The sequence below is a fragment of the Calliphora vicina genome, chromosome 5 (assembly GCF_958450345.1).
Source record: "Calliphora vicina chromosome 5, idCalVici1.1, whole genome shotgun sequence".
NCBI lineage: Eukaryota > Metazoa > Arthropoda > Insecta > Diptera > Calliphoridae > Calliphora > Calliphora vicina.
In genome coordinates this window covers 64,355,701-64,491,000 of record NC_088784.1, presented here as the reverse complement: position 1 = coordinate 64,491,000, position 135,300 = coordinate 64,355,701, and the positions used below count along the sequence as shown (strand labels likewise).

At 29.0% G+C, this 135,300-nt stretch overlaps 1 protein-coding gene across 1 annotated transcript; it reads right to left on the bottom strand.

The window, feature by feature from the left end:
- Positions 1 to 34,389: 34,389 nt before the first annotated feature.
- Positions 34,390 to 108,917, bottom strand: LOC135961999 (protein kinase 4). The gene is made up of 4 exons (XM_065513668.1): positions 108,791 to 108,917; positions 40,911 to 41,042; positions 35,337 to 35,651; positions 34,390 to 35,149 (listed from the first exon to the last, which is right to left on the bottom strand). The coding sequence occupies exons 1-4, from the start codon at positions 108,818 to 108,820 to the stop codon at positions 34,799 to 34,801; spliced, it is 828 nt and encodes a 275-aa protein (XP_065369740.1). The 5' UTR covers positions 108,821 to 108,917; the 3' UTR covers positions 34,390 to 34,798.
- Between the last annotated feature and the right edge of the window lie 26,383 nt (positions 108,918 to 135,300).

The following is a 135,300-nucleotide window of genomic DNA, read 5'->3' as shown; positions in this document are numbered from 1 at the left end:
ATTAAAAACTTTAAAATATGCTCTTAAAATTTAAAAAATATGCTCTTAAAAAACAAACTTTTATATAATTTTTAACCAATAAATATACTTTTATTTAAATAAAATCAATAGCGGTATTCACAATGTAGAGTACTTGGCCTGACAATGTAGTAAAAGAGCACAATATCCAAAGAATAAAAACAAAATACATTAGAAATTGAAACGTTTGTCAATTAATAGATCTTCTGCTTTTCTACTAGGCCAAGTACTCTACATTGTAAATACCGCTAATACAATTCATTTCTAAAATGGTAAAGTAACATAAAATAAGCAAAAATAACATGAACTAAAACAAGTATAACAAAAAATAAATACAACATAAAAACTATAGGAACTTAAGCTATGAAAAGGCCTCGAGATGTATTTTTTCAATTCACTTCTTCAATTAAGGTTATTATTGCAAAAAATTACAAAATATTGACTTAAATTTTCAAATAAAAATAGAAAATGTTCTTTCGACATCTACTGATGTTATAGGAGCAAATTTAAAAGACAATATTTAACACTTTGAACGGTTAAGTTTGAATTAGAACTAAAATTTGAAATTTAGATGGCGCTATTATTAAAATAGTGCTTATTTTATATTAAAACAAGTAAGAGAGCTATATTCGGATGTGCCGAATCTTATATACCCTTCACCAAATTCTACTTCAAAATAAAAAATTTTAATATTTTTAGCTGAACAAACATTTTTTTTTTCATATTTTGGAAAAAAAAATTTCGAATTGTTTTTTATTAAATTTAATTAAATTTTAAAAAAAATTTTTGTTTTGTAAATTTTTTTGGTGAAAAGCCATCTATTATTGACTTTTAAACAAAGGAAGTAAAAACCTGTAACACAACAGCGAAAAATAAGTAAGACAAAATTTGTTTGATAAAGTCAAAATATGCTATTAAACAGTAAAATATGCTCTAAAAACGCAAAAATATGACATTAATATGCTCTTAAAACAAATATATGCAAAAATAAGCATTTAAGGGTAAAATATGCAAAAATATGCACTAACATATCGATGCCAAAATTCTTAAATAGTTCTGAAACGTGTAAATATCTTATCCATGTGCTCATTAGGCTCACCAGAAAAAACATGCATTTGCATATTTTGGTTTCCCTGGTTATAATAAACCTTAAACCTGTTTAGGATCAATGAGTTTTAATTCACAATTTTGTAGTATTATACAGTTTTAAAAAACTACTATGTATTATTTTTAATAGGTAATTAAAGTTTTAAATATTGTATATGTATAACGAAATTAGTTGGGTGGTATATTGAGTTTGTCATTCCGTTTGTAACACAGAAAATAATTTGTGTCAGACCCACATTAGTGTATATATTCTATGTCCTTATACAATTCTAAGACGATCCAGCTATGTTCGTCTGTTGTTGGCACTATAGGGTTTTGAGGAAAGGACATAATGGGAAGAAATTTTCCACAAATATTCTTTGTTGATCAGAAATCTTTCGGTTGTGTAGAACCAGGGTTTAAATGTGCGACAAAAGTACATACATATATTCTAGGTCCTTATAAAATTCTAAGATGATATAGCAATGTCCGTTCGTCTGTTTTTGTCACGATATGGTCTCGCGAAGAGCAATAACGAAATTTTCCCCAAATATTCTTTGATGATCAGAAATCTTTGATATTGAATACCGGTCAAGTAGAACCAGGGTTATGGACGAAAATGTTCGACAACCTCAAAAAAATGATATGAAATTTTGCACACATTGTTTCTTTGATAATGAAATTTTGTTTGGATCGGTCCATATTTGATCATAGCTTCCATATATAGTCCACTTTCATAATTGGTCATAGATCCCATATAAGGACCACTTCCGAAAAAGACTTAAATGCGCATAAATCTCTTATAAATATCGTTATCACTTCAAAATTTGACATACATAAATAATCCTTATGTACACAAAAATGGCTCTATGTACCTAATTTTATGAAGATCAGACATTTCCAAAATGAAAACACTATACCATGTATAAATATCTAACAAATAACGATTTCAAGATTGGTTTGTGTGACGATCAGTCCAAAATTTTGCATTTATCCCATACAAGATACATAGATATCAGAGGTACAATAATGTCACCTCCTTTTTTTTCTACAACAATGAGGTGACTTTATTGTCCCTCAATTATCGAGAATCTTCAAATCATGTTTAATGGCTTGTCACATGCTAATGACTTGGCGAGCAGTTAAAGTGGTATTTATACTTAATGCTGGGTGTAAATCGTACTGACCATTTAGTGTCAGCTCGTTTTTCGATGGAGAAACTACTTGATAGTTAATTAACTCTTTGCGGTTTGGTGGTTAGTTTACAAACCACATTTTCTATAGTCTTTAAAACATAGTTTATTGACATCTATTGCCATTTTGTTAAACAATTATATTATTTTAAGTCATTGTCTATGATTTTTTGCAAAACTTTGCCGTCAGGGTGCTCTGGTTAGATAGAAATATTAATTTGAAAATATTGTAAAAATCAGTTTTTTAAGAGACTTTGCCAATAGGTAATTCAAACTATACACTTTACCTAAAAACTATGTTAATATAACTATTGGAATTAGTAATTTAGATACCAATTCTTCAAAGTTTTTTTTGTTTATTTTATTGTCAATTGAAAATATTTTTGGTGCAAAAGGGTATGTATGAAATTATCTAAAATTTTGGTTATATTAACTAAGAAACTTTGCAAATGCCATTCTACCCTTGCGCTGTGTAGTTATTTTTACCACTTCACTCCACAAAAAACCTTCGAACCTTCTTTTTGATTAATTTTTTCTTACTTTTTATAATAAACTAACATTGATTAAAGTAGAAATGTAATTGTTTTGATTTTAAACTTATACACAAAAAAGCGTGGCTGAAAGAGTTAAGAGATGCCTATCTTTTGATGAAATCAATACACCGTTTCCAGTTTGCTTACCATGTAACGACGTTTTAGAAAGGTTTTTTTTTTTTTGGAATAATTCGGAATATCGGGAACTTTTACAGATATTGTAATGAAATTTCACATGGTTGGAGCTGAGGTGTTTTCGAGTACATTTACCTTTGTGCAGCTTCTTAACGCTAATGGGGGCCGGTGCGTTGGTCACCTCGGGTCTCTCAAAAATCTATTTTTAATCCGAATGATCTGAAATTTTAAATATAAATAGACTTTGAGAAGATCTACAAATATGCTTACATGTGTAGGTTATCTATTAGTTGAAGAGATACTCAGGTTTATTGATTAATTTTTTTTTAATTTCGATATTTTTATGTTTTTTTCAGCTAAATTGGCGGTAAAATTCTAAATAAAATGCTAACAATTATCTTTTACATTTACATTTTAAGAGAATTTGAAAATCCGAATACATCATATTAAGCAAATTCCATTTGAAAATATATTTACATTGATTTTCTTTAAAATTTTTGAAATTATTGCAAAATAAATCTATTTTTTGTGTTAATACCATTTTTCTGAAACTTCTCAATATTTTTTTGTATTATTTTTTCAACAAAACAGTATTAACTCAAAATACAACCAAATTTAAATAAAACAATTTGATTATTTTTAACTTGAATAAAGGATCAATTCAAAATAATACATTTTTTATGAAAATATACAATGTATTTCTATTTAAATTTTTGTATTAATTCAAAATAATACCTTTTTGTTGATACTAGGTAGTCACTAATTTTCACGAAAATGGTCTCAAATGTGGTTTTCGAGATTAAGGATTAATCGGAATAAGTTGAAATATTTACAGTAGATGTTGATGTTGTTAGTTGATTTCTTGCAAAAAGAGAATTTTTAAAAATTTTGAGATAATACAGTATTGTTGAACGAGTGCGATACATTTTTACTTTTGTAGAAAAAATTTTCTTTAGGACTATATAAAATTTTTATATGATCCGGAAAGATAACTTAATGCAAAAGCATGTAAAGTAAAATTTGGCTCAATTAAGGGGATGCCCAATTTTAAAAAAAATCGGTTTGAGTAAAAATTTCTAAAAAGTCAAAGCACCGATCCAGGAAAAAGCTCCATATTTGTATAACCCTATATGTTTTACTATCACACGGTAAATAACGTCACAATAATCACTTTTTTAAAAAAAAACTCAGTTTTTGAAACAATAAAAAATTTAAAAAATTCTAATGCCATTAATTTAAGGATGTTTTAGTCTATACTAGTTCCAAATTTTGTTATGATATTTTTAGCCGTTAAAATTTTACAATAATTAAAATTTTATATTTTTCTTCGTGGAAAATCACCATATTATATTTTTTTTTGGTTTTTAAAGTAAATGACGTCCCAACTATTTATAAAATTATTTTATTTTACTAAAATAACAATCTTCAAGTCCTAAGGTTTTTAGAAATATCAAATACTAACATAAAAAGCCATTATTTACTCCTCAAAAGTTCCACAAACCTTACCTACTTTGACAAATTTGTACGTTTTTTTATATATTTCATGTAAAATGTGTTACACAAAATTTTCTTTTAAGTCAGTATCTTTTTAAATTCAAAAGTTACATTTGATAAGTAGATTTGCACCTTCGACAATACGTCATATAATGCTATATTATAAGAAATTGGATTTTGGAAGTGCTGTCATCTAGTTTTACTAAGTTTGACCTAGTAAGATCATCGAGAATCATACGATCAACCAGAGGATTTCCACAAGGTGGCACACAGTGCTTTGTTCAATGGACAAAAATCAAAAATAAGAACATGCCATTGATGTTAATAAAATTAATATTTTTGAATAGATAACTAAATAACTCAATCGTGTAATAAAGATGTTTTTATAAATATCTCTTTTTGTCGTCAGTAGAGGTCGCTAAAGTTGGTACATTTTTAAAATAAATTTTATTGAGAAAAATATATTTTTTTTTAAGGTTAACTAAATTAATTGTTAAAAGTTCGTTTTAATAGATATCAACTTACTATTGGCTGCAAATGAAAGAATATGAATGTGAAATTAAGGGACATTACCGCTCTTATCAAAAAAAGGATAACTGTTTAATCTGCACAATTTTTAATAATTAACATTTTTTTTATTGTAAGCCTGAAATTCCAAAACTTTGTTGGAATGTTAGTAAAATACGTGTTAATCGATTTTTATTATGTTTTACCTTAGAATAGCGTCAGGTATTATCTTTAAGAAAATGTAATCTTTGGTTGTCCTTTCGTATGAAAACTATTAAAATTTAGTTTTTCTTTAAATGTCTAAATTCACATTTCCGAAATTTTCAATTTGATGGTTTGGGAAAATAGCTCCAGATTTTTTGTTTTTTTTGAAATAATACCGTTTTTTCTTTTAAATAACTAAAAAGTATTGCATTATTTGATAATAGTAGTTTTATGACATAAAGTGTATTAATAGTTCTTTATTTGGTTCTTGAAGTTGTAAATTTTTTTAGGTGAAATCCAAAAAAATACTAAAGTTTGATTTAATTTTGCAAAAAAACGTGTTAATCAATTTTAATTTTTCTTTAATTTTATCTAATGCCTATCTCTTATTTATTATAATGTGAAATAATTATTTGTCCGTTTTGACTAGAACTTTTAAAAAAAATGGTTTTTGGTGGCACCCATAAATAATACATTTTTATAGTAAATGTAAGTAACTCAATAATTTTATATAACCTACACATCCTTAGGTTGAGATAGTAATATGAGCTTCTGCTGATATTATGAGCACATAAAGTATAATCCAGCATCCAGCTTCTAATATTACACCTGAACTATCATCTATGAACATTTCAAAATGTCCGTCCATCCGTCCTTCCGAATTTAGAAAATCGATACAATATTTCACTATTATATTATATTAGACACACACACTAGAAAAAACTCAAGAAAAAATAATAACCAGGACTTAATGAACTGTTTACTATTATCGTCAGATCCGATTTTGTCATCAAGTAGACAAATAATCAGAAATAAAAATGCAAGAGCCTGTGAAGATATCGCAAAATATGTTCATATTTTTGATTCTGAAACCGAATATGATGGAGGTTTTCGTTCTGAAGTGACTGATGAATAAATTTATTTATTTATTCTTTGTGTTGTAATAATAATAATAACAATAATATTATTAATATTTGCTTAATTAATTTTTACACCTGAAATGCAAAAATTTATATGAAAGTTTCGTTATTTCAAATGAAAACGGGAGCATATTTCAATAGCCTAATTTTAAATAAATTGTGTACTTATTTATACAACTTTGTAGGGAATGATGTTAATTTGTTTAACTTGGTACAAATTTTGAAACAATTAGATGATTTTAAAAGCATTTATAGATTTTTTTAAAAAAGGACATATAGCAGCTATGTAAATCCGTGCTAGAATTGAAATGATAATAACTAAATTAAAGCTTGGTTCCAAAATAGTAAACGATTTTTACGAATTTGTAAAAAAAAAAATACGGGATATTGAGATCTTGATGTATCGGAATTATGAATATCCTTCCGATGAAATTTTCATAATTTTACATCTAATATTATAAGAGAACAATAATTTCTGAAAATTAATGATTTTATTCAGGTTTCTAGGTTTTTTAAGGAAAACGATGTATGACAGCCACCCGAATCCTTGCTGCGATTATAATAAAAATTTTCAAAAACATCAATAACTTTATTCAAATGCATATAACCAAATTTTGAAATGTTAGGAGTATAACTGTAAATTTTATTCAAAATTATATGTTCAGGATATATGGGAGGTACCCGTATCCTTGCACGGATTTTTTTAAAAATTATATTTTTTCTTAATCTTACCAAAAGGTAATATCCTACTAATTTTTATTCGTCTGCGATAACTCCTTCTATTTTTGTCCATTGCTTATATGAAAACAAAGCACTGTGTGGCATAATATCGCCTGTTATACTACGGACTATGGTTATCGATGAACTACTGGAAGAACTTAATAAACTATGATTCCGCACATATGGTTATGCCAATGACTTAGTAATTTATGTTCCTGGTTGGGATGACTAACGATATCGGATAGTATGCAAACTGCTCTAAATATAACCACCAAATGGTGCTTGGAAAGAGCCAAGACAATTTTTGTACCATTTACTACAGGGAGAGTTATTAGACTCATAGAGCGTAAATTGAATGACTCATCTATAGGGTTTTCTAAGAGACTAAAAACCGTCACTTTGAACTACCACTTATCCAACACTATCAAAAAAGCTACTAGGCCTATATATGCCTGCCAGCGACTTTTTGGTAAAACGTGGTCTATCACAGTTAGGCCAATAATAACATATGCCGCCTTGGTATGGTGGAATAAAGAGGAACAGAGATCAATACTTGATAAGGTATATCGCCTCATATATATTTCTATTTCTGAATCTATGAGGATCTGTTCCACTCATGCTCTGGGTACAATCCTACACATCCCACCATTACATATATTAATAATGGAGGAACCTTATAGGAATGCATCCAGACTATAGGGGATATCAAGTGTAATGCCGGGTGATCTGGTTGTGCACATGTGTATTCTAGACATCTTTGGGAATGATCCTAGTATTGCAGTATCAGATTATATGTCATCAACTTTGGTGTTATATATATGTACCTGAAAGGGATGAATGGATAAATCAGATATGGGGATCAAGTGTGGTTTACCGATGGTTCCAATTTTCAAAGGGGTATCCCAATGGGTACATTCCCATTTATATTTCACTCGGAAAGGGTGAATTGAGAATACTTACGGAGGATGTAATTGATCTCTCATCAAATAGAATAATTGGCTTCATACGCCTACATATATTTTATAGTAAAAGAAAACATAAAAATAACCTAAACTAAATTTATATATTTATTTTTTTCGTTCTACTGACCATTAGTGTCTCCCAAAAAAAGTTTTTTTCTTATATTCATGAATGCTCAATCATAATTTAAAAGCTTATAGAGTAAAGTATTTTTGGGATTTTTTTTAGATTTTTCGGAGGTGTTTTAGAGTTCGCTCAAATCCAGTTTTTGCCAAAAATCGGGTTTGTCGACCTTTTTTGAGTTTTCTTCATAACTTTGTCAAGAGCCACGATTTTCATTACTTTTGAGGACACAGTTTAAAAGAAAAATGTCCATGCTTTATTTTTGTGTACAAAAATTTTTAGATTTTGCAATGAATAGGCTCATTAAGGCGCCCTCCATTACAATTTTTCGAAATTTTTCCATACATTTTGTAAATAAGGCTTTATAACTTTTAAAAATTTTATGAAAATGAAAAAAACTAATAATGCAGTTTGAAAGATCAATTAATTCTTAGTAATTTAGGGACAACAATTTTTTAATTTGCTTTTACCGTTCCTGAGTTATATAAAGCAAACGAAAACTTTTATGTACACAAAATGATTTTTATACCCTACAACACCATAACTAGTGTAATCAAACTACAAGTCGGAATTTCAAAGATAAAATTTGGTACAAGCTTTTCTATTGTCACATGGACGAAGCCTATTGAATTTGGTTGGAATCGGTCCATTATTTCTACTAGCCCCCATATGATATATAAGCTCTCATAAATATCTTAGTTATAAAGATATCTAAACCAAATTGAGCAGAAATAAGTTTTATATAAGCTAAACTCATGCCTACCAAATTTTGTGACGATCGGTCCATAATTAGTCATAGCTCCCATACAAAGCCCACTTCCGAAAATCATTTTAACGAGCACAAATCTCTTAAAAATGTTGGTACATTTTAAAAGAAAACTGTTAAAAGAAAATTGTTGCCAAATCATTGCAAAAATTAAAAATGTTTGCACACAAAGATAAATCATGGACATTCTTCTTTTAAAATGTTTCCTCAAAAGTAATGAAAATCTTGACAAAGTTATGAAGAAAACTCCAAAAAAGGCCGACAAACCCGATTTTTGGCTTTACCCTATAAGCTTTCAAATTATGCTTGAGCCCCAACAAAAATTTTTTTTGGGTCACGCTACTGACCATAAAACATTTATTTTAAAATCTATGAAACCGACTTTAATTGTTCATTATTTCTTAAGTGTTAAAATATTTTTTATTAATTTCGCTACAAAAATTTAAAATTTTTAATTTTGCAACAAAATTTCATAATCCAAGGTCTATCATATTGCCACACATGTGCGAATATTGTTCTTGAAAAATATCAAATTAAATGCTATAACAAATAAAAAGTCAAAATACTACCAAAATTCTCTGGTTGATAAATTGAACTTTGAGATTTAATTGTTGTCCGAATCTTTGCTTCTAGTTTTGTATATAACTGGATATTTTATTTGTGTATGTATTTCAGCTAGGAAATTCATTATTAGTCATTTTATTTTAAAGCTTTTTAATAAATATAAAACTTAAAATACCTGTAAATTCAATTAATTTATCTTAGTACTCGTATCTGGCCATGCATCACTGCATTTTACCAAGACCAATGTATGTTGCAACAATAAAAACATTATTGTAACTACTTATTTCAATGATTCAGAGATATAAAAAGCTTATTTTAAGTATTTTAGTATATTAAACTTTTTTTATGTAGTTTTAAGGTTAGTATTACGTACTAGACTTTTATTTAGTATATACAACTAAAATCGTAAACAAAACATACAAAAGTCACACACAATTTAAAAACAAAAACATTAAGACTTCAATTTATGAACATTTGTTTATGTTTTCGTAAAGAACTAAACTTGTTTTTAATTACATAATTAATTTAATACAGAGAAATAATAGCAATTATATACATAAAAATAGATCTGAAGGTAGAAATTGTAAAATCTTTGAAACCTTTTTTTACACTTAAAATAATTATAAACAAATGTATAAATCTTAATTAAATGTATATTCATAACATCTCAAATGTCATGACTCAAATGTCATTACAAGTTGTTAAAACTAAGCCCTACAATTGTATTAGATTCAAAGGAATTTTTAAATGCGCTACTGTAATATTTCAGTAAGTACTCATTTGAAATGGTCTTGACGCACCTTAAATCTTAAGGGCGCACAGTGCGGTTAAAAAATTTAATAAATTTTTTTGTTTTCGAATTATAAAAAATTGCACAATTTTGCACAAATTAGTTCTATACTGTAAAGTATGGCGAAAATCGAGCAACATTTATCACTAGTCCCCATTGAAGGTCCGTCTCAGAAAATGACTTGAACCTTCATTGTTTTATAGTAACATTGTCAACAGCATTTTTCGAACAGAATAGAGATCCTATAATTCTGAAAGGGCATATTGAGTAGATCAATTTTGTGGAATAAACGTATAGTCCAGCTGCTCTGAATTTTTTTTACAGTTGGAATTTTTTGAAATTTCGGGTTGAGATTTGAAACTTTATGATTTTTTTTCAAATTAGAATGGGTAATAAATTTCCGAAAATGTTTATATTTTATATTAAACAACAAATATTTATACCCTACACCACCATAGTGGGGAGGGTATAATGCATTTGTGCAGATGTTTGTAACGCCCAAAAATATTGGTCTAACACCAACCTTAAAGTATACCGATCGACTTAGAACTTCCTGAGTCGATTAAACGATGTGCGTCCGTCTGGCTGGCTGTCCATATAAACCTTGTGCGCAAAGTACATGTCGCAATTTTTAAGATATTTCGATCAAATTTGGTACATATACTTTTTTCGCCACAAGGACCAAGCCTATTGAAACTGGCTGAAATCGGTCCATTATGTCACCTAGCCCCCATACAAATGTCCTCCCGGAATTGGACTTTATCGGTCATAAAGGTTTAATTTATATATGTATCTCCACAAATTTCGCTCCAAATAAGTTTTATATATAAGAAATTCATGTCACCAAATTTTGTTACGATCGGACCATAATTAGTCATAGCTCCTATATAGACCCGCTTCCGAAAATCACTTTAACGTGCATAAATCTCTTAAAAATTTTGGTATCCACATATAATTCAGCAGAAATAAGTTTAATGTAGTCATAAATAACACAACCTAATCTGATGGCGATAGGCCCATAATTGTCTATTGCTTTCGAAAATCACTCACCAAATAAATTATTGAAATTTTAAAAGAAAAATGTTTTTGCTCATTTTCTTATTGTAGGGTATTATATGGTCTGGCTTGACTGACCATACTTTCTTACTTGTTTTAAATTATTTTTTTTTCACATTTAATTTTTTTAAAAATATTGCTCATTGGCCCAAATTGTGGAACCTCTAAAATATCTCTTGAACTAAATGAGATAACAAATGTAGATATTTTAAAGTACTATCTATATATAAAATTGTTTGACCTTCGGATAAGAAATGAATTTTGAAAATTGTGTAGGCCGTCCACTATCACCAACTATGAGCCATTTTATTAAAAATCAACTCTAAACCTCAGAACTGACTATGTTAAATTTCAATTGTTCACGAGCTACCGAATTATTTTTAAAAGAAAAAGTTTCGTAACCTCTGTGTTTTGTTACTAATAGAAATACGGATACTCACCTGTCAAAGACCTAACTCAGTTGCCAAAAACCTAAGTGGTGAGAATGTATTAGTAAACAAGTCTATACGTGTGTGTGATTATTTTCAGTAATTTTTTAGTTTCCGTGTGTATTTCTTTATGTTCTGAAATACCATCTGAAATGATGTAGTTTGTGGCAGGAATATTGATTTATTTTGAATAGTAGTTTTAATCAGATAGAGGAAAAAATTTCAGAATATTTTATTATGCATGTATTAAGAATTCTAATTTTGTGTTTTATTATTTCTTAAAAAAATATTACATTTTGCCTACCAAAAATTTTAATGTTTTCCAAAACAAAATTATAAGCTTTTTTAATCGGTTTTTAAATGACTGGTTCCTATAAAACTCTATAAAATTACTTAAGAATCACAATATTCAATGACTCTGTTTACAGTTGGCCAGTTCACATCATATTCACTTAAGATGACCATGCCCTCAAATCGCTAGTGCAGATTGATCAATGTGACATGAGCTATGTGGCACGTTGCGCCGTCCTATTGAAACCACATGTCGTTGGTGTCCATATCATTCAACGCAGGCCACAATAAGTTGGTAATCATCGCCGTTGACAGTGGTGGGCAGGCCAACATCGTTCTCAAATAAATATGATGTGATGACTCCGCTAGCCCGAAATCCATACCAAAAAGTGACTGTGTCAGATTATGGTAAAAAAATTTTATCATTTGCACGTGTTGTTGAACGCTATTAGGGTATTCATTCGTGTAATGATCGTTGGATTAATCGACCATTTTCGAATTACGAATAATCCGAACAATTTTATGTGGAATAATCGAATAAAATAAATACACATATACACATATGGCCAAAATAATAAGTACATGAGATTTTTCCGCATCTTTGATGAATTAAAAATTTATATTTATTTTAAATGAAATATTATTTATATATTTAGTTAGTTTATGTTATGTTTAACATAAAACACAATCACTTATCCCCTAATTGCATAAACTAAATTTTTTATTAAATGAAAAATAAAAAAACTTCATAAAATTGGTGGACAAAATAATAAGTACATTGTATAATTCCTTAAATTAAAAGTTATAGTTGAATATTATTTGTTTTATTTTTATTAGTTTTATTAATATCTAGTGTATCCTTTATTATTTTTAATAATTTAGTGGACTCTTCTTGGCATACTGCTAATTAGTTTACGGCAGGTATCCAAAGGGATTTCATACCACGTTTTTTTAACAAAATCACAAAATTGACCTTTATTGACGTTTGTTTTGAAATTTTTGTATATTTAAATTTATAAATTCCAAATTTAAATAAGTAATAGTGACTTACAAAAATTGTTTCTGAAATTCGACAAATAACAAAAAAATACTTTTATAAATATGTATATATGTATGTAAATATTAGTACAAGAAGTTACAATTCTAAAAACAAGACTTTCAAAATGTTTAATTTAGGACTTGAACTAAAGAAAATAAAAGGTACGGAATAAAATATTTGTTATTTAGTAAGAAAAAAGGCTGAATAATTTTAGAATTTATTTCGAAACAGAAATTTTTGCATCTAAACATGAACATATGTTTTCGAAATATTAGCTGAATTGCAATTAATACTCAAAATATTAACTTAGATTAAAGTGGTGTTAAAAGTGATGGCGAATGTGATTTTGAAACGGTCGTCGAAAGTTCTATTGAGTACGACATTTATAATGAATATGTTGAAATAGACGAGGGACATGATCTTAAAATATATGTATATAAGTGATGTTATTAACCGCGTACGTAAGTTTTGCAAAATATTTAATAACATGGATTTCGTCTTATATATGATGTTAAACATCGTTGAACATCTTTGTTTAAAATGGTAATAGACTTTATGCGTATTTATAAATGCGTCAATCATGCACTGCCTGACTTTAAATTAGACACGCTCACTGACAGTGATATCAAACTTTGGACAGATTTGTGTAATTCCTTAAGACCACTTGATTAAGCAAAGATTCAGCAACATTGATATAGCTTGAGGGTATAATACAATTTAGAAAAATTGAATAATTAGTTACTCATTTAAAAACCCGAATTAATGAACGGCATAAAAATGTTCATAACACATTTATATTTTAATTCAATTCAGGATCATGTCTAACTAGCTCAAATTTTTTAAAGTATAGCTCCAAAACGGAAACTAAAGAGTTTGCTAGTCAGTTCTTTTGTAGATTGCTCGGGAGTTAATCTGATCAGAATATTTCTGATGAAAATTTAATTATGGACTTTGTTTTCGAATGTTTTTTAACATTATCAATACTTGAATTGTTAACTTTAACGTTATTTTTTTGTTGTTTTTCTTTAAAAATAAAATATTAAAAAACCTACATCAAAACTTCATCCTTGACTTACACAGTACAACATTTTTCAGTTCATTGCTTTGGGACACAATTCTGACAATTGCACGTGAAAGTAGCCCCAAAAATAAGAACTTCTGCATCATTAGCTTTGTCAAGTTGGCTGCCGTAATAATTTAATGACCATACGAATTTTTTTTCCTCAAGGTGGATTTTTATCACTTTTTCTATATTTTAGCACGGTTATATCTCGTATACCGAACGGAATATCTCTTTTGTGGCTGAAGCAAAGTTGTAGATATTGAATAGTAGAAAAAAAGTACGGAACATACCTACCCGAAAAAGGTGCACCCAGTGCCTTAAAAATCGCAAAAATTCCCATTTTTTAAATTTTTTTAACCAATTTTTCATCTTTTTTGCTCAATAACTGGATTACAAATCCAATTATGGACCGATCACCATGAAATTAGATCGTGTGATTTGTGTCTATATGAAAGTTATTTATCATTACTTTTGTATGTATACCATCATTTTTAACAGATTTATTCACTTTAAAGTGATTTTCGGAAGCGGGTCTTATATGGGAGCTATGACTAATTATGGACCGATCATAAAAAAATTTGGTACATATAATTTGTTCGGACCAAGGACGAAGCCTGTTGAAATTGGCTGAAATCGGTTCATTATTTCACCTTGCCCCCATACAAATGCGCTCCCGAAATTGGACTTTATCGGTCATAAATGTTTAATTTATATATGTATCTACACTAATTTCGCTCAAAATAAGTTTTATATATATAAAATTCATGTCAAAAAATTTTATTATGATCGGTCCATAATTATTCATAGCTCTCATATAAGACCCGCTTCCGAAAATCACTTTAAAGTGAATAAATCTTATAAAAATGATGGTATACATACAAAATTCATGACAAATAACTTTCACATAGACACAAATCACACGACCTAATTTCATGGTGATCGGTCCATAATTGGATTTGTAATCCAGTTATTGAGCAAAAAAGTAGAAAAATTGGTTAAAAAAGGGCATTTTTGCGATTTTTAAGGCACTGGGTGCACCTTTTTCGGGTAGGTATGTTCCGTACTTTTTTTCTACTATTCAATATCTACAACTTTGCTTCAGCCACAAAAGAGATATTCCGTACGGTATATGAGATTTAACCGTGCTAATATATAGAAAAAGTGATAAAAATCCACATTGAGGAAAAAAAATTCGTATGGTCATTAAATTATTACGGCAGCCAACTTGACAAAACTAATGATGCAGAAGTTCTTATTTTTGGGGCTACTTTCACGTGCAATTGTCAGAATTGAGTCCCAAAATCATGTGTTGTACTGTGTTATTTTAAAAAATGTAAATTATTCGAATAATTCGGTTAATTTTAAACTGTGATCGAATTATTCGAACGAGTTAAAATCTCTTATTCGTTTTATTCGAACAAGAGAAAAATCGATTAACACTTTCGCTTCATATGTTTTAGACTGTTGCCATATGGCAACAATTTTCTTCAATGTAAAACAAAATTTGGGTTTTCGTATTGATTTTAAAAATTTTTTGTTTACAAGTTTAAATTTTAAGGTTTTTTGCAAGTAATCTTAAAATAAATTAAATTTAAATAGTACAGAAATATTTTACCTTCAGTTTTTCATAAAAGATTGGACGCTTGCAGCTCAGCCCTACTTCTGGTGTAGTCCAGGGACATTTTTTTAATCGAAAGTATATTCAATATTAACTTCATAGCTATCCTCCCGCAAAATTTCTTGCCTGACAAAATAATCATTTCGGCCAAAGGTTTCTATTAAATCTAGTAAAATATATATTTTTCCAGTTCTTCTATATCTGAAAAATCAGAGATTTAAAAATTTATTAGAATTTTTTTCAATTTCGCTTTCAATGTCATGATGGCCAAATGAATTCCATACAAAAAATAAAGTAACGTTTGTTACTGAATTGTATACGCAACGAAGATTTGTTGCCATATGGCAACAAGCCGATTTTAAAAAATCATTACATAATCGCTTTTTTCTCCAAAAAATACTGATGCATATAGAGGATACTTCAAAGTCCATTATTACCTACTTATTTTGCCCAAAATTAATATTTTTTATTTGATGTTTGTACCTACATATAGAACAAGTACAAATAAGTAAAAAACTAAGTATTAATCAATTCAGAAAAGAACCACAGGCTAAAAAAGTTGATTGGCAACAAAATCGCGAAAGGGTTAATTTGAATACCCTAAACGCTATATCCATCAGTCCATGGTGATTTGGCAAACAAACTGATTAAATGACAGCCAATTAGACAGATATAGCTTCAGTTCTTATTGGAAGACCCTCTAAGGGCCACTTTCACGAAAAAAAATTATGGAAATTTTTAAAGAATAATGATTTGCTCATACACTCTATAGTTTGGCTAATTGAAACACTGATGATGAAATGATATGATGGTAAATATTTATGTATATTTAGTATATGAATTTTTTCCAAATATTATTTTCATAAAAGTGCTAATTGCAGAGCAAAAATTAAATTTACTTTTAAAGAACTTGTCATTTCAAAATCGCAGTAAGAAACACCATAATCCCCCCTTACAGTGCCACCTCTCTGCCATTAACCTACTAAAGTTCTTTGGAGAAAGAGTGCTAGTTAATGTGTAAATTTAATTCATGAATCTGTTTAAAATATGTTTTATTTAAACGGCATCTTATTTTATTATTCGTTCTTCATTCATATTTAAATTAACGTCTACAGTCCAAATATTGACAAAACATTTTTGGTCACAAGAGTTGGGATGGTTGGTGGTTTTTGTTTCGCCATAGAATCTTTCCAAAAAAAAAACTAATATGAATAAACATAAAATTCGCTTACGACTAACTATACATATAAATATTTATCCATAATAGAGTTTATTTGAATTTATTTCGCTGGATTTTTGACTAATTAAAAAAGCAGCTCATGTGTTAAAAAAAACACACTCGTCCGTATGTACGTACGACAAATAGCCAGACAGACGCAAAAACATCAGAAGAAAGACCCAACAAAACAAAATTCTATACAATAGACCAAGTTGAGAAAAATTTTGTATAAAAAACGTGTTGAATTTGTTGACCACTATTATTAATATTTTTGTGGTGTCTTTTTCTCTCTACTTTTCATGTAAGGGAATGCTTGTATATTAAATAAATAAATTAAATTTCGCATATTAATTAGCTAAATGATGAAGGAATGAAAAGTTTCTTTTTATTTGCCATTTGAATACGATTTCTACGCATGAATAATTTTTGTATATTTTTTATTTTTGTCGTCGATAACATTTTTGGCTATTAATTTAATCATACATTTGTTAAATCAGAAAAATATTTATATGAATTGAGCAAAAATATTTATTTTATTCTTATCAATAATTTTATTGTTAATAATAAATATGAAAATATAAAATATTTTGTTCATTTCCCTATAGGAAGACATTTTTAATTGATCATGTATAATAATAATTCTTATCATTTGTGATGCATTTTTCATGTTAAATTATATTTAAACAGAAAATTTCTTTTTTTGTGACTTTGTTAACGGAGCCTTACTACATAGGTAGAATTCGTGATTCTTTATACATATATCGCTCATTGGCGATAAGAGGTTCATAATTCAATATTTGGGTTTTATGAACTGAGTACTATTAAACATCCCTACGTCGAAGCCACATTTTTATAGCCACCACCCAAAAGATGGGGGGTATATTGATTTTATCATTCCGTTTGTAACACATCAAAATAATACATATTTTCGGGGTCCCTATAACTACGTCCGTCCGTTTGTCTGTTGAAGGCTCCATAGGACCTAGAGAAAGACCTAGGTTGATGAAATTTACCCCAATATTTGGTATTGAAAGTGGAAAATATCGGCTAAACCCAAGTATATCTTGTATACCCACCGTCATTATGTAGTTTTGGCTTTCTATGGAACTTCATTCATTTATGGTCCGACCTGTACAGAATTTGATAGAGTGATTTATTTCTTAAAACTTTAAATGATTTATGTCAAAATTAATGTTAATATCATTATATATACATTATTTATTGACAATTAAATATTTTTCTGATATAGGGAATATATAGGGGGGGTAGGATCAATTATGGGCCGATCCTCACACATGTTTGTAGAAAGATTTAGGTTCTTATAAACTTGTTGATGTCCAGTTTTATTACGATATTAATTATTATAAGTTATTTTCTGAGGGGGGCTTGTATGGGACAAGGACAAATGTTGTCCGAATTACGCCACATTTTACAGTATAATTTCAGAGTACTTAGAACTAATTAGTGCAAAATTTTGTCACGATTGTCTCATACACAACATTTTTATAGCTGCTCAAATAGTATTCCGGGGGACATTTGTATGGGGGATTGGTGGAATAATTGTCCATTTTCAATACCAAATAAACCTAATCATTTATTTTACATTTTTTTAATGTGCTACAAACGGAATGACAAAATCTCTTTTTCGAGGGAGGGTATAAAAATGCTATTGAAACGATAAATTGGAGCCTATATTGGAATGGAAAAATAATAAATACTTTCAAATAACATACACAACAACCGATAACATTAATAACTGTCATTCACTCCACAAATAAAACTCATATTTTAAATTGTATAAATCAATTAATAGCAGCCTAAACATGATGTTTAATCTGTATAAAATTAGTAGTTTCTTACAAACATATTGTTTTAGCTGTAACATACCTTAGGGGGTAATTATATGCATTTAATTTTTTGTATTAATGTAAAGTTCGTAAATCACTGTTGTTCAAATTTAAAGCATACCTTTAGGATTAGAAATGCGTGTTAACCTTCCACTTGTCATATGTATATATTTATGTCGCAGTAAATTACGGCTATTGTAATGTAACATTTAGGGTCATTATTACAACTTGCCTTTATAGTTAAAGTTAACTTTAATGGTACCTTTTTCTATTGCTTAAAGTTACCTTTAACTATAAAGGCAAGTTGTAAAATGGCCCTTAACGTTTTTAGGTTGAACAAATTCAAATCTTAATAAAACTAAAAATTGTATTAGCAACTATACAATAAGTTTTTATTGAAATATTAGCTCTTGTTGAGTGTATTTATTATAGGGAGAAAACTAAATTTTTCCACAAGAAGTTTAAGTTTACATTGGTTGTCTGCTATCTTATCTTTTTTATATTACGCTATCTTTACAATATTGATCTTATAGAAATGCATATGTACTCGAGTTTCAAAATATTTGACCAAAAAATCAAAATAAATCGAATTTTAAGTTTGACAAAAGGCTTTGCTTATAGCTCTCAATTAGCCCTATAATTGGTGCTAAGTTTGATTTTGGACAAGTTTTAATTTTCAAGATAATTGAAAAAATCCGAGGCATTCGCATGGGACAAATACAGAAGTCAATTTCGCGGCCAACTTAAATGTTTAAAAAAAATCGCCAAAATTCTATTTATGACCGAATGAACTGAAATGTTAAATATAAATAGTTCTTGGGAATATCTACAAAAATACGTTTACATGTGTATGTTATCTCTATTAGTTGAAGAAATATTCAGGTTTATTGATTATTTTTTTTTAAATTGTGCTCGATGTTTTTATTTATTTTTAATATATCCGAAATATTGGCGTTAAAATTCTAAATAAAATAAAAATAACTTGCTAACAGTTATCTCGTCTCTATAAAAAATTATACCCATCCAAAGTTGGAACATATAAAAAGGGCCGTATTTTTTACGTTTTTCCCAAAAAAGCTCATATATTTTTTTCTTTTGTAGGAAAAAATATTCTTCGGGTCTATATGCAATTTTTATATGATCCGGAAAAATAACTTAATGCAAAAGCGTGTAAAGTAAAATTGGCTCACTTAAGCGGACATAACCAAACTTGGCCAATTTTTTTAAAAAATGTCGGTTTGAGTAAAAAATTCTTAAAAGGCAAAGCGCCGATCCACGAAAAAGCTTCATATTTGTATAACCCTATATATTTCTTAAATACTTGTGCACATTATGGAGGTTGAGCACACAAAAAAAAATAAATTAAATTTTCATTTATTACCTTAGGTTTTTGGATAAAAAAAATCCCTTCCAAAAAATAAGATTTGTCGAAGTCTACAAAATAGGTATTTTTTGTGAGATGATTTCATCGTTGGAGTCAAATCCCTTTCCGCAGAGACATTTCTGCAGGTTTGGAAACAAGAAGTAGTAACTCGGTGCTTAAACCGGAGAATATGGTGATATGGAGTATGTCGTAGCCTATTTTATGGATTTATGCCATGGAAACTGCACATGTGTGTTGCCTTTTGTGCACCGCATTATGAGAAAACGCTCCAGTCATCTTGGGGAAAGCATTCTCATACCCAAGAGATAATTCAAAATTGAAATCTCTAAGCCATGTGAGCAAACGAAACTTACTTTTATCCAATTTCTTCTCATGTCACGAGGTAATCTGCTATCAATGGCTGTCAAACACAAACTTAATGACGCAGCTTGTTAAAATTTTGGTAGGAGTCAAAGGAGTTAAGTTATTCACCCACCTCAACAGAAGTAGCCCGAAAGTATATCTAAATAAATTTAAAAACATCCAATTTAACCCTCATACAACAACGACTAGTCCTAATAACAAAAGTTTTCAAAATTAATCATAAACAGAACTTCATTTTTTTGTTGTGAGCTGGTTTAATGCACACTCATTTTATTAATAATTGAATTTGTTTTCATTTAATTTCGAATTAACAAGTTTTAAACCAGTATTTGCCGTTAGATTCAATACTACAATAATAATGTAAGATTGATAAATTATGTTAATTTAAAAATATTTGTTTATTGTTTAGATACGTCAATTGTTTAAAATAATAAATATATGTATTATAATACGGTGTTTTGGGGGGAATTTCGAGGAGTGTCTATTATTGTGAATATTTATGAAAAAATATAACTCAAAATTTCAGTCAAATCCGACAGAGTTCATCCGCTTTTACAAAAAAAAACTATTAGAAAATATTAGTTTTTGTATTGTAGGTAAAATAAAACCCCTTTCATACTAGGCAATTTAGTTGCGCAAATCTCTTGCCCAACAACAAAACAGCATGTAAATTTGTCTTCTCCTTAACCCGACATTACCTCTGTCATCAAGACTTGCGCAACTAAATTGCCTAGTGTGAAAGGGGTCTAATTAATCGAATGCATTTGCAAAATTTTATGGAAAGCATAACGGACATCGCATAGTGGTTCTATACCACTGTGCGAATGAATAGTTTGAATGAAATAGTTTGAATGACATTTTTTAGGATTTTTGGATTTTTGGTTTTAGCTTTATTAGTTTCGGAAATGTATAGATACCGATTTTTCCCATTTTTACCCCCATTGCATACATACATACAAAATTTAAAGATATAAAAATTTTAAAATTTTCAAAAATGACAAAAGTGAAAAAAATGTTGGAAAATTCGCAAATCAGTGTTTTAGGTGTCTAAAGCCATATTAACAAAATTGCCTCTCTAATGAAACCAGTTTGGAGGTCATCAGTTGATGGTTTCAGAGTCTATAACAGACATAAGTAGAAATAGTTTTCTAGCACAGATATCAAACTGAATTTGTCTATGATCGGTTCATAATGGGTCATAGCCCACAAAATGTGAGGCATTTCAAGTCAAGTGAACCAACTTTTGAAATCGATGTCTTCCGAGCGGGACAAGGTTTGTTCTATTGGATAGTAATCCAGACACAATTTTTCAACAAGATCAGTCGTTTGGCCAAGCAGGTGATTTTTCTCATCCATGTAACTTTTTATGGATTAGCAAAATGCGTCCCAAATAGTTTAGACAGTTATTTCTTCAATCTTTCGAAAAAAAATAAAATTTTTTTTTTTTTTTTTCGAAATCAAAAACTTTTAAACTTTTTTTTCAAAATCCGAATTCATTTAATAATTGTTTAAAGCAACTTAAAGTACTTTTACATCAGTAATATTTATATTGCATTATTCCCCATACTCACCAACAATTTGCAAATCTCAACTATTTGAGTGCAAAACTATATTAAAGAATTATATTTTTCTAACAAAATATTAGCAAAATACAGTATTTAATTATTTAATATTTTACTTTATTATTATAAATTGTTAAACAATGCTGTTTAATTTTATTCTTAAAACGAAATCCTCTTACATTAAACATCAATTTATTTCTATGCTACTATAACTTATACATATTTATAATTTTAAGTATTTTATTTATTAATTAAAATTATGTACACACATTATTATAAGGAAACTAAACTTAGTACTTAGCACATAAATACATACATATTTTTATAAAAAAGAAATATCACAAATAAAACAAACACATTCACATACACATTCACACAAATACATACAAATCCATACATTCACATAGAAAAATAAAAGAAAAAAATACCACTTGACAAATTAAAACACAATTAGTCCTAGTTGTAGAAATTTAGAAAAAAATAATAATAAAAAACATGGAAATAGTTAACAAAACAACTCATACATACATATATTCATTAGAGTGGTCCCATTAAATTCGGTTCAAAAAAGTAGACGATGTTCAAATTATTGTTTAGTTGTGGTAAGACCGACCCACCATTGTTGAGATTTCATTTATATTGTTTAGTACTCTCCTAATGTAGAGTACCAAGGAACATGAACAACAGGCATATTACTGCAAATATTTAATGTTCGCATAAAGCGGAAATTAAAACAAAACAAGCAGGAAAACTTTCAAACAAATACACACACACAAATATTCTTATATACCCAGCAGTTCTGGGTGGCTGTTCCGACCGAGTAATTTTACCCATCATTGTTTTTTTCTTGGACCAGCACTCAGGGGATGACCCCTACTCATGCAAAGCATTGTGTTGGAACTGGGAAAATAGGTTATGGGAGGGAGGATAGAGGGAGTAGTGTTTGTGGACATTTGATTTGAATTTTCCTATATTGAAAGTGACAGGAAAGACTTCAGGAGGAAGCTTATTCCACATACGGACAGTACGGCTAAAGAACGAATTTTCCCTGTAATGTGTTGTGTGATCTACTGTCCAGTCGACAACGAATTGATGTGCCCTTGCCGAAGAGCGCGTGTTGCGTAAAAAACTAAGGGTTTCGGGAACAAGTTCCCTAAATTCAGCAGAGCACATACCATTGTAGTATCAGTGAAACACAACCCACATTGTAAATAGTAAGGAGATCAGATGGAGTGAAGTATTTCTTACACCGTTTTAGAAAACCAAGGCACTTGAATGCTTCTTTCGACACTCGAAAAATGTGTTTTGTCCAGCGGACATCGCACTGAACATCAAGAGCTTCTGATTCCTTAATATTAAACCACCCATAAAAACAGATGGAGCAACATGATCTGTTGTGCGTTTGAAGTGCATTGAAATCGACTCTATTCGCACAATCCCATTCAAAGATTGTCACAAGATCTTGGTTGAGCGTATCATTCATATTTTGCCTCATTGCCCCAATCTCCGACAGGCTTGGTCTATAATTGAATGCATACGAATGGCAAATGTTTCTGTCATCTGCAAAAGAGTAGATAGGGTTGGAAGTTTGACGTAGAAGGTCGTTTATAAAGATAAGAAATAGAGTAGGAGAAAAAACGGAGACTTGCGGTACCCCTGAATTGATCTTGAACTCATTTGATGAAATTCCATCTATAACAACTCGTATAGTGTGATCTCTGAGAAAGCTCGATATAAATCGAGAGAAGCAAAAAGTTTTGATAAAGCGCACCATGCCATACTCTATCAAACGCTTTAGAAATATCTAGAGCCACCACCAGGGAAATAAATCTGAAACTTCTAAACGCTTAAACCGATTTCAATGAAATTTAACATGGCAAAGAGGAAGTGTTGTCGAGTTTAATTTTTGAGTGTGGATCTCATAGGCCAACCTGGTGCGCGGATAAGGGTCCCCAAAGTAGGACACTTTGGGTATGTTACATTTTTAAAACGATCCTATTTCTTCGTTTAGGTTCCGATTTCAAAAAAGTTGCATATAAAGAAACTAATAATAAGATAATTAAGTGAAATTAAATTACAAAATTTAAACACAGGTCCATTCGGTTTAATAGTAAGACCTATTTTTTAAAAAAGCTGCACAAAGTATGGAAAAATTTTGAAATTTAAATTTTCAAATGCCTATAACTCTGAAATTATAAGAAATAAATAACAAGATATGCCAGATTTATTTTCAAAAAATGTTGATTCTGACCCACTGTGCAATGTTACAATTGTCTTCATACCCGATTACCTTCGATGTATAAATTAACAAATTTAATTTTACATTCAAAGAGGTCATACATATGTACGTGTCAATGACCCAAATAAATATAAATTGGAATCAGGCAAGTGATCAGATTACTGTCTATAAGGGATATATTGACTACTTGTAAAACTGCAGGGTACTTAAGTACTATACATACAAATTAATATATATAATTGTAAAATAATATAAGTACCACCACCCTGCAGTTATAAAAGTAAGGATGAGTTCCAAAACTTCACCAAACTTTGAAGTGAAATCCATATCAAAACAAAGCAAACAAACTGTAAGTTAAAATTGTACAAAATAACTTTGCAGTTACAGTTTGCCTTTGCTGTTCCATACATTTTGGGGACATGGTAATATTGTCAAAGGTAGCATTTAGAAATGCATGACTTTGTTTAAGTTGCTTTGCATGTATTGTTTATTTTTTAATATCTGGGGTCTAAATTGTTCTAGACAGTAAAGAAAAATTAGTATTTATTTGATTCGAAAACAAAATTTCAAACTTTTTGAAATTTCGTTAAAAAAAATTTGAGATATACAAGAAATTTTATGATTTTTTTTTTTTGGTATTAGATAATTTTTATATTTTATATTTAAACATCTATAGGTACTACTTTGACCCAAAACTTCAAATAAAAAGTGCATCCTCCGATTTTGCACACATTTTCATCATTTGGTTTTCAGATGACGGAGAACAATTTGTATATTTTGTGCATAAAATATACAAATTTAAAAGGCATTTAAAATGCATTTCCAACAACGACTTAGAAATTCGGACCGACAGTGGGTCTATTCCGGGAAAAATATTTTTTAATGCGTATTTTTCACTAATTCATCTATTACACTATTATATTATTTAACAAGTTAGAAAGATATATTCGACTTTGCTGAATCTTAAATACCCTCCACCTGCATACATATTTTTTAGGTCGATATATATGGGAGCTATAACCAATTAATGGCCGATCATCATAGAATTAGGTATAGCGATTTTGGTATATATGGGGATTTTCGAAAGTGATTTTCGAAAGTGAACTTTATATGGGGGCTATGGTCAAATATGGGCCGATCCACAAAAAAATTAGTGTTGAGATTTCTTTTAGCACGAAATTTATTTTTGCTGAATTTTGTATTAATACTGCAATTCTGTAGCATTTGTACCATATTTCGGGAAGAAATTTGTATGGGGGCTAGGAAAAATCATGGACCGATTCTTATAATTTTCACCAGAATTAGTCCTTTTATCATAACAATAACGCGTGTAAAGTTTTATGGAATTATCTGCAATATATTTACACAAATAACCAAAAATATCTGAAAATTACACTAGTTTACAACGTTTTTGCTCATGAATTGAAACATAAAGGGATTTGTGTATTTAGGTCTTCTAACTTCGGAAAAAATATTTAAAAAAATCCTGGACGTCAAACTTTTGAGATATTTATTAAAAACGAAACATATAAAAATGTACATTAAATTAGGACAAACAAATTAAAAGTGAAGTGTTTTAGTCATCTTTTTATAATTATTTTCATTTGACTCCCTCACGAGTATTCTCCTAGCATATTCTGATCCCAAAAACCTTGATAATTCCTCTCGAAAAACTTCAAATCTTGATGGAAACGCTCTCCATGTTCGTCACTCATGTGTCCGAGGTTTTCCGGGAAAAAATCCACATGAGAATGTAAAAATGGAATTTTGAGGGATATATTTACACCCATCAGTTCTAAATTATGTAATAAATTCGCAACAATATCTCTGTAATTTTGAGTTTTCTTATTCCCCAAAAATTCTTGAACAACAAGTTTAAAAAAATTCCATGCTGCATTTTCAACATCGGTTAATAGACACTCAAATTTGGTATCACCCAAAATTTTTCTTATTTGAGGACCCACAAATATCCCTTCTTTTAATTTAGCCTCAGAAAGACTCGGGAACACGCTGCATAATTATTGAAATGCTAGTTTTGTCTTATTTAAAGCTTTTACGAAATTTGTTAATGTAAATAAGCATTTTGCAGTGTTTGTGTTGTAGGAAAACCTCGATTTGACTGAATAATTTTTCCGCAAATAAAACAAAAATGGTCTGGGTTTATTTTACACATTCTAGAAGACATTTTAAAATAGTTTTTACTTTAGAGTTTTGTATTTAATAGCGATTTATTAACGTTTATCTACAGGAAAGATGTACTTTTAAACAGTATTTATTTTTCCCCGATAATTTGTTTGGAATTTGTCAAAAAAAATACAACTCTGAAAGTATCTAGTAGCTTCTCCAGAGTGTTGAGTACCCAAAAACGATGTAAATACTTAATTACCACAATTCTGTACTCTACAGTATGCATTAGTAGTACTCAGGGCAGGTGAAAAATAAAAACCCATATATCTCAAAATTTTGACGTATAGGTGGGAAACAAAATATTATCAATTAACTAGCGTCCCTAGCTCTTCTCAAAAATATAAGTTTCATTCCATGAGCAAATAAAAATGTTTGATTTGTAAACTAGTGTTATCAATGTTTTTTTTAGGTTGTCTCACATTTTGGTTCATAACTATGGTTTTAGTGAACCGATTTTGCTGATTTTCAATACCAAACTGCTTAGGACAACAATAAACATATTTTTTGCAAGTCTACCAATTTTGTTTGCGTATTTTGGACGTGAGCGTGTTTTACACAGACGGACAGACAGACGGACATGGCTCAATCGACTTAGAATTTCATAAGAATCAAGAAAATATATACTTTGTTGGGTCTCAGATGAATATTTCTCAATGTTACACACGGAATGACAAACTTATATATACCCTCATTCACCACTTATGGTGGTGGAGGGTATAAAAATACTAAAATAAGTGTGTATTATAGAGTTTTTCCGCCAAATTTTCAATCCCGAAATCCCGGGAAATTTTGCGAGAATTCCCGAGAATTATTTTCCTCAGTTTAATGTGATGTTTTTTTGAACTTGACTTTCTCTAAAAGATGCTCCAAAACAAGTGCAGAAGATTCATACAGGAAAAAGATGTAACCCAAATAGGAAAATAACAAGTTCATTATTCAAAATATTCCAAAAACTCGTGAATGTTCACGTTTGTCACAGAATTCTATTCCGATCGAAAGTGGAATTATTTTAGTATTTTCCTTTTTCACAAAGAGTAAAACTAAAATGTTTGGAATAAATTTGTTAGTATTATTGGATTTTCTTCAAATTGTAATTAGCATCTTCACTTAATTTTTGATTTAATAAGCAAAACATTGCCAATTCAAAATTAAAAAAATTAAATATTTATATTTTGCGAATTAACAAAATTAATTGGAATCTAACGAAGGTTGAACGAAATCTAATGAAAATTAAAGCCATTCCGATAAAACCGATAAATGGTGACAGGTTTGTTTATAACCAAAATTAGTAATCGAGTCAGTTTATCTCCTTATATTAAATTTTTTTCCTCCAATTACATTTTAAAACCAAAGATATTTTTAAAATATTTAACGAAGTCTACATTCTTAAAAATGAATAGTTTGTTCTAGGCGGGAATTATCGGGATCCCAGAAAATTTCAAAATGAATCCCGATTTCCCGGGAAATGAAAAAGTGCGGGATAAAAAACTCTAATTACAATGGACGAACAATAATAATTCTATTCTTAAATTCAAGTTTAACCCACGTATTCATAATCAATTTACAATTTATAAATGTTTTATAAAACAAAATTTTTATAAAGCTTTGATAAATTTAAATATTAGTTTTTTTTTCAAAATACTTTAACTATGAATTTCTCAAGATTTTTTTATACGTTTCATATATATTTACTAAAGGAGCAGTGTTTAAGTTTGGTTCAAGTTTGTTGAAAGTCCTCCAAAACCGAAAATGTCTGTTGTTATTAAGATGAACAAAATCCCCCCAAAAAAATTTAAATTTGAAATTTAAATTCTTTAATATTCAATATTTATTGTCGACCTTTCTTAATTCATTAACAATAAGATATTTTCAAGCTAAGGGTATTTTTTTTAGCAAATACTGATTTATTTCAAAATAGCTCGACAATATCTTATTATTATTGAAAAATTTTGTATCTAACGATTACGTTGGGATTAGGGTATACAATCGATTAACAGTTAATCGGTTAACCGATTAATATTGGTCGGTTAACTGTTCGAATAATTTTAAATAACAAAAATAATCCGATTAATTTATGCCGATTAACCGAAATTTCTTTTTTTACACTTTATATAGAAATATAGTTTTAAACACACAAATTTTTTTTTCTTAACTCTTGAATATTCCCTTCTAGCAATGGTTTTTTGAGGTATAATACGAAATCTGAAACTAAGGAATTTCGAAATGATATTTTTCTAGAATGTTCTATGATGAACTTTGTCCTAACTGAAGACAGAAACGAGTATTTTATAAGAACTTACTGAAACTGTTAAAGTATTCAAAATCTAAAAACATCAAAAACATCCAAAAAGGACTCCAATGGTATTATGGAGGATTTTATATGCTTAGAAAAAACTAAAAAAAGAACTGAGAAATTGGATATTCTTTATCATGCCTTACTTTAGATTTTCCCACATTTACAATCAGTTAGATAGGTTTTTAAGTCAAGTTTTAGTAAAACAAAACACATTTTTGAAAAGGAAATAATTTAAATTATATTCTTTTTATAAAGATTATTTCAGATTAATTATTATTTACTCGATTAAACCAGAAACACGATTAATTTGATACCCTAGTTGGGATACAAATTCTTAACAATAAATTTAGTATCTTAAATTAAACATTTAATTTGAAAACATTGACTACTTCTTTTGGCTCCACACAAACCCGGGCCACCCTAATGTACATGTAGGTATACATGTATACGTTAAAGGAAACTTTGATATTTTAATGACCAAATTAAAAAAATATATTTTGAGATTCATTTATTAAAGAACTAATACATTTTAATAGCCATTTAAGAAATTTCCTCTAGTAAATATTCAGTTGTAATTCTTTTTTAAATTCAAGTCACTGACTAAGTGCCTTTTATTAAGAATTTGACAAATTATAGGTTTATGGTCGGTAAACTTAACAATATTTTAAACCATAGTTAACTTTTAATAACTGATGGAAGTAATAAACTGCTTTATTACTGTTTTTACTTTCATCATATTTTCATATTTTGGGATGGCTAATTACGACAATATTAAGCAAAACTAAAATATGAAAAAGGCTTGGAAGTGTTTTATTAATAATTAACTATTTCAGATTATTCGTTATGGAAACATGTTATGCGTTGTCATGAATAGGTCTGTTTTGTATTTTCCTAAACAAGAACATTTTTAATCTGTGTTAAAGTTTTCCTATACAGAATTAATTTAAGTCTCTTAAATTTGGTTAAGGAATCACTCAATAAAAACATATAAACAAACACACATATAAGTATTAACTTAAATATACATAAATTATTATTATTATTACAACTTTTATATATAGTATATAGTTAGGAGATTCATTCATATACAATACATTTTCGTATGTAGTTTACAAACCACTAGGGTAAATTTACATTTGTATATATTTGAACCAACAAAACAGATGTAATATTTTACAATATACAAGATACAAATGAACAAATACAAATAAAGATACAACCATAAAGTATCTTGTTGTTTATAAAATTACATTTAGTCTATAATTTATAACATGTACTACGATGGAAACCTACCTACATACATTCATTCATCTAAACTTTATAACAAGTTTAAAACTACCTACAACTATAAATACAAAATACAAATATGTTGTCCTACAACTATAAATACAAAATACATAAACACTCACACAGGACACAGGATACATACACACACACAAACACACAATAGAAAGAAAAGGATATAAGGATATAAGGAAACACACACATACACTTATGCAAAATTTTACACAAAAGGTTATGGATGGCAAACATTTAATGGAGACTACAACTACAAATGGTTGGCATTACAGGGACAAACTATTTACATAACGAATGAAATGATGTATCTTTCTGTTTTTAGTTACAATTTGTTTGACATGATGTAATGGTCACTGTTACCATTACATCATTCAGGTTAAATGAATTTGAAATATTTTGTTACATTCTTTTTCTTTTTTCTTTTTGGTGCTTGTGATTCATAAATAATGAGAACAAGTTTTAATTAAAATGAAAATTTCTAACTGGAGACATTTTATTAAGGAATATTTATTGTTGAAGTTTGTTGTAAAATTGTATTTGGACTCCATAGGATTAGTATAACATTTATATTATAACTTCCAGTCATGGATTTAAATACTTTAAAATGTTCGCCTACTATTGTTGATGATCCAGTTATTCAGAGAATTCATTTTGGAAAAAAACCCTGTTTAAATACAAGGTGAGACTTTCATTGTAAGATTGCTTTTAAAGTTTATAATATTTAGATAATAACCAATTTAGCAGAACTTGAAGTTAGTTTATACTATCCAATAAGTCGAAATTAGCTGTCATAGTTTTAAAGATGTTTAGGTTATATTTTTTTTCATTTTCGTTCATTAAATTACATTTTCAGTGTATTCTTAAACTGAAATACATAGAGACGAGACACTCCAATTTTGTCAAACAAAAATACAACAAATCATATATGTGATACAACAACAAAATACGTAGATTAGCATGTATTTTGTTGTTGCAAGAGTTAGGTTTTTCACAGCAGACTTGGGTTTTTGACAATTACATCGCGTATCTATGTTACCCTATGCTGAAATATCTATACGACATACCCTAAAACAGTTTTTTTTCAAAATAACTCAAAATTTTGAGTGTGTTTCAAAATCAATAAAAACGGTTTTAGTATGTCCTCACTAGGCCTACAACCCTCATTAGGTCGCTTTTGAAGTTCTGACAATATGTGTTATTTTGTAGCTGAGTGATATTATTTATAGATTATCCTATATATAGAAGATTGGTTTCATTGTAGTAAGCATAAATTAGTCGGAAGAATTTTTATTTACAAGTTATCCGTTATTGGACTGTCTGGGACATGTCTTTTAGACTACTTACTAAGTATTTTGAAGTCAATTAGCTTTCGCTTATGACACATGCATGTTGAAATAACTAGTTATGTAGCTAATCAAGGAACCAGTTAGGTAGCTAGTAAGGTAACTAACTGACTCTATGTTATGCTCTGACAACTTTGAACCAGCTATCAGTCTCTTTGTAACCCATATAAATATATAAATGTCTTTGTAAGTCTGTTTGTTTATTTGTTTGTTCTGCAATCACGCCTAAACTGACGGACCGATTTTATTGAAATTTGGAACGTAGATATATGCTTACTTGGAAGCGTCAATGGGTTATCTTTTTTTCATTACTTGAATCAGAAAGGATAAAACAGGGCGAAACCCGGTAAAATTGGTACATTTAGTTCTTAAACAATCAAAACTAAACAGCGGAACCGATGTGATTGAAATTCGGAATATAGATTGATCATTACTTGGTAGCATCAATGGGCAATATTTTTTTTACAAATTGGACAGTAAAATGATAAATAATTGGTACTTTTATTTTTTTAACATTGAATATTTGTTTTAAAAGGAAAATATTTTTAATTTAACTCACTATACTTTCAAAAATATGTACATATTTCGAAAGTATCTTTTCAAAAATTTACTGTATATTCCTTTCTATTTGGAAGAATCAATAGGTTACTATTTACAAAGTAAATTGTTATTACGAAATATCTGGTTAATTATCATTGTGAAAATCGCAAAACTTCGCGAAATTTACTTCGGTACCATTGTGCTCTGCTTCGCTCAAAATGGTATTGTATTGTATGGGCATGGCACCTACCATACAAAGTAAATAGTTCTCTTCGAATATCAATTTGAGTTCAATATAAAATTGCACGGACCGGAACAGGGGGGTTTGACACCTCCCATACAAAGTAAATAGTTATTTTCGAATATCTGGAGAAATATAATTGTGGAAGTTTCTCCGGATAGCACCCTTATCATTTGACATAGTTTGGCTTAAAATGGCCGGTATAGAATTCGTGGGCGTGCACCTCTCATACAATGTAAATGGTTTATTTCGAATATCTGATGAACTATAATTGCTAAAGAAAAAATTTAAAATTTATACCCATTAATTTTTTATCATTATACGAAGTTTGCCTGAAAATGTGCAGGATTGGATTAGTGGGCGTGGCACCTCCATGCAAAGTAAATAGTATTTTCGAATATCTGCAGAACTACAATTGTGGAAGTCTTCAGAATTTATATGAAACAATTTATTATCAGTACTGAAGTCTAACTAAAAATGGGACGGATCGGAATAGGGGGTGAGCCATATACCAAACAACGTAAATAGAGTTTTCTAAACATCTTGTGATTTCTAGATTCTTCAAACCGAGTCATGCTAGTCTGTTTATAAAATAACTAGTCACGTAGCTATGTAACTAGTGCTGAACCTAAATGATAGGTAAAATCAATAGTTCATGACAGTCACCCACAACTGTTGGATATTTATAAAGGTATTAGACATATCTTAATCAAAGGCAGACTTTTAATAATTTGACAATCACAATCATATTTTGAATAGTAATTAAAAAATATGATTTAATAAAATTATGTCTAATAAAACTGTTCACTAGATTGCATCAGTAAAGGGTTTTCCAAGAGGCAAGTAAAGATTTTGACAGTTGTTTTATCTTTTGTTAATTTTCATTTCCCAGGAAAAACTGAATTAGTTCCACAACTAGTTCTAGAACGCATACATATAGCCATTACTTGTTTTAGTTTGGCGTTGAAACTACTGATTTTTGTTTGAAATTGACACCATTGGAAGTAGTTCTATGGAAGCGATAAATAACTAACGACAATATTTGGAAAATATCTCAATATTTAAATTTTAAACGTACCTAATGCCATTTTTTATATTGCATTTTGCTACAAGTTAATTTTGATGACAATTAAATTCAAATTTTTTCAAAACAAAATTAATTGTGTTTCCATAAATGTATAAAGTTCTAGTGGTTCCATAAAGTTATTTCAGAATTACACCATTTCCAATTGTATTTCAGAAGTTTGTAATTATATTTCAGAAAATTCCAATTGTATTTTAGAAATTTTCATTTGTATTTCAGACTTTTTTCAGATTTAAAAAGTTTCTAATTGTATTTCAGAATTTTCTAATTGTTTTTCAGAAATTTCAATATGTATTTCAGAAATTTCCATTTGTATTGCTATTCGAATTTTCTAAAATACAAATGGAAATTTCTGAAATACATTTGGGAAAATTCTAAAATATAATTTGAAAATTCTTCTACAATTGTAAATTTCTATAATGTAAATGGAAAATTCTGAAATATAATATTCTGAAATTCAAATAGAAAATTCTGAAATTCAATTGGAGTTTTCTGAAATAGAATTGGAAATAGTGTAGTTTGTGTTATACATATAGAACTAGTCTTGAACCAATGTGATACTAGTTCTTATAAAACTCTATAGAATTTCTTAAGAAATATTGATCCTCAGAATGGGATCTAGAAGTAGTTGCGATATCAGTAGTTTTATGTTTGTTATCAAAGAATCTAAAGTGGTTCTGGTGATAAGTAGTCGTTCAAGAACTAGTGAGTTTGGAACAAGTTCTAAAAATTTTCCTGGGTTTTATTATTTTTCAGACAAACAAATTATTATAAAAAATGGAGTTTTATTTTTGCAAACGACGCCACTTCATACAATGTCCAAAAAGTGGCAATACATCCACAGAAAGAAGATATGAATATGAACGATATGTGGTTCTAACAGTACATGTCACATAAATGAAGGCATAAGAGCATGGCTATATCAGGCAGAGGCAATATAAACTGTCCAAAAGATTGCGCCCCTGGTATTTGGTGTTTTATTGGTCTTTGCCAATAACCAGCAAAGTCAATGTCAGCATATCTCGTCCCATCACTCAAATTCAGACTAATTGCACCAAAGTCATCTATCGGGTGCGCATCACCCTGCATATCTGTGCCGTTTTATTACAACATCTTAAGTCTAGGATCCAAATGTGGATTGTAAGAAGATGAACCAGAATATGACCTTAACTCGACGTACGATGTTATAATATATTGCCACAGATGTGTATTTGTCTAATAGTTCTTTAAGAAATGAATGTAACAAAAAATTGCAAAAACGAAAGATACAATGAAAATTTGTTCAATATTTTAATGTTATTAAATATTTGTTACCCAATATTGCCAATCATTTGTTTACTCCCGTTATTTCCTATTCCCATTTATTTCTCCATTTAACCTTCACCTTCATTTCTGTGCAACAAGCAAAATCGATTGATTTTTCTTTTTACAATTTTCATAAAATGTGTGTGCTGTTTTGCCGAAACAGCAAAGAATTTTGATTCCAATGTTAGTGGAAAGAAAAATTCCTTAAAATCAATTGAATCGAATTTAATTAAAGTCTATTATTAAGAAATACTCGTACAACTACAATTACAGGAGACAACAGGAACACTTACTAACAACGGTTGGTACTACTTTAAGAAATAGTATAGGATGATTGGATGTTTAAGCAGCTTTTACTGGGTTTTGCTTTGAAATTTCTTTTCAATGTTGCTGCAGACCATTATTGAGGGAAGATTTTCTTATTTCTGCCTGTTGCACAGGGGCAGCATTTTGTGTTGCTGCTGCTGGTGTTTCGGACGTTTGGCGTATTCGATTCAGCATTTCAAATTGTGTTTTTGGTTCTATTGTGCCAGCAGATTTTTGCATGCCATAGTACGAGGAGGATGACTGTGCAGATGCTGATGCAGGGTATGAAGGATAAGAGGAGTATTTTGGTGGCTGTTGTTGTGGCAACAATTGGTGATGCTGTTGATCCTGTTGTTGGGGCTGCTGATAGCCTCCCGTTAAGCGTCCCACCAAATTATTGACTGCACGTAATGTTGATATGGGTATCTGTGATAATTGAAAACATAAAACGTATTTAATATTGTTTCTTACTTTCTAGGTTTAATTAAAAATATGTATGTAGGATTGTGTGTATAAATTTTCATGGCGAAGAGAAGCAAAAAAACAATTTTAATTAAATATTACTGCTGGTTTAAATTTTTCTTTATAATTATAAATATGGATACCATTTTACCTCAAATATACTGTCGATAATTGGACGAAAACTGAATGTTCTAACATCTCCCTGGTCAGCGGGCACGTTGAGAATGTTGTTGCTGTTGCCGCTGTTAGGCTGTTGTGGCTGTTGATTGTTGTTGTTGTTGGTAAATTGATTAAATAAACTACTTAAAAAGTTATTATTATTAGTGTTGTGCTGTTTATCGCTATTGGCGTAATTGTTGTAGCGATTGTTGCCGTTGTAATACTGTTGGTTTTGCTGCTCGTAAAGTCCATATTCCTGACCAGGATACAGTACTAGATTCTGTACTCTTATAGGTTGAATTGAGGACTGTAAATAAATACAATTAAAAATTAAATATTAACATATTTTTCTTAATTACATACAATTTTAAATAGAGGAGAGTGTGGTTAAAAATAAACTGTGTTTTTTTCTGGCTTTAATAAATGAATACGAATATATTTTTTTACTTTTCTGATGGATCTAGAGTCTAGATTCTAGACAAATCATGCAAATCAAAATTTAAACAAATTTGGTAAAAATACACAAATTTACAAAAAAAAATATATTTTTTTGATTATTAAATGAAACATACATATATTTTTGAGATACATTTACCCCCATTAACACGAAGCCTGGTTAGGTGTTAACTAATAGTTATACTATAGTCGGTTAAAATTATTTTTGTATGAAAACTGTCAGTATAATTATTAGTTAAAACATAACTAGGCTTCGTGTTACTGGGGGTTAATCAACAAAGAAAAACATTTTGGTGCAGTTATATCTTTGGTGGTTTTGTATTAGTTGTGCATTGGTACCACCAATAATATTTTAATTTTTTTTCCTATGTGCAGCTTTGGATCTACCTTAATTTTTCGATATTGTCTGTCATAAGTAAATTCTTATGTCGGTTTCCTAATTTTACATGTTCATTATTTCTATAAATAAATTGGGACGATCTTTTTCGGATGTGGATCTTATATGGGAGCTATGATCAAATATGGATCGATATTCACATACTCATATCATTTGTGAATAAGTATTAGTGATCTATGTAAAATTTTAGTTCGATATTGGAAGTGATCCTTATATGGGAGCTATAACCAATTATATGCCGATCTTTATAAAATCCGGTTCGATTTGTATGTATGTATATGCGGAATATGCGTGTGGAATTTCAACCCGATAGCAATTTTTATAAGATATTTATGTGTATTCAAATGATTTTCGGTAGTGAACTATATAGTACCGAGCATAAAAAATGCAACGCACAGAAAAAAAAGTGCGAAATAAATCTATAACTTCTAAACGGTTAGTACGATTTGAATTAAATTTGACATGTTCAAAGAGGAAGTATTGTCAAGTTTAAGTTTTGAATTTGGACCTCATGGGCATCAGGGGCACTACCAAGGGGTCCCCAAAGTAGGAAACGATCATATTTCTTCGTACGTAGAATCTCCTAACCATTTTAAATAATTATTTTATAAAAAAATTTACAATTCTAGTCAATTTTCTTAGACTTGCATTTTTTTTTGCTCGCAAAAATTTACCACTAATTTTACTAAAAATTTTATAATTATCCTTATGTGCAAAAATATTGGCCATACAATAATTGACTATGAACACAAATAGTAGATGGGGAGAATTGGATTCATTGCATATTTTATGCTCCATAGTGTATATGGGGGCTTTGCTGATTTTGAATACCGAACTACCTAAGACAATAATTAAAATTTAGTTGGAATTTTACTAAGTTTGTTAGTGTATTTTGGACTTGAGGGTGTTTTACACAGATGAACAGACAGACCTGCTCAATCGACTTAGAATTTCATAAAGATCAAGAAAATATATAAAGTTGGGTCTTAGATGAATATTTTTCAATGTTACACACGTTATGACAAACTTATATATATATCACATTAACCACTTATGGTTTTGGCTCTGATTCTTAGGCATCAGTTTTGGCGGCATTTTACATGCAAGGTTACAGTTTGATTACCCCAAGAAATACACTGTGTCAGCGAAAGTAAATGTGTGTTCGAATCTATGTACGAATTTGACACTTTTTTTCAGTTAATCGGGGCACCAAGCGGGTTAACTTAATTTGAGTACGTTCTCTTCAACTAATAGAGATAACCTACATAATTTTGTATATCTTCACTTGGACTATTTATATTTAAAATTTTGGCTCATTCGAGAGCCGTGGTGACCAAAATTGAGGGACTACGTATTGGCACCCATTAGCGCTAGGAAGCTGAACAAAACTCGAAAACACCTCAGCTCCAAACATGTGAAATTTCGTAACAATATCTCCAATAGATCCCGAAAAAACGTATCTAAACCACTGTGAGTTGTTGCAGATATTGATTTTTGCAAAGTAAAATTGTGCTTTTTGATTGATAAATAATGTGCTAAGAATTAGGTAAGTTTGTAACCCTACATCATCATAGTGGGGTGGGTATATTGCGTTTGTGCTGATGTTTGTACAAAAATATTAGTCCAACAACTAATCTTAAAGTATACCGATCTGATTAAACGATGTTCATCAGTCCGTCTGGCTGACTTGCTGTCCATGTAAACCTTGTGCACAAAGTACAGGTCGCAATATTGAAAACATTTCGATATAATATGGTACATAAATTCAAGGACAAAGCTATTGAAACAGGCTAAAATCGGTCCATTATTTCACCTAGCCCCATACAAATGTCTTCCCGAAATTGGATTTTATCGTTCATAATTGTTTAATTTATATAGGCATCTACACAAATTTCGCTCCAAATAAGTTTTATATATACGGAATTCATGTTACCAAATTTTATTATGACCGGTCCATAACACTGTACAACAGCATTTTTGGAACAGACTGAAAAAATGTTGTAAGTTAATAACTGAGAGAATTCTTATTGTCAGAGTTATATTGTCGAATTTTATGGGGATCATTTTTGTGGAAGATCTTAACCCCCTATCTCCTCTCTTTAGGGGTCAATTTGACCCCTTTTTTGAGAAAATCGAAACAAGTCCTTTTATAAAGGACATTTAAGGATTAAAATATTCTACGAAATTTTTTGCGGTAAAATTTCATTGGGGGTCACCAAAGACACAAAAGTTGTAAATAGAACCCTTTACGCTTAATTAGCAAAATTACACGCCATATCGGGTCTCACATTTTTTAAAAATATCTCCAAAAATCCAAGTGTGATCCGAATGAGCTGAATAACCTAAACATCTCTTGAACTAAAAGAGATAACTTACATATATTTACATATATTTTGTAGATCTCCTTATGGACTATTTACATTTTAAGATCTTCCACAAAAATGGTCCCCATAAAATTCCACAATATAACTCTGACAATAAGAATTCTCTCAGATATTAACTTACAACATTTTTTTCAGTTAGTCTAATGCTACCTTCGATCAAAAAATTAAAATTTTGACCCACTGTAAAAAAAATTCAGACCAGCTGGACTGTAAGTTTATTATACAAATATGATCTACTAAACATGCCCTTTCAGAATTATAGGGTCGCTGTTCTGTTCCAATCAATAAGTCTCAATTTGTTGGACAGTGTAATTAGTCATAGCTCCCATATAAGAACAGCTTCCGAAAATCACTTTAACGAGCATAAATCTCATAAAAATAAATAAATTTCATATAGACATAAATCACACGACCTAATTTTATGGTGATCGGTCCATAATTGGCCATAGCTCTCATATAAGACCCACTTCAAATATCACTCACGAATATATACTATTCAAATTTTAAAAGGAAAATATTTTTGCTTATTTACTTATTGTAGTGTATTATAATATGGTCGGGCTTGACAGACCTAACTTTCTTACTTGTTTTATTTATGTTTCGACTGCAAAATTGATTCAATAAAATCAAAATGATTTAATTAATTTATATTGGGAATACTCCATGATTCAGAGTGATCAAAAGAAATAAAAAAAAATTAAGTATCCTTCAAATTAAGGAGAGAAGAAAAAATACAGCAACAAAGAAATTTTAAAAGGAAACTTAAACTTTTAACATATGTATGTAAATGTTTGAAATAAATTTGTTTTATCTAAAAAAATTGTTAATAAATAGCATGAAAATAAATGTTTAGAACTGAACAAATTTGTAATGTACCAGAGTTAAAAATAACTACTAAAATAACAATAGTAAATATACCTAATTTTAAACTACAGTATTAACTATTGAAATTTAGCACAATAAATGAATAAAATTGCAGTTAATTAAAAAAAACAAGAGGTCAACAAGTATGTAATTGAAAAAAAATAAGAAACAACTGCCCACTCTCAGGCAGCAAGACCCCGGAACGATTGGACATCAGGGTCAGCAATCAAATATAGAACAAATAAGAGTGTTATATTTGGTTGTTCCGAATCAATATGTGACAATAAAATATTTATATGGTATAGGTGTTATATGGGGGGTAGGGTCAATTATGAACCGATCCTCACAAAAGTGGGTTCAATGATTTAGGTTCATATAAAACTTGTTTATTTCCAATTTCATCACGATGTATTGTGAATGTTCAAGTCATGTTTAGGGAGTAGGAACAAATGTAGCACGATTTTTGCCATACTTTGCATTTGCAGTATAATTCGAATTATTCTGCTAGATCTAGAGTACTTAGAAGTAATTTGTGCAAATTTTATCATATTTGTGACTGCTCAAACAGTATTCCGGGGGCCATTTGTATGGGGTCATGGACCGGTAATGCCAATTTTCAATACCAAACCAACCTTATCAACAGAAAGTATTTGTGGAAAATTTCGGGCAGCTAGCTCCTTTTGTTTGGGCCACATCTTGTTTTAAAACCTAAAATTTGGTTTTGAATTTTGTCGGTTTTTTGGTATTAATCGGTGTCCGTATTATATTGGTGGTGGATATATAAGATTCGGCACAACAGAATATAACAGTCTTAACTTGTTTTAGACTGTTGAACATCTTAGGATTTGTTTGTTACACATGTAACATTTTATATATTAATTTTATGTAAATTTAATAAAAATTGTTTATGCTTTATAATTTTAATGTCCATTGAAAAGGCTATCTGACACGATAACGAAAAACTACTACTTTCACGTATATATCGATTTTTCCATGTTTTCAAATGACTGTTGCATGGTTTTATCAATTAATTTTGTAAAAAAACCTGACTAGACATAAAATTTAAAACAATAAAATTCCTACGAACTTAAGCCAGACTTATATTAATTATTTCAAAAAAAGTAAAAAAATACTAAGGTCAATAAACCTTAATTATCGCAAATATCAATGACAAGACAGTTCATGACACGATATCTTTTATCCATGCAAGTAGTTGTTGCTTTTCAGTCATTAAAGTCAAGAAAAGAAAACAAAAATTACTTTATTTCAAGTGCATTATAAATATTTATAAATTGCAACTCACGAACAAGAACCACACAACCAAATAAATATGAAATTGCAAGAAAACAAAAAAAAAAAAAAAAACATTAAATATTCATTAATTTTTTTTCTAAATATTTGAAGATCCAACAACAGAAATGAGCAAACATAAATAACAACAAATACACAACATTTACTTACTTACGTCGTTTACCATGACCACATCTTGGCGAGGCCCTCTGGTATAACCAGTGACACGAGTAAATTCTGTCACTAGATGCGACATTACCACTAGTAAAACAAACCATACAAAACGATCCATAGCGGTAATAATTATCTGCAAAAAAAATCAAATAAAATTATAAATTTAATTTGAGATTAAGATTCACTAGATTGCAGATGATAGATAGATAGATGATAAAAGAAAACATAATAATATAAACAAATAAACTGAAAGCTATTAATAAAACATTAACATTAGATCAGAGTTTGAAATGAATGTATTCATGATGAATGCTGGTTTGACAAATGATCAAAATCATTATAATAAATATAATTATTTGAAAGCTGTAAAAGTTATTAAAAAGCTCGAGAATAGACAATTTACTCTAAATATTGGTATACCAAAAATCTGTTCCAATCTGGTTTCACCATGAATGATAATGTCATATACATATTTAATATTTAATCCTATTGGGAAAAATAAAATCGGTCAATAACTCTTTGAGTTAGAGGGGGTAAAAATTTGACATTTTGGATAAAAAGGTGTTTCTCCTGATCCATGTAACTTATTACCTATTGTTCTTAGCAAAATGTGTCCCAAATAGTTTAGACAGCTATTCTTTCAATCTTCAAAATCATCAAAAGTTGGTTCACTTGGCATGAAATCCGATATGCCCCTGAGACTTTTTATACTGCAAATTAGAAAATGGCTGAGGTATGAGCAAAACAAAAACCTGCATAGAAGATATTTGATAACTTATATGTAATTTTGAAGGGTACATATCAGTCACTTATAGTCTCATTATAGTATAAACAATAAAGTTTTTTTATTGTTTCGAAAATGTCCTATTCTGTGCCAACAAAGTGTCATATGCGGGAAGTTTTGCCTTACTTCTTTAATTAAAAACATGTAAGAGTGCTATATTCGGCTGTGCCGAATCTTATATACCCTTCACAAAATTATACTTTAAGATAAAGTTTTTAAATATTTTTAGGTAAACAAAATTATAATTTTTTTTTCAAAATTTGTTTTCCAATTTTTTTTTGAAATAGTTTTTTAATTTATTTAAAGAAAGTTTTTTCCAAATTTTTTTTAAAATTTATTTTTTTAATTTTTAAATAATTTTATTGAAAAAAAAAAATTATAAAAATAAATTTTTTTTTGGTGAAAAAAAAAATTCGGGTTAAAAAATATATTTCTCCATTTCGACTTATTGTAGGTCCAACTTACTATAGCCTTATATACATTGTTGCAATTGACTTTGAAATATCTATCATTGGATATCCATATTGTCTATATTAGTAATCAAGATATAGATAAAAAATAGGCCAAAAATCGAGGTTATCCCGGTTTTTTCCTTATATCTCAGCCATTTGTGGGCCGATTTTAAATAGTAACCGAGCCGGAAGAATTACCGCTATATGGATGTATGAATCATGTATGTTAGTTATTTGGGGGCTACGGAAAGTTGATTTCAACATATGTGACGGACAGACATAGTATAGGACAGATATAACATAGGAATTGAAGCTGAGAGACCTGGAAAGATGATTTTGTATGTCTGAAATGCTGCGTAAGAGATAGTCTGTGAAGCCCGGCCAACCGCTGGTCGGACCAAAGGGTCCCACAGGGAACCTGTACCGAACGCAACTGATTCGTTTGAATTCAGCGGCCAAGCCAGAATATGCGGCCAGACATGAAACCGTAATATTCCATTATGACAACGCTTGGCCACATGTTGCAATACCTGTTAAAAAGTATTTAGAATGAATTGGTTGGGACTTAAAGTCCAGAACTGCCTACTATTTGTTTCGAACTCTATCTCTCGGATACGCTTCACTTCAGTACAGAGTATCCGAAATCAAAAGATGATCTCGGAATCCATAGAGAGAATTTTCTCAATTTCATATTGAAATTCTCAATTGAAATTTTCTCAACTTAAAGTTGAAATTCTCAATTTTAATTGGAATTTTCTCAATTTAAAATACAAAATCTCAATTTAGTTTAAAATTTTCTCAATTTAAAGTTCTCAATTAAAATTGGAATTTACTCAATTTAAAACGGAAATTCTCAATTTAAAATGGAAATTCTCAATTTCATATTGAGATTCTCAATTTAAATTGGAATTTACTCAATTTAAAATACAAAATCTCAATTTAGTTTAAAATTTTCTCAATTTAAAACGGAAATTCTCAATTTAAAAAAGAAATTCTCAATTTCAATTGGAATTTTCTCAATTTCATATTGAAATTCTCTATTTCAATTGGAATTTTCTTAATTTAAAGTTGAAATTCTCAATTTCATTTCGAGTTTTTTCAATTTCATATTGAAATTCTCAATTTAAATTGGAATTTACTCAATTTAAAATGGAAATTGCACTGGATGCACTTTTTTCGGGTACGTATTTAACCTATTCAATATCTACAACTTTGCTTCAGCCACAAAAGAGATATTTCGTACGATATACCGAGATATAACCGTGTTAAAATATAGAAAAAGTGATAAAAATCCACCTTGAGCAAAAAAAAAAATCGTATGGCCATTAAATTATTATGGCAGACAACTTGACAAAACTAATGATGCAGAATTTGTTATTTCAACATTGTTACAAGTTTTTTAAAAATATTATAGTTACAGTAACTATAACCATATATATGGTTACAGTAAACAAGTATATGTTTGTGACAACCATATTTATGATGAATACTTTTATCATAATATATAAGCCTAGAACAACATAATATGGTAAGTCTTTCATCATATAAATTGTTGTCACAAACATATATGTACTTGTTTACTGTAACCATATCTATGGTTGATACAATCATGTGAATCGTTAATTAACCATATCATAGTTACTACAATGATGTATGTAATTACTGTGACTATAATATTGTTAATAAAAATGTAACAATGTTGAAATGGTTACAGTAAACATGCACAACTATATTTTTTCTCTACGTGTACATTTTCGAAGTCATTCACATTGCAAGTATGGATATCTAATGATAGACGTATATAACGCTATAAAAATTCTGACCTACAATGAGTCGAAATCTGGAAAAATATTTGTTAACCGGAATTTTTTTATTCACCAAAAATATTTTATTTTCACCAATAATTCTTTTTTTACCAAATAATTTAGAAGTTACCCAAGCATTTTTGTTGGACATCTACACTACCGGAAGATTTGCTTTTGTAATGTTTTTCATAGCCCTTGGAGTTTTCGACTTCTATACTAATAAGGGCGTTATCTTAAAGTCCCCCGCTGCATTACCACCAAACAAAAATGTAAGCCTCTCCTTAGAAACCCGGCTGCTATTTTTACTTCTTTAGATACAAATGTTCTTGTTGGCATTCTCTTCCAGAATAGGTCTTTTTCATCTACATTAAACACTTGCTGAGGGGTGTATCCCCCATCTTCAATTATATCCTTCAATCCTTCCTTTTTCGGAAAACTTTGAGCTGCTTCGTTGTTCGCACTTGCTGATGCTACGACAACTTTTAAATTATGAATTGTGCTCTTTTTTTAATTTTGTTAAACCATCATCCACTGACCGTAAAATTAAATCAGCCATATCTTATTCTTGTACAGAATTAGATTTGAATTCATAAAACAAACTAACAGCTTTTCTTTGGATAACTATAGTTGTTACCGGAATGTTTTTTTCGCCAAAATCTTTTAATCCACAATAAAAGCGCTTTTCCATTTTTTCCACGATTACTGGTCTTATTCTTGACATGTTTTCAAGAGAACAAGACGCAGCTACAGTTGCCGGTATTTCTGTTGCATTTTGATAATTCTACTTATTGTTGTAGGTGGAAGACCCATCGTATTGACTTAGATAAATAATGCCTTTTCTCAACGGTACGGCTTATAATTTCTAATTCAGTTTTTAAAGAAATTACATTTCGCTTTTTTTAGAATTTTATTAGTTTTATCTTTTGAATTCATAATTAATACATATGTACTTTAATATTACAATTAAATACTTTTGTTATTAAAATACGTTTAAATTTTATTTAATTTTGAAAATTTTTAATACGGGAATTCCTCTGTTTTTGTTTATAAACAACAAAAGCGACGTAAATCGAACGTCGACGCAAATCGAAATTGAAGAGAACAAAACTTTTAACGACGTTAATGAAAACAACGTTAATCGAGACGACGTAAACCGAGGCATTACTGTATAGCTCTCTTATTTGTTTAACATAATTTATTTTTTCAGAGTCCTTTATTCCAATTCTCCTACAAATAACTTTGTTCAGCTATATTTAAATTTTGAATCACAATTTAGTTCAAGTAACTAAATATCAAATTTAACACGAATGCATTCTTTTCAAACTCTGGTAAGAAAATAAAAGACAAAAATTAAAATACCAACATCATTATTAAAACTCATCTTAGATGATTCAGCTACAAATGGTAACAAAATTAAAGTGCAACAACAAAATACACACAAAAAAATATGATATAAATCGCTTAAAAAAAACCAAGAATATCAAATGAAACTAATTGAACACTTAAGCACCGACACAAACACTGACTTTACAAAAGTTCACTTCAAAATTAAATGCCACATTGATCTTGTACGAGTACTTGTGCAACACTGCTGCGTTTCACTATTAAAAGTTTAACAGCAACAACCAACATTTAAATCCTCTATTTAAAGGAATGAATTGTTAGTTTTTTGCATGACTCGATTCCAAAGTCTTGATATGGCTGCTGTTATACTACAATTACAACAATTGAATGTTGTATGGTTAGTTGTTGTTGCTTTTAATGTTTTGTTTTATTTGTTTTTTTTTTCTCGTTCTCACAAAGTCAAGCTCAAGACATTAGAGGAGATATGTAGATACTCTTCTAGTGTTTTGTATCTATGACTTTTGTATCTTATGTGTAAAATAACAAAAAAAAAAACCAGCAGCTGCTGCTACAACAAAAATACTCAAGTAAGATTTATGTGCCACACAAATGTGTTTCATGGACCACTACTTTTGTGGTGGCAGTGCAATTTTTCTAATGTTGTTTGATATCTAACTTATTTCAATACACTATAATTGTCTGTAGAAAAAAGGAGTAACACTGCCAACATTTATTTTTTTTTTTTTTAATTTTTTGTGGTAAATATTATGTAGTTTTTATGGAGCCCGTATTATAGATCTTTAGATCGCACCGTTGCGAGTTTTGTCTTTGTTTGCGAACTTAACCGATTGATCGTTGAAAACATTCTGACACTCAAATTTGAAAATGTTTGAAAATTTTGCACAATGTAGAAAAAAAACAGAAACTAAATAAGTAAATGAAAACCAAAACAACTTTTAAGAAGCAGTAAAAGACAAAGATGAAGTAGGTAGGTAGGTATTGAAATTGAAGACATACTTGTTTTTCTTTTTGCTGTTAACACTGTTGACTCGCTCACGACTAGACAGGCAGACCCACACACACTTCGTCGAGCTGTTAGTGAGTGGGGGGAGGGATACCAAATTGTAACAAGTGATATATAGGAAACTAAGTGTAACAGGATGTGAAAAGAAAACACAGTGACTTTTGGAATTGTTACCAATTATCACAAACATGTTACTTTAACAGTTGCTTTCTGTTATGTAGCTGTTATGAGATCAAATACGAAATTATGTTAAATGGCAGATCACAGTGATTCGTCCCCGTATAACGACTGGGCAAAAGAGAAAGTATTGTCCTAGACTTATGCAATTTCGAATAATTAAGAACAATACCTCCCAAATATGTATTCTGAAATTGAAACGTATAATAAAATAATGAATAATATAGAATTCTTGAGAATACTTGTTATAATCGATCAATATTACTCATACGCAGATATGGTTCATGCGAAAACCATCCAAAAATTACATAATAGAGAAGTAGTTAAGGCAGGGGTTCAAGCGGTTCGATTTAGGTGAAACATGCATGATTTTTACATTAGCGTGTCATTGGAGATCATGTGATTATGCGAGTATTTGAATATAAAGCCATCATTTGAAAGATTGCATACAACCAATGCAAGTTCGAAGAATTGACTACGTTTTTTCATTGGTGAAACACATTTATTGTTACATGCTGTGAAAAACCTTATCAACAGAGAGTATTTGTAGCCAGCTTGAAAGATGGACGGACATAGCTAGATCGTCTTAACATTACATAAGGACCCATGATTTTTTATATGGAAAATTTCTTGTCAATTTTTGAAATCGATGCCTTCCGATCGGTATGAACATTTTTTCACTTTTTTTAAAATAACTTCCAGGAACTCCTAATTTTTCACTAACAATATTTAATATATTATTCAACACAAGTCATTGGTTCTGACTCAGTCACATTAAGAAAATTTATAAAAAAATTTTTGTATGAAAAAGTGCAATATATTTGATGGACCTAGTTTTAAAGTGGCATATTTCTGAATCTAATTGAGATATTGATTTGACATTTCTTTGTAAGACCAAAAATTAACTTATTTATACAAAAAAATATAGCTCGAAATAAATGTGGATCAAATTGTTCCTAATATTTGCAATCCTATTAAAATGTTGATACAAATATTAGTTTTATAATCTCAATAAATATGTAATATGTAATAAAATCTTTATTTATTAACAACACCCAATAAAATTGTCATTCTAAATAACAAAATGTAAAAAAATTGGGCAAGAAGTCAAAGGGAATCCCGCAATTCCTAAAAATTATAGCCAAAATCCCAAAAATGATATTTTTTACAATTTTGCATATGGGGTCCACATTTCTTTCTGGGATAGGAAAATACTTTGGTGATAAATAGGGAACACATCAAGGTTTCTAAAACTGCTTCCCGTTTTTTTATCCCAGCTTTGGGATTTTAGAACATGTGGCCCAAATATGAAATTTTGATAAAAAATTGGTAACATTCCGAAGGGAGTAGGGACGACATACTCGAAAAATAGGACATGTTTTTTTATACCAAAATGTTCTTCGTAAACATACCTTACAGAAAAATGTAAAATGGTTATATATTCTTAAAGAAAGTTTTTTTTTAATAAAAAAAAGAGTTCGCACTAAAAACAGGAAAATCAACTATTTTTTGAATATTTAAATTGAAAATCGTTTATTTTTGGATCCATAATTGATATTGCTCTGAAATCTTTTGTATGTTATTCATAATTTTGTCTAACCAACAAAAAAAATTTTGACCAAAAGTGCGACCTATATTTTTAAAAAAGCGGATCAAGGTATGGACAAATTTTGAAATGCCTATAACTCGGAAATTATAAGAGACAAATAGCACACGCAAGCATGTTTTTTCAAGACCTAACCGAGCGCATTCCAAAAATATTTCCAAAAATCTTTGAAATCGGATGGGAAACAAAAAAATTACACGTGTTTAAATATTTTAAATGTCGAAGGTACCCTACTCTGAGCCCCCATTGCGCCGCTCCTGGATCATTTGTAGGGCTCATTTTAATAAGTTATACTCGAATACTCCTTGGCTACGCTCATGTCGAATTCTATTCCGATCAGATGACCAGTTTAGAAATGCCAGATTTATTTCCAAAAAATTTTGATTCTGCACCACTGTGCATCGGTATGATACAGGCCCATTACGTTACCTAATCTTGATCACGCATAACCGGCTTGATGCAAGATATGAAAAAAACGTTAAAATTTTTGAAAGTGGGCAAGGTTTGTGGAGCTTCTGAAGAGTAAATACAACCTTTTTATATAAATTTTTGATATTGGTGGAAAACTTAGGACTTGAAGATTGATTGATGTGATTTTTTTGGATGTCATTTACCTTAAAAACTAAAAAGATTTTCCATCAAGAAAAATATAAACTTTGAATTAATGTAAAATTTTAACGGTTACAGACATAACAATAAAATTTGGAAGTAATATAGATCTTATTGTTTTTAAGTAATTGGCATTACTATTGTTGCCATTCTTTGTTTTCAAACATCGAAATTCCAAAAACGGGGAAAATGTGTTCCAAAAACTGACTTTTTTTAGCAAAGTTTTCACTTTGAAGTTATTTACAGTGTGATAGTAAAAACGTTTTGTAGGGCTATACAAATATGAAAAGTTTTTGAGGATCTGTGCTTCGGTATTTTAGAATTTTTTACTCAACCTAAAATTTTGTTTCAAAATTGGACAAGTTTTGATAGGGCTGCGGGGGACAGTGTCCGCTTAAGTGATTCAAATTTTACTTTATACGTTTTTGCATTAAGTTCTCTATTCAGATCATATAAAAATTTTATATAGTCCCGAAGAAAAATTTTTTCTATAAAAGAAAAAATATAGGGACCTTTTTGGGAAAAAACTTAAAAATTACACTCATAAAATGTTGAAATATCTAAAAAGATATATCAACTTTGGATGCGTATAGCACTTTATAGGGACGAGATAATTGTTATCAGGTTTGTTTTGATTTCTTTAGAATTTTATCACAAATATACGTCATATTTTAAAAAAAAGATTCGACTCACCATAGGCCCGATATATATATAAAATACAAAGAAAATGATCTAGCTAAATTTAAAAAAAATTAAACCTAAATATCTCTTGAACTAACCTACAGATATAGGCATATTTTGTTTGAACCTTAGACCTTTTCAAGGACTCTCTATATTTTAAATTTCAGCTCATTCGGACCATAAATGGATTTTTGGCGACTTTTTTTAAATTTGAGGGGCCACCCTCAAATCCCCATCGCGCATGAGAAGCTGAACAACTGTAAATCAACTTGAAAATACCCCAGCCGAGTAAATAATATAGCACAACATAAAAGTGTAGACTTTATGTGCTATTTAGGGTGCCTAGACACTTTCAGAATGCATTGATATATTCAGCTTTACCGTAGTTACAACTTTGCTAAATATTGTTAGTGACAAATTAGGAGTCCCTGAAAGTTATTCTAAAAAAGTGAACAAACATTTATTCGTCCTATATTTTTCCAAAAAAAGTCTACGAAGAAGTTATTTTCTGGGAAAAAGTTTTAAAAAAATTTGTTTGGCAGACTCTTAGTTATATTATTGCCATATAAAGTTAAGCGGTATCACTTAGTCTGAATTAGCTGTTGGCCAAATACTGATGACACCATTTTTTGAGGGCCCTCTGATGTACAGAATCTTTTGGGGCCCATAAAAAGAAAAATTGGTCACCAAATGTCCCAAATATGTAGTTTAGATAGCTATTACTTCAATCTTCCTGAAAGCAAACAATTTGTTGACTTTTTTTCAAAAACACCTGGCCCCCTCTAACTAAAAGAGTTCTCGATCGATCTTGTTGAAAATTTGTGTCTGAATTACTATACAATAGGACTATACTATACAAATGGAAGAGATCGATTTGAAAAGTTGTTTCACTTGACATGAATTCCCTCATATACAAATTTACAGCAAATCTATTTGAAAAATTCTATGTTGCAAATAGCTTACCTTCCCAAACTTCTTGAATCACCTTAAATTGAATTTGTATAATTCAAACTCACATAACAACAAAATTGTTATAAATACAACTAATAATAAGTAACTAAAGATGAATTACAGATACTCATATTGTGTATATTTTAAAGTCTTTCCCATAAATTAAAGTTTTTTTGTTTTAAATTCTAGAATGTAAAATTTAAGTTTTCAGCTTAAAACAAGCCAAGCTTGTAATTATAAGTTTTGAAAACAAAATAATAAAAATAAACTACAAAAAAAATAAAAACCAAATGCAATAAAAATTACACCATTCAAATAAATAAGTTTCCATAACAGTGCTGGTATGTATCCGTACTATTGAAAATCTAAACTTGACGTTTAAATTTTGTTGCTATTTTTTTTTTTGATCATTTCAATTTTTAGTTATTGTTGGATTTGTTTACAAAATATTTAAGTGAAAAATTACTTCTAATGGTTGGTGTTTTAGCAAAATTTTTAAAACACATTCACATTAGTAGTTACAATCGAGTTTATCTGTCTAAGCCAATAAGAGTACAATGTGTTTGGAAATCATGAAAAACTTGTAAGAAAATGTGGGTTACAACAAGGTCATCATGCTGCAACGTGTTGTAAATAATCCAAGCATAAACATGTTTCTATTTTTCTTCATTATTTTTCCAATAAAAACAACTACAGTCACTTCAATACGAGTATGATTATGCTATTTGTATATTTTTTTTTTGTATGTAATAATTCATCAAAACCGCCAGTAACAAATATATTCAATTGACAGACATTCAATTGTTTGCAACCTATTCAATACCTTTCAATCTTGACTGTATTTTGTTAATGTTTAAATAAAGGGTGTTTTTTTATAGAGGCCGGAGAACTTTAAATTGATTTAAAGTTCGGATTTATTAATTTATTAATATCTCAACAACAACAATAGCGAGACTCGAAAAATATTGCTCTTAGACCAATCCAAATATTTTAACAGAATTTTATGGTTATAGGAGGCTCAAGTCAGATACCCCCATATAAAATAATTATTAACTGTGCTATATCTATAGAACTACAATATTAAACACACTAAATTTGCTGTGGGTAACTCTGAAAACAAACTAAATGTTCCGACAAAATTGGGAGGGTATACGAGAGGGAGTTAGGTACCCCTTATACAAATGAATTATTAATTATCCTATATCTATAGAACTACATCAGTAAGACACACTAAATTTATGCATGTTATTGGTAAAAAAAACCAAAGAAAAAGTACATTGGTCTGTAATTTTCGATCTAGAATTAAATTCTTAATCGATTAAACAAAAAATAATATTGGATTCCATAAATCAAATGTACCTTTTTGATGTTTTTAAAACCGATTCCGACAATAATTGGATTATATGACAACCCCGATTACCTAGTGATGGGAGGTTGACTAAAAGATATCTTTCCCAACAACTGCCACTAAACGAATTCGGATACGAATTATTTAAGAACTGATTTTCAAAGATTTTTTTAACATATTTAGAAAAGTTCATTGAAAGTACAGATGTGATTATCACTGGATCCCGATATAAAATTTTAAAATTCTCGCAGTCGCTCGCTAACACAATTTTTTTATACCCTTCTCCTTCGTGAGAAGGGTATATATAAGTTTGTCATTCCGTTTGTAATTTCAACAATATAATTTTCCGACCCTATAAAGTATATATATTCTGGATCCTTATAGATAGCGGAGTCGATTAAGCCATGTCCGTCTGTCTGTTGAAATCAATTTTCTGAAGACCCCAGATATCTTCGGGAACCATATCTTCAATAATTCTGTCAGACATGCTTTTGAGAAGTTTCTTATTTAAAATCAGCAAAATCGGTCCACAAATGGATGAGATATGAGGAAAAAACCAGGACAACCTCGATTTTTCGCCTATTTTTTCACCTATAGCTGGATTACTAAGTCATTAGTATAGACAATATGGATATTTAATGATAGATATTTAAAAGACCTTTGCAACGACGTATATAAGATCATAGTGAGTTGGACCTACAATGGGTCAAAATCGGAAAAAATATTTTTTAACCCGATTTTTTTTTTCACCAAAAAAAAAATAATTTAAAAAGCAAAAATTTTTTTTTAAAATTTAAAAAAAAAATTTTAATTTGAAAAAAAAAATTTCCAAAAAATTAAAAAACAACTGGAAAAATAAATAAATTTTGTTTACCTAAAAATATTTAAAATTTTTATTTTGAAGTATAATTTGGCGAAGGGTATATAAGATTCGGCACAGCCGAATAAAGCTCTCTTACTTGTTTATTTTAAAAATTTCCAATTGTATTCTTCATTCATTCATCAGAACAGCTGGATTCATAGGATAACATAGTGACGAGACGTAATTGTAAAAAACCTAAATTTGTTGTCAAAATCTTATTTCTTGCAACAACAAAATACATGTTAGTGAATGTATTTTGTTGTTGTATGAAACATATTATTTGTTGTAATTTTGTCTCGTCTCTATGTATAATTCTCTATGGCTGGATTTATTTGGTGTGATCAGTTTGATCAGTTTAGTACAATATTCTATTCTTAATAATCTGCTTCTTTAAAAAAAATAATATATATAAATTACAGTACTACAACATTAAGAACATGAGTACATTATTCAACTCCAAAAAAAAAAAAAAATTCCATCTACTTTTCCTTCTTATTTTTCCTAAAAAAATCAGTTTTATATACATAATTTAAAGAAAAATATTAGAATCTATTTATCTTTTATAACAAAATATTATGAGGATTACAACAATACAGAAAAGAAAAAGTAAATGCAAATGCAAATAAAAACAACACAATATTAAATATTATTTTACTCATACATAGATTTATGGCAAAGTTTGTATGAATTTTCATCCAACAAATTTTATCATCCATCATATTAAGGATCAACATTTTTATTTCATTTGTACGTTGAATATTTTTTTATTCTACGAGTATAACTGAGTTGCTTTATGGCAAATATTTGAAAAAGGGTAAAAGTTTGTTACACTTTTCTTTGTCTTCTATTGTTATTGTTAGGCATAGACAAAGATGTATGTATGTATATCCATCAATGAGTATCCTTTTTATAAATAAATATTTGCTGTAAATGTATGTATAATCATAGATTTATTTATTGCTCTTATTATAATTTATTTGGCAAACAATAATATTTATAAAATAAACATTTAGAAAATGTATGAGAGAAAAAAATTTTTGAAATAAAATACTTTCACAATGTAAATGCTTCATAAATATTTGTTGTTTTATTTTATTTTTATGTCTAACATTTTTACAAAACTTTCTTCAGCCACAGATAATAAAAAAAAGGATACTTATATTTTTAGAAAATTTTGTTGAATAAAAAAATATTAAAAATTATACGGTAATTTTCACAAATACGTATTGATACATTAAATAATAATGGTTTAAGGTTTGTGGACAGATTTTGTAAATTTGTAACAATAAAAAAAATTATCACTTTAAATTTAAGTTGATTGAAATGACCACACAATAAATATATTTCCATAAATCATAGACAAAATTGTTTGATGTCATAACAATCAAATACATATTTTTAAAACTCCGGTTTTAAAAACCAGCCACATTTATTTCTAAAATTCCCAATTTAAAAAAAAAACAAAATGCTTTTTCAAATAAAAGAAAAAATTACCTAGAATATATAGAAATCCCCCACAACTAAGAATCAACAAAAATTAATTATATAAACAAACAAACAAATAAATAAATGGATTCTAGTACTAATTAATTCATGACCGTTATTATTCTTATTTGTCTATTCATATTGTTCCCCTAAATCACTTTCATTTTCATTTGAAATCGCAGAAAAAAAGAACAAAAATAGAACTGAAAAACAAAAGCATGAAATTATAATTTCTTTGTATATAATTAATCTTTATTAACTTAATTTCTTTGTATATGAGGTGGTAACAGGTTCGTTATATTTGAATTATTTTATTTTTTGTTTTTACTGGAGATTCTATAGTATTATTTTCTTATTTTTAGATATTTTATGTAAATTGCAATTAATTTACACACATTAAAAAAATGTCAACAAAAGGGTTGTTCTTTTTCTCACTTTAAATTCACTTGTTAAAATGGAGAAAAATATTAGACAGCAACGAATTAAATTTATACTACGACAGGTAATCGATTGATTTTTTATAGCAAAGAATAACAAGAAGAGAAGCCTCTCATTTTTTCTACAACAACAACTTGTCTCTCTTCTCACATACAAGTAGTAGTGAATTCAACACACTTGAGAGAGAGATTTAACTTCAAAACTTTTTCTAGAAAATTGCACAAAATTGCAATTCTAACACACACTTTCACCATCACATAATATTTTTATTATTTTTTTCCACAAATTTAAACCATTTAAATAACCGAAACGTGTATATTTTGCACAAACGAAAAAAATATTTTTTTAATTTTTTTGACATTATTTTTTTGGGGGTTGAAATAAAAACTAAAATAAACACATTTGTAAAATTTCGTATTAGAAATTAATAAAAATATTCAAATAAACTTAATTTTTGCAGAAATTACGTAATAAAAAGGGGAAAAATCTATTTATAAAACTTCTCCAGATCAAATATAATCCAAATAATTTGAGAATTGTTTGAATTTTTAAATTTAATTGTAATAAATTTTTTTTATAATTTTTAATGTCGCTTTTTTACAACTCTGTGTGTTTCAGGAGTGTGGTGAAAGTGGTTTGAAAACCAATACATATAAATAAAATGATACCAATACATTCTTATAGTTAGGTTTTTTTTGACAACCGACTTAGGTTTTTTTGACAGCGTTTCACTTCTTGTTATTATTCTTTGTTTTATAGAATATACATACATTCTATCTTAAAATTTGCTATATTTTCAAAATATGCTTAATTTCGATTAATTTTCTAAAGAAAAGTTATGTATTTCTATGGCCATTCATACAAAAATGATTACCAAATCCAACACTAGCGCAGATATCTTAATTTTATACAAAAAAAAATTAATTTTTTAATGTGTTTTTATCATTACTTAAATGTTAACAATATGGTTCGATTGACAGCTATATTTTTGACCATTCAATTTAAATACAAATACATTTTGAGTAATTTCACTTTGAATGGAATTTTTCGCAACTTCTCACGGAAAAGGAGATACTTTTCAAGCATCTGGATAATTTGTAACGAGCGTCACGTAACGTGCGTCACTAAATGTTCTCGGATTTTTATAAAAACGGCAAATGTTTGTTCATGCAAATAAGTTATATTAGAATTCTCTTTCATTAATCTTTCTTTGAGGAATAAGATTTTGTGTGCTTTATTATGCCAATTTCGCTAAAATTACGAATAAACACTTCAACTTTTAATGTTACTTCCACTTTTTGTAACGTGCGTCACAAAACTTTGCGATCAATTATTTCGCAGGAAATGGCAATTAAAAGGTAATATCTTATGCCATTTGGAATTGCACTTAAATCTCACTAAAGCGTATAGTATACGTTGGAGGTATCTTATTTGAAAAACCAAAAAATTTTCATATTTAAATATGAAAACGTGTACGAATGAAACGTTCGTCACGCAGGATTTGCCCATATGTAGATGACAACTAGATAAGTAGCTGAGAGCCAAAAACCTAAGTCATAATTATTATTTCCTTTGTACTTCAAATGTATTGAATTTATTCCTTTGAGAATTCATTCTTAATATTGACTTAAAAATGCAAAATTTTTTTAAATTTTTAGCATTACTTTGAAACATTTGTACAATATAAATTGTCTGGTCATATTTCAGCACCTCATAATAGATAGGACCCTTTTGCTCCCACCAAATACAGATAATTACCTCAGCACCATGGATGTTTGGCTTTGGCAAATAATGATTCTGTGCGAAAATGATTTTCTTTTATCGCGTTCAAGCCTTATTTCGGACATGCAAAATCGTCTTTCAAGGTCACTCGACTTAAATTCGTGTGGTACCCAATTTCCTAGCTTTTGGATGAATCCTGCTGCTCGCAAACATTTTGAAATTGCAGCTTGAGTATCTCCCAAGGATTTTGCAAGCTCTTGTTGAGTTTTACAACAATCTTTATGGAGTAATGCCTCCAAATCTTGTCCTTCAAACCATCACTCACACATTGATAACGATGGAACACATTCACAATAAGCTTTGATGAGTATTCGGTGTATTTCAGCGGCACTTTTTTTTTCAAATTAAATAAGTAAAGAAAACTTCCCGCTTCGAAAATTTGGAAGCAAAACAACTTTGTTGTTTACACTAACTAGGAATAAATGACAGATATGTATCCTTCAAAATGATATATAAGTAATTAAAAACAATCCGAAAGATACGCCATCTATTGTTGATACCACAGTTTTAAGACATGTACCCTATCGAATTAATTCCTTATTGAATCAATAAAATTTTCTTGTATTAAAATCCATTTCAAAATATCTTTTAAAATGTATTGAATTATTAAATTTTTCTTTAATTCAAATCTATTACAGAAAGTCTTAAGTCAATGTTTTTCAATTAATTTTGTAAATGATTCAAAGCAAAACAAAAACAAAACTGAATGATGAAAAAAATATTTTAATTCAATTTGTATTATATTTGAATTAACAAAAATTTAATAATTCAAAGTTTAGATGATTCCATTATGAGTTAATTAATTCTATAAAAGTCTTTGAATGAAGCTAAGAAATTAGATGTAGGGAATGGATTAATGGAACGAATGGCTGACATTTTTTAATTCCAAATTCGAATTTGAGTGAATTCAGCTCATATTGTAAAAAGCTTGCTTATTGCTGTGCGGAATCTTATATAACCTTCACCAAAATATACATAAAAATATTTTTTGTTTTAATTTTTTTATTTAAACAAAATAAATTTTTTTTCCAAATTGTTTTTAATTTTTTATATAAAAAGTTATTTCCAAATTTTTTTTTTAATTTTTAAAAAAAATTTATGAAAAAAAAAAATTGTTGATGAAAAAACTTGGGGTTAAAAAATATTTTCCCGATTTTGACCCATTGTATGTTCAACTTACTATAGTTTTATATACATCGTTGCAATAGACTTTGAAATATCTATCATTAGATATCCATATTATAATCCAGATATAGATCAAAAATAGGTAAAAAATCGAGGTTGTCCCGGTGTTTTCATTATATTTCAGCCATTTATTGGCCGATTTTGTCGATTTTAAATTGCAACCGAGCCGGAAGAATTCCCAACACATTGATATATGAATCATGTATTTAAGTTATTTGGGGGCTACGGAAAGTTGATTTCAAAATACAGACGGACAGACGGACATGGCAATATCGACTTCGCTATCTATAACGATCCAGAATATATATACTTTGTGGGGTCGCAAATGAAAAATGTAGAAATTATAAAGGGAATGACAAACTTATATATACCCTTGCCACTCATGGCGAAGGGTATAATAAAATCCTTTTAAACATTTTTGGAAAATGATTCGATGTATCTTTTTTGAGGTTAACACAATACTATTTCAGTTTTTATATCCTTCGACATGAGTGACAAGGGTATATATAAGTTTGTCATTCCGTTTGTAATTTCTACATTTTTCATTTGCGAAAATATTTTTAAGTATAATTTGGTGAAGGGTATATAAGATTCGGCACAGCCGAATATAGCTCTGAATTAACACAAAATTAACACAAAATTTTATATTGCAATTTTTGATACATAAATTGTATTCCTTTCAAAACGTAATTAATAGTGTTTTCTAGTGGTTCCTCTATAGGTGTTCTTTAGTATCACAATTTTAGAATGGGTTCTAAAAGTAATCACTTGTTCCAAAGCAGCTATTAAAAAAATTTAAATTTTTCTTTATATCGTATGTTCAGTTTTTGAGATACTACCGTTTTTAGGTGTTAAATGAATTGGCAGTTTTATCTCAAAATGGAATGTATATAACAATATTTTTTCATTTATTTTGTAGCTTAGAGTTATAATTAATTCATAATAGCATTTACCTAAAGTAGGGTAAAAGAAATTCAGTATATATGTAGATACACACCCACATAGATTGTTTAAGGTGTTAAGCCGCAATATTTACATCAATTAATCGTGTAAAATTTTTAAATAAATACTATATTTCAATTATCGTTAATTTTAGTATCTTTATACTGGTACTAGCAAATAAATAGAAAAAGTGGCATTATTTTATGAATGTCGCTCGTCATAAAAGAGAGTAAAATAATGATTTAGCTTTTTTTGTGTTTTATTTAATTGCCTGTTAAATGATGTAGTTTAATTACTACTAATTTACATGTGAAAATAGTTAATTAATACTTAATATTGTTGTCTTTGTTTTTTTAAGTATTATTTGTTTGTTAATGGTAATTAAATATTGAATAAGAAATAAAAAACAAAAGTAAATTTAAAATTACTATAAATTACTGAGAGTTCATATTTAAGAGGCAATTATTTGCAAGTACAATTACTTGATAGGTAGTACTTAGTATATTTAGTATAGCTGTTCTTAAGTGCTATACTTGATTAAATTAGCTGTAGAAGTTATTTTAATTAATCCGAGTGTTTTTTTATATCCACCATAAAAAAATGGGGGTTATATTGAGTTTGTCATTCCGTTTGTAGAATATCGAAATATTGGTCGAATAACTAAATAGCATATATAACTTGGTTGAATTTCAAATACAAAAATTATTGAATAGATAATTTTCGTAATTGAAACACAAAAAATAACAAAAATGTGTTTTCAATTACTAAAATTATCTATTCAATAATTTTTGTATTTGAAATTCAACCAATAACGAAAATTGTATATTCAATTGTCAAAATAATCAAATTCAAAACTCAAAATTCAATAGAAAATATCAAGAAATTTTGTTTTTGAGCAAATGAATACTTGATTTAATTATGAAATAATTGAAACCAGTTCAATATGTGACAAATATTTGAATTGAAACGGTTTAAGAATTAGTTTTTTCTGTGTATATGCTGGGGGCGAAAATACTAAAAAAGGTGTTAATGAAAAGTTGAATAACTTTTACAATTTTCATCCGATTTGAATTATTAAAAGGATGGTTTGTTAAGAACTAAATTTCCTTAATACATTGGTATAAATTTGTATAAGCTTCCGTATCAAAATAAGCAATGAAAAACGATTAAAATCAAAATAGTTGATAAATTTGGTTTTTCTTTTAGATATTCTTAACAAAAACAATACTTATAACTAGCAAATGTATCAAAAAACGCACGTCATTTTAAAGCGTAATCAGTATTCTTTTTAACCCCGTTTAAAGTCGGACAGAGACTTACTGAGTTACAAATCGATAAGTTCACGCACATAACTGAAAACGGTTTTTCAGAATAACTTATGAATTTGAGGGTGTTTTGGAAATTTTCAGCAAGCCCTATAACCTAGGCTAGGTCGTTTTCCAAGTTTTTTTTTCCATCGTAGCACCGTGTAATTAATATTGTGATGAAATTGGACATAAACTAATTGTATATGAACCTAAATCTTTTTAACAACTTTTGTGAGGATCGGTCCATAATCACTCTATCGAATTCTCTACAGTTCGGACCATATCTGATTCAAGTCCCCATAAAAGGCCAAAACTACATATTGATGGTGGGTATACAAGATTCTGCACAGCCGAATAACATTATAACTTTTTTTTCCATGTTTGAGGTATAAATTGAATTAGTTTTAAAAATACACTCTTACCACTAAACAGTTTCTATATGTTTAACCTTTTAGTTAGTTACTTTACTAATAATTCAGTCATAACATTCCTAAGATACTTGGATAGACATAAAAAATCTAAATAAATATTAACCGTAAGTATTCGAGACATAAACAAAATAGACCCGGTATTTAAAGCAACATTAGACGGTATTCAAACATTAATTTATTTATAGCTCTGACGTCATCCCCTAGAAGCTGTTGTAAAAAAACGTGTATTATTCTTAAAATTCTTAATGCTGGTAATTATTATAGTGGTATATTTTTTAGTTTTGTTACTTATCATTATTAAATCACTGGTCTTACATAATTGCTTAAAAAAGAATACTGAGATTTTTTTTTAATTGTTTATAAAAACTGATGTTTAAAAAAGCCGGTTTTTTGGTTTAAATATTTGCGGATAATATACATATGTAGTAGGGTATTCATTCGACTAATGATCGTTCGATTAATCGAATAATTTCTTACGAATAATTATTCGAACAATATAAAAATGGCCATTTTCGAATAACGAATAATTCGAACAATTTTATGTAGATTAATCGAATAAAACGAATAATATTTAAATTTATTAAATTGCTTAAAATTTTTCATAATTTAAAATTTAAATAAGTAATAATGACTCACAAAAATTGTATTGTTTCTGAAATTCGACAAATAACTAAAGGCAGGGATTTTCGATCACTGTAGATGAGTGTTCCGATAGCTCCTTCTATAAATATATAAATATAACTGCAAGAAGTTACAATTCGAAAAACAAATCTTTCAACATTTTTAACTTAGGACTTGAACCAATGAAAATAAAAGGTACGCAATAAAATATTTGTTATTTAGCTGGCGAAATATTAGAAGAATCGCAATTAATAATCAAAATTTTAACTTAGATTAAAGTGGAGTTGAATGTGACGGAGAATGTGATTTTGAAACGGTCGTCGAAAGTGATATTGAGGATGACATTTATAAAGATTACATTGAAATAGATGAAGGCCTCGATCATTTATATGCATATAAATGATGTTATTAACCGCGTACGTAAGTGTTGCAAAATATTTAATAAATCGAATGATAAACACAAATATTGCAAACAAACGTTTTGTTGCAAGAAAAGAATGAAGTTTGTCTTATACATGATTTTGAACATCTTTGTCTAACATGGTAATAAACTTTTTGCGTATTTGTAAATGCGTCAATCATGCACTGCCTGACTTCAAATTAGCCACGTTCACTGACAATGATATCAAACTTAGGACAGATTCCCTTTATTGTGTAATTCCCCAAGACCACTTTATTAAGCAAATATTCGGCAACGTTGATAGAGCATGATGTATAATACAAATTGTTATAAATAATTTAGAAATAGTGAATAATTAATTTACTAAAGAATTAGTTACTCAATTTAAAACCCGAATTAATGCGAATTTTTTAAAGCAAACCTCCAAAACGGAAACTAAAGGGTTTGCTAGTCAATTGTTTTGTAGATTGTTCGGGAGTTAATCTGATCAGAATATTTCTGTTGAAAACTAAATGATGGACTTTATTTACGAACGTTTTTTAACATTATCAATACTTGAATTGTTAACTTTAACGTTATTTTTTAAAAACCGACATCAAAACTTCATTCTTTACTTTTTTAAAAAAATTTAAATTATTCGAATAATTCGATTAATTTTAAATGTGTGATCGATTTATTCGAACAAGTTAAAATCTCTTATTCGAATTATTCGTTTTACTCGAACAAGAGAAAAATCGAATAATTCGAATACCCTAATATGTAGACATTAGGCAAATAGTTTGTTTTATATCTTTATCAGAAAACCACATTAAACTGAACATTAGGAATAACAAAACATCATTAAATTATGGAAATAAAACAACTCAAAAAAAAAAGTGTTTGAATAAATTATTGAAATGATGATTTAGCTACCGTTTTTATTAAAAATTTAATAACAATAATAAAAAAGTGAATGAAATGAATATTTAAATAATTTTAATTACACACTACAAATCTTTTAGATATCTTTAGAACATTAGACTGCTTCAGAATTTTAGAATTTTTGTTCTGTTTATACAGAAATACAAATACATACTTAGTATTGATTGGTACTAGCATTGTTGTTAAAGCATTGTACAGATAAGAACCCTGCATAATAAACCAAAATATCAGAAAATCTTTTAATTTTGTCACTCGCCTTTGTACAAATTTTTTTTTTAGTACCCAGGAATATTTTTAGAACTTTCAGAACTAGTGTAACCAGAACCATTTCAGATTTTTAGTGACAGCCTTGCAATTGTTGTGTGAAACAATATTGCAATGTTAATACACTGGTACATATTCCTATAAACGCACTTAATATGTTTCTGTAATCCAAATGCAAAATTTAACTTTTTTAATGAGAGACAACTTAACGGTACTTTTTGAAAGTAAACAAGTTTTTTTTCTTATTCTTGTTGTTTGCCTTAATTTTGCGATCAAATGATCTTGGTGCTATTTTAAGTGGAAGATTCGTATAAACGCAGACGTGAAATTTGTTTTTAAAAAAGTTACCAAAAATAAAATATTATCAATTTTAGTTTTTTTTTCAAGCAAAGGTACGTTTCTAATAGTAACATCTCAATTTACTGCAACTTTTTCTATTTGAATCAATAAATTTCATCATTTTTAAAGATGCCCAAGGGAACTTTTTTGTCCGATCAAGAAAAGGTTCAAATTAAATTTTTTCACGACCAAGGATGTTCCAATAGAGAAATTGGACGTAAAATCGATTGTTCGGAAAGTGTGGTGCGAAATTTATTGAAGAAAGGTCAAAATTATGGAGTTCGCAAACCTACAAAACTAACAAGAAGACAACTTATTCTAGTAAAACAAGAAGCAACCCGCAACAAATTGAATTCCACACAAATAAAGAATAAATTGAATCTTCCAGTGACTTCCAAACACGTTGCACACATTTTACGAAACGATGAGAACATAAAATGGAAAAAGCCGAAATGTAAACTAATGCTAAAAAAGCACTATAAAGAAAACCATCTAAAATTCGCAAGAAAATATATGAAATGGACAGATGAGTGGAAAAAAAGAAATTTTCTCTGACGAAAAAAAAAATAATTTAGACGGTTCTGACTCATACTCATGCTATTGGCACGATTTGAGATCAAACGATGTGCGGATGTCTAAACGTAATTTCGGTGGTGGCAGTGTTATGGTTTGGGCAGTGTTTTCTGCAGTTGACAAGTCGAAAATATGTTTGTTCCGACAAAAATGAATAGTGCGACTTATAACTGTTGGAAGATGCTCATTTATGGATGAAGATTGCATATTCCAACAAGATAATGCTGCAATCCATGTTTCTAAGCAATAGAATTCTTAGTTTAATGAACATAGCATTCCTCTGTTGGACTGGCCGGCTTGTAGTCCGTACTTAAACCCAATGGAGATCTTGTGGGGATACATTGCCCGCAAATAATGCCCAAAATGAAAGCATAATGACTGTGACAGAGCTGAAACTAAGAATTAAACAAGTCTGGGAGGAAATTGATTCCAATCAGCTTAAAAAATTAGTGGAATCAATGCCAGGCCATATTTTTGAAACAAATCATAACAAAGGATCATCCACACATTATTAATAATGCTACAGTGGCCCATAAATTAAAGTTCGTTTGTAGGAAAATACCCTTAAAAATGGCTGTTAATCTCGAAATTTAAGTAAAAAAATAAATAAAGTACAAATGAATTTTTATTGTAAACAATATTAACTAATTTAATAAACAAATTTGTAGCCTCCTAAATATGTTCATGTTTAATTTTTACAGTCTTTTTTTAAAAAAAAGTAGTGTGCGTTTATGGGAGTATGCACCAGTGTAAATTCGAAAAAAAATTACTGAGAAAAAAAAACTTATTTCTATAAAGGTATATTCGCTTTATAAAGTGTGTCTAGAACTAAGTACATCTGAAATTTAGAATTTCAATCCAAAAGTATTGATTGATGAACTGGTTCCGATACATATTACGTGTAATAACTCCTCACAGAGCACAGTAGGCAATTTGACACGATATCTTGGCCAAAAATAATTTTTTGCACTAACATTATTATGTTTTTGTTAATGACGTTCGATTAAGAATAAATCAAACAAATAACTGCATATTAGGTTTTTGTAAAAAACCAAATATCAGCTTATTTATGGGCAGTTGAAGTTGTTATTTGCAAAGCAATGTGCACTGTGTAATTTTTATATAAATTAAAACGTCTTTTATCAGTTATTAAACAAAAAATATAAGGAAATCGTGAATAATACGGGGAAGAGAAGGGATAGTAAGTATTTAAAAAAAAAACAAATCTTGTAATTCTAACTTAACCTCAAATTAATGACTTTCTCCAAAAATATAAACTTTACAATTCTGAATTTAATTTTTCGTTTCGGTTGATTTTTGATTTATATCATATTCTTTCAGCTTGAAATATAGCGAAATTTCTAATGTTTGGATTTGTGGAAAAAATAAAAAGAAAAACACTGATGCTGTTTATAACTTTATTATCAGTGAAATTGATTTAAATAATGTTTCAAATCAAGATTTGGCTTCGTTTTTTTAACGATTTTTTCAAGCAAGATTTTGTCTGCATGTCGTATTTTCATCGTGCCAAATTTCCAAAAAAATGATCAGTTAGTTTTCGAGATATTCTGTTTTTTTTTTACAAATTTCAAATTTCAAACAAATCGTTTCAAAACTTTGGCTGCAATTAATTATGGCCTAAAAAGTAGCTCAAATTACCCAATGTAAGAAACCTGTATTTCGGTCCATTATTTCAGCTATCCCCAAAATGTCCGTCCTAAGGACTTTATCGGTCATATATTGTTTATACTCTACACCACCATAATGGGAAGGGTATTATGCACGTTAAAGTGTACCGATCGACTCAGAATCACTTTCTGACTTTCAATCAATCGAAAGAAGAATATTAACTACTCAATTTTATGTACATATATCAAACAAAAAACTAAAATTTTGTGAAAATGAGCGAATTCACTTAATTGTGAATAAATTTGAAAATAATCAATCGATATTTATGATCGATATCTTATTTTGTTTCTATTACATGTGGCTTTGCAATGAAGTAATAAATAAATAGTTTTTGCCGTTTTCGATTTTTCATAATATTTTTTGAAGAAAAAAATTTGCTATTTCCATGTAAAAAATATATATCTTATATATCTTTGTTATTATAACTCCGAAATTACTAAGCCGATTGAAACGCAATATATAAACGGATTAAAGGTTATGTTTATTTTACTAACATCGGACTAACCCTTTTTGAGTTATCATTAATTACGTGGAGAAACATCTAAATAAACTATAATTTTACTTAAAAAATTAAAAAAAACATGTCCATAGAATTTAAAATTTGGACCATATTTGTACTATTGTATATACTACGTACTATTTATTAAAAATAAGAGGATATTTTATTTTAACACAGAGATTTCCTTGAAGGCAAGTACTTACGGCCAATATTTATTAATATTTCATTATTTTAAAATCACTAAAACCAGTTACAAGTAATGACTTAAATAAAATATTCCTAATAAGTATTTTTACTGGAATTCAAGTTAAAAGTAAATGTAATTCAAGCCTTGAGACCAGTGTCAAGCAATTGAATTATAGTTGTATTACACTTTATATCAATAGCATTCTTCAGTAAAAATCACAAATAAATTCAAGAAAAATATTTGATTTTTTCAAGTTAAAAACATAATTATATTTGCATTCAAGTCAAATTCCAACAAAAGGTTCAATTGCTTGCATTTTTGGGGCTTTGGTGCATATTGGTATTGATAGTTAGGTTTCACAGAAGTCGTTATCAGTAAAAGCAGAATGTGCTCATGCAAATCAGTTATACAACAGCTAATAAATTAGTAATTATACGACTACTTCTAAGTAATGCAGACGTTAAATAGTAATCATTTAAAGGTAATTTATTGAGTTCTTGCAAGTCATATCCAAGTTTTTGCTAAGGTGGTTACAAATTTAAATTTTTCGTTTCGTTTGTACATTATTTTGCATTCAGACCAGCAGCGGAGGGTTACGTTACTCGCAACTGATCTAGGCAAAATTTTTGTATTTGAAATTTTTTTAAACACCTTACCACAATCCATACTACAATTTTATTTGTATTATTCTTTTAAATACTTTGAATTTAATATTGTTTTTATGTTTTCGTAATAAAAAGTGAAGAGATTATTTTCAAATGCGCCTTTCTTTTATTAATATCAATTTGATACATTGCGACTAGTCTCGATTGAAAACGATTGCGACTAACGAAGGGTTAAAAGATATGTATTCATTGCACTGTGCTCCGTAAAGCTTCTCTATGACTGATGATGACAATTTCAAACCAAAAGGCAGTGATGTTAACTTTTTAATTTCGATTACCGTACAGCCCAAAAAAAATTACCGTTTTTTAGGTAAAATTACCGTATCCAAAGTTTTGTACAAAAATAATAATATTTTCTTATTGAAAAAGGTGTATTTTTATAATTCAATATATCGAGGGCCTATATTCAAAACTCTCTATCTTAAAAAACACAACTTTTCAGGAAAGCCAAAAAACAGTTTTTTTCGCGTATTATTTGAGTTATTAAAATTCGGTATGCTACAATTATTATTTTAAAGCAACTACTGAATCTCACATATAATTGGTTTTTAAAATTTTGCATTATTGGGGACTTTATGATAGATAGAGGGTTTTTCTTCTCATAATATTCAGTGTGTATGTATACAAATGATAAGATAGAGGATTTTGCATTTTGATAGAATTAAATTATTTTGATTTCATTTATACCATCTGTCAGTTATTAACGTGATTTATTTAAGATAACGGCTAATAATACAACATAAGATAAAAAACACTTTAAAAGTAGACACTTTTTTAAGCAAACTCCAACTTTAACAATTTATTTTTATGCCATGGAAATTATATTTTCGAAAAACAAAAAGGAAAAATATTTTCATGGGAATTCATTTTTTTAATGATTGAAAAATTTAAAATTCACGTTCAGCATTCAAAAATTAGTAAGAAAACATGAATTGCAAGAAGAAATTATTCCAAATAAAAATTTGAAAATTAATTATTTGAAAAGATAGAGACTTTTGCATTCGGAAAAAATTAATTGTATAACATAGAGAAATAACAAAAATGCAAATAAAAAGCAAAACACAATATGTTTGTAAGAAATTCACACCATAGAAGAGGGCTGTTTTATTGAACATTTTACCATCAAAAAGTAATTTTCGTGAATATCAAAGATAGAGGGTTTTGAATATAGGAACAAGTTTGTAAAACAGCAGAATCCCATTTTTATCAAGATCTTTTATTTGCCTTATAAGCATAAATTCCTATCAATTTCATTAAATTTATTCATTTTATTCATATTTATTCAGCTTCTGGGAAAAGCAAAACTAATTGAATTACAGAAATATTGATATCGAATAATTGGGGATTTATTACGTCAATGTTTCAAATAAATGTTTGCAATCAGTTTTTAATACTAATTTGTATGTTGAAATATCCATTCCTGGAAAACTTGCGATTACTTTACCGCCTAGATATATTTTGTCTAGCAGTAGTTGGTTATCATCATCCTCAACATTTTATGATTATTTTAATGAGAAATATGTATGTATATCATATGTAGACCCATTATGGAAATATTACTTTTGGGATATAATTCTTAAAAATTTAAACTTTTTAAAATTACCGTACAAATGTAGAAATTACCTGCCTACCGTACGGAGGTCTAAATTACCGTACAATACGGTAATTACCGTACGGTTAACATCACTGCCAAAAGGCCTCTACGATAAACTAGAACTTATATGATTAAAATATTAATTGTAATTTTTATAAATGCCGGGTAAAAACAGTTTAAAGATGTATCTTATCTATATATATAAAAATGAAATGGTCCATGTATGTAATGGCGTCACGGGAGAACGTCTGGAGCGATTTGGCTGATTTTTTTTTATTCGATTCGAAATTTTCAGGAGATGGTTTGTAAAGAAAAAAATTCAAAAATTCCGGATAAAACTCGGAATTTTTTATTTTTTTGAGTCCAGTCAACTGTAATAAAAAAGCTCCTTAAAGTATTCAGTACAAATTTAGATATTTTATTTGCAAATAAATATGAAGAGGCTGGAGTATGCGGGTTGGAGAAACTTGAAGAACTAACATTAGTAAATGCTACCGGGCGAAGCCGGGGCGGTCAACTAGTTTTATTTAAAAACTTGTTACTGTTTTGATTAATTAGTAAAAAAAATTAGTAAAAATTTGTCATTGTCATTTAAAAACTAAATGCTGAAAATTTGATCCAAATCGGATAACATTTAAAGGTTGCACACATTATTTAAAGTTTCGAATTCTAAGTCAAAATAGCAATATTTTCAAAATAAAAATTTTAAAAATTAAATCTCAACCAAAAAATTTCAAGCATATTAAATGCCAAATTTTCCATTTTCAAAAATTCAACGATATTTTAAAAACTTTAAAAATTATTTTTTTGATTCTAATAACTGCTACTTAAGAGAGTATTAAAAACGAAAATCTTAAGATTTGTAGCAATTAGCGTGGGGACTGATTTGAAATTGAATCATTGTCAAACCCTTTTATATCTGTGATCAAAATTATCCAAGACAGTAAAATTAAACTTCTATACAAAAAAATGCTTAAAAATAAATAAAAGAACATTTTTTTTTCGAAAATGTTTTATATAGGGACCAGTCTAGTACACTTGCATGTAATTTCCCACCGATACACTCGTATAAATTCCATATGGTTTTTTTTAAAAATTTAGAATTTTAGAAAACAAGAGTTTTTATTTTAAAGTTTATTTACCCAACGTCTGTCTAACTTTATTTTATTGTGTATCAAAATTCTATACTACATATCTATGTATGTTTGTATATTCATTTATTCAGATATTTATTTATGTAAATTAAACTAAGAAAAAAAATAAAACAAAAAAACGTAGCAAACTAAAATATTTGCAAAAAAAAGGTTGATTACGTTGGAATAAATTAACAATCGAAACTAGTTTTTTTATGTTTGTTTTTGCTAGACAGTGTTTTTTATTATTTCTGATCTGGTCTTCTTACATTTTGATGATTAAACACGATTTGTTGTTTGTTATATTTATTTTGGTTGAGATAAATGATAATGACTTGAAATACTTTGAAAAAGCTAGAATCAAAAGAGGTCTGTCTAATGCTTCTACATTTTTTCTTCTGTACCATAAACAGTAGTTAAGTTAGCTACTTGGAAACGTTGAAAAGAGGTTGAAGTACCCATTTATTTGATTTTCTTCTTAACTTATACTCAAGACAGAAACAAAAAAATAAAATAAATAAATAATTGGCAAACAGGAAGATTTTATTAAGTATTTGATTGATGACCAGATTGTTTGATTGATAGATAGATAAAGAATATAAAAAAAGTATTTGTAATATTTGTTTAAACAGTTGCTGAGTGTTAGATGATTTTTTAAATTGTTAAGATGGGAGGTTTAATTATTTCACTAGTTATAGTTTTTAATCATATATAAATGTTTACACAATTAAATAAAAACATAAATTAAAATTTTATCTGAAAAAAAAAATACTGTTTGGCAACAAATTATTTAAACCTTTCACCACGAATGATATGTTTTCATTCCGTTTGTAATTTCTACATTTTGAATTTGCGATCCCGTAATATATAGTACATTGTACATTAGGGTTGCCCTAAATAAACACAGGTTGGATTTTTGCCCGTCTCACCGCTTGGTGAATATTGGTAAAAAAAAATCACCCAGAACAAATTTGAGTTAAATCGTTTGGGGTTATCACGTGCCGCAAGCCCTCTGAAGTTTTAAAATGCATTTACAAGGGGGGAAAAATGCATTTTTTTCAGTTTTTATGAAAATGTTGCAGTAAGTAATTACTTTTGAATCGAAATGTGTACGTAATTGCCGTTCTAATGAGATATAAAAGACAAAAATTGGTTAAAAAATGTTAAAGTTATTAAAAATTCCCCAGCCATTAACGTGTCTCAGGCCACTAGAACAAGAAATGTAGGAACAAAATTAACATATTTTGAGAAATATTAAAATAGACGCTAATTTTTACTTAAAATGTATCCATATTTACTTGTATATGAGTTTTTGTCTTCGTTGGATACCAAACAAATTTAATTTTTTTAACGAAAGTTTCAAAACTCCCTTTTAAAATTTTTAAAACTTATGTTAAACAAATTTCAGAATTTTGTGATCATCATATTGGGATTTATTGAAAATATAATGCGGAATAATTTTTTGGCCATATTTTGGCGAATGAGCCGAATTTCCTTACTGTTATGAATTTTAAATAAAATCTTTTCAGAATATTATAGTCCAGATAATTGTAAATATAGTTTGAACGTTTTACTAAAATCAAAAGTAAAATTTTTCAATATTTGGAATTTCTCATTTTTGGGCAGATTTTCATGAAACTTAAGAAAAATATAACACGAAGTCTAGTATTTATAATAAAAGCACAAAAATGGAAATTAACCCTTAATGGTACTTGGGATTAAAATGACCCCATATTTTTAAAATCATAGAAACCTGGTCAATTTCAATATTGGTGATCAACATTTGATTTTTAAAGGAAGCATTTTAAACAATTTTCACAATTTTGACCACACCTTTTTTAAAATTTTGTGTTATTGAGGATTTTTGAAGAATAAAATTGTTTTTAACCCTTTAATATACTTTTCATTTAATAAATTTAAAAATTAACTTGAATGATTCAGATTATTTAATTATAAAACAAATGAGAAAGTATGGTCGGTCAAACCGACCAATAATTTATCAATAATTTATATTCGTGAGTGATTTCCGGAAGTTGGCCTTATATGGGAGCTATGACCAATTATGGACCGATCGCAACAAAATTTGGTGACATGAATTTCGTGTATATAAAACTTATTTGGAGCGATATTTGTGGAGATACACATATAAATTAAACATTTATGACCGATAAAGTCCAATTTCGGGAAGATATTTGTATGGGGGTTAGGTGAAATCATGTACCGATTTCAGCCAGTTTTTTTTTATATTTACCAAATTTGATTGAAATATCTTCAAAATTGCGACATGTACTCTGCGTACAAAGTTTACATGGACAGCCAGCCAGCCTGCCAGACGGACGGACATCGTTTAATCGACTCAGAAAGTGATTCTAAGTCTATCGGTATACTTTAAGGTGGGTGTTAGACCAATACTTTTGGGCGTCACCCTCCCCAAAATGGTGGTGTAGGGTATTAAAACATTAAAATTAGCACCATTCATATTGTCCTATTTTTCGTGAGTTTCAAAGTTGAGTGTCATTTTAGCCCATTTTGTAGAACTAGCATAACCCGGTGCACTTCGCTACCACTACCCTAGTAAAATTAAAAAAATATGAATGGAACTATGAAAATAACACATACAAAATTTGAGAATCTCTCAATTACAGTTCACTTGATATTCGAAAATAACTAACTAATTTTGTATGGGAGATACCACTCCACTGCTCTGATCCCACCCATTTTTAAACCTTTTATGTAAATATCAAGCTTTACTTTAACTTTCCTTTATAAGGGAGGGGTCATTCCTACTAAGCCGATTATGCTTAGCTAAACTTCGAACAGGGATCAGGAATAAATTCGTTTTTAGCTAACCTCCTTAGAATGGTAATAAATTGATTGATACAGAGTTTAAATTCTTTTAGAATTATAGTTCTCCAGATATTCAAAATTAATTATTTACTTTGCTCCATAACCACTAATGCATTTTCAGCCAATCTGTCTAAAATGGTAAGAGAGCTATGCGGACAAAGTTTGAAGAACCTTGCAATTATTACTTTGTATGGGAGGTGACTCACATCCTTTTCCGACCTCTCCCATTTTGGGTGCTATGCCCTCTAATCTAATTCCGTCTATATTCAGCTAAACTCCGCACAGTAATAAGAAATTAATTCGCTAAAAGTTTAAACACTTTTACAATTATAGTTCTACAGATATTCGAAATTAATTATATATATTGTATAGGGTGTGCCACGCCCACTATTCCAATCCCGAACAATTTCAGCGAAACTATGAAAATTTATAAAAAAGCCATTTAGACTAAGTTTGAAGAATCTTGCAATTATATTTAGAAATAACTATTTACTTTGTATGGGAGGCGACTCACCATTTTTTCCGACCCGTCCCATTTTTCATTAAACTTCATGCAGTGATAAACCGTTGAAAATCGTCACAATTATAAAATAACTATTTACTTATCTACAATTACATATTTACCCCCATATGCATAAACAGTTTTTTAAATTTGTCAAAGGTTTATAAAACAAATTTTGTTTTATATGGGAGTTAGATTAATAAAAAAACACCTTCAAAATATATTTATTAAATCGAATTTAAATTACTAAAGTCTTCTTCTTTGTTTTCTATAACAACTCTCACTTAATTGTTTCTCTTATTTATTTACAACAAAAAATTGGACAAACACGCATTGCTTTGTTTACATTTTAGCTTAAGGTTCACATGTACACGTTTTTGCATATGTGTTAGTAACATCTTTAAACGCTTATAACTCTTAAAAAACTGAACCGATTTCAATAAAATATATAATCTGCACTTTTTTGAATAAATCCCTTTAAAATGGTATATTTCTTGCCCAAATTGAATGTATAATGTGAGAGTAAAAGGGGTTCTAAAGAAATCGACTTGCCTATTAATATTATGATGATGAAGTCAATTGGTTACTTTATACATCCCAGGCAATCTAGCGTGAAGTCAATTGCCTCTTCAGTGTCTCTAAGTAACCTATAGTGTAGTCACTTTAAACTTTAGAAAGCTGTTATTTTACATACCAGTAGTTGTTGAAAAAAGGTTTGTTTACCAGCAAACGGTAATGGGGCAGTCTATGAATTGTTTTTTTAACTGACTATTTAAGTCAGCACCCGTACATGTTAAAATAACTAGATATGTAGCTGATTAAGTAAGGCTAAAAACTCTATATAACTGCTTTGGAGCAGCTATTAGAAAGTTTCATTTTAATCCAAAATTGTCAATTGCCCCTTGCTTAGGCCATGCACGGGTTAAAATAACTAGTTACGTAGATAGTTGTCAACCTAAATGCATTTTCACGACATTCCCATGACGTACCGCAATGACCCGAGTTCACTCGGCCAAGGATTGTCAGCTCAGCTGCTACAAGAACAACAAAAACCATGTGTGTATGCACAGAAAAAACAGATTCGTAGTAGCAACCGAATTTGTTGCCAATCAAATGATTGGTTCTATCATTCGATTCACAAAGTATACAGAGATGTCAAATTTGACGTTTCAGAAATTTAAAATCAGATGATAGGGCAGTTCTCTTAAAAAGGGATAGCAAATATTTTTTACTACAATATCAGTGGTGTGTTAAAGCAAAACGCTATACAGAACGCGAATATGGTAGACAAAGTAATGTAATCAAAACAATGAAATAAACGATGGAAAGGGCAGTTTATAAAGAAAGAGACAAATAGAAAACGATATTATTTTCTGTCTCGTGACGCCTCTGTATACTTTGTGATTCGATTGGCAACAAAGTCGATTGCCGCAGCGAATCTAATATCTCTGTGTGGTAAATTTAGCTATTTCAATCGATAGTACATGCAACCGACAAAATTCGAATGTCGCCAAATTTGGTTGTGACTACGAATCTATTTTTGAGATCTATTCAAATTATTCAAATATTTCATTTAAAGGTGAGTGAAAAATAAATAATTTATATAAATGATATGATCCAATGTGTCACCCTATAACTTATTAATAACCATTTCTTACTATCAGACATAATTTGCATGTCGGCTGAAAAGTTAATTTTTTATAATGAAAATCAGATAGGAGTGCTAAATGCCTAACCACCACTGTATATGCTTAAAACGTGCTCATACTCTTGTAAACTTAATGAAAGAATTTTCAACAAAATGTTTTTTGTAAATTATAGAAGAAAAAAACCAACTTACTTCATTTGTTATTAAGCGTGAAGATGAAAACATAATTAAAACGTTTCTTCGAAAAAATAAAAAAAAAATAAAAATAATTTAAACACAATTAGAAACAAACGAAAACTTTTTGAAATGGAGTGTTTAATGGTGATGTTCACGTTCACTTTATGAAATCAAATTTTAACTAATAATGATTCTCGGGCAGCTGAAGTATTTTATAATTCAAACAATAACAATCGGCAACAGGAAAAGAAGACAGCAATACATAAAAACATTCATACAACAATAAAAAAACAAAACCAAAAACAAAAACTTACAATAACAAATTTTAATTATTATTAAGAATTTTTATAAATAAAAATATTATTGTTGTTGTTGTTGGGCTGCTGTTTCCATTACTCTGTTACGAATTAATTAATTGCGAATGTGAAACATACTGAAAATGTTGTTGGCGGCCCATTTCATTTAGATTTAAGACGGTGAGGGAATGTTGTAACGTTTATGTCAATTTTAAAATTCATTGGAAGTTGTTGGAAAATACAAACGAAACTACAAATTAAGGAGGTGGAAGGTTTTATTTTTGGTATAAGCTTAAAATAAAAATGCAAATTTGTTGGGATTTTCATTGAATTATTTATTAATAATTTTCCGTATTTCAGTTTCTGATTTTGTGTTAAGATTTTATAATGAAAATATTAATTTCTCTTTAAATAAATTAGCTTCTACACTTACAAAAACAAAACATTTCTTCAATTTTATTTTAAAAGTATATTCCAAAACAATTCCATGCATTTTAAATGAATCATTTAGTTCGCATTCTCTCTCGAAAATTTCCATTATATTTAGTTGAAATTCAAAACAGCAGTGATTGGTTATTTTTATAACTTCGCATATATAGTATCCATGTATAAGTATTGAATAAAATAGTTTCAATTCAAATTTTTATTATTTAATTGCATTCGAAATTTAATGGGTTTTTACTTAGAATGTCAATCTTGTATTATAGGACTTATACATAACTAATTACTGTTTAATCTATAAATACTAAAATGTGTAAATGTTAATGTTTTATGGAAAAAACCCAAGCAAATATTTGAAATTTGTTCTAAAATAACTAGTTATTGAATGAGTGTAAACAGAACTAATTGAATTTATTTAGTGTGATCAATGGAGCTATTGATGTCACAGTTACTTCTAGAGTCGGTTTTGATGAAAACTATTGTGAGTCTAAAGAATTTCCATAGAGCTTTCTACTTTAAAACTCCTTACTTCAAAAATATTGCACTTTTTCATACTAAATTTTTTTTATTAAACAAAAGTTAATGGTTTTGACTTATGGTTTTTTTGTTCTGGCATAAATGATGCATTTATTCTGCCTTTTACCCTTCTTTGTGTTCTTTTCTGAAAAAAATGTAATTTGGTCGTGATCTTTTCTAATAATGTTACCCTAAAACCCTGAATATTTGCTACATGTTTCACCCTCAATTTTATCAAAGGGTTAGAAAGTTTTATAATATTTCGAAGCTACATAAAAGAAAATTGCATAAATGGTAATGATTTTTGTTCTATTGTGATCGTTAAAACTGCAACACATTATGAGGGAATGGGTAACATTTAATAAATGGTATAAAATATATAGGCAACATTTTGTGTCAGAAAAGAAAACACCATTAGTCACATTAAAACATGGAAAAGTGCAATATTTTTGAAGGACGGAGTTTTAAAGTAGAAAATTCAATGGAAATTCTTTAGTTGGATATTTTTGAATCTAATTGAGATATTGATATTCATTTGTTAACAAAACTCAATGAAATTTTCAACGTTTAAAAAAACTTGTCAAAAGGTAAAAGTGAATCCCGTAATTCCTAAAAACTGGAGCGAAAATCCCAAAAAAATGGTATTTTTTAAAATTTTACTCCACATATGCTTTGGAGCTGGGAAAATACTTTGGGGATATATAGGGAACATATCAAGATTTCCAAAGCTGCTTTCCGTTTTCTGATTCCAGCTTTGGGATTTCAGAACATGTGGCCCAAATTTGAAATTTTTATAAAAAAAATTGTTAAAATTTCGAAGGGCGTATATGTCGCCTCATTCGAAAAATAGGACAAGTTTTTTTTTTAATAAAAAAAGAATTAAGTCACCTTTTCGCCAAAAATACAGCAAATATCTACTATTTTTTGAATTTATAAATTGAAAACGTTTATTTTTGGATCCATAATTGATATTGCTCTGAAATCTTTTGTATATTATTGGTAAGTTAGTTGGCTAACTAACAAATTCGAGTCCATTCGCTACAAAAGTACGACCTATATTTTTAAAAAGCGGACCAAGATATTGCAAAATTTTAAATTTGAATTTTGAAATGCCTATAGCAAGCCGAGCGCTTTCCAAAAATATAAATCGGATGGGAAACAATAAAATGGCACTTGTTTAAAAATTTTACATGTCGGAAGTACCCTACTTTGAGCCCCCAATTTAATAAAATAATCTCGAATACACCTTGTCTACGCCCATGTCAGAAATGCCAGATTTATTTCCAAAAATTTCGATTCTGCCCCACTGTGCACTTGTTGTCTGTTGAAAATTGTGTTCTTTTCAATCGCTCTGCAAACCACAAGTGTGGTGATTTGGACAAAGAAGACGTGATCTCCAAGTCAATCAGACAAGATTGAACACCAAGAATTGGATGCATTACTTCATGAAAAGCAGTGCCGCTGAAGCACACCGATTGCTAACCAAAACTTATGGGGAATGTGTTTCATCGGTTTCAACATGCGAGTTATAGGTTGTGCGGTTCAGAAGTGATGATTTTGACATGGAAGACAATGATCTGCCAGGTCAACCAAAAATGTTTGAAGACCAAGAATTAGAGGCATTACTCCATGATTTGTTGTCAAACTAAACAAGAGCTTGCAAAATCATTGGGAGCTACTCAAGCAGCAATTTCAAAACGTTTGCGAGGAGCAGGATTCATTCAAAAGCAAAAGAAAATTGGGTACCACACGAATTGAAGCCGAAGAGACCTTGAAAGACGATTTGGTATGTTGGAAATGTTGCTTGAACGCTATAAAAGAAAATCATGTTTGCAGTGAATACTTACTTCCGATGAAAAATTAGTCCATTACTATAACCCAAAGCGTAAGAGATCGTATGTAAAGCCCGGCCAACCAGCCGAATCGACACCAAAGCCATGGCACTAAGGTAATGCTCTGTATTTGGTTTGAGCCAAAGGGTCCCATCTATTAGTAGCTGCTTAAATCTGACCCGACCATCACAGGTAACCTGTACCGAATGCAACTGATTCGTTTGATTATGTGGCCAGGCATGAAACCGTAATATTCCATCATGTCAATGCTCGGCCACATATGGCAATACTTGTTAAAAAGTATTCCATATTTTTGCCAGAAAGATGGACAAATATACACACGTTTCAAAATAAAAGCTAAACATTTTATAAAATCCTGCATTTTTAATTAAGTCATACATTGGCGTATGACCATTATGGTGGCCCTTGTTTTGCACATTTTCGATTTCCGATGCTCCATTGCACATTCTCAAAAAAAAATTAAATATTGAAAAAAAATTCCAGTGAAAAATAGTTTTTGTATTTCATTACTCCATAGATGTTTAAAAACGTTTTCTGAATCAATTATCCATTATAATTTGCCACCAAAATAATCATCAAATTTCTTGCATATTTCAAATCCCAAATTTTACATTTAAAAAATTTGACAAATAATTTATTTAAAAATATTTGGTCAACTCACAAGGACTCCTATTATGTCATATTGTCATAATGTCCTAATATTTCCAAATGTTGTTATTGCTTTTTAAACAAAAAATGTCCTAAAATAATACTACTCTGTGTGGTATGTTTATTGTGTTACCTGAGCCGAACGCCTAAGAGTCGGTTAAGCCGAACCGCCGAGTCGTGAATATTAGGACATTATGACATGGTAAGAGACCTTGTGAATTGACCAAATAAACATAGCATACAGAGTAGTATTATTTTAGGTAATTTTTAGCTTCAAAGGTAATAACAACATTTGTAAACCATTGTGGAATTTTAGAACATTATGACAATATGACATGATAGGAGACCTTGTGAATTGAACAATTGTATTTAAAAATTCCTCCTATTTATATGACTATACATACAATTGTTTGTCTGTAAAATTTTCGGCGAAAAACAGCTATCCGATAGGTATTAAGAGCAAATTTGTATAGATTTGCATGCAAGACGACATTTCCTTTGACATTAACATCATAAAGTAATTACTCAAATATATATTTTAATTCCCCAATTGAGAATTTTTTGTGCAAAATTTTATCAAACAGTATTCCGGGGGGACATTTGTATGGGGGCTAGGTGAAATCATAGACCGATATTGCCCATTTTCAATACCAAACAGACCATATCAACAGAGAGTATTTGTGGAAAATTTCAGCCAGCTAGCCCCTTTCGTGTTTTCAACAGACAGGCAGACGGACACAGTTAAATCGTCTTAGAATCTTACGAGGACCCAGAATAGTTATCCTAGTGTCGGCCTGTGACAAATATTTTGACGTATTACAAACGGAATGACAAAATCAATATAACCATATCTTTTTTCATGGGGGGTCTTAAAGTATAATGTCCCCTAAAGGGTTCAGAAGATATATACTAGAGATATTATACTGAAATAACGGCATTGTGTTAAAAACAAATAAATTTAGCTAGTACATAGTTGTATGTGAAGTTCTGCTATTAAATAGTTATGTATAATAAGTAGCAGCAATAAATTATACTCAAGCATGTTACACGTTTTTTGTTAGCCGTTTTCTAGCAAGTGACATGATTTAATCTTTTGTCCGTCTGTGCACTTGAAAATCTACAGTAATTATTCAAAATATTCATTCATTCATTCCATTTGCATTGTTGTAGTTTAAATTAATTAGAAACAACGATTTCAAGTTTGTAACAGCAAAAAAACAAGGCAGAAAACAAAAACGATTAAATATGATTAAGCTGAACTTGACCGTTTTTTTTTTAATATTTAATTTTAGCCATTTCATTTAATGTTATCATATCTTAAAGTCGGAGTGCATGTCTGTTTTAATATTTAATTTTTTTTTCTCTAGTTATATATCTCTATGTATCGTATTCTACTATTCGTACATACATTTAAATAATTTACGGTTAAATTTAAAAAAAAAGTTTTCAAATGATAAATTAACTGGATATGAATTGTTTATAGTTTTTTGTTTTTGTTTTAACATTTTTTTATATTTTTGGTGGTTTTTGAAACAAAATAAATTTTGGGATTATTGGTTGGCAAAAAAACTGAAAAATAATATAAGAAATATTTTAAATCTAGAGGTAAACGATATTAAAATACAGATAATAATTATTAACAACGAAAACGAAAATCACGAAAGTCAAAAGAAACAGCACCAAACAGCTCACGGCACAATTTTACATATATTTCGAGTTCAAGGTAGTTCCGGTGTTTGTTTTTTCTTCTCAGTTTAAGTAATTGTTTTTTTTTTGAGCGTGTGAATTTATTAAATAAATATACATACTTGGGCACTACTTGTTTGTACATCTTTATACGAAAAAAAGTTTAAAAACAAATGCACGAATATAATATCGACTGAAAACTCTCTCAAAAAAAAAACACTAAAAATACAATAACTTGTTATAGTGCAGTCATTATTATGTTGAAAATGTTGAGGGTATGCCGATTTTTTCATTCCATTTGTAACACATAGAAAAAAACTATAAGGGGTCGAACATCTGCTTCAGTTTATATGAAATTTTTACTTTTTATTTTGAAATTTTAAGTGGGCGTGGCACCTCCTATACAAAGTTAATAGTTATTATGGAATATCTGGTGATATATAATTGTGAAAGATGGAAAACTTCACACGATTTTCTTCGATAACATTGTGCGCAGCTTGTCTGAAATTGTCTGCAAATGGGTGGGATTGAATAAATGGGCGTGGTACCAGTAGTAGTAGTAAATAGTTATTTTCAAATATCTGCAGAACTATAATCGTGACAATCTTCAAACTTTATAAGAAACAATTTCTTATCTCTGCATGAAGTTTAACAAGAAATGGGGCGGATCGGAAGAGGGGGTGTTGCACCTCCCATACAAAGTAAATAGTTATTTTAAAAAATCTTGAGAGCTATAATTGAAAGATTCTTGAAACATTGTCCAAACTTAACATAGTTTGGCTGGAAATGGTAGGGATTCGATTAGTAATTACCAGGGAAACCGGAAATATGCTCTAAAAAAGCGTTTTAGGCGCTTTAAATATGCAGTAAAAACTTTAAAATATGCTCTTAAAATTTAAAAAATATGCTCTTAAAAAAAACAAACTTTTACATAATTTTTAACCAAAAAAAATTTACTTAAATTTTCAAATAAAAATCGTTGTCTATTGGATCTGAAAACATTTTTAAACATAGAAAATGTTCTTTCGACATCAACTGATGTTACAGGAGCAAATTTAAAAGACAATATTTCTTTAACACTTAGAACGGTTAAGTTTGAATTAGAACTAAAATTTGATATTTAGATGGAGTTATTATTAAAATAGTGCTTATTTTATATTAAAAACAAGTAAGAGAGCTATATTCGGCTGTGCCGAATCTTATATACCATTCACCTAATTATACTTCAAAATAAAAAATTTAAATATTTTTAAGTGAAAAATTTTTTTTTTTCAGTTTTTTCATTTTTTGGAAAAAAAAATGTTCGAATTGTTTTTTTTAAATTTAAAAAAAAAATATTTTGTTTTTTAAATTTTTTTTTTGATGAAAAGCCGTCTATTTTTGAATTTTGAATTTTAAACAAAGGAAGTAAAAACCTGTAACACAACAGCGAAAAATAAGTAAGACAAAATTTGTTTTTGATAAACTCAAAATATGCTATTAAACAGTAAAATATGCTCTAAAAACGCAAAATATGACATAAATATGCTCTTAAAACAAATATATGCAAAAATATGCATTTAAGGGTAAAATATGCAAAAATATGCACTAACAAATCGATGCCAAAATTCTTAAATAGTTCTGAAACGTGTAAATATCTTATCCATGTGCTAATTAGACTCACCAGAAAAAACATGCATTTGCATATTTTGGTTTCCCTGGTAATTACACAGAGAAAATAGATTCGTAGTAGCAACCGAATTTGTAGTCAATCAAATGATTCTGCTTTAGTGACCAAATTTTACAGTTGTTGCTGCTAAATTTTAGAAGGAGTAACAAAAGTTCTGTTGCTTTAACGGAATTCATCTTTAACAACTGATTTTCTGTTGATAGAACCGAAATTTTCTATGTGTACATCCGACACATTCGATTGACAATAAATTCGGTTGCTACTATGAATCAGTTTTCTCTGTGTAGTTAATTTAGAATATCTGGAGAACTATAATTGTATGAATCAATTTCTTATCCCTGTAAGGAGTTTAGCTAAAAATGGTCTGGATTGGAACAGTTGATTTAGGACCTTCATTACAAAGAAAATTTTAATTTCTGGAGTCTTTAAGCTTTGTCTGAATCAATTTCTTATATTTTTACGATGTTTGGCTGAGATTGGGCGTCATCGGCTTAGTGGAAGGTTTTTTTTGTGGGAATATGTATCAAAAAAGCCATAAATTTAGTGTTTTTAATATTTTTTTTCCAAGAACACTAAGATCAACATTATATAATAGCCGTCAATGCCGATTATAGCACTATAAATTATATTTTACAGTTGATCTCTATATATGTATATTAGGCTGGTTTAATTTCGTTGAATATTAAAAGTTTCGTTGAAAAGTAAATTTACAATTAAAAGCGAAAACAAATTGATACTGTGCATGTGTATTTCTGACATGTATCTGTAAATGTTTCCACTATAAATCTTACAGTACTAAAATAAAACGCGGTCAAGTGAGAAGGTAATCTACTCTGATTGTTTAAATGTTTAAAGACTGCATTAGTTTTACAGATATTTATTAGAGTAACTTCGGGTAATGTGGACTACCGTTTTGTTTTTTCTAAATTTTGGCCACAATATATATGGATATTAAAAGAGTTGTGAAGCAATAAATTAGCTAATGAATTCTCTAATGGTTTTTGCAGTTGAAAATTTTTTCCGTTAAAGGATAAAAAATTTATGTGAAAATATTTTAAGGAACCCAAAAATCAGCATTAAAAAAATTGGAGGGTAATATGGACCACTATATGAGGGTAATGTGGACTAGTATTTAATACATAAAATTCATGAACCAGCTAATCATGAATGATTAAAAAATTTAATTTCAATATATTTTTATTAATACAAACTAAAAAGTCGCGTTCTTGGCTTAGATAGATTGCTTACAAAGTACATAGTTATTGTCGGGTAATATGGACCAGTAGTACATAATCAAGTAATTTAAGTGGTCCACATTACACGAACTTGGGTTACAGTGGTAAAAAGTTATTTTTACCTAATAATCTAAATGTGCTTAAATTCTTACCAAATATATGCAAAACTACGTGTCCACTTTAACTATATAAAACAACCAAACATTAAATTCTACCAAGTAACTGTACCAAATTTTGTTTCTAACTTGAGCCGAAAAAAATGTTGAGCAGGCGCATTAATTTCAATACAAGAATAAAAAGTCAACATATCAATAACTCATGAAAGCAAATGTGCAATTGTCGTTTCAAACAAATTGTAAAATGTACGACAAATCAGTTTTATCATACCTTCAATAGTTTCTGAAAAAAGACACTGGTCCACATTAGACGCATAGTCCACAATACCCGAAGTTACTCTAAACCTTTTGTATTATTGTGAATCTTTCCATTGTTTCAAAGTGCTTGAGCATTAACAAAATAAATAAGTTCACTGAACTTAAGACGAGTTTTTTTAAGATCAAATTGCATTTGCTTAGAAGTGCCCTATAAAGAAAAAAGTCTTTAGTATTTACTTAGCCCTTAAAAATGTTTTGAATTTGTGTCATATCATGCGATAGGTAGCAAATATTAGCTATCGATATCAGTGGTGCCGTTTGGTTACATTTGTTACATTTTTCTTAATATTTCAACTCTCTATGTAACATGTAGAATTTTCTTGTTTTGGACCTTATTTTCGTAACTTTTCAGACCTGCGTCTAAATAAAGTACAATATGAAAAACTAGTCAACATTTTTAGTATTTTAAATTCATACCACGGGTGTTGTTTCTAAAACAATAGTGTGACTTATTTGTAATTTATTACCAACTAGGTTTATATCATTTTGAGACAGACTCGGGAAATTCGAAAGATAATATTAATGTACTCTTGAGATGGCTAATATCCAATTTTGAGCATTTGGAAGATTTCACCAGATGCAACGATTGTAACTCTGTTTTTAGACACTTAAAGAAGTCTGCGGAAAATATCGTATGTAATTAATCACGCCTGTCCATTCCGATCGAAAGTGGAATTAATTCTTCAGAAAAAGTAAAACGAAAATTTCTTTCGGAATGAAACCACTTTCAGTTTTCAAAGTGGAATTGATATTTGATTGTAATTATTTGTTCTAAAATTTTTAATCAATTTCTGTACCAAAACCTTCACATATGTTTTAATATGAAAAACGCTGTCAAACTAAAGTCAAAAAAATATAGAATTATGAAATGTTTTTGGAATTAATAAATTACACCGAATCTGAAGAACCTAAAACGAAATCGATCGGAATAAAAACTACCGAACAAAATGTGTGAAACGTAGCTGTCACCTAGTGGCCTTAAAATTATCCTAGAAGTTAGAAAAATAAAATTGAAGTATGATGAGAAATATCGTGGCATATTTTTGTTGAAACTCCAAAATGTTATATAAATTTCAAAACACCAACATTTCTTCTAATTAGACAAACATTAAATTTTAAGATAGCTTTCCTTTAAAACAAGTGTAGACGGGACTCTAGAGCAACACACAGATTTAAAGCAATATTTGCGCTGAAAATCCCTACGACATAACAAAAATATATTTGGAGTTCCTTTCATACACTCTAGAACATTTAAACGATTTATAATAAAATTTACTATATTTCTTGCTCGAAATCGAAATCGAATAAGAAAACTACGATCAGTTTTACTCGATATCGAATGCGGTAATTCGGACAAAATTATTATTTTCAAGTTTAAATAAAAAGAATTAAAATTATCTCAATAAAACAATGCAAAAAATTATTTGAATTTTGTGGATTTTTTTTTTAAAAAAATTTCAGAATAAAATTTGCTTAATCATAGTGTTGGTTAATCAGAAAAGTTGATTAATCTATTAATTGATTAATCAAAATGTTTCATTATTGGATTAATACACTTACCAAATTATTTATAATATATTAAAATTTTAATGTCTTAAAAACGAAAGTTGAAATATAAAATAGTTTAATAAATAATTTTTACAGACACTTTGTATAACTAAATGATCTAATTTTTAATTACTTTTATTCATAATTTTATGAACATACAAGTAAGGATACATTTTTTTAAAATTTTTTTTTCTAAAATTTTGAATTTTTTTAGATATTTCTTCACATAATTTATGATAACTCAAAAAGAGTTAGTCCGATATTATTGAAGAAAACTTAGAATTTACATAACCTTCAAATTTACATAACCTTTAATTTGTTTATATATTACGTTTTCATCGGCTCAGTAGTTTCGAAGTTATAATAAAAAATTTTAGAAAAAAATATATTTTTTACGTGAAAATAACAAATGTTTGTGTTTTAAAAAACTCATGAAAAATCGAAAACGGAAGAAATTGTTCAGGTTTATTGCTTCATCGCAATGCTACATATAATAGCAAGAAAATGAGATATCGGTCATATTGATACTTTTCGAATATATTCACAATTAAGTGAATATGCTAATTTTTACAAAATTTTACTTTTTTGTTTGATAGACATAAAATTGAGTAGTTAATGTTCTCCTTTCCATTCAATGAATTTTGAAAATATTTTCCCCATGCTATGTGAAAAATTTCACATATAGTTTGTGTTCCAATCGGCTCAGTATTTTCGGAGTTATATAAACAATTTGAAGCAAAAAAATATATATTTTTTACAAGAAATATCAATTTTTAAAATTTACACTCAAACTTCTCCATAGAATTTAAAATGTGGACCATAATTACATCAAAATGGTGTAGTGGTTTAAAAAGCCTTTAAAATTTTTTCGATTTTGTTGCCCTGTGTTATTCGAATAATCGAGCAAATTTAAAAAAATTAGTCAAGAAACAAATTTTAAACTTTCATTCGATTAAAATAAAACTCGAATAATTGACAACGCTAAAAAGTATTAAGGTTGGTTGCTTTAATCAAATAAAATGATGATTTTTTTACCAAAATTAATTATTCTTATATTGTTCTGTACATTAAAAAAAAATTCATCAGATTGTTTCAAAAGATAATATTTTTTTTTGGTTAAAAAAGATTTTGCCAGAAAACAACAAAAATTTAAGACAATCGCTTAAATAAGTAGGTCAAACATAATTATAGTCAAGCTTTTATATACTTTCTTATTGTACGCAAAAAGAAAAAAAAGTAAGAATTTTGCTACATTGATTTTTATTGATTTTGAAAAAATAAATGCGAGAGTGACATGGAAAGTCTAGAATTAAGAAGTTTTCAACGTTAAAAATTTCAAAAGAAACCAAGGTTTATGAGTCTCCTGAAGGGTAGATAGATATACATAAGTATTTTGAATAAGTATTAGAATTCGAATTAGTATAAATTTGGAACGAATTAAGATATCGTAATAGAAACCAAATATCGTATCTAGAAATCAATCTTTCGAAAAAAAAAATTAAAAAAAATAAAATTTTTTTGACATTTTCTTTCAGAAATAAAAAAAATTTGTTGGTCTAGAAATCAATCTTTCGAAATCAATCAATCTATCTAGAAATCAATCTTTCGAAAAAAAAAATTAAAAATGTTTGACATTTTTTTTCAGAAATAAAGAAAATTTGTTATTGGGATGCGAGTGGGATATATATTAAAATAAATGTTTTAACTCAAAAATTATATGTCTTGAGTAACAAAACATTTATTTTGATATATATCCCACTCGCATCCCACTACACGACAAAAAAAGTTCTTGAAGGAAAAGACCTAACTTTCTTTTGAGCAAAAAAAATATTGGAAAAGTTTATGTTTTGAGTAACAAAACATTTATTTTGATAGACTCGCATCCACTAAGACTCATTTTGAAAAAAACCTGTCAAAAAAGTTTTTGACTTCGGAAAAAAATGTAAAAATTATTTTATTTTACGCTTCGCTATGAGTGGCAAGGGGTTATATATAAGTTTGCCATTCCGTTTGTAATTTCTACAATTTTCATTTGCGACCCCGCCAAGTATATATATTTTGGATCGTTATAGATAGCCAAGTCGATATAGCCATGTCCATCTATCCCCCAAATAACATGATTCATACATCAAAATGTCGGGAATTCTTCCGGCTCGGTTGCTATTTAAAATCTACAAAATCGACTCATAAATGGCTGAGATTTAAGGAAAAAAACCGGGACAACCTTGATTTTTGCCTATTTTTGATCTATATCTGGTTTACTAAGTCATTAATATAGACAATACGGATATCTAATGATAAATATTTCAATAAAGTTCTGCATAAATAGCTATCTAAACTATTTGGAACACATTTTGAAAAATGTCTCGGGAAGCTCATAAATCAGAACTTTGTGAGAATCCCTGCTTTAAGCTGTAAATAATATAAGGAGAACTTTAAGATACTTATCTACACATATACATACATAAATAAATCATGAATAAACACTTTTGGAAATGCATTTTTTTTAAGCATAAAATACTGTAAGTACCTACACACATAACTGCTATATTATGATTATTGGGTTAAACTTAACAGACAAATCTTGACTGGATGACCTTGCATTGCAACAAATGCCACATAAAGGTTTTGCATAAAGTTCTGCATAAAGAAGATTTACAAAGTGCAAATAAAACAGCTTTAAAAAGCTTAACGTAGTTATAAAGAATGGTTTTGACATTGAATATTCAAAAGGACATGACAAATAATTATATTTAGTTGCATTACAAATGTATATACTTGTTTTTTCTTTAAAAAAAGACTTAATTAATTGCCCCGTTAACATATTCAAAGTCGGTACTAGTATTATTTTGCAATACAATTGTTTTTTTAATTTCTAAAGCCAGCTGCAGCCATAAAAATATGATATAATCTGTATGAAAGTTGTTTATTTCTACTTTTGTCTTCGCATTTTGTTTATATTATTGAGAATGTCGTTTAAATAGAAATTTACATAAATTTGTCGTTAAACAGTATTAATTTTTAGAAACACTTATTAAATTAAAATGTTATTGAACTTTAAAATTTTAATATGGATGTAATTAAGCTTAAGATGCAGTTTAAAAAATATAATTACCTAAACGCAAATGGTTTGTTGTTTTATTAATTAGCAAATATTTGAATATGGTCCAATATTTGCTAATTCAAATCTAATTGAAATTGAATAGAAATATTTTTTAATCATTTACAAAATTTTTAAAACAAAAATCATGCACAGAGAAAACTGATTCGTAGTAGCAACCAATTTTGTTGACAATCGAATGATTCGGTTGCACACATAGAAATTTTCGGTTCTGTCAACAGAAAGTCAGTTGATAAAGAAGAATTTCAGTTGAACAACCAATCTTTTGTTATACCTTTATCAATAGAGGGGTTTTATAATAAACATTTTTCTATCATATTAATGTACAAAAAAAATATTTTTGTAAAAAATAGCCAAATTTCAGAAAATTTTAACTTTTTTGAATTTCATTTTGAATTTTTTTAGAAAGATTACCATTTCATTTCAAAAATTACCTCGCGCCTCATAGTGGGGGATCTGATAAAAATGGAAATAAATCTGTAACTAAACGAATTCCGATTTCAATAAAATTTCCCATGGCTATAGAGGAGATGTTGATAAGTTTTAGTTTTGAATATGGGCTTATAACAACAAGGGGAAGCCTCAATCCCCCAAAGTGGGGCACCTCGGGTATATCAAAAATTTTGGCAAATTTTTGTTTGTGATCCGATTTGAAAGATTTATAATATGTATATGGAATATAATATATATAAGAAAATCGTAACAGAATTTCAAATGCGAATAACTCGTAAACTATAAGAGATAATATATGGATAATATATGTTTTTTGTAGATCTCGTCTAGTAGATTCCATATATATAAAAATCTTTTAAATCGGAGCGCAAACAAAAAATATTATAAACCCAAATTCAAAACTTAAATTTATCAATTCGTTTAGAAGTTACAGATTTATTTCCATTTTCTCAGATCCCCCACTGTGCGCCTGTCCACTTATTTTTTGCATAAATTTTGATTAAGTTTTTTCTAGCTTATTAGTTCCGGTGGTGCTGATTTTACCCGGTTTTTTTTGCCACCTTGAAATTCGAATTTCCAAAAATCCCTTCTTAGTGGATGTACACATCGTGTGAGGTACCTACATACAAAATTTCAAGACATACAAATTTTCAAAAGTTCAAATTTGGGAAAAATTTTTGTGTGAGAAAATTCGAAAATCGGATGGACCAAATGGACCTTATGCAAAAAATAAGTTTCATCTTTCCAATGAAACCGGTTTGGGGCTAATCGGTTGGATGGTTTCAGAGTCTATAACGGACATACAGTTAACATTTTTTTGCGGATCAATAAAAAATTTATCAAAGCTTCCGAAAATCTCTTTTATGGGAATAATTTTTTTAAAAATTTTTGGTATCATACAATTCGACAAAAATAGATTTCATATAGAAATAAATCACGCGACCTAATTTCATGGCGATCGGTCTATAATTGGTCATAGCTTCCATACAAGGCCCACTTCCGAAAATCGCTATAACGAGCATAAATCTCTTAAAAATATTGGTATCCACAAAAAATTCAACAAAATAAAAAAGATTCTTAAAGAAATAAATCTAATTTGATGACGATCGATCCATAATTGGCTATAAGAGCACAAATCTCTAATCTATTTTGGAATCCAAATAGAATGCGTTTTTTCTTTTTAATAACATATCTGTCATTTTGAAGGATAGTGTAACAACATCTAATTATGCTTTGAAAATGTCTAATTTTGTGGCAACAAAACGTCATATGAGGGAAGTTTTGCTTTAATTTTTCAATTTGAAAAAAGTGCCGCTGAAGCACACCCATTGATCAACAAAGCTTTGACACGGAAAACAGCCAAAAAAGTATGAAGACCAAGAATTGAAGGCATTACTTCATGAAGATTGTTGTCAAACTCAGAGGAGCATCCAAAATCACTATGAGCTATTCAATCAGCAATTTCAAAACGTTTGCAAGCAGCATAATTCATCCAAAAGCAGAGGTATTCGGTACCATACGAATTGGAGCTGAGAGAACTTGAAAGACAATTTCGTATGTCTGTAATGATGCTGCAACGCTAAAAAATAAATTAATTTTTGCACCGAATCAGTACTTGCCATGAAAAATTAATCCATTACGATAACGCGAAGCGTAAAAGATCGTATTGTTTCAAAATGAAAGCTAACAATTTAAAAAATATCGCTTTTTTAACCTTTAACTTATGAGGTGGTGGTAAATTTTACACCCTCTCTTCATTTTTTAAAGTTTTATCAAAAAGGCTTGCGAAATAAAGTGCCTGCATTTTTGTTTCAAATAACATTTTGCTTTCTTTTTTTAATTTTTTTAAATTAAAATTGTTGTATCTTATTGTTAAAAAGCAAATATTAACGAAAAAATTTTTTTTAAAGTAAAATTTTTTGCAAAAATTATAAGGTGTAAAATTTACACCACATCTGTAACTATGTCAAAAATGTTCACGTCATAAGTTAAAGGTTAAGTCATAAGCCCAATTTTATGGCGATCGGTTCATAATTGCTAATAGCTTCCACTTAGGCCCACTTCCGAGAATCACTCACGACCGTACTGGTTCTTACTTTTTTCTTTCTGAAATATTTATTATATTCGAAGTGAATAATAATGGACCCCAGGGGTCTTAGGGCGTGCTTTGTCCATTTATCTTCTGTCAGTGAACTCCATCTAGAGCATTTGAAAGTTATAAACGAACTGATAATAATAAAATACACGAATATTGCCGTTGATAATAAACGAGCCATCCATATGTAAGAAGTCACTGTGGATCAACATCCAGGTGGTTTAAGGAGGTTTCTTTCTGGTGACCGTAACTGATCTTAGGCTTGTGTTGCACTTATTTTTTAATAATTAACATATGGGCTCAGCTTATTTTTGTAAAAAATTTAAGTTTCAGGCAAAAATTTTTAAAATTCATTAAATGCTAAAAACTTTATGTGGAATGGGGCAGATACATTATTAAACAATTAATATGTTTTATTTTAAACTTTTGTTAACTAGCGTTGAGTTGGTCTTGTGTTGTTGTTAAACAAAAGTTTTATTATTTATTTTTTTTCTGTTTTTTAATACAAGTCAGCAATTTCGTTTCTATTTTATTTATATGATTTTTGTTGTTGTTGTTTATAAAATAATTAATGTTGTTTTTACATTAGTGGTGTTATTATGATTGTTATTATTGTTTATAAATTTTATTTGTAAACTGAAACAAGCGCGAACAAAAAGTTTATTGAACTTTACATGTGCGTTTTTTTTTTGTATTTGATATTTTGTTTTATTATTATTTTTTCATTTCTTTTGTCTATTTGTGTATTTATCTTCAATCTATTTATATTTATTTTTGTTAACATTTTGTTTAACTAAATTTCCAGTAACTTGGAGTTTGTAATGAAAAAGTAGCTTTAAAGGTTTAAATTATTTCGTATTTATAAATATATAATTTTAATGGTTTTTTAGAAAAAAAGAGATTTAATGAGCATTATATAGAATAGTATTGGAATTTAATGGACAACGATTATAGATAAGCTAAAACAATAACTAGTTATTTTATTAAGAACCTTATGCCACCATTAGTATGAATGTTAATGGAAACAAGTTTATTCTAGCCATTAGATTACTGCACGCAGAGAAAAAACATGGTTCGGCATGGTTGCGATAACTACACTTTGTTCTTTGTAACAATATATTGTTGTCATACATAAATAACACAAGTCATTTTACAAGACATTTTGGGCAACTGAAGATTATTGAGAACATACCTAGCGGTGAAAAAAATACATTCCAGTCTGCTAAGTGTCTAAAGTTTCAATGTAATCTTTGAATTATTACAACTAAAAGTCAGAATGGCAGATTTATGAAATTGTTTAAATAATTTTGAATAATTTTTTTTTACAATACAGCAAAATGCTAAACTCTTTCGCCTCCAATCATTTATAACGTTCTCTGTTGGATTTAACACCACACGTTGAAATAAAAAAACAATTAATATAGAATTTATTTAACATGTAAAATATGTGATTATCTAGCAGTTAATATTAGGGTGGACGTAGATTTGCCCTTTTTGATTTTCTCTCCCAAGATATGAAATTGTTATACGTCATCTAAAAACCAAATGCTAAATATTTTAGCATATTCGAATAAATCTTAGAAGTTGCACCATGGCGCAGTGGTTTAGAAACGCTTTTATTTTTTTGAAATAATTCGGTATTTCGAAAACTATTGGAGATATTGTTACGAAATTGCTGAGGTATTATTGTGTTAATGGGGGCCAGTGCTTGGCCCCGCAAATTTGGTCACCTCGGGTCTTAATTTAGAAAATCACCAAAAATGTATTTATAATCTGAATGAGCTTAAATTTAAAATATGAATAGTCCTTGAGAAGATCTACAAAAAATATGCTTTCAAGTGTAGGTTATATCTATTAGTTGAAGATATATTTAAGTTTACTGATTTCTTGTTTTTTAATTGTGCTCGATTGTAGGGTTGAAATTAATTTATAAAATACCATATTGACGATAATATTCTAAATAAAATAAAAAAAACTTTCCTATCAATTATCTGGTCCCTATAAAGAGTTACACGCATCCAAAGTTAGAACATTTAAAAAGAGCCGTATTTTTAATTTTTTTTCCCAAAAACGACCATATATATTTTCTTTTGGAGATTTGATATAAGGATAATTGAGTCTATATTAATTCCAAATTTTGTTATGATATCATTAACCTTTAAAACTTAACATTAATTAAAATATTATATTTTTTTAATAGAAAATCACCATATTATAATTTTGTAAGTTTTTAAGGTAAATGACGTCCCAAAAATATATAAAATTATTTAATTTTACTAAAATATCAATCTCCAACTCCTATGGTTTTCAGCAATATCAAATACTTATATAAAAATCCTTTATTTACTCCTCAGAAGTTCCACAAACCTTGCCCCCTTTGAAAAATTTGTACGTTTGTTCATACATAAATAAATTTTTGGCGATTTTTTTAAAAAATTTGAGACTCAAGGAGACCAATTTTGAGGGTCAACGCTGAACAACTACAAATCAACTCGAAGATACTTCAGCTTCAACCATGTGATATTTCGTAACAATATCTGCAATAGTTCCCGAGATACCGAATTATTTCCAAAAAACGTTTCTAAACCACTGTGCAATGTTAATTTTAACGGTTTGAGTAATTTGAGGATTTCCAGGAAATTTTGTTTCTTGGTTAAAAGGTACATTTTGATTCCTGGTTTAGAATTTATTAAAATTTAAAACAATTTTTTTGATTTTTCAAATTTCGTACATGGGAAGATGCATGTGAAAGCGGACAGCAGTCGGATTTACCAGCTCCGATTTTAATGAGATTTACCACATACATAATATATCCAATATGTTTCTCATATCAATGACTTTTTCATTGGAAACTCATTCCGATGTAAAAATGTATTGATGTTTTGAAAACTGAAAATTTTTTTAGAATTGTCTAAAATTGTATACACATAATTGCCCATAACTTTGAAACTACTCAAAGACCAGCATAATTTTTGACTCCATTTTAATGCCAAATATATTGTCCTTAAAATGGTGTGAATATTGTTTACTTCCAAAAGGTTAAAGACCAATATTCGGAGTATATATTTTAATGTAAAAAATATCAAAGATCGCGGTGTTAAAAATAACAAAGATCGCGGTATTAAAAATCCAAAAAGAACATGGTATGAGGACACCTAAACTTTCTACCATATTCGTGCAAAAAATTTCGATGGAGACTCGATTAGTTCAGGAGTTATAAAGAAAAACATTATTAAAAGTACGTTTTTCATATAAATTCATATAGAAATTTAGGCACCTGTGTTTTACCATATAAATTGAAATTGATTCAATTGTGTTCTGTTGCAATTTGCTTAAATTTGTATATGAATTTAAATGAAAAAATGTACTTTTAATAACGTTTTTCTTTATAACTCCTGAACTAATCGAGTCTCCATCGAAATATTTTTGCACGGATATAGTAAAGAGTTTAGGTGTCCTCATACCATGTTCTTTTTGGATTTTTAATACCGCGATCTTTGATATTTTTTACATTGAAATATATTCTCTGAAAAATGACCTTTAACCTTTTGGAAGTAAATAATTTTATTCACGCCATTTATCATTGCCTTTAAAATGGAATCCAAAATTATGTTAGACCTTGGTAGTTTCCACGTTATGTGCAATTATGTCCATATAATTTTAGACAATTTTAACAAATTTTTCAATTTTCAAATCGCGATATTTTTGAAATAGAATGGGTTTGCGATGAAAAAGTCATTGATTTGAGGAACCCTTTGGAACCGTAATATGTATCGTAAATTTCATTAAAATCGAAGATGTCAAAAACGAAAATAGCAGTTTTCTATCTGTTTTGATATGCTACTTTGATCTAAAACTCGAAACTTTAAATAAAATGAGCATCCTCTAAACAAACTGAGTATTAATCAATAGCAGATGTAGGGTGTATGAATACATAAAAATAAAAATAAACTAATTATAAAAGTATTTGAAATAAATACATTTAAAAATAAATTGAACCGAGAATTGCAATTACAATCAATTTCCTTCTAGTTAATTAAATTATACATATGATTATTTACATTAACAAATACACTTGAAGTTCAAATGTTAATAGTAACTATATTTAAATACTGTTAATTTAAATGTTAATTTTATGTAGCTTGTAATTAAATAATTGCTAGATATTAAAATTGTTAAAAAACAATTATAAAATATCTACGGAATAAAGTGCAATGTAATTTCAGCTAATAGTAAATGAGTATGCATTTATGTATGCGTCTAGGGCAGGCGCGGATCCCGAGGGGGTGAAATAGGAATTTTCCCCCCCAAAACCGAAAAGTTTTCATATAAAAATGTAAAAAGAAGAAATATGTAGTACAAATTTTAGTTTTTCCCTCCCAAATGGTTGACCTGGATCCGCGCCTGGTCTAGGGTAGTCCTACAAAAAAAGTTCTCGATGTGGCAATATAAAAGTTTTCATATTTTTATATTTATAAGATGTCAATTAATTTTTCAAGATCTTTTAATATATTTAATTTTCTTATTTTCTTATTTGTTCCGAACGGCATAAAAGAAAGTCGGTTTTTTTACAAAAAAAATTATTTTTGAAATTACGTAAAATTATAAAAAAATGTTTCGGACAAAGTTTGAAGAATCATTCTATTTTTTTTTAATTTTTAAATAATAAAGAATTTATAACAAAAAACATTTTTTTTATAAAAAAAAATTGGTGTTAAAAATATTTTTACCGATTTTGACCCATTGTGAGTCCAAGTTATTATAACCTTATATACACGTTGCAATGTACTTTGAAATATATATCATTAGATATCCATATTGTCTATATTAATAACTTAGTAATCCAGATATAGATCAAAAATAGGGCAACAATCGAGGTTGTCCTGGTTTCCTTATATCTCAGCCATTTGTGGGTCGATTTTGTTGATTTTAAATAGCAACCGAGCCGGAAGAATTTCCGATATATTGCTGTATGAATCATGTTTGTAAGTTATTTGGGGGCTACGGAAAGTTGAGAAATATCTATTTACCTCTGATAATAAACTCCCCATAAACTCATGCAGTGATAAGAAATTGATTCGTACAAAGTTTCAATTTGCAAAAATACTATTTTCTAGCACCACGCCCACTAATTCTCTCCCGCCCATTTCAGATAGACTATTTAAAATTATAAGAGAGTGATTTGGACAAAGTTTGATGAATATCTTAATTATAGTTCTCAAAATATTTATGAATAACTATTTACAAAATTAGAAGGTGTCACACCCCCTGTTTCGATCCGTCCCATTTTCGGTTAAACTTCATGCAGTGATAAGACATTGATTTGCATACAGTTTGAAGATTGTCGAAATTATAGTTCTGTAGCTATTCGAATATAACTATTTACTTTGTATGGGTGGTTCCACGCCCATTTATCCAATTCCGCCCATTTTTAGGCAAGCAGCGCACAATGGTACAAAGTAAATCCCTCAAAGTTTTGCTTATCACAATGATAGTTCAACAGATATTCTATAATAACAATTTACTTTGTATGGAAGGTACCACGCCCACTTAAAATTTTAAATTAAATAATAGTCTATTGGTACTTCGTTATTGTAGAGTTTTGTAAAAAGTGGACTTAGCATGTTTGCACAATAAGCTATCGATATTTATTATTATAAGTTTCATCAATATTTCTGCGAAATATCATCAAAATCTGCAGCATTTTTTTATTGTTTTCAAACAGTTTAAAGTTAATTATACAGCAACTTAAAGAGGGTGTTTAATTTAAAGCAATTTTTATATTTAAAAAATATTACACAGACAATAAGCAGCTCATTTTTATTAGACAAATTTATAAAATTTTTGCAAAAAAAAAAAAACAATACAAAATATAATAAAAAGTACCATAAATAATATTGATTTATAGCCTTTCACTTAAGTGAAAAAAAAACATTTGTTTTTGCAAATAATAAACAATTGCTAAGTAAGAATGTTGTATTCAATGCTCTTTGTCAAACACAAAAAAAGCAGTTGGTTCTGATAAAAATTTAAATTTTTTTTTAAGAAAAATTATACAAATAATTTTCTTACCCCGACTACGTGACTTTAAGCACAACTTTGAAAATAAAATTGAACGTGAGTAGAAAAAAAACTGTTGAAGAAAATTAAAAAAACAATAAATGGACATTATTATGTATTATAAATACTTATTACATTTCTAAAACCAGCTGTTATTATACAGAGTCTGCATTAGACACTGACTGGATGTAGGTAGTAGTAGAGTGGCGAATATTGAGCAATGAGTAATCGCCTCAAGAATTAGTTTGTTGACACAATTTAATTGTTTGTATTAGGAAAACTGTTTGAAATTTGGCAACTTAATATTAAGAAATTGTAATAAGAAATAGGATCAAATATATTTACACGCAATACTGATTACTGATGAAATTCGTGACCTGTCATAGTAGTTGTCAATAACTCCTTAAAGTGACAGCATCCCTTCATATACAATTTAAAAATTAAAACCGCTCTCTACTCCAAAAACCGCTCTATACTCAAATAACTATTTCTGTATGTGTTTTCTTCATCATAGGGCTAATAATATTGATTCCTCTGATTTGTTCAGTATATCCCAGGTTTCACATTAAATTTCATTTCATTAAACAGTCCTCACTAAAACAATTAACCGATTACTTGCCTCCATGAGTACCCCCATAATGTCTAAATAAAAGTTTATGTATTTCCTTTAATCAATGATCTTTGGCGTAACTGGTCACTAACGTGTTTTCATGGCGCATGTGTAACAATTTTATATTTTCAATTCATACAAAAGCATTTGTTTTTTATAACTACATATTGTTATGTTATTATTGCTGCAAATTTTTACGCAATCTTTCACTACTAAGACCTAGTGAGAATAATTAATTATTGACGTCGATATCCGTAAACGTGCTCGAGATACAATGACACTAGATATCTGATTACGACGATTGTTTGTTACTATCGCAATACTCAAAGGAATATTCAATGAAAATGTGATGCGGAAAGAGAGAGTGTATTTGAAAAATCATTTTTATAGATTGCATAAGCTGGTTTGGAACTTTTAGTAGTATTGTAAATTGTTTTATATCAACCACCAAAAATATGAGGGGTATATTAAGTTTGTCTTTACATTTGTAAAATATCGAAATATTTGTAGTAGAACCAAACAGTTAATATATTATGGGTGCCCCGTCTGTCTGTTGTTGGCCCGATAGGGCATAGAGGTAATGACGTACGTGGAAAATATTGGGTGTATGACTTAAAAATGCGGAATTTTTTTATTTAAACATTTGTACAATATTCGCCATTGTTAGCTATGACCATCTATGGATTCCTCGCCAAAAGAACTGCTCATCTTTTGAGGCCAAGAAAAAATGATACCAATTTCGGATACTCTGTTCTGAAGTGATGCATATCCCAGAGAGAGCGTACTGCATCGATCGAAACAAATAGTAGTCGGCCGGGTAAGGCAAGTGAGGCACAACTTCCCAACCACTTCATTCTAAATAGTTTTTAATAGGTATTGCAACATGTGGCCTGGCGTTGTCATGACGGTTTTTCGGCCAATGTTCGCTACAAACGAATCAGTTGAATTGTGTTCTGTTATGTTTTGGCTAGATTTCAACAGTTCATAATAGATAGGACCCTATTGGTCCCACCAAAAGGAATCCTGCTGCTTGGAAACTTTTTGAAATTGCTGATTGAGTAGTTTCCAATGATTTTGAAACTCTTGCTGAGTTTGCAAATAATCTTTATGGAGTAATGCCTCCAATTTCATAAGTATCAAGATAATATATATTTTGTTGGGTGGTAGATGAATATATCTCGATGTTACACACGGAATGACAATGTTATATATACCGTCATTCACTGCTTTTCGTGATTGAAAATTTTCACGAGAATTTCCGGGAATATTTTTTTTTAGAAATTTTTGGAATTTTTGTTGGGAACTTTATACCATTGTTAACCAAACTCTGACAACAATAGATTTGCATCGTATTCTAGTGGTAGCATGTGTGTACACTAGAGTGCTCCAAGATTGTATGGACGAAAAAAACTTTCTAGGTACAGGCCGTCCCCCCCTCTAGAATTGTTCTATATATTGTAGAAACACGTTGTGTAAAATATTAGGATGATAGGATAACGTTAACTGGTGGCGCAACGACGCTGAAGTTTTGAGGTGCATTTACAAGGGGAAAATATGCAATTTTTTCAGTTTTTGTAAAAATTTTGTCATTAAATACTGACTTTTACAATTTAATTTAAAAGAATCGAAATGTGTACGTAATTGTCATTATAATAAGATATAAAAAACAAAAATTGGTAAAAAAATGTTAAAGTTATTAAAAAATCGCCAGGCCATTAACGTGTCTCAGGCCACTAGAACAAGAAATTTATGAACAAAATTAACATATTTTGAGAAATATTAAAATAAAAGCTTATTTTTACTTAAAATATATCCATATTTACTTGTATATGAGTTTTTGTCCTCGTAGGATACCGTTAACCTATTCGCAGGTATGACCAAAAAAATTAAATTTTTTTAACGGCAGTTTCAAAACTCCAATTTCAAATTTTTAAAAATTTTGTTAAACAAATTTCAGAATTTTTTGATCATCACATGGGGATTTATTGACAACATTATGTGGAATAAAAATGTGAAAAAAGTATGTCAATATCTCCTATAGTTTTTCCGTACCTGCGATATAAATTTTGCGATTTTCGAGAAAAACTAATTTTTTGGCCATATTTTGGGGAATGACCAGAATTTCATTACTGTAATGATTTTTGAGTAAAAGCTATTCAGAATAATATAATCCAGGTAATTTTAAATATAGTCTGAAAGTTTTACTAAAATCGGAAAACTTTAACCCTTAAATCGTGAAGGTCAAAGGTCAATTTTTTCAATATTTGGAATTTCTCATGGAAAGATAGCGAAATATTATACATTTTTGGGCCGATTTTGATGAAACTTAAGAAAAATATAAAATGAAGTCTAGTATTCACAATAACAGTACAAAAATGGAAATTAACCCTTAAGAGTACTTGGGGTCAAAATGAATGTGTTTTTCGTGATTTTAAAAGTTGAGGGTCATTTGGACCCCAAGTGCTATTAAGGGTTAATTTCCATTTTTGTACTGTTATTGTGAATACTAGACTTCATTTTATATTTTTCTTAAGTTTCATCAAAATCGGCCCAAAAATGTATAATATTTCGCTATCTTTCCATGAGAAATTCCAAATATTGAAAAAATTGACTTTGACCTTCACGATTTAAGGGTTAAAGTTTTCCGATTTTAGTAAAACTTTCAGACTATATTTAAAATTACCTGGATTATATTATTCTGAATAGCTTTTACTCAAAAATCATTACAGTAATGAAATTCTGGTCATTCCCCAAAATATGGCCAAAAAATTTGTTTTTCTCGAAAATCGCAAAATTTATATCGCAGGTACGGAAAAACTGTAGGAGGCATTGACATACTTTTTTCACATTTTTATTCCACATTATGTTGTCAATAAATCCCCATGTGATGATCAAAAAATTCTGAAATTTGTTTAACAAAATTTTTAAAAATTTGAAATTGGAGTTTTGAAACTGCCGTTAAAAAAATTTAATTTTTTTGGTCATACCTGCGAATAGGTTAACGGTATCCTACGAGGACAAAAACTCATATACAAGTAAATATGGATATATTTTAAGTAAAAATAAGCTTTTATTTTAATATTTCTCATAATATGTTAATTTTGTTCATAAATTTCTTGTTCTAGTGGCCTGAGACACGTTAATGGCCTGGCGATTTTTTAATAACTTTAACATTTTTTTACCAATTTTTGTTTTTTATATCTTATTATAACGACAATTACGTACACATTTCGATTCTTTTAAATTAAATTGTAAAAGTCAGTATTTAATGACAAAATTTTTACAAAAACTGAAAAAATTGCATATTTTCCCCTTGTAAATGCACCTCAAAACTTCAGCGTCGTTGCGCCACCAGTTAACGTTATCCTATCATCCTAATATTTTACACAACGTGTTTCTACAATACATAGAACAATTCTAGAGGGGGGGACGGTCAAAATTCGCAATTTTATTTTTTTGGAGCACTCTAGTGTACACTCAACCAAATTTCTTATGAAAATATCCTTCACTGACAACACTTGTAAAATAAGTCATGTTCGTTTTTTAATTTCGGTTTCACATGTATATGAAACTAACACATAGACGGTGCCCGCGGGCGTACTGCTGGAGACCAATGCTTTACGCGTTTTCTTCTTAATTTTACAATATTCAGATTCGTTGTGATGGCCAAATTTTTTGCTGAATGTTACCATCTATGGATATATTTTTTTACGGTTCCAGTAACATATAATCAGTTGACACTTCGATTATTCGATTCGATTATTTCAGCATTATGGTTGAAATAATCGAATTTTTGTCACTCAGCTACAATACAGACACTTTATAATGTATACGAATTCACTTGAAAAATATAGCACACTTTAAGGCACTCAGTTGATGTTTATTCAAATAGCGTATCTGATAAACTCACTCACGACTGCAACCTCTGCCACTATTTATAACACTGCCATCTGCATTCTAGATTGCTCTTTAACTGTCAAAATTCGAATATTCTAGATCTTACTAATACATACGCCATCTGTGGTGTACTTTCTACAATGTTCATTAACTGAATATTCGAATACAGCGCACAGTGGTATGAGAATAAAAAAAGATGGAAATAAATCTGTAACTTCTAAACCCTTAAGCCGATTCGAATGAAATTTCACATGCGCAAAGAGGTAGTGTAGTCGAATTTAAGTTTTGAATTTGGACCTCATGAGCCCACCAGGAGCGGGACCAGGGGTTCCCAAAGTAGGACACCTCGGGTATGTTCAATTTTTAATCTCCTCGTCGTGGACTACATAAAACCTCGTCGTAGCTATCAATTATCTCTTATAGCTTAGGAGATATTCGCATTTGAAAATTTAATTTTCAACATTTTTACCCACCCTACACCATTTTTTGGTGACCGCGGTTCCAAATATTCCCCGATTTTATCCATTTTTCTTTTATAGGATTAACAATAGATCTATATATCAAAATGGAAAAATAAAAACAAATTTTGAAATTTATAATCAGGAATCCCAAAAAAGTATTGAAAAATTTCAAAAATGGTATTTTTTCGTTTTTTGGCTATAATATCCATACCAGGGGTGGGGTTATCGGAACACTTTACAAAATGATTAAGAACATATTGGGCCATCTAAAATAGGTTACTATATTTTGATATCGAGTATGCGATTTGAGAATTTTTGCCCTAAAGTTGAATTTTACATAAAAAATAGGCATTTTTTTAATGGACCTGATCCCGTCGGTATCAAAAATTATAAATGTTTTTTTCATTTAAAATATTTGGCGTAAAGTTAGCTTTTCAAAAAGTATAAATTCATTATACATCCTCTTAGAAATTTTTTAGATAACTTAAAAAGAATAAAAGTACTTTTTTCCCCAAAAAATTGAGAAAAATCGCCTTTTTTAATTTTTTTAAATTCAAATGCATGTAACTTTGGACTCAGCCATGATTTTTAAACACTTCTTTCTTTATTTGATATATAGATCTATTGTTAATCCTATGAAAGAAAAATGTATAATATCGGGAAACTTTTGGAACCGTGGTCATCAAAAAACTGGAGTAGGGTGGGTAAAAATGTTGAAAATTTAATTTTCAAATGCGAATATCTCCTAAGAGATAATTGATATCTACGACGAGGTTTTATGTAGAGCTCGACGAGAAGATTTCATATACGTAGATTCCAAATCGGAACACAAACGAAGAAATAGGATCATTTTTAAAATTGGACATACCCGAGGTGTCCTACTTTGCGGACCCCTGGCCCCGCTCCTGGTGGGTCCATGAGATCCAAATTCAAAACGACAACACTTCCTCTTTGCGCATGTGAAATTTCATTCAAATCGGCATAAGCGTTTAGAAGTTACAGATTTATTTCCCTCTTTTTTTTTCTCATACCACTGTGCGTCACTGTCTGCCTTCAAATTACCTCCGAACACCACCTTCTCGAGGAAACCAAGTTTCTACCAGCCAAGGAACACAATTAATGTTGACGCAACAGTTCCTTCTGGGATGTCACCGGAGGAATCATCCAAACTTCAACATCACATAGCTGGATACGAGGAGAGCATACAGAGGTATGTGCTGGATCTATTTGATCGCCGTTTGTATATGACAGTTTTGATCGACATTCACATAGACGCCATCAATTCCGCGGTAGCAGGATAACGTATGAAAGTCATAAAACAAGAGTCGTTCTGGCACAACTTAAATCAGGATGGAGTAACGGGCTTAATGCCTTTTGGTCCTGCATAGACCGTACCGTCCTTATCTTATGCCCAGTATGTGGTCAGGGTCCTCACGACACCCTCCACATATTCAACTGTTATGCCAACCCTACTTCACTACGTCCTATGGACAATTTCACATTTTAGCACAATTTCTTGGACTTGAACAACATGCAGAGCCCCATGATTGAATATTGTAATTGTTTATGCTGCTACAACAACAACAACTAGCGTACCGGTCATTATATTATAAAATCTTAAAAATGGTGGACAACCATAAACAACCAAAGTTTATACTTTCTAATAAAACGCTGGTAAAAGTTTATAAAGTCTACTTTTTTGAAAGAAGTTTACTGGTTTTTGGTTTAATTTACAAAATTCACTAAAATGAGAATATTTTTTGATTTCCTCCCGGAAAGGGAAAATGTCCGGGAAATTAGGAACCCTAGCGGTTGAAAATATTGCGAGTCTGACCCAAAACTTTAAATAAAATATGCATCCTCTGAACGTTATCCGAGTTGGCTCAAATTTTCAGTATTGAGTGTTGGGATGACAGTGAAAAGTGGCTTTAAAATCTCTATAAATATCAAAAGTGAATTGCAAGTGTAGGTTATAATATGGTCTGGTTTTATCGACTATTATTTCTTATTTGTTTTATTTTGTACATTTATAACTTGTTTAATTGTTTGGAAAACATTGTCCATACAAATTGCATTATAACAGTCATGTAGTTTATAACAGTTTAATAGTGTTTATTATGAGTGCTGTCACTCGTTATTGTTTGAATTTAATACTTGTATTATTTTGCATACAAGTTTGCTAATTAAATGCATACATATGTATTATCTATGTAAATGAGTATTCATTTACATTTGTATAAACTTATTTATGACTTTTTGTAATATTTTCCGGTTATATTTAGTTTACCGGAATCTAAATATATAAACATTAATGTGTGTCTGTTTATTAATTTGTCTGTACCTTATAGGAGGTTAAACTACTGAACCGATCCTCTTGAAAATTTTAGCGTTTGTTGCTCTATATCTGGAAGGAACAAATTTTAAGTGGGCGTGACACCTCCCATACAAAGTAAATAGTTATTGTATGATTTCCTCTTGAAAATTTTACCGTTTGTTGTGCTATATCTAGAAGTAATAATAGGCTACAGTTTGTTTTGAAATTTCAAGTGGGCGTGGCACCTTCCATACAAAGTAAATAGTTATTGTATGATTTCACAATAACCATACAATATTTCACTGTCACTTATTGTTATTACTACGAAGGGAATAACAGGAAATTAATGCTCAATTAAATTTGTACTGACTACTTTCTGCTAAGATTTTCCATGCCATTTTAAATCAAACTGTAAAGTCCAATAGATTTTTTAATTAAAATGATGACTTTCTACAGCTACAATGTGTTATGCAAATGCTTTGCATACTGTTAACAAATTAGTTGTATTTATTTTAAATATGAAACGTAATTAATTGTAATAAAATCACATTATTATTGTTAATTACGAGTATCAGCTGAAATAAATTTGAATTACAATTAATAGCACAAATAATCGTATGACTTTAAGAGGTAATTGAAATCTATTTTAACTATGCATGTGACATGTGATCATTAGAGTGACAATCAGTTGTATGGAAAAAAATTTTTGTTAAAATTTTGAAGAGTGCCGGGTGGAATATTGTGACACTAGGCCTAAATGTTAAGTGCTGAAAATTTTACTGTTAATATGGAATAAATATGTGAAACTCGTTAACTTTCTGCATTGTTTTCTAGAAATATGTAGATTTATTTATATTAATGAATATTACATTAAAAAAAAATTTTGGAAATTAACCCTGTATCTCCTTTGGTTCAAAATGACCCAAAAACTGTATTATCGCCAAAATTAGAGAAAAATGCAAATTTTTCAGTTTTTGAAAAAATGTTGCTACTAAATAAATACTTTTGCAATTGAATGCAAAAGAATCGAAATATGTACGTAATTATCGTTGTAATGAGATATAAACGACAAAATTTGATTAAAAAATTTTAAAGTTATTACAAATTCGCCAGACCATTAACGTGTTTCAGGCCACTTGAACAAAAAATTTAGGAACAAAATTAAGATATTTCGAGAAAAATTAAAATAAAAGCCCATTTTACTTAAAATATGTCCATATTTACTTGTATATGAGGTTTTGTCTTCGTAGGATACCGTTAACCTATTCACAGGTATGGCCAAAAAAAATATTTTTTTTAACGGCTGTTTCAAAACTCCATTTTCAAATTTTTAAAAATTTTGTTAAACAAATTTTAGATTTTTGCGATCATCACATTGGGGTTTATTGAGATCAAAATAGGGAATAAAAATATGAAGAAATTATGTCAATACCTCTTACAGTTTTTCCGTACCTGCGATTTAAATTTTGAGTTTTTCAAGAAAAACTAATTATTTGTCCATATTTAGGCGAATGAGCCCAATTTCCTTACTGCTGATTTTAAATAGGAAACTTCTCGAAAGCATATCTGACAGAATTGTTGAAGATTTGGATCCGGAAGATATCTGGGGTCTGCAGAAAATTGATTTCAACAGACAGACAGACGGACATGGCTTAAAAACCCGGTTTTTCGGTTAACCGGTTTATAAACACTATATACAGTATATATATTCTGGATCCTTATAGATAGCGGAGTCGATTAAGCCATGTCCGTCTCTCTGTCTGTTGAAATCAATTTTCTGCAGACCCCAGGTATCTTCCGGATCCAAATCTTCAACAATTCTGTCAGACATGCTTTCGAGAAGTTTCCTATTTAAAATCAGCAAAATCGGTCCACAAATGGCTGAGATATGAGGAAAAAACCAGGACAACCTCGATTTTTGACCTGTGTATATCTGGATTACTAAGTCATTAATATAGACCGTGATTTTTTCACAAAAAAAAAATTTTAAAAACAAAACAAAAAATTTTTAAGATTTTATAATATAATGACCGGTACAATAGTTGTGGTTGTTGTTGTTGTAGCATCATAAATAATTAAAATATTCAATCATGGGGTTCTGCATGTTGTTCAAGTCCATGAAATTGTGCTAAAATGTGAAATTGTCCATAGGGCGTAGTGAAGTAGGGTTGGCAGAAAAACCGGTTTTTCTTCGAAATCTCGGTTTTTTGCGAACCGGTTAATTTAAAATGTTGATTTTAGGTTAACCGGTTTATCCGATTTTTATAACTCGGTTAACCGGTTTTTAAAATTTGGGACTAAAATTAATAAATCTCATGTTTTTGTGCATTTTTAACATTCATTGTACACACTTTATTGGTCTGATTTGAAACCTATACTGCTGATTTACAATAAAAACCTCTTTAGATAAATATTTTTAAAAATTAAAATGATTCTAATAGACGATGAGTTTACTTAACAACTTTTTCAAAATAAATTGCACATAATGAAACTATTAAAAATTAAATTCCGCATAATTCTAGAAGTTAAGCTATTTCTCAATAATGATACATTATAAAATTAGTGATGATTTTACCAAACGTTAAGTTGAATTTGATGTACATACCTTCTTTCAATCATTTTTTTTGCAATATTTTTGAAATCTGATAATGGAGTTTTAATACTTAAATATTTGGTATGATTTATAATGACAAATAATCACAGCTAAGAGGAAGTGCGTTTACGACTTATAGGTCCTTTTTTGGGACTTGTAACATTTTCTGTTTCATATCAGAAAGTAGAGGTGATAATAAATTTCAAAATTATCAAATATATAATTAAAATAGTGATTTACATTTTTTGGTTGAAATTTAATGAATAAACGAATAATTAAAACTAGTATTATATATTTTTAAATTTTTACAAAATAAAATGGACTTAACACTTTTGAATATTTAATGTTATTTAATATTAACCATTCCTGACTACTAAAAACTACAAATTTTAAAGCTGTATGTACTTTATTGGAAATTTTATGTTTTCTACACCTATATGACGGTTAACCGGTTTAACCAGTTTTTTCGATGTCGGTTAACCGAAAAACTGTTTTTTTTAAAAAGTCGGCTTTTTATAAACACTAACTGTATAGGGTCGGAAAACTATATTTTGGAAATTACAAACGGAATGACAAACTAATATATACCCTTCTCACGAAGGTGAAGGGTATAAAAATATCCCCAATTTTTAATAACATGTGTTCCAATCTAATGAGTTACAATATGCATATGAGACTTTTATAGAATTAATAAAAATTACCACTAATCATGAGAAAAGATTTACATTTTGAACAATTGTTGTTTGAAGTTAAATGCAAACAATATTTATTGTAACAGAATATGGGTAGATATCGTTTTTGTCATAACGTTATAAATATTTTAGAAGAATTTTTATTTAGAAAAAATGTCGGATTAAATTTGAATACCCTTCACCATGAGCGGCAAGGATATATATAAGTTTGTCATTCCGTTTGTAATTTCTACATTTTTCATTTGCTACCCCACAAATTATATATATTCTGGATCGTTATAGATAACGAATTCGATGTCCGTCTGTAAATCTGAAATCAACTTTCTGTAGCCCTTGGATAACTTACATACATGATTCATACATCAATATGTCGGAAAAGCTTCTGGCTCGGAAAATGGAATTAAGAATTAATTCCTTCGAACGTATGATTGTAACACGCTATAGTACGCTGCACAGTGGTATTGAAAAAAAATTGAGGGAAATAAATATGTAACTTCTAAAAGGTAAGTCCGATTTGAATGACATTTCACATTCACAAAGAGGAAGTGTTGTCGAGTTTAACTTTTGAACTTGAACCTAATGTGCCCACCAGGGGCTCGGCCAAAGGTACTCAAAGTAGGACATCTTGGGTATGTTTCATTTTTAAAACGATCCTATTTCTTCGTTTGTGTTCCGATTTCGCAGAGAATTTACCTAACATAGAAATTTATAAAAAAGTATATTGCCTACCTAAAAGAATTTTTAGGAATGTAAATAACAGTGATAGGTAAATTCTCTGCGAGTTGTTAAGTTTTTCCTAATTAATTTGCCACGTAAAAAACAAAAAGGAGACATATTATACATCAGTGGATAGAGGCTTTTGTCTACTTTTCAAAAATGTATATAACATTTGACAATTAAAACATTCATGGAATACTTTTTTGAAAAATATGGCAACAAATTTTTTATTGAATTTTTGATAGGTACAAATTTTTCAAATTGAAATTAAATTTTTATTTATCAATAGTTTTTAGTGAAATTTCACAGTTATTCAGAACTTTCTATTTAAAATGTAAAAATGGAAACAAATTTTGAATTTTTTTACAGCAATCCCGCAATTCCCAAAAAAGTGTTGAAAAATCCCAAAAATTAACATTTTTAGTTTTTTGGCTCTAAGATCCATACTAGGATCGGATTTATCGCAACCCTTTACAAAATAATTGAAAACATATTGGGCCATTTAAAATCGGTTACTATATTTTGATATCGAATACGCGAGTTGAGAATTTTTGCCTTAAAGTTAAATTATACATAAAAAATTTCTTCTGTGAATTGCAAAAATCATCACAAAACCATAATATTTTTCACACTTATGCTGGTGAAGGGTATAAAATCAAAAACCAACATTTTAGACAACTAGTGCTACTGACAAGCATGTGCATATAAATCTTTAAGCATTTATCATAATAATTATCAGCTATTTGTGGGATTGTACAAAAAGAGATTTACGTCTACAATAACTCTTAATGGCAGCGTAGGTATAACAGTTATAAACATGTATAACCATAAATGTATAGCACTTTCTAATTATAACAGCTACATAGTAAACATTTAAGTCATTTAAAATTTTCTCTAAATCCCATATTAATATGGAATATTGCAAAATTTTTGCAATGATTTTTATTTAAAAAAAGTTTACATAACTATGTTTTTGACTGCTTCTTACTTTGGCCACAGAATGTTATGATATTTATTTAAGTTATTAACATATACAATACATTCGTAATAAACCATATTTGGAAATCTTTTTTTGTAGACCAAAAACAAAAACTGAAAAATAAACAAATAATAAATATTACAAAAGAAATTTTCACTTTTAGAGCATCATGATACAATAGACAAAAAAACAAAAAATAAAACGAATACAACTTGTAGCAACATCAGTAGTAGCTGGAAAATGTAAACAGAAAACTGGAAAATTCGTGAAAATGAGCAGCCAATTACTTACCTTGTCAAGTTGATTACGCATATTTAACATGTTGCTGTTGATATTTGTATATTTGGTATTTTAATAGATACAATTTTCTTTAAGAATTGCTAAATCTAGCTGAAGTAGTGGCGGCGTATTAAGCAGCTAAAAAATAAACTCTCGAAAATTTTAAAATTTTTCAAGGGATTTTAGCTGTTTTTAACAAACTTTTTTTTCATAAAAAATATTTTTGTTTGGAAAAATTTTTATTTTAAATTTCTTTAAATTTTTTCATTAAAATGTTTCATATATTCTAAATTTTTTGTTAGCACTTCATCATCATTTGTAAAGCTTTTTGTTTGCTATTAACTAAATGCTATACAAGTAGAAAATTTTTAGCATTTGTGTTATTGTATTTTTATTTTTTTTTTAAATTTTATGTGAATTTGAACAACCGTTTCGTTTTGTATGAAATTCGCAACTGAATACTGGGTAACTACAGGCTTAAACTCAAATAAGCTTAAGTAATACAAAAACAAGCAATTACAACAACAATCGAAAAAATATAAAACAAAAAAAAACTAAATATACAGCCAACCGCAACAACAGTAATAAATAAAAAATACTTGTACAACAACAAAACTGTTACTTATATTATAAAAATAAACAATAAGTACAACTAATACTGGGCTTCGAATGAAAAAAATAAATAAAACTGAAAACACAAAAACACACATACACATGCAGGTATGTGTAACACACATACATATAAATATTTATTAAATTGAGAGTAAAGCCAAAGAGAGGGCCAATTTGTCCAAACCAAGCCAAGTTAATACTACAACCAAAGCCAACCAATCAACTAACTAAGCTTCCAACCATACAACCACCCAACCAGCCAACCATTCTGTCAAACTAAGCAATCTACAAATACTAACCAACCAACACAAAAACCAACAACTGAAATTGTTATTTTTTAAATCTTTAAAAACAATTCATTTTTTACAACAGAGTTGCGCTACATTTGCAACTTATGTGTTTCACTTAAAATTTATTTTCTAAATTTTAATCTAATTATAACAAATATAAATTTTGACAATTTATTGAACAATTTATGTTAGATTAATATTCTCCAAGTATGCCTTTTTCTGAATAAAATCGGTAAAGTTCGACTGAATATTCGGTTACGGGTTAGGCGTAAAATCAACCTAATACCAGATGAAATTTTGCCCAAATACCCATACTTTTATATAGAAAAAATATTAAATATAATAAATCAACTCAAAGTATATTTTATTACAAAATGCCTAAGAAAACTAATAGATATTTATTTGAGTATAAACAAGTAAGGGAGCTAGCTATATATGTATGTATATCCGGCTGTGCCGAGTCTTATATGCACTTCACCAAATTATACTTTAAAATACTAATTTTTAATATTTTTAGGTAAACAAAATATATTTTTTATTTCAAAATTGTTTTTAAAAAATTTTAAAATTTTTTTCCAATTTTTTTTTAATTTCTTAAAATTTTTATTTTTTAAATTTATGACAAAAAATGTTTTTGTTGAAAAAAAATTCGGTTTAAAAAATATTTTTCCCGATTTTGACCCACTGTAGGTCCAAATTACTATAGCCTTATATGGACTTTAAAATATCTTTCATTAAATATCCATATTGTCTATATTAATGACTTAGTAATCCAGATATAGATAAAAAATAGGCCAAAAATCGAGGTTGTCCCCGGTTTTTCCTTATACATATCTCTGCCATTTGTGGGCCGAATAGCAACCTAGCAGGGATAATTCCTGATTTAATGATGTATCAATCATGTTTGTAAGTTATTTGGGGGATACAGAAAGTTGATTTCGACATACGGACGGACATGGATATATTGACTTCACTATCTATAACGATCCAGAATATATATACTTTGTGGGGTCGCAAATGAAAAATGTAGATATTACAAACTTATATATATCCTTGCCACTCGTGGTGAAGGGTATAAAAAGTAAAAGTGTTATGTGCCGAATCTTTTTTCTTGAAAGTTTTATTACAAAACTAGCTTAACCCGGTGCGATTCGATATTCCCATCGTAGTAAAAACCAGAAAGAGTGTTATATTTGGCTGTGCGGACCCACCATCAATATGTGACAGTAAAATATTTTTCTGCTAGGGGGTTATATCGGGTGGGGGGTCAATTTAGGTTTATATAAAACTTTTGTATATCCAATTTCATCAAGATATTAATTACACGGTGCAACGGTGAAAAAAGCTTGGAAGGCGTCGTAAATTACAAATTTCAGAAACACCCTCAAATTTAGAAGTTATTCTAAAAAAAACGATGTTCGTCAACTTATCGACCTGTAACTCAGTCACTTTTTGATAATGCTTTATAATGAGGTGCAGTTTTTGATATACATATTTGTAAGTTATAAGTATTGTTTTTGTTAAGAATAAATATGTACCATGTACCTATGGTTTCTTTCCTCAAAGTCTAAAATCAAATCCTATCTTGAGCATTTCGTCTTTTATCCAATAAAAAAAGTATTAAAAAAAATATATATACTGAAATATCATTGGCTAAAAGACGAAATGCGCAAGATAGGATTTGATTTTAGACCTATGGTTTCTTGGGGAAACTTTCTTAGAATTTTCCGTAGATTGCGTTTCTGCTATACGATTTTTCGTGAATAAAATCGACCCACCCTAGCATGTATATTTAGAATTTATTAATTTTGTATTTGTACGAGGATACACTTATATTGGTTAAATTTTTTTTAGTTAGCTCAATTTCATTGTCCAAATTATATATTGTTTTTAAAAAAACAAGCTTAAATAATTGTTGAAAATAAATAGAATTTTGAATTACTCATTGTAGTAGATAGTTATGACTCAGGGAAACCAAAATATGCAAATGCATATTTTTTCTGGTGAGTCTAATGAGCACATGGATAAGATATTTACACGTTTCAGAACTATTTAAGAATTTTGGCATCGATTTGTTAGTGCATATTTTTGCATATTTTACCCTTAATGCATTTTTTTTGCATATATTTGTTTTAAGAGCATATTTATGACATATTTTGTGTTTTTAGAGCATATTTTACTGTTTAATAGCATATTTTGACTTTATCTTACTTATTTTTCGCTGTTGTGTTACAGGTTATTACTTCCTTTGTTTAAGATTCAAAATTGAAAAATAGATTACTTTTTTTTAATATAAAATAAGCACAATAATAGCGCCATCTAAAATTAAATTTTAGTTCTAATTCAAACTTAACCGGTCTAAGTGTTAAAGAAATATTGCTTTTTAAATTTGCTCCTATAACATCAGTTGATGTCGAAAGTATATTTTCTATGTATAAAAATGTTTTCAGATCCAATAGACAACGATTTTTATTTGAAAATTTAAATCAATATTTTATAATTTATTGCAATAATAACCATAATTGAAGAAGTGACTTTTTATATTTATATAAAATATCATCAAAAAATACCTCTCGAGGTCTCATAGCTTATTGTTTTTATGTTGTATTTATTTTTTGTTATACTTCTTTTAGTTCATTTTATTTTTGTTTATTTTATGTTACTTTACCTTTTTAGAAATGAATTGTATTGATTTTTTTAAATAAAAGTATATTTTCTGGTTAAAAATTATGTAAAAGTTTGTTTTTTTAAGAGCATATTTTTTAAATTTTAAGAGCATATTTTAAAGTTTTTACTGCATATTTAAAGCGCTTAAAACGCTTTTATTAGAGCATATTTCCGGTTTCCCTGGTTATGACTCAGATATTATCAGATTTTACGAGAATAATGCTTTATGCGTATTCTAAAAACAGGTTTTCGAATAATTCGAAAAAGTGTAATTTTTAAAAGCCGTTTAAAAGGGTTTCGGTTTTTCTATCAAAAAGCAGTTCGAATTTGAAATCAAAAGAAACGATGCATGATAATATAATATTAATATGTACTTTAAAATGATAATAATAGTTAATTGTATTTTTTTTCCTTAAATTATTTCTTATTAAAGATTAACTGTTAAAATTGCATTGTAGAAAAGATATTTCGATATTTTTGAAAATTTGTACAAATAATTAAAATCTTGTTTTAAGTCACTCGTTGTTGCAATATTAGTTCTTTTGTGTAGATTTTGAACTTCTTTTAACGTTTAACTGAGCTTCTAAATTTTGCGAGTCACTTTAAATATATTCTAAATCTGAGCTTGATGAACTTTCATTTAGTTCTGACCAAAAAGTCTATTACAAAGTGTTACTGCATAACAGGGCGAATTTATTACATGTCACGTTAAATAAACATATTTTTTAAATCAATGCATAAATAGTACGGTTCCGTTATAAAATACTATATAAAATCTTCCTCAAAGTTGGAAAATGGTGAAAAAATAAAAACAAAAATATGTTTGTTTATGATGCTCGCTCTAATCTACATTTTTTAGAATATCGTATTTTAATATTTTATAGAAATGGCGAATAAAGTTCGATTTTTTTTTAATGTCAAATTTTATTTTTTCACAAATTGACAAATTCATATACATACATATTATTAGGGGGCGGATTTTCATGCATTTATTATTGGAAAATATGCGCCTAAAATATGCTTCAAAAAAATCAAAATATGACCTCAAAATTTAAAAAATATGCACTTATATTTTTGTGCAGAAACATAAAATAATTAAGTATGGAATTCGAAATATCCAAAAAATACACAACACTGTTGCCAGCAGTTAGAACTCTTTAAATTATACCAGGAATTAAACAAATAAAGTTCTAAAACTATTTTTAAAATAATTTTTCTTCTGAAAAAACGATGGACGATATATACTTGTTTAAATCCATAATCTTTAGAGCTTCTCTATTTTGATCGTACTGTAAAGTAGCATCCAACCTTAATATTTATCTCGTAATAACCAAGCAATTAAGCAATTAGTAAATGTATCCCTTATAGAGGGAAATAATATCTGATCACTTGGCTGACTCCAATTTATATATTTTGGGTCATTTGACGTGCTATTTGTAATGCAGAGAGAAGTCAATTGGTTACTTTATACATCCCATGGAATCTAGCATAAAGACAATTATCACTTAAGTGTCTCTATGTAATCTATAGTGTCTCTAAGTTATCCAAAATCACTAGTTTACGACAGTCTCGTAGAAATTACTGTCAGGAGCGGTAACTGTGTATGTGAATCTTTCGATAACGAAATCTCTTATAAATCGAATTTGCAATTAAAACAAATATGAATGTTTTTCGATACATTTAATGATTTTTTGATACTTAAAAAAACTAAACTTTTTTGAAGAAAAGTGTTTTGAAATGATAATTTTCAATTACTGTTAAAGAAATGAAGAACTTAATGCCAGTTTCTCGATGTCGAAAGAAGTTAGTTAGTAAATGTTATCTACTGCTATTTCTATAATAAATTCGACAAAAAAAATGTCGAAATAATGTATTGCCCATTAATGACAAAAAATTATATTTTTATTAAAAATTGGCATAATATGCATATAAATATGCATTTTGAAGTAAAATATAACAAAATATGCATTATCAATAAAATATGCAAAAATATGCACTAACAAATCGATGCCATTTTGCAGCAAAATGTGCGATTCAGATAGATAATTGGTCTACATTGTATTTGGACGTTCGAGAAAAAACATGCATTTGCATATAAATCCGCCCCCTACATATTATTCTGTTGTCAATTTGTGAGAAAATAAAATTTTATTTCTTATCCTATCAATAACATATTCATAAAGATATAGTTTAACATGAAAAATGGATCGAAGACGTCTTAAAAGAAAAGCGCAGCCAATTATTGATGTTGTTTTTGACAATTCGAATCTTCAAAATCAGCAAACATCAGAAATATGTGCAGAATTTATTGCATTTGAAAATGAAAACGCAACATTATTGGATAATAATAAAGGTATTGAATATGCATTATTTCAAGAAGAAATTGCTCGATGGTATAAAGTATACGAAATTGTTCATATATTTAATCGAAATCGAATCATTTTAGAACATTTTTAATACCGAAAAAGGTATAGTATATCGATAAAAATTAGAATCAGAATAATAAACGATTTTCGACTCTTTATCGCTCTGCACTCTACTCAGGAAAACAATCACATTCTCGACATTATATCGAAGTCGATATCGATAAAATTTTACGAAAAAATTATTCATTTTCGATATAACTTCGAATCATTTTGCATAATGGGAAGTGTTTAAAGGTATGTAAAACTGTCTTTTTACCCGTAACTCAAGATTTGGAGGTGTTTTGCAAATTTCAAAAACATATTCTTATTGCACTTGATAAATCCTATCAGAAAAATAGTATTACTTTCCAGGGGGTCGGTTCTGGTTTTGTAAAACGGTGAAATTAAAAAAAAAAACTTTCATTTTCGTTTTCATAAGAAATTTTCATATTATCATTTCACAATTACACAAACATGCGATTCCCGTTCTTCAATTTGTTTTATTCAACATTTTCTTTTCATATGAAAACATTTGAATTTATTTACCATTTTTTTCACTAAAAGAGAATCAGAAACACAGTTTCACAGAACCAGAATCGACCCCCATTTTCTACTTTAGTTTTTTATGTCTCATAGTGTAATTATTAAAAGTAATCGTATAAAATCTTAAAATAAATTTTAAAATATATTCGATTTTGTCGAATAATTCGAGACAAAAAAACCGGTTTGTCGAATATCTCGAAACCTATTTTAAAAACCGGTTTAAAAAACCGGAAATTTGGAAGAAAACGTTTTTTCGAATAATTCGAAAACCGGTTTGACAACTCTATTTATACGGCTGTGCTATTCCTGTATACCTGTTATTAATTCTTCTGATTTTGTGCAATTTCAACTATTTTCCAAGAAAACGGCAACACCGAAACTTATAAACGTTTCAGACTAAATGTGTGGATAGCAGAGATTAACCAACCACTTGTTACAACTCATACCATTCACAAACCATTAAGCCAACCGATCGAACTGCAAACACAACAAAAATATTATAACAGTAAAATAATAAAAAAAAGTTGGTTTTAAGTACTCAGCCATACATAAGGTAGTGGTGGTAGTAGAGAATTGTTATGACCACGTTTGTTTCAAATACCGGCTTAAACGTATAACTGAGTTTTTTTTTTCTCACGTAATACAATATTCTATCTTCTAACATACATAGTTATATACATATAAATATATATTAGGATGACACCAAAAAATAGTTAGTGGAAGTTCCCAATTAAAGTTAAATTCATTCTCAGATATCTATTATCAAAACTTTTGTCCTGACTTTAGTGTTTTGTGAGCTGGATCAAAGGATTGTCTGAACTGACAATTTACCTTGTGCTAACAATTTTTCATTGTCAGGTCTTACAACATTGAAAGATCTGACAACCGTCTATACATAGTTTTATATACCAATTTTAAAAATCTTTAAATTTTTCTCGAAAAATTACAAAACTTTGAACACTTTTAGATTTGAACGAGAATTTCACATGATATTAATATTTCATTTATTGCCTTTGTGAGAAATATTAAAAAAAATCATAAAAACCTTGAAAAAGGATGTTTTTATCTTTTATCCAGCTCACCAAATACTTAAAACAAACTAATCTTTATTTTTTTATGGTAAATCAACACCTTGATTTTCCCACCTACAAACTGGGCCATCCTAATGTACATGTTTGTTTATTTATTTGCTCGTTTCAATTTAAACAATCCGGTTTACATTCAATATTGAAAGGTTTGAAAGAAATGTAGTTGAGTATGTAGTTGATCTTAGTAGTACCAATAAATGTTTAAATGTATATTTGTATGAATGTATTTTAAAAAAATAATTGTTTATCAACAACAATTTCTTTTTTTATACTTCTGAATCAATTAGTTGTATTTTGGTTTAATGTTTTATTTAGCTTAATTTCTTTGTCCAAATTATATTTTGTTTATAAAAACACAAGCTTAAATGCAATTACTAAGTCATCGACGCTAAATAACCATAATTGTTGAAAATAACTAAATAGAATTTTGAATTACTTATTAGAGTAGATAGGTATGGCGCAGATAATGTCTGTTTTACGGGAATAATACTTTATATGACTGTGCTGTGTCTGTTAATCCTCCATATGATTTTAAATTTGAAGGTTGCTTTTTTTGGAATAAAATAATATGCACTTTTATCAGAATGCACACATTTATACGCTTCTAAGAACCATGTAAATGCCATACTGATCATTTATTTGGTTCCAAATTTATCAAGGATATTAATATGTTTTTTTATATGGCATTCATACATTGTTGACATAACGGTATTTAAGGGTCAAGAGCTACATAAAGATTTTGGATACAAAAATCGTAGGTTTTATCTCAATATCTGGTGAATGAGTACCATAAGAATAACTAGAAATTTGATTGTAGGCATTTCCACAGAATGTTCCATTGAAATGCTAATAGCAAATATTTTTTTGCTAATATATAAAAATAATTACTTGAACTAATCTTTATAAATTTCGTATGCTAAAACATACTAAAGCATGTAAATAATTACAATACGAATGCTAATATTTTCAACAGAAGACATAAATGATAGAAATTACTTGAACTAATCGTTATAACAAACGTGACAGGAAAATTGGTCTCGTTATAAATCATACTAAAGTTTGTAAATAATACGAATACAACTATGTGTGAGGTTTTGACATGCTAGCTTATCAAAATTCATAACTCGGTAATAAGTAAAGGAACAGTCACGCATAAATAATGGTACAGTCACGCATTATAAACAGCTTTATTTTGATATGAAACTTACTTGTATTGAATCCTATTTTCTTATTTTCGAGAATGGTGCTTATATGGGAGCTATGACTAATTGAGGACCGATCGTCACAAAATTTGGTGGTATCATTTGCGTATATATAAAACTTATGTGTGCTGAATTTGGTTTTGATATGTTTATAATTAAGATATTTATGAGACTTTAACTATTTTCAGATAGGGCATTTGTATGGGGGCTAGGAGAAATAATGGACGGATTCTATCCAAATTCAATAGGCTTAGTTCTTGGGGCAATATAAATGTTCTTGCCTAATTTTGTCGAATTATCTTTAAAATTGCGACCTGTGTTCAAAAATTTGTTGTCGCGAAGTACCTGAACCCATGATCAGTTTTTGGATCGGCAATTGTGGAGAGGCAAGTTGGGGCAGACTTTTTTGATTGATTCTGTAAGAAGACAGATAAGGTTATCTAATGTATCCTTTATATTTGCATGTCCAATTATAAAATACAAAATTTCAAAATAAGTTCAAAAAAGAAATATATTTTAAAACCTTCAAACTTTTTTTTTTGCTCACGTGTTTTACGATTTATTATTTTTTTTAATAAAAAATATATGAAACTACAAACTAGCAAAAATTTCATAAAGATATTGGCCCATAATCATAGTCAATAATAAAGAATACTTTAAGAGAATTAACTCGACTTTACTTAAGAGTGCACTTTAGGTCTATCATAGACAAGTTAAAGTATACTTCTGACGTTGAAGTCGACTTTATATATAAAACTAGCTGAAGCTGTTATTAACTCGTTTAACAACAGCATCAGCTGTTCTTCACCAAGTAAAAAAGTTCGGCAAAAAGAAAAAAATGTTTAAGTTACAAGATATTGGTAGAGATTTTGCAATTATTGAACAGTTATCAATAAAATTAGTACTAAAATATCGTAATTATGCTATTAATCTTATCTTTTCCACTTTTCCACAACAAACAACTTTCTTTCTTTAGATGTCCCGGTTACTTTTATTGTTTACGTTTTTTGCATTTTTTTTAAATTTTGTATGTCAGCTGTTCAGCGTTGCCACTTGTCTGTTTTTTGTTGCATGAATACATTTTCTACATTTGCGGTGGCACCCAGTTAAAGTCGGCTCAATTTAAAACATACTTTAGTTTCGACTATGGTTGCAAATTAATAAAAAGCTGGTTTTTATTTTAAAGTTGTTTTTAAAAAGAACCGACTTTAGTGTTTGACTATGATTATGGGCCATTGCATTTTAAAAAAAAGTTACTAACATTTAAAGTTGAGCTACGCGTATTGACTTGTTTATGTCTTACAAAAGTCTGCAATTACAACGAAGTTTAAGGTGCTGTTACTTTATAAAACTGTACATTATATAAGTTTGTCATTCCGTTTGTAATTTCTACATTTTTCATTTCCGACCCTATAAAGTATATATATTCTGGATCCTTATAGATAGCGGACTCGATTAAGCCATGTCCGTCTGTCTGTCTGTCTGTCCGTCTGTCTGTCTGTCTGTCTGTCTGTCTGTCTGTCTGTCTGTCTGTCTGTCTGTTGAAATCAATTTTCTGAAGGCCCCAGATATCTCCGGGATCCAAATCTTCAACAATTCTGTCAGATATACTTTCGAGAATTTTGCTATTTAAAATCAGCAAAATCCGTCCATAAATAACGGAGATATGAGCAAAAATCCGAGACAACCTCTGAAAATTTCATCAAAAAACACAATGTATTGCATGCTTTGACAAAAAAACAACAAAACGTATGTTTCGATGTGCAAGCTTTGTGTATTTTGTTTCTTTTGGCGTTGTTGTTGTTTTTTATACAACTAAACTTTTGTTTGGTTGTGTGTTGGTTTTTCTTTTGTGTTTTGTTTCTTTTGGCGTTGTTGTTGTTTTTTATACAATTAAACGTATGTTTGGATGTGTGTTGGTTTCATTGCCTTGCGTATTTTGTTTTTTCTTTTGGTGTTTTGTTTCGTTTGGCGTTGTTGTTGTTTTTTGTGTTCTTGATAAATTTAGGATGCTGTACGCTGAAAATGGGCAATGTACATACATATATACTAATTATAAAAAATAATAATGCATCCACAACAAAGGTGAAGGGTATATAAGATTCGGCATAGCCGAATATAACACTCTTACTTGTTTTATTTTAAAATGCAATTCTTTGTAGTTTGGAATGTTATCTATTAATTCTAGTTAAAATTCTTTAAAAAAAAGCAAACAAAAAATTGTATTTAGATAAGCTAAATATTATACTTAATAAATATTTTTTTTTAAATATTATTATTATTTAAACAAAATGAATTTTTTTTAAATTGTTTTTAAATTTTAAAAACTAAATTTTTTTCCAAATTGTTTTTTTATTTTTTTTTAAAAAAGTTTTTTTAAATTTTTTTTTAATTTTTAAAAAAAAAAATTTTGGAAAAAGAATTTATGACAAAAAAAATTTTTTGATGAAAAAAAATTCGGGTTAAAAAATATTTTTCCGATTTTGACCCATTGTAGGTCCAACTTATTATAGTCTTATATACATCGTTGCAATGGACTTTGAAATATCTATCATTGGATATCCATATTGTCTATATTAATGACTTAAATCGAGGTTGTCACGGGTTTTTCCTTATATCTCAGACATTTGTGGGCCGATTTAGTCGATTTTAAATACCAACTGATCCTGAGGAATTCCCGATATATTGATATATGAATCATGTATGTAAGTTATTTAGGGGCTACGGAAAGTTGAATTCAACATACAGACGGACATGACTATATCGACTTCGCTATCTATAACAATCCAGAATATACATACCTTGTGGTGTCGCAAATTAAAAATGTAGAAATTACAAACGGAATGACAAACTTATATATACCCTTGCCACTCATGGCGAAGGGTATGATTAAGATCTCTTTATTTGCTTTACTTCAATGTAGTACGAATGTCACCTAACCCAGGAAATCCCCATATACTTTTGTATGATCAATTTAAATATTTTCCAGAAAAAACCTTAAGGTTTGTTCGGATCTTGTGAAATCTAATAGAAGGATTGCCTTTTAATTTATCTAAATAAAATCTAATTATCAAACCAAAATTATGCCGACCGAGAAATTTGTGTTTCCAAATATGACCCTAAAAAGATCTAAATTGAACACACAGCCTCAAGAGTGAGTAAACACCAGCGAATTCTTTTATTTTTTTAAGATCATGAAAATCTTTATAGTCCGACTTGAATCTTTTTTTTCACAACAGAATCTGTTATTCAACCAATTCTCCAACAATCCAAAACTTTTAAATTTTAGTCGATAGATAAATTTTAGGATTTTCATTATCTTAAAAAAAATCATATAATTTTTGGTGTATACTCACTTTTGAGGCTCACTGTAAGTGGTGTATACCTCACAATTTGGTAATATATATTCGTCATGATTAGGCGTCTGGTAAAATGAAAATAAAATATGTTTTTAAATCTTTTCTGGAAATATAAATCATAAAAGCCTTTAAAAAGAATATAAAAAAATCGAAAATTTTAAAAAATATTTTATTTTACTGTACATAAAATTGATTTTTCCACAAATTTCAACTTTGCTAACCAATAAGAAAGGACGTAAAACCCTCTCCAAACACTCATTTCATAGACTGATCAATATGATGTGCCTTTTAATTTTTTTGGTTTGGTTCAAAAGTTATGATTTTTGATATAAATTTTTTATATTAATCCTTTAATATTTTGATAATATTCATATGTATATGGGCAAAACCCGAAAAATCTAACTAAAATAGAGGAAAATACTTTAAGTCTCCATTATTTCTGAAAAATGGCATAAAAGACAATTGTTGATCATATACCGACTATACTCTATTACTTGCTTTGCTTAAATATTCTAAGGTGAAGGGTGTTTAAGATTCGTCACAGGTAAATATAGCACTCAAACTTGCTTTAATCATTGATTTATCTGCTAAAAAGTTAAATAAATAAAAATAATAAAAATCACGGCTTTTTGATATTTTTTCAAAATTCTTAAATAAACAAATATGGCAATGATTGTTTATTTAAGAATTTTTGGGGGAGTTCATTTAAATGTTATTAAACAAAAACGTAAATTATACGTTTAAGTTATTCAAAGGAGAGTGCTCCAAGGTTGTATGACCGAAATAAAAATATTAAGCTACAGGGGGACCATATAATTGTTCCATAGATTGTAGCAACATGTTTTCTAAAATATTAGGATGATAGGATAACGACGCTAACTGGTGGCGCAACAGCTTTGAAGTGTGGAGATGCATTTACAAATGGAAAATTAATCAATTATGAACAGATCCACACAAATGTTGGTAGAAAGATTTAGGTTCATATACATATGTCTTGTTTATGTCCTGTTTCATTTCAATATTAATTATTATAAGACAATTATGAATGCTTCAGTCATTTTCTATAGGGATTATGGTCAAAATCAAGAATCAAGATATTTATGACTGCTAAACCGGAATACCCGGGGAAATTTTCATAAGGGTGCTAAGTGAAATCTTGGACCATTATTGCCCATTTTCAACACCAAACACACCTTATCGACAGAGAGATAGATCCTTGGTTTGGGCCGGACAGAGGGACACTTTAATTTCCACATAGAATGCATGATTTGACAAACGTTTCTAAAATGTATTTCAAAATTTTCCAATAGTAATTCAGTATTTTTAAACTGTTTGAAGAAATTTCAAAAATATTTAAATTTGTGAAAAAAATTGTATCTTATATTTTGAAAAAACCGAACCAAGGTATGGTGAAATTTTGAAGGATGTTTTTATGAATCTTATCGAGACCTTTGAAATTGGACGAACCATAAAATATGTAAGCTTTTACAACTAAGTAATTGAGATGAATATAAATATTGAGGAAATTACAAATGGTTTGACAAACTTTAATACTTCATTATAGATATTTGTTATTCGTAGATGGAGCCCCTATTAGCACTTGCAAATAAATGTGTTAAACTGTTAAGTGTTTTTAAATAAATATTTTAGTTTGTATTAATTTGCATTCTTAATTGTAAATAATTTAATTAATTAAACGTAGTTATAAGGGTGTGAATTTATTTGTTTCAATTTTCATTATGTATGAAATTCATTTGAAATTACAATGTTTTACATTGTAGTATTACTTGTTTTATAAATTGTCCAGACAAGTGACAAGAGTTATGTTTGGAATATTAAAATCTCCAGGAACCAGTTGTCGCCAGTTGTGGGATCCATCACTAAGAATTATTTATTTAGAAAGAAAAAGAGTTGAGGCAGCACTCAGCAGCACTCCGCCACTATAAATTTCTAATTTACTGCATATTATTTTGGAACTGAGGATCATCTTTTAAGTTTTATCACCGAGCTATATAAGTGCTACGATATTTTGCTCAATGTTTAAATTTTGAAGATATAGTGATGTTAGCATTATGTTCTTATCCCAAACATTGCGGTAAGTGAATTTCCTAATATACTTAGATGAATACATTTTAGAGTCATGGTTTATAGAACGCACTTTGAGATCAATCGAAAAAAAGTATTAATAAATCCGTATCTGTTAAACTACAATCGAAAAAAAGTATTAATAAATCCGTATCTGTTAAACTACAGGTCCAATTGTAAAATTATCGACAAACGAATCGTAAAGGAGGACATATCTTGTGAATTTAGAAAAATATTTAGATATTTAGACAAGCCACATTTTCAAATTATCAATATTTTTTGCACTAATAGCTTTAAAGTAAATATAATTGAATACTGATTCATGAATCATGATTATAGATAAATAAAATTAAAACTTTTCTCACATCAATAATATGTTATTTGTATAAGAAGTTTTAAAATTCCCTGTAGTTCTGGCTGACTGTACCGAAATAGTGATTTTACACATCATACTAGAATACGTGGGATTTAAGTATACTTACCAGAGCTGTAAATGAATCACTCATTTTTGAATTAATTCGCGAATCATTCACACAAAAAAATGAATTGAATGAAATTTGAGTCAATTCAAATGAATTTGGTAAAAATGAATTGCAATTCGTTTCTAATTCAAATGAATTGAATTGATTTTGAATTAATTCAAATGAATTTGGTAAAAATGAATTGCAATTCGTTTCCAATTCAAATGAATTGAATTGATGTTGAATTAATTCAATTCATTTACAATTCATTTGAATTGAATTGATTTTGAATTAATTCAAATGAATTAAAAAAAAATTAGCAATTCATTTCCAACTCCGACGCGAAATTCGCAGCATATTTAGCAGATTGTTCAAATTCATCAAGTATGCAGTAATTAATCGACGGTTAAAAAGTCTTTCTTTAAATATAATGCGCCGTTACCATCGTCAGCTGGCGTTGAAAGATTATTTTCGTACGCCTCTATTCTAAACATCCCTAAACGTGGATCTCTTTCAGATGATAATTTTGAAAAGCTATTATTGTTTAAGGTGAATGATGCATTCTAATTAAATCTAACTAGCCTTATTTATGAAACTCAATTGTGTTTTGAACTACATACATTGTTATTTTTCCTGATTTTTGATTATTTTTGGAAGATAGTTTTATTTTTTTGAAATAAATATAATATAAATATTAGCAAAAAGTTTGTCGTTGGGTGGTCGTGGGTCACAAAATTTGAAAAATTATTAATTGCTTCTTGAATATTAAATATGTTTTGTCGTTCAGCGTATTTCAAAATAAAAATCAGTTCTTCTTGAAGAAATAAACTCCAAACACCATGTTTTCATTGAGCATGCGCGTATACAGGACAAGGCTTTTCAATTTTTGTACTGGATATTTTCATTTTGGTAGGAGAAATCTTTCATTCCCCCTAGAGATCTGCTCTTGAATTTTATTGATTGCAACTCATTTTCGAGTCATTCATTTGAATTGCTAATTCTTTTTTCTAATTCATTTGAACTAATTCAAAATCAATTCAATTCAAATGAATTGTAAATGAATTGCAACTCATTTTTACAAATTCATTTGAATTAGAAATGAATTGAAATTCATTTCTGCTTAATTCGTTTGAATTGATTCAAATTTCATTCAATTAATTTTTTCAATTCAATGAATTAATTCAAAATTTAACTAATTCATAATGAATTAAAATCAAAAAAGAATGATTCATTTACAGCTCTGATACTTACACAGAAAAAATTATATTTCAATTCAAACATTTATCCCATATTGAACTGGTTTCAATTATTTCATAATTAAATCAAGTATTCATGTGCTCAAAAACTAAATTTTCAGATATTTGCTATTGAATTTTGAGTTTTGAATTTGATAATTTTGACAATTGAATATACAATTTTCGTTATTGGTTGAACCATAGAGAATTATACATAGAGACGAGACACTCCAATTTGTCAAACAAAAATACAACAAATAATATTTCTAATACAACAACAAAATACATTAACTAGCATGTATTTTGTTGTTGCAAGAGATAGGTTTTTGACAACAGACTTAGGTTTTTGACAATTCCGTCTCGTCTCTATGCACTGGCGTAGATAGGGGGTGCTGGGGTGGACAAAACCACCCCAGACTCGCATCTGCCCACCCCAGATAAAAATTTGGAAAGTAGCAGAATGATTTTTTTGGATTTGTAGATTGTTCCGTTAAGAGATTCCTGTGCCCTAGAAAGAAAGAAGTTTCTGAGCTATGCGTAGAATAAAACAATGGTTACGTAGTGCAATGCTTCAGGAACGATTTTCAAATTTACCAGTTTTTTTTCAATTCATATTAGAGTTAATTTCAAAAATTTGATTTGCGGGTATCAAAATTTTTCTGAAGGTTTTTGCGTAAATAAAAATAATGGCGTCCTTTTTTTGGAAAGTTTCCACTCTTTGTGGTGCTTCAACGAATTTTTTTAATTTTTTTTTTGGAAAATACCTATTTAAAATTTTTATTTAAAATTTTTCAATTTTGTTTGATATTTAATTTTTTAGGGATTTAACCAGACAAATAATAAAGATATTCTTTGTTATCCTTAAATTTTTTATATAAAACAACAATTTGTGGTCAATTTTTCAAACATTTGTAAGATTTATTTAAAATTTTGATGAAAAGTAAAATTTTAGTAAAATTTCCTAATATGAAGAAATATTCATCAACTGTTGCTTATTCTGAGTAATATCAACTTAAACTGATTAAATATAACAAATTTATGATAATTTTTCTGAACAAAATAATGCAAATCTTATCAGATAATCTTTGCACATTGGGTACAATTCTAAAGCAATCACTTTTGGATTCAGCAAGAAACTATAAAATTAAAATTTTTGGAGATTTTTTTTAAAACATTATTCAGATTTCTTTAAAATTTTTAAACTTTAATGAATATTTAAAGCAATATTTCGCAATTTAAAGATTTTTTTTGCAAGTTTTGTTTATTCTGAGTATTGATAATAAATGTTAAATTTATTATAATTTGTCTAAACAAAGAATGCAAACCTAATCGATTAATCATTGCACAAAATAAATGAAAACTGTTAAATTTAAAAAACTGATCTCTTAGAGAAAAATCAGCTTTGTAAGCTATATTTTGACTTCTTGTGATTTTGTAAGCAGAGATTGCTGACATTTTCACAAAATGGGCAATTTTCAAGGCGTCTTAATTAGAAAACTGATAGAGTTTTGACGAGGAAATTTAAGATTTGATAAACTTTTGCAATATATAGAAAATTTTACAAGAATCTACAATGAATTATAGAAAATATTTGAAATATTTTCATAATTTTATAACAAAATTTAGGGCTAATTTCTAAAAAATAAAATGTAAAAAATTATAATTTTTTAAAAAAATTTTGAAAATTTTCCAAAAAAAATATTTATTATCTGGGATTTGTGTAAGAATTTGTAATTCCATAAAAATGTACAGTTTTTCTATGTTTGGGAATTTATTTTTAAATACTATTTAAGTTATAAATCTATAATTTTCTTAAATGTTTCAATATTTCCCATATTTTACTTTAAGAACTAAGATTTCTTGCTCAAATGTCTAATAAATGTCATACAAGATAATAACTACATAAAATCCATGACAATTTTTAATAAAATCTAAAATGAAAAAAAATGTAAACAAATTTCAAAATTTATAAAATATTTAATTTAAATTCGATGATTTTGAAAAAAATTTCTTTCAGTTATAAAACACTTAACAAAAAATATTCAAACATTTTTATATTTTCCTTAAGAATTTCTGAGACCAAAAATTTTTAAAAATAATAAAAAAAAGTTTTTTTTTAAAAAATAATTTCAAGATATGTTCTTTGACCTTTTTAAATGCATATCAGTCTATTAATGCTTCTTTGTAAGCATTCTTTTGTGAAATTTTGAGCATATTTATATACAAAACTCAGAAATACTAATAACTTTCCAAACATTTTGATATTTTACTGCAAATTCTAAGGTTTTATGTTAAAATTTTCAAATCTCATAAAGGATAACAGCTGCTCTTCTAACCTATGAAGAGCAGCTGTTACCCTGCTTTGATATAATTTTGAAAACTCTTTCAATATTTCTTGATACAAATTTTTAAAAATTAAATTTTAGTTCGAAATATTCCCATAAATTTCATTAAAACACGTGAAATCAGATTTGCAATATATTCAACCGTTTTTGTTCTACAGAAAAATGTGCTCAAAATCCACGTCTTTAGATGCGTTGAACCAACACAAGGAGTGAAAATTTTCCAAAAAAAGGACGCCATTATTTTTAATTACGCAAAAACCTTCAGAAAAATTATGATTACCGAAAAACAAATGAAGTGACCTGGTCACAAATGAACTCTAATATATATTCAATTTTTAAATATAGAGAGTTTAGATATAAATAAATCTTTTCAACTCAAAAATTGTATTTTGTCTAACTAATATAATAAGGAACAAATAACAGTTTAGATCAAGAGGTAAATTAAAAAAACTCCATTTAAAAAAAAATTATAAAAATATTTTATAAAATAAATTAGCAGTTTTAAATATTGAAAATGAAATTGTTATATTAGAAAACTGAATTTTTGTGATATTTTAGTTTTGTTTTAATAAAATTTTATTTTTTTTATAAAAAAATTGTTTATTTTTACTATTTGGGAAGGGCACTTGCCCACCCCAGAATAGTCTAGCTACGCTTATGTCTCTATGTTACCCTATGGGTTGAACTTTAAATACAAAAATTATTGAACGGATAATTTTCGTAATTGATTATAGAAAAAATATCAAAAATGTGTTTTAAATTCCGAAAATTATCTATTCAATAATTTTTGTATTTAAAATTCAACCAATGACGAAAATTGTGTATTCAATTGTCAAAATTATCAAATTCAAAATTCAATAGAAAATATCAGCAATCGTTGTTTTTGAGCACATGAATACTTGATTCAATTATAAAATAATTGAAACCAGTTCAATATGTGATATATATTTGAATTGAAACGGTTTAAGAAATGGTTTTTTCTGTGTACATATTTTTCGATCTTGTATCTCAATGCTTTTAACAACCCATGTCAATGTGTCTCTATCTGATCCACACGATTAATTTTAGTTTCATCAGACCAAGTAACTTGTTTCCAATCGTCAATGGTGAAGTTTTCGTACGATTTAGCGAACTTTAAACGTACCTTACGATGCTTTCACTTAACAATGTTTTTTTTCATAATCGCTCTTGCTTTTAGTCCGTTATTTGTAAGACATCTTCGAATTGTTTTGACACTTATGTGGACTCCATGGGCCTCTCTAAGCACTTAATTAATATAATTGCAGTGGAAACTGCAGTATTTGTGGCTCCTAAAACGATTAAGCGTCTTGAAATTCGAGCATCAGCAGAAGATAGCTTCGATGGACGACAACCACAATGTTGTGGGACTGATAAATTATTACTGATTAATTTTTTTTAGCAATTAATCGGTGCGAAACGCAATTTTGTATATCAAAAGGAAAATGTTATCAGATCAGTTGTTATGTGCAAGAATAATGAAAGAAATAACTAACAAAGTCGGGTCCATTCGGTCGTACGACCTACGACCTATATTTTTAAAAAATTGGACCAATTTCAATTTTGAAATGCCTATAACTCGGAAATTATAAGAGATAAATAGACCTAGCCGAGCGCTTTCCTAAAATATAAAAATTGAAATCGGATTGGAAACAAATATATGGCACGTGTTTAAAAATTTAACATGCGGGAAGAAGATAGTTGGTTAAAGTACTGATATATATGCTAGTGGTAGACTTCGGAACACCAAATGAATCTTCTGGGTGCTGTTTCTGCACGCAGAGAAAAAATATAATTGTACATGGTTACTGTAACCATTTAAATAGTGTTACAAGATTTTTAACAATATTATAGTCACAGTAACCATTTACATGATTGTGGTAACCATAATATGGTTAATTTATGATTCACATGATTGTATCAACCATATATGTATATGGTTACAGTAAACAAATATATGTTTGTGGCAACCATATTTATGATGAATAATTTTATCATAATATGTTGTTCTCTGATTATGATAAGCCTTAAGCCGAGAGCAACATAATATGATAAGTCCTTCATCATATAAATGGTTGTCACAAACATATATTTGTTTACTGTAACCATATATATGGTTGATACAATCATGTGAATCGTAAATTAACCATATTATGGTTACCACAATCATGTAAATGGTTACTGTGACTATAATATAGTTAAAAAACTTGTAACAATATTGAAATGGTTACAGTAACCATGCCCAACTATATTTTTTCTCTGCGTGTGAGTACAACAGAGCCATTGAAAGTAGCAGATAACAACTAGCGTTTGTACTCAGGAAATGTATTGGGATAGTAGCATTCGTGATGTACTGATCATTGGGCTTAGTTCTCGGTCGAGGTCTGAAGTGTGTATTATCGGTCGGGAACTTTTGAAGTCAGAGATCATACATCGGACTGGATTACCAGGCCGGATGTTGCTGCTCTGATAATTGTCCTGGACTTTGATCTGTGCAATCTTTGTACAAGTAGTTGCCAATTGAGTGTTATTTGCAAGGCACTCAATGGCGGTGATAAACGCATTGTTTCTATCCGGTGTTAAGTCATCCGTGTGGTCTAGGCCTATGCGGCAGGTACTCACGTTCAACTAAGACACATCTGTGTATTATAAGGAAGTTATGAGCATTGAAAGAAATCCTGAATCAGGAAGAAAGAAATGTCTAACAGGAAAAAGAAATGGAACAAAGATAATCCTGGGTTGAAGTCGTATAAAGTTCAGAAAGTTCCAGATCGCAATGCGGTAATGAACGACCGAAAATATTTAGGTCAAATTTTATTAAAAAAATACACCTATTGTGTGATGGATGGTAAAACTTATGTACTGGCAGACTTTCGGGTCAAGATTTGTATGTGGCTGATGGACGAGGTAATGTTCATGAATAATACCGGAAAAAAAACAAACAAATTTCCTCAAGAAGTTTCTTGTGTGGCAAGCCATTTGCAGTTGTGGCAATCATGAAGACAGTCATTTGTGACATCAGGCACTATAAAAACAGAAATATATTACGGAGTGTCTACAAAATCTTTTATCTTTCTAAAAACAGCACAGAATGCATTCATATTTGTGGCCCGATTTGGAAAAAGGCCAGAACTTCATTCTTTGGAAAGGTATTAGGCTATTGCAAAAAAAGAATTAAATAGCACAGGAAAGGTATCCCAGGACATGTCCAAAATGTTAACGGGAGCAACTATAAAATCTTTAATATGAGGATTTACGGATAAAGTGGATAACTTTATAAATACCGAGTAATATGCCAATATTTTAATGTTTTATGGATTTGTACAATATATGAATAAATTTAGGTATTTTTGAGAATTTTTATATGGAAGTTTCATTTAACCAACAGCAATCCTTTAATATGTTTGTAGTATATGTATATGGGTAAAACACAAAAAATGCCGAATCTCAGTGTTTCTAAAATAATGTCATAAACGGCTCCTTAAAATTTTAAATTTAATTTCATATAGTCGGTATTGACCGACAATACATTCATACTTATTTTCAAAATGAATTGGCGACAATTACTGTATCAAAGGGATACATTGAGATCATGTAAAACTGCTGGGTCATTACATGTTTACACACATTTACAAATGAGTACGTACTTATTTACATAAATAAATCACTTACATGATTACAATTATCTTGAAAAATAGTTAGCGATTTATATAAAATGTATTTATAGCTGATTGTTTAATTTCCAAATGACAACCAAAAGCGCTGGCACGCGATACACGTGATGTTTGGAGGCTTGAGGCGCAATTCGAATTGTGAGTGATTCAAGTGTGTGTATGTCAACAGCACTAAATTAAATTACGCGTCATGACGTATACATTTTAATAATAAATCAATAATTATATTATTTTACCCTACACCAATTACGTACATTAATATTCAAAGATGTGCCAACAAAAAGTATTTTCTCAACAACTTTTTGGATTTTTTAAGATATAATTTTTTGGTAATTTCAATTTTTTTTTTTTAAATTTCAAGTAAAAAAAGTTAATTTCAAAATTATACATCTTCTATAAAATGCAAGCATAAAGTTAGCTATATATACATTCCTGTATAGTTATGCGAAGTTTCATTAAAATATCTGTTTTTAAATTACAGTTTTATGTCAATAATTTCTACACTTTTCAAATGTTTAGTAGATTAGTAGGGTGATATGGCGTTGGTCTAACATACATACAGTTGTGGACATGCAATTAAGTTATTAATGCAAGTTATTTTTTAAGTGTAAAAAACTTGTTTATTTGTTTATATTTACATTGCAATGTTTATGCAAAAAAAGTTCCGTTAGGATTATTTGTAAATATAAAAATTTTTGTCATTTTACTGCTTTGCTTTATTAATAGTCAATCATTTCTTGAAACCTCAACAAAATTTAGGTGGACATTTAATTAAGTCATTTTAATTTTAAAAGGTAAATGGATATAATAAAAAGGTAAATTGTTGTAAAAATGGATCTAATGGACAGTTTAAATATTTTAGCACCCTCCCCCATAACGTCGTTTGATTTTTCTAAATAATGGGTAAAAATAAAAGCACTAATCCCGCAGAAAGGGAGATAATTTGGAATTGTTTCCAAAATGTTGCTTCTATCGCCAAAGTGGTACAAACATTAGGATTATCCCGGGGCAAAATTGTTAACGCAATTACGCATTATAAAAAATATAAAACTTTTAACAATTTAAAAAGAAAACAACCGCGAAAAACGACCGCAGCTGAAGACCGGATTATGCTCAGAATGAGTAAAGCTGACCCATTTTTGACATCCACTCAAATTAGATCTCTGATGGAATCAAAATATGATGTTCAAATTACGGCAAGAACTGTAAGAAGACGATTGGCCGAAAATAACCTTCATGGTCGCATAGCACGTCGAAAGCCTAACGTGTCAAAGATGAATATTAAGAAACGTATGCAGTTTGCCAAAAATCATATCAATAAAGATTCAAATTTTTGGAAAATGATAGTCTGGAGCGACGAATCTAAATTTAATGTGTTTGGAAATGATGGCAGGCCATATGTACGACGACCAATAAATGCTGAATTGAACCCCAAATATACGAAAAAAAACGGTGAAGCACGGTGGGTCATCAGTGATGGTTTGGGGGTGTTTTTCCTCGTCTGGTGTGGGTCCATTAATTAAAATAGAGGGTAAAATGACTGGTGAAATGTATAAGAACATATTAGAAAATAACCTTAATGGCGATTATGCTGAAAATTTACCACCAGGGTGGACGTTTCAACAAGATAACGACCCGAAACATAAATCTCGGGTCGTTAAGTCTTGGTTAGATGAAAATCAAATAAATGTTCTTGAGTGGCCACCACAAAGTCCCGATTTAAACCCCATAAAAAATCTATGGGGGATCATAAAACGAGCCGTTTCGGACAGAAAGCCCATAAACCAACGTTCACTTTGGGATATTATTCAAGAAGAATGGAATAATATTACTCCACAACAGTGCAACGATTTAGTAAAAACAATGCCAAATAGATGTGCGGAAGTAATTCGCCAGAAAGGATTTCCTACTAAATATTAGTTGTTAAAAATATATTTAATTTAAAATATTTTAATTTAATGCTATTTTTTCAAACAATTTTGAAATAACTTAATTGTGTGTCCACACCAAATTAGAGATATAAACAATATTTAGTACATAAAATAATTAAAAGTGAATAAATTGAATTTGTTTTGTTATAATATAGTAGAATAAGTTTAAAATTTAATAAAAATGAAGTTGTTTTTGTTTACTTTTTATTAAACAAGCTATTTTATTAACTGCAATATCAGAGACATTAAATGACTTAATTCAATGTCCACAAGTGTACGTATATAAAAGAGGTTTGAGGCTCTAATACATGTATTATTTGTCAGTATTTATAACAAATTGAATCAATTTTATTAGATTAATAAATTACAATAGTTAATTTCATTGTAAGTTTTTGTAATGTAATATGTATAACAAATTTAAATTAATTGTAAAACTATCATAAAAACTACACAGGAAAATTAATAAATATTCGCAAATGTATTCATCATATTAAAATAAAATTAACAATATCGAGAATCTAACCCAAAGCAAACAGTAAATAGCACTTTTCGGATTTCTCTTCTCCGATTTTAACGAAATTTACCATAGAGAGTTTTAATTTGCCGCGGTGTTGACCTGACTTTATCAGATCCAAGTACTTAGGGGCCTTCCTTGATAACAACTTGTGACGAGCAAAAGTCGTAGGCACTTGTTTTTGCCTCACATTAGTTTTTATTTGTTATTATTCAAATTTGTCTAAACGTTAATTGTATTTAGTTTAAGTAACGCCACCTAGTAGTAAGTAGGGAAAACAAAACAAATATCAGTACACTTAATTTGCAACCATGGGACAGTAACACCGCTGTGTATTAATTATTGTGTATGTATGCATGGTTGACCTGCCCTATAAAAGGAGAGTATTTGTGAATAGTCAGCCAGCAGCCGGCGAAGAGGTAAGATCTTATTTAGCTGTTTAGGGGTTATACCTCTTACAATTAAATAATATCTCAAACTCCGAGAATAGCGGTTATACCCACTCTCGTAGTTTGCCTTTTTTTCTGATGAGATTTACTAAAGGTTTTATTAGTCGGAGAAGGGGTTATACCTCTGCCACCTAATAAAACTGTGGTAATTGAGTATTGGTGGGATTCTGTGGTTATACCCGTGCTCAGCTTACTCAATCATCTTCCCACTCCGGTACTCCCTCTTGTTGACGCCCGTGGTGGTGCCGCGGTCAACGGAGAGAATCCCTGCGGCCTAAGACGTAGAGAGTATATACGGGAAGCCCTTCCCCGTCATCGCCGTACCTCCGTGAGAGTGTACTACGGGAAGCCTTTCCCCGTCATCGCCGTACCTCCGTGAGAGTGTACTACGGGAAGCCTTTCCCCGTCATCGCCGTGCGCCCCCTCTTCGTAACAGTGTACTACGTCTGTCGGTGGCTAACGTCATAATAAAGTGTTGTGTTAGTGTATAAAATAAAGTACGATTTATAACGTTATAAGAAAAAGAAACTGGCTTTTTAATCCCCTGGCTTAAAATAAATTTTTGTAACGAACCCTGGGAGCCGCGAGCTCTACCCCAGCGTAAGGTGGAAAAACCTGTCGTTACAATGGCGCCCGAGCAGGGACATTAAATAAAAGTGTCTAAAAAAAAAAAAAAAACATTAATAATAAAAATTTGTAAATTAAACTGTACGAACTGTGAAATAAACTGTGTGTGTGGATTATTTAATCCGAAAAAATTTATGTTGAACCTAAAAAAAAAAAAAAAACAGAATAAAAGTGTGAAGAGATGTTAAAAATCGACGGAACAGCTTACATTCTTTAAGTCACCGGTGATGGAAGAGAAAACTGAGTGCAGAATGGAAGTAATAGAAAAGATAAGGAAGTGGGGCATACATTTCGATGGAAATCGTGATCCATTAGAATTCATTGAACGTGTAGAAGAGCTTTCATGTATGTACGATGTAACCTTGGACACGTTGCCAAAATTAATGCCTGAATTCTTACGAGATCGTGCCCTTATCTGGTTTCGAATTAATAACAAATCTTGGGTTAGTTGGAACGATTTTAAACTCGATTTTAGCCAATTCTTTCTCCCACCAAGATATTACGAGAAACTAGAAGATGAGATTCAAAATCGCACACAACGACGTAACGAAAAATTTAAGGACTATCTTCTGTCCCTACAAAATCTTATGAGGCACTCTAAGCTGTCGGAAGTGCAGAAATTGGAGAGGATATTTAGAAATTGCTATCCAGATTACCAATGGTATATTAAAAGGAAAGATTTTTCATCCCTACCAGAACTCACAACGCTAGCCGAAGATTTGGAGAGCATTAAATGCAGGCCTCAGCAAAACAACGACGATTCCAGAAGACAACGTCCTAGATGCCATGCTTGCGAAGTTAATGATCATGACATTGGAAGATGTCCCAACAATGGTAGTAATTCGGAAAACCATTTCGGAGGGCGACGGAACTGAGGCGCAACGTCCCTCCAAACCACCACACCTCAATAAAACAAACAGCATTACGATGCGAAGAGAACCGCATAACAGCGACAATCCTGATACAAAACAAATTGATAACATCTACAATAGATACCGGTGCAACCAGAAACTTTAT

What these genes read in the sequence shown, in the direction of transcription:
- LOC135961999 (XM_065513668.1), bottom strand. Translation starts at nt 108,820, where the DNA reads ATGTTAAATATGCGTAATCAACTTGACAAG. An exon ending in TGCGTAATCAACTTGACAAG is followed by an intron (nt 41,043 to 108,790) that starts GTAAGTAATTGG and finishes TTTTTTTTGCAG; the next exon opens with ATAATTATTACCGCTATGGA. An exon ending in TTATCGACAGTATATTTGAG is followed by an intron (nt 35,150 to 35,336) that starts GTAAAATGGTAT and finishes CAATTATCACAG; the next exon opens with ATACCCATATCAACATTACG.